This window comes from Neofelis nebulosa, chromosome 13 (assembly GCF_028018385.1).
Source record: "Neofelis nebulosa isolate mNeoNeb1 chromosome 13, mNeoNeb1.pri, whole genome shotgun sequence".
Taxonomy (NCBI): Eukaryota; Metazoa; Chordata; class Mammalia; order Carnivora; family Felidae; genus Neofelis; species Neofelis nebulosa.
This window is the reverse complement of record NC_080794.1, coordinates 56,669,591-56,813,769: the sequence shown is the minus strand read 5'-3', so window position 1 is coordinate 56,813,769 and position 144,179 is coordinate 56,669,591. Positions and strand designations below refer to the sequence as shown.

Here is a 144,179-nt window from a genome sequence, read left to right as displayed (position 1 = left end):
GCTTTTTTCTTCCCTTTTATGGCTCCTTCAGCCTTTGGAAGTCATTTTGCATATTCTTCTCTTTCACAGAATACACGTGGACCTGTTACTTGACCATTCTGACCTACAGAAAAATGTCAATTTTATGTGGTTCAACTTAATACAATACTACGTGGCCATTTAAAAAATGAAAGATCTAACTGGGAGGCTCAGTGGGTTAAGCTTCTGACTCTTGATTTCAGCTCAGGTCATGATCTCATGGTTCAGGGGATCGAGCCTGCATCAGGTTCTGTGTCAGGGTCCTCACAGGTGTGGAGCCTGCTTGGTATTCTCCCTCTCTCCCTCCTCTGCCCCTCCCTCGCTCTCTCTCTGTCTCAAAATAAAATTTAAAGAAATATCTTGGGGCATTCACTTTCAAATGTCCCCTGTCTGTAAAGACAGCTTTCCTACTATTCTTCATTTCTAATCTTACCCTGGGGTAAGGTGGCGAGGGGAGGGGAGAGGATGTCAGAATACCACTTCATGATTATTAGTGAAAAAACTTCTTGGAAGAATGCAAGGAGACCATGTGACAAATGCTCCCAAGCTTGAAGTTCAGCCCTCATGGTCATTTTCTTCTTAGCAAGGCAGGATAGTTTTATTCTGAACATTTGGGTCCTCCATTTGGAACATATAGCTACATATTACATTAAAACAATAAGTTGTTGGTCCTTACAACCTAAACACCTATGACTCCAAATGCTAAAGAAAACAAAATCTATCTAAAAGAAATAAAAGTTGGGGCTCCTGGCTAAGGTGGAAAAGCATGTGACTCTTGATCCTGGGATTGTGAGTTTGAGCCACACGTTGGGTGTAGAGATTACTTAAAAATAAAACCTTAAAAAATTAAAAAAAAAAAGAAATCAAAGTTAAATCCAAAATTTTCAAATAAAAGTATTTTATTTTATTAACTCTATGAGTTATATACTGTGGCAGATGTATATGTGAGTATATAACTAATATAATTACTTATATTATCCTGCCTCCTAGTATTCACACCCCTGTGTAATCCCTTCTCCTTGAGTGTAGGCAGGACCAGGTAGCTTGCTTCTAATCTCAAAGGAATGCAACGAAGGAGATGAAATCTCACTTCATTAAAAAAAAATTTTTTTTAATGTTCTTGTGGGGGGGGGGGGCGTGCAGAGAGAGAGGCAGACACAGAATCTGAAGCAGCACAGAGCTCCACATGGGGCTTGAACGCACGAACTTCGAGATCATGAGCTGAGCCGAAGTCGGCCACTTAACCGACTGAGCCCCCCAGGCACCCCTTCATTTGTTTTTTAATGTTTATTTATTTTAGGGAGGGGGGAAGGGCAGGGAGAGAGTGTCAGAAGATCCGAAGCAGGCTCTGTGCTGACAGCAGCGAGCCCCAAGATCACGACCACAAGATCATGACCTGAACCGAAGTCAGATACTTAACCAACTGAGCCACCTTTGCACCCTGAAATGTCACTTCTGTAACTACATCACATAATACTGTATCTTCTCTCTTGCTAGCTGACTCTTTTGCTGAATTTGATGGAGTAAAGCCACCATGTGGAAAAGCCCACATGGCAAGGAACTGAAAAACAGACTCTAGCCGACAGCTAGCAAGGAGCTGAGGCCCTCAGCCTGACATCCACAAGAAATTAAATCCTGCTAACAACTCCGAGTTTAGAAGCAGATCCTTCCTCAGCTGAGCCTCAGATGAGACTCCAGCCCTGTTTGAGACTCTACAGGGTCATGAAAGAATGTGAAGCAGAAGACCTAGCTAAGCTGTGTCTGACCCACAGAATATGAGATAATAAATGTGTGTCCTTTAAGCCACTCAGTCTGGGCAATTTGGTACACAGCAATAGATAACTAATGTAAGTACATATAAATAACTTTAAAATTATTTTATCGTGTATACATGCAAGTATATCTACAAGATAAAACAATTTTTTTTAAACATTTATTCATTTTTGAGCGTGTGAGAGAGACAGAGTGTGAGCAGGGGAGGGATAGAGGGAGAGGGAGACACAGAATCCAAGGCAGGCTCCAGGTTTTGAGCTGTCAACATAGATCCCAGAGCGGGACTTGAACTCACAAACTGTGAGACCATGACCTGAGCTGAAGTCAGATGCTTAACCCACTGAGCCCCCCAGGCCCCCCAGATAAAGTCTTATACATGGAGTTTGTGGCTTAAAGGGTATATGCACTTAGGACTTTAAAAGGTATTGATATACATCTTCATTAAAATTTCCTAAAACAAGTAAAATGTGAAAACCTCTATTCAGCTTCTTTCTCGTCTCCTTCCTCTTCACAGAAGTAACCACTGACTGTTAGAATTTGGTGGGAACCATTAGGGTTTCGTTTTTCCCTCTGGATGTGATAGATACTTAGACCACTGAGAAGTGGCCTGAGGTTCTCAAATTTGGATATATGTAAAGTTTCAGACTTTGTTCAATACAAAGTGCATATATGTATTTAATATATATGTTGTTTCTTTCGTACATAAATGGAATCATGCTATATATATTAAGCTACAATTTACTTTTCACATAATATATTTTCAAGATCCTTCTAAATTAGCATGTGAATATAAATATACCTGAGGCTTTTTCATCGATACATAGTACACACTATGAACATAAAATAAGTAAAGTTTTGTTTAACTACTTCTCTCATTTTTCTTTTTTTTTTAAATTTTTTAACGTTTATTTATTTTTGAGACAGAGAGAGACAGAGCATGAACGGGGAAGGGTCAGAGAGAGGGAGACACAGAATCCGAAACAGGCTCCAGGCTCCGAGCTGTCAGCACAGAGCCCGACACGGGGCTCGAACCCATGGACCGTGAGATCGTGACCTGAGCCGAAGTCGGCCGCTTAACCGACTGAGCCACCCAGGCGCCCCAACTTCTCCCATTTTTCACTGAAGTATAGTTGACACACAATGTCACATTAATTTCAGGTATACAACATAGTGAGTCAACAACTCTGTAACGTTATGCTATGCTCACCACAAGCGTAACTACCACCTGTCGCCATACAATGTTATTACAATACCACTGACTATATTCCCTATGCTGTGCTTTTTATTCCTGTGACTTACTCATTCCATAACTGGAAACCTGTGTCTCCCATGCTCTTTTGCCCATTTTGCCCTTCCCACAACCCCTTCCCTCTGGCAACCACCAGTTTGTTCTCTGTATTTATGGTCTGGCTCTACTTTGTTGATTTTGCTTTTTTGATTCTACGTATAAATGAAATCTTATGGTATTTGTCTTTGTCTGACTTACTCACCTAGCATCATACCCTCTAGGTCCATCCATGTTGTCCCAAACGTCAAGATCTCATTCTTTTTTGGTGGCTTAGTCGGTTGAGCGTCCCACTCTTGATTTCAGCTCAGGTCATGATCCCAGAGTCGTGGGATGGAACCCCATGTTGGGCTCTGCACTGAGCGTGGAGCCTGCTTAAGATTCTCTCTCTCTTGGGTACCTGGGTGGCTCAGTCATTAAGCATCTGACTTTGGCTCAGATCATGATCTCAAAGTTTGTGAGCTCAAGCCCCGCTTCGGGTGAGCACGGGCCCTGCTTTGGGTAAAACACAAGCCCTGGGTAAGCCCCACTTCTCTCTCTGTCTCTGTCTCTGTCTCTGTCTCTCTCTCTCTCTGCTTCTTGTGGGATTCTTTCTCTCTGCCCTTCACTCACTTGTGTCCTCTTATAATCAGCATGTCTTTATCCACTCATCTATCGATAACTTAGGTTGCTTTCGTATCTTGGCTCTTGTAAATAATGCTGCAACAAACATTGAGGTGCATTTATCTTTTTAAATTAGTGTTTTTGTCTTCTTTGGGTAAATATCTGGTGGTGGAATTACTGGATTGTATAGTATTTCTATTTTTAATTTTTTGAGGAAACTCCACACCGTTTTCCACAGTAACCACTTCCCACTTGATGAACAAAAGCTAAATCTGTTGGGGCACCTGGCTGGCTCAGTCAGTGGAGTGTGCTACTCTTAATCTCGAGGTTGTAGGATCGAGTTCTACCTTGGGTGTAGAGATTACTTAAAAGAAAAATAAAATCTTTTTTTTTTTTAATTGAGAAGGGGGGGTGCAAGTGAGCAAAGAGCAGAAAGAGAGAGAATCCCACGAGGGACAAAGGGAGAAAGAGAGGGGGGAAAGAGAGAGAGAGAGACAGACAAAGAAGTGGGGCTCACCTGAAGTAGGGCTCCAGGTCACCCATGCGGGACTCGAACTCATCTGACCATGAGATCATGACCTAAGCCAAAGTCAGATGCTTAACTAACTGAGCCACCCACGTGCCCAAAGAAAAATAAAATCTTAAAAAATTATTATTTAAACAAACACTAAATCTCTTTAGTTGCATAGGAAATGATTACAAAGTTGATATCACCTGAGTATTTCCATAAAGTTTTATTCTCTGCTTAGATCTTTAAATAACTGTGCTAGTTTGCTAAGGCTGCTGTAACGGAATACCACAAACTGGGTGGCTTAAACAATAGAAATTTATTGTCTCATAATTCTGGAGTCTAGAAGTCCAGATTAAGGTATCAGCAAGGTTGGTTCCTTCTGAAGGCTATGAGACATGATCTGTTCCATCTCTCTGTCCAGACTTCTGATAGTTTGTTGGCATAATATTTGACACTCCTTGGCTTTTAAAGTCCTGTCTTCTTCATATGGCATTTCCCTTGTGTGTGTCTGACTCCAAACATCCCATTCTGATAAAGATACCAGACCTTACAAAAGGGCACCAGATAAGAGGCCCACCCTCCTCTAGGAGGACCTCATTTGAATGGCATCTGCTATGACTCTATTTCCAAATAAGGTCACATTCTGAGGCACTGGGGATTAGGACTTTAACTGAATCTTACGGGGGATACAATTCAACCCATTGTAGTAATAAACCTCTCTGACCCCCTCAACTGCCACACACACACACACACACACACACACACAAACAGTCCTTTGTTGTTATACACAAACATATTCCCTTTTCCTATGGATATTGTTTTCGTTTATTTTCTCTCTCTCTCAATTTCATTTAACTAGAAAGAGATATCTAAGAGACTAGTCCAATTTGACTATAAATTTGCTTGGCACTCATGGGAAATGGCTAGTCACAATATGCTTGGCATGCTGTCAGTCTACCCTGCATTTTCAATCCAGAAAGCAAATATGTACAGGAATATTAGTAGGCTCATAAATGCCAACTTTCTACCATATCTCATTGCCTGGGCAGATTGTCACTGAAAAACGTGTCTTAATTTTCTGCATTCTGATGACTCAAAGACAATTCTAGGGGTAAACCTCAACAGGACAAAGTTCAAGGCCAAAACAAGATTCCTTAAAAAGGTCCAACTAGAAGCAGCGGGCAGTCAGGCCCACCTGAGAGAAAATACACAATGGAGAATCCATTTCCTGCCCTTTCCAGTTTCTGGAGGCTGCCCACGTTCCTCGGGTCATGGACGCCTTCCATCTTCAAAGACAGCAATCACCTCACTCTGACCTCTGCTTTCATTACCGCGACTCCTCTCTCCCTCTCTAGCCTCTGTCTTTTACATAAAAGGAGCCTTGTGACTATGTTGACCCACCCAAATAATCCCGGATAGTCTCTTCATCTCAAGGTCAGTTGATTAGCAAACTCAACTCCATCTGCAGCCTTAGTTCCCTAAAGCTATCCAACATAATTTATGCACAAATTCTGGGGATTAAGACATGGGCATCTTTGGGGGACCATTATTCTGCCTACCACAAGGGGCTATGCTAGTATCCAACAAAGTAAATTCCAACACAATGAAAAATGATAAAGAGTGACATTACAGGGGCGCCTGGCTGGCGCAGTTGGTAGCACGTGCTACTATTGATCTCGGGGTTGTAAGTTTGAGCCCCATGTTGGGGAGCACCTCTGAGTCCTATGCAGGGAGAGCGGTAGGAAAGAGGATTGGAAAGGAAAAGGCTTAGGTCTTGCAGCTCTGAGGAGCCCTCAGCCAGGCTGGTGGGGAGCCCCAACACTGAGGTTGGAGGAGTCCCACAGAGGACAGGAATGGCCTGGTTCTAGCACTCTGGCAGGCACAGTCATTGGCTGGGAGTGGCCTGGGAAGAACATGTTCTGGGTGTGGACGCTGTGATGGATTCTGAAGGTGTTGCAGCTGGACACGTCCCCTAACTACATTGCTCACAACAGGCTCTCGCTAGGGCAGATCCAAGCAGTGCACTGCCACTGTTATAAAACAATATTTCAGTTTGGTTGAGGCATAATTTAGGTCTCTTTTTCTTCCACCACCACAAAAAGATATTACCGCTTAAAGCTACCAACACTTTAGGTGACAGAGACCAATACTCCTGGGTTCAAACTTTGCGGTTGCTACTAAGCAGCTATGTGACCTTGGAACAATTTATTCATCTCTCTGAGCCTCAGTCTTCTCCTATGTAAAATAGGAAGGAAAAGGATAGTAATTTCCCACAGGGCTCTTGGTGGGATTCAATGAGATGCTTATGGTAAAGCACAGTTCCTGGCACATCTCAAACAAGCATTAAGTATATCCTCAGTGCTCACACATTCCTTCAGTGTGGCCATGCAAGCATCCAAAGGGAACCTACCATCTTAAAGGGCACTTACACAAAATGGTGATCAGCAATGCTGCATCTTAGCTAAGAACAGTGTGAAAAAAAAAAATATGCAAGAAATGTGTGGTTGTGGAAGAGAGAATGATCTGATAATGTGTACGATACACAGTGATGGCGCCCGTAATGTGGAAGCAGGGGGTACATGACACCTCCTTGGATGGGGGTGACTTGAACAGAGACAAGGATGTTTGTGGTCTCAGAAGGCTTGGGGACCACAACTGACCTCCCAGCTTCCCGGCTTTGTCACAACTTCAAAGGGCAGCTCTCCTTACTTTTTGACCAGTGCTTACAGCCGCAGGGCTTTGATGAACTTACCCCAAGTCTGTCCCTCCTGTGACCTCTAGCTCACCACATTCAAACTCTTCCCTGTTTCAGTGTTTAAAAGCAGGCCAAAGCCCTCCTCTCCCTTTTAAAGTAAGAAGGCCATTTCGGCAATATTCTTGGGTGGTCATCATATACAGACAACAGCAGTTAGAAAAGACGATGGAAAGTGCCATTAGTAACAGCAACACAAGGTAAAGTGTCTAAGAATACACTCAAGAATTTTGCAAGAGCTATGTGAGGAACACAGAAATACTTCTGAGGTCAGAAAAGGAAGGCCTGAATAAATGAAAACATATATAACGCTTAATGCCATAATTAAACAAAGGTCCTAACATTTAAAACAATGTACATCTGTAAATAATCTACTCATTTAAGACAATATTTACATTTACGTCACACAAAATATTTAATCATGTAGCAATGGCTACAATAAAAAACTACCAACAGGATTTTAGAGTGTGAGGCAACTGCTTCTCGAGCACTCAGGGAAAACCAAAATGAATTTGGGGGCTGGAGGGATGCAGGACTGTATGTTTCAGAAGGACAAAAAAAAAAAAAAAAAAAAGAGAGAGAGAGAGAGAGAAAGGATGCTTTCATTAAGCAGACAACTTGAAATGGCTAAATATAGAATCTCCAAAGGATTATTAGCAGCACAGTGCAAAACAATGTCAATGACGTGAGGGGACTGTTTCTAGGTAACCATAGGGACTTTCCATGAAAGGCCAGAAGCTTCCGACCAGCACTTCAGTTGACAGTTGCCTCCTTTGAGCTGGGTGGTCATGTGATCGTGGTGGGGCTGACGACCCTAAACCTTTGATCCATATGTTCTTTTGTTCCCACGCACAATGGTTACAATGAGAACGATTCTTCTCCAAATCGAGACAGGGATAGGGCCCTTGTGCATTGATTTGAAGACGTGAGGAGAGGGGTGAAGGGAAGATGGCTAGTGTGGGATCCCCCAGGAGGGTGAGATGTCACAGCTGATGTTTAACCGTGAACAAGTATTCCTTCACAGTGCCCTAGGGTGAAATATTTACCGGCATTCAGAGGAGTTATTTACCTTTCCCTCTTCTTATCCCTTCCAATGACTGCCCAAGGCTCTCTGGAATGCTCTCAATTAAAAAAAAAAAAAAAAGGCAAGGCAAAACAACACACAACAGCACACATACACAAGCACACACAGGATTGGAGTATTTTGAAAACGTACCAGCAGCAAGCGCCTAGCGGAAAGACATTTAGGACAGCCCTATCTTGAATTCCTTAGTTCACACCAACAGCCTCAACCTGTGGCTATGCAACCAGTTCTTAAAAATGTGTTAATGTTTACTTTTGAGAGAGAGAGACAGTGTGCAAGCAGGGGAGTGGCAGAGAGAGAGGGAGGCACAGCATCTGAAGCTGTCTTCAGGCTCTGAGCTGTCAGCACAAACTCAGGAACCCAGGAACGGCGAGATCATGACCCAAGCTGAAGCTGGCCGCTTAACCACCTGAGCCACCCTGGCATCCATGCACCAGTCAGTTCCTTAGATGCGTTTAGATGTTCTGCAAATCCATGTTAAACTTTGCAACATAAACCCTCCGGAAAATCTGGAGGGTGAAACCACTTTGAGTAACTGTGAATGGCTGGAGCCTACAAGTGTTATCCAAACTCTGAGTGAGTCGCCCAGAAGGAAGGAGGACCTCACTGCAAGCATGTGTGCCTGAAACCAAGTAGGTGCCTTAAAAAGGCTGGGGGCAGATTGAAGGCTGAGCGCTGAAGTTATTCGCCAGCAAGTTATTCGCCTTGTGGAACCAGCTGGTGGGATGTAAGAGGGGAGGGGCAGGAAGTGGCTAGTGGGGGCATTTGGCTGCAGCCTTAAGTTACCAGCAGCCTCAAATTTGACAACTGCTTAGCGGTTAATTTGTTTAAAATAGCAGAAGAGGTCTTGTCTTGTAATAGCCACCCAGTTCCATTTGCCATTAAAAAAGTAACAACTACTGTTTAATATCTAAAGTATCTTCTTTGGATTTTTTTTTTTAATGTTTTTTATTTATTTTTGGGACAGAGAGAGACAGAGCATGAACGGGGGAGGGGCAGAGAGAGAGGGAGACACAGAATCGGAAACAGGCTCCAGGCTCCGAGCCATCAGCCCAGAGCCTGACGCGGGGCTCGAACTCACGGACCGCGAGATCGTGACCTGGCTGAAGTCGGACGCTTAACCGACTGCGCCACCCAGGCGCCCCTCTTCTTTGGATTTTGAAAAGCACTTGGAAGACAATTTAGGCATGACTGGTATGTTATTTTGGTAGTGCAGTTTTACAAAATTCAATACTGACAACATGAAAGTCCCTTTGTTTATCATTTTACTGTTTATCTCAAAGTTTGCCATGAGATCCGAATTGAAATTCATAGACTTCCCAGCACTTGCTAAATATTGAAAGGGAGCGCTCAGATCTAAGCGTGGGAGGGTACTTAATGAGCTCTGTGAGTTTGTGGATGGGCCCCGGTGGCCTGTTCCCCAGGCCTGAACCCTGCCTGTGGTTAGGAAACAATCGCTGCCTATTAACCTCCCAGGTGTAAGAGCTGGTGGGGATCAAAGGCACCCTATGCTGTGTGGTATTACTCAGATGACTGGGGTCCAACCCCCAGTAAATTGTGCCAGGTCCCCAGGGAGGGATGGGCCACACTAAACTGAGAGGCACATGTCAAAGAAGCTCTGTCCCATTAGTGTTATCTTTGGAAACCCAAGAGGGAGAGGGAGGGCAAGACACCAGGAGAGTTCTTGGAAGTAAGGGTCTGAGAGCTATGGAAAAAGGGGTGGGCAATACTGAGGTTATTTAGGCAGAAGCCTCACACCAAATAGCGGTTGCCTCTCTAGGTCTCCCTCCGACATTTGCAGGACCTTTGGCAAAAGTTCCAATGGAGGGAAATTCACTTATATGTCTAAATATTAATCTAAATATCACATAATCATAACAAGATCTTATATATTCCATCCTATCTTGACTATACCTTCAAACAACAAAATTTTAAATATTTACATACGAAAACTATGATTTTACATGGATGAAAGTTGGCAAAATGTCCAAGACAATGAAATTTAATGATTATGGTGCATGTCTGGTGTTCTGTTGATAGGGCAGTGAGCATAAGATGGATAATAGCAACATACAATTCACAAATTATTATGTATTTATTTTTAATCCTCATTTCAGCAAAATGGCTAATTATGTTGTCGGGATTATAACAGCATAGCCTGTGGTCTATTGCCAGAAACGCCAAATTGGAGAATAATTTTTGAGTCATTATGGTTCTTAGATGGTTTTTATTCAATTCAATTTTGAGATACTTTATTCTGCTGAGGCAGTAGCAATTTATTTGTCAATAGATTTCTTCAATTCAGAAATGAACCCGCAGTTTTACAAATTACGTTCATTGTATTGGAATTGTGCATGATAAACGGACATCCCAGAAAATGTTATTAAATAATTTAATTTCATCATGTAAATTGCTATCACTTATATTGCAATGTTTCCTTTCTTGGAGTAATATCTAGAGCCATACAATATTTCTTCCTTTAAAAGTTTTTTTAAATTGAAAACGATTTCTTTTAGTAATCTCTATACCAACGTGGGGCTCAAACTCACAATTTGGGGATTAAGAGTCGCATGCTCTTCCGACAGAGCCAGCCAGGTGCCTCCATACAATATTTCTTAAGTTCTTCTTTCAAAGTTTCCTGTTTGTTCAAATGTCTTTTCAGTTGAGATTATACCATTCTATGATGACCAGAAAATAGGCTGTATGAAATTAGTGTAGGGGCGCCTGGGTGGCTCAGTTGGTGAAGCGTCCGACTTCAGCTCAGGTCATGATCTCGCGGTTTGTGAGTTCGGGCCTGGCTTCGGGCTCTGTGCTGACAGCCCAGAGCCTGGAGCCTCTTTCAGATTCTGTGTCTCCGCTTCTCTCTGCCCCTCCCATGCTCATGCTCTGTCTCTCTTTGTCTCTTAATAATAAATAAATGTTAAAAAAATTTTTTTAAAAAGAAATTAGTATACGGTTTTTATCAATAAATCTTTCTTCAGAGTCACGCAAACATTTTCTCCTCCTTGTTTTGAATTCCTTGTTTTATCGGAATGTTAAACTTTTATTTACATATCACATTACAATTTCATGTAATTAAAAAAACCGATTTTCAGGGTCCCTGGGTGTTTTGCTCAGCCAGTTAAACTTCGACTTTGGCTCAGGTCACAAGTCCTGTATCAGGCTCTCTGCTGTCAGCACAGACCCCACTTCAGATCCTCTGTCCCCTCTTTCTCTGCCCCTCCCCCATTCCTGCTTGCTTTCTCTCTCTCTCAAAAATAAGCATTTAAATAAATAAATAACTGATTTTCTGAAAAATTAAAAAAGCATTTTTATTCCTCTTAAAAGTGAAATATGCTTAGCATAATACTCTCTAGTTCCATCCACGTTGTTGCAAACGGCAAGATTTCAATCTTTTTGATTGCTGAGTAATACTCCATTGTGTGTGTGTGTGTGTGTGCGCGTGCACACACACACACACCACATTTTCTTTATCCATTCACCTGTCAATGGACATTTGGGCTCTTTCCATATTTTGGCTGTTGTCGATAGTGCTGCTATATAAACATTGGGGTGCATGTGCCCCTATGATCAGCACTCGCGTATCCCTTGGATAAATTCCTAGTAGTGCTATTTTTGGGCGATAGGGTAGTCCTATTTTTAATTTTTTGAGGAACCTCCACACTGTTTTCCAGAGTGGCTGCACCAGCTTGCATTCCCACCAACAATGCAAAAGAGATCCTCTTTCTCCGCATCCTCACCAACATCTGTTGTTGCCTGAGTTGTTCATGTTAGCCATTCTGACAGGTGTGAGGTGGTATCTCACTGTGGTTTTGATTTGTATTTCCCTGATGATGAGTGATGTTGAGCGTTTTTTCATGTGTAGGTTGGCCATCTGGATGTCTTCTTTGGAGAAGTGTCTCTTCAGGTCTTTTACCCTTCATTGGATTATTAATTTTTGAGGTGTTGAGTTTGATAAGTTCTTTAAAGATTTTGGATACTAACCCTTTATCTGATATGTCATTTGCAAATATCTTCTCTCATTCCATCAGTTGCCTTTTAGTTTTGCTGATTGTTTCCTTTACTGTGCAGAAGTTTTTATTTTGATGAGGTCCCACTAGTTCATTTTTGCTTTGGTTTTCCTTGCCTCCAGAGACATGTTGAGTAAGAAGTTGCTGCGGTCGAGGTCAAAGAGGTTTTTGCCTGCTTTCTCCTCGAGCAGTCTGATGGCTTCCTGTCTTGTGTTTAGGTCTTTCATCCATTTTGAGTTTCTTTTTGTGTCTGGTGTAAGAAAGTGGTCCAGGTTCATTTCTCTGCATGTCACAGTCCAGTTTTCCCAGCACCATTTGCTGAAGAGACTGTCTTTATTCCATTGGATATTCTTTCCTGCTTTGTCAAAGATTAGTTGGCCATATGTTTGTGGGTCCATTTCTGGGTTCCCTATTCTGTTTCACTGATCTGAGTGTCTGTTTTTGTGCCAGTACCATACTGTCTTCATGATTACAGCTTTGTAATACAGCTTGAAGTCCAGGATTGTGATGCCTCTAGCTTTGGTTTTCTTTTTCAAGATTGCTTTGGCTATTCGTCATCTTTTCTGGCTCCATACAAATTTTAGGATTGTTTGTTCTATCTCTGTGAAGAATGCTGGTGTTATTTTGATAGGTATTGCATTGAATATGTAGATTGCTTTGAGTAGTATCAACATTTTAACAATATTTGTTCTTCCAATCCATGAGCATGGAATATTTTTCCTTTTTTTATGTGTCTTCAATTTCTTTCATAAGCTTTCTATAGTTTCCAGTGTATAGATTTTTCACCTCTTTGGTTAGGTTTATTCCTAGGTATTTTGACAGTCATGTTCTTTTCACAGAGAATCTAAATGTGTCCTTCATTGCCCAAAGCTAATCATGAAGATGGCTGTGAAAAATGTGAGGCGAGCAACAGAATACTTTGTCTTTGTTGCCTGGAATATAAAAGTTAGTTTAATAGGTTCTCCATTGGCAGCAATTTTTATGTAAAATGAAATACTAAACTTTCTGCCAAGTTAATACAATGGAAAATTGGATAATCATTTATTTGAAAAAAAATTTTTTTTTGCTAGAAACATTCTCATGCTGGCACAAGAATGTGATGACCATTTTTCCAGTATTCTTACCCCCAAAACATGGTTAAGTTCTAGAGGTCCTCTCCTTGTTCCCTAGCTTGCTGATTTCGTAGATGTCATTTTCTTCATCTCCTAATAGTCCAGAGTAGTATTTGAGCTTTTGAATTGTGATTTAAAAGTAATAATTCTCTTTTATACTTTATGCCTCTTATTTTTTTTTGTAAGATTTTATTATTTTTTTAAGTAATCTCTACACCCAATATGGGGCTTAAACTTATAACCCTGAGATCAAGAGTTGCATGCTCTACTGACTGAGCTAGCCAGACACCCCAGAATAATTCTCTTTTAAAATTCTCATTGCTTTGATCAGTCATTATTTCTCCCTTTAGTGAAGAATTTGGAGATGTAGAGATTTTCATCTACTTCTTCAAGCTGTAGATTTGATGAGAGTAATTTTCTAGATATAATTTTTTTTCAAGATTTTATTTATAAGTAATCTGTACATCCAATGTGGGATTCAAACTTACAACCCTGTGATCAAAAGTGACACATGCCAGGGCACCCTGGTGGCTCAGTCAGTTGAGCATCTGACTCTTAGTTTCGGCTCAGGTCATGATCTCACAGTTTGTGAGATCAAGCCTCAAGTCAGGCTCTGTGCTGTCAGCACAGGGATTCTCTCTCTCCCTTTCTCTCTCTCTCTCTCTCTCTCTCTCTCTCTCTCTCTCTCTCTGTGCCCCTCCCCTGTGCACATGGGCATGTTCTTTCTCTCTCAAAATAAATAAACATTAAAAAAAAAGCTAACTTAAAAAAGTCACACATGCCACCAACTAAGCCAGTCAGGCACCCCCAGATTTCATTGTTTTGATAAGTTCTATACAGATAGATTGGATATGTCCTCTTTGCACATTTTAGGTGGTTATGTCCTAAGTTAGGGTTTAATTTATAAATTTTTATCTTTATTTAATTAATTAATAAATTAATTATTATTTTTTAATGTTTTATTTGTTTTTGAGACAGAGAGAGAGAGCATGAACAGGGGAGGGTCAGAGAAAGAGGGAGACACAGAATCTGAAACAGGCTCCAGGCTCTGAGCTGTCAGCACAGAGCCCGACGCAGGGCTCAAACCCACAGACCCCGAGATCATGACCTGGGCCGAAGTCGGACGCTTAACCGACTGAGCCACCCAGGTGCCCCCCTTTTTTTTTTTAAAAAAATTTTTTTTAACATTTATTTATTTTTGAGACAGAGAGAGACAGAGCATGAACAGGGGAGGGGCAGAGAGAGAGGGAGATACAGAATCTGAAACAGGCTCCAGGCTCTGAGCTGTCCTCACAGAGCCCGACACGGGGCTCAAACCCACAGACCGCGAGATCATGACCTGAGCCGAAGTCGGACGCTTAAGCGACTGAGCCACCCAGGCGCCCCTAAATTTATTTGTTTTGACAGAGCACGCGTGCGAGTGGGGGAGGGGCAGAAAGAGAGAAAGGAATCCCAAGCAGGCTCCAAGCTGTCAACGCAGAGCCTTACCCATGAAACGTGAGATCATAACCTGAGCCGAGATCAAGAGTTGGATGCTTAACCAACTAAATCACCCAGGCACCCCACAGCTTAAAATTTTAAACAGATCACTCTGAAAAAAAATTTTTTTCTTTTCAGTTTTTCTTTTTTTTTTTTGCCTGCTGTGATTGCATTTCATGTTTTCTATCACAATCTTGGCTACTATTCAGTCTCAATGATCTAAGGGATTAAAATATAAAATGTAGAGGTGCCTGGCTGGCTCAGATGGTGGAGAATGCAACTTTTGATCTCCTGTTTGTGAGTTCAAGACCCATGTTGGGTGTAGAGATTACTTAAAAATAAAATCTTAAAGGAGCGCCTGGGTGGCTCAGTTGGTTAAGCGTCTGACATCTGACATCTGCTCAGGTCATGATCTCACGGTTAGTGGGTTCGGCCCCGCATCGGGCTCTGTGTTGACAGCTCAGGGCTTGAAGCCTGCTTCAGATTCTGTGTCTCCCTCTCTCTCTGTCCCTCTCCTGCTCACACTCTGTCTCTGTTTCTCTCAAAAATAAATAAACAGGGGCACCTGGGTGGCTCAGTCGGTTAAGCGTCCGACTTCGGCTCAGGTCATGATCTCACGTTCCGTGAGTTCGAGCCCCGCGTCGGGCTCTGTGCTGACAGCTCAGAGCCTGGAGCCTGTTTCAGATTCTGTGTCTCCCTCTCTCTGACCCTCCCCCGTTCATGCTCTGTCTCTCTCTGTCTCAAAAATAAATAAACGTTAAAAAAATTTTTTTTAAAACATTAAAAAACAATAACTATTGTTTAAAAAAATAAAAGAAAATCTTAAAAATAAATAAATAAGTGTAATAATATTATTCACTGGCTACAAAATGATATATACTTGTTTAAAACATGTACATTTTAGGAGCACTTGGGTGGCTCAGTCCTTTAAGCATCAGACTCTATCTTGGCTCAGATCATGATCTCACAGTTCTTGAGTTCACATCCCTAGTCGGGCTCTGCCCTGACAGGACAGATTCTCTTTCTGCCTCCCTCTCTCTCTGCTCCTCTCCCATGCTCTGTCTCTCCCCAAACAAACAAACTTTAAAAAATATTTCTTTTGAACTGCGAAAATGGAAGTGTGGTCTAAATGTTAAGAGATATTTAATTAGGGTTAATTTTCTTAAGTGTGATAGTTGTGGTTATGAAGGAAAACATCCTTATTCCTAGTTGCTGTATGTAAAAAAGATGTCCTGAGATCAGCAATTTACTTTCAAGTAATGCAGGAGAAAGAAATCTCTCTACAGATAGATGATAAAGCTAAGAAGGCAAAATACTGCCAACAGGTGAATCTAGATCAAAGAGGAATGTTCACTTCTTTTATGGCACCACACTGGCAACTTTTCTGTAAGTTGACTATTTCCTAAATAAAAAGTCTGAAGAAAAACTAACTGGGGGGGGGAAAAAAAACCCAAAACCCAAAACTAACTGGAAACTGACCATGCCTCTGTTTAGTAAGATAATTTACAGAGAAGGGGAGAAAAGTAAGAGACAGGGCTTCTGCCTCGGGGCTCCCACGTGTAAAGTGTGGAGGAGGCGCAGTTTTAAGAGCCTGCATGGTCGCTGGCTCCCCTCTGACGGGCGCTTGTGCCGGGACTTGCAGTAAGACAAGCCGCCAACGTTGCATTGGCTTCCCGGGGCCCACAATGACCTTAAAATGTTTTCTAAATCATCTGAGCTGTAGTGAGACTCTAGGGTTCCGGGAGACGCGATCACAGCGATTACATGACGAGATTAAAACAAAAACAAAAAGACAACAGTGACAGAGCCACGCGTCCCCGCGGAGACAAGGAAACTCGGCGGGCGCGGGCTCGGCGGGCGGGGCTCCGCTTGGGGCGCGCACAGGGTTAACAACAGGCCGAGGGGCCCGCGCCCCCCGCCCGCCCACATTCTGCCTTTGAATGGAGGCGATGGCCTGATGCCGGTGGGGTGATGTCGCTGCTCCGCGTCCGACCTTCCCACTGGCCAGGCCCGCGCCCCTCCCGGGGCGACCCCGCGCGGCGCGGTCACGTTACCTTCGCCGCCTTTCACGCGGCCCGGCGGGGTTACAAAGCGGGACATTAGCGAGTCTGTCGGCGTCGCGGAAGCTGGAGATGCGGGGCCGAGAACGTGGAGACAATTACGGCGGTTCTGAAGGCCCCTGTCGCCCGGCGGTGTAATCTGACCCCTTCGGTGATGTTACAGGGGGCCTGTGTTTGTAGATCTGTTTCTTTGTCTGATTTTGGAAATAAAGCGTGGTTCAACTTCAGAAATGTGCGCGCGTGCGCGCGTGTGTGTACGCGCGTGCGCGCGCCCTTTCATTAAATCCGTATGGGCTGGGCAAAATGTACGTTTTTACTAATTTGCCTTTAATTTTGTAAAGCATAGCCTGTAAACTTTTTTTTTTAATAAAAGGGAAAAACCAGGTTTCGAGGCTACAGAAACCCAAGTGAAGTTAAAGATGTTTCACTCATAACGCTCCTGAACCAAGTCTAATCATTTAACCCCCTCTTGTGAAAACAAAACAAAACAAAACAAAAAACACATTTTGGGATCTTATGATAGCTTCAGCTGGCAGTAGTTTCTAAAATATTTAATAAGATACAGAAAAGATAAAATACTGCAAATGCTTTTTATTACATGATCCAATGACCACGAACATTGGAAGAAGGTGTGATTAAGTGAGCAATTCACAAATTTATTGTCACCAGAGAAAGTAAATCGGCATGGTCAGGATGAGTGAAATGAACTGTTCGAATAGAAAATTAATTCACTGCTTCAACTAGAACTTAGCTCAGGATGGGCCTCGCTGTGGGGATTCGCTCAGTCCTGAGCTCAGGAAATCTCTCAGAGGGGCACTCGCTGCATATTTCAGCTCAGGTCAGGATCTCACCTTTTGTGAGCCAGGCTGGTTGCTGGCATCACAGAACCTGCTTGGGATCCTCTCCCTCTCTCTCTGCCCCTCCCCTGCTCTCACAAGCTCTCTCTCCTCTCTCTCAAAATAAATAAACTTAAAAAAAAAAAGAAAGAATTTCCCAGTATTCCTGAGGAAGAGTGTTGGGTATAAAGCGACCAGTATTAGGAAAGGCTAAGTACCAGGTGCCGCAGGAGCCTATGGGAGGGCCACCCTACAGGGTCAGGGTCAGGAGTGTATGGAGATGATAAGAGAGGCAGGGAAATCAGGGAAGTCTTCCTCAAGGAAGAAATAGAAATTAGGGTGGTGGTTCCCATTAGAATCACCTGGGGAGCTTTTAAAAATCCTGGTGGTTTATGTCACATCCCAATTAAATCAAAATGGGGGTGAGAATGTGGTGTCAGTATTTTTTTTTTTTTTAAGTTGTGCCTAGGTATGGGGCACCTGTGTGACAGTCGGTAAAGCATCCTACTTCGTGAGTTCGAGCCCTGCATGGGGCTCTCTGCTGTCAGCACAGAGCCTGCTTCAGATCCTGTCTCCTTCTTACTCTCTGCCCCCTTCTCTGCTCTTGCATGCACTCTCTCTCTCAAAAATAAACATTAACAATTTGATTTAAAAATAGACATAAATTAAAAATAAAATAAAAATGAATAAACGAGCACCCAGGTAATTAATTCCAACATACAGCAAAATTTGGACAATTACTAAAGCAAAGGGAAGGAAGATGATGGTTTTTAATTTTCTGTAGGAAAACATTCACTGGCAGGAGCTTAATAGGTGCTAATAATTGTTCTTTGTTTCCTCCTCCTCCTCAGCCTCCTTTACACTGCCAGGTCTCTAAAAAGCATTCAGGAAATGTTTCCTGAAGTTGGAACAAAAGTAAATCAAAATCTAGATGTATAAGAAAACCAGGTCTTCATGGGCTGCCTGGGTGGCTCAGTCAGTTAAGCTTCTGACTCCTGATTTGGGCTCCGGTCATGATCCCAGAGTCGTGGGATCCAGCCCTGAGTCGGGCTGGACTCTGAGTTGAGCATGAAGCCTGCTTAAAATTCTCTCTCTCCCTTCCCCTCTCTCCTTCTCTCTCTCTCAGGAAGGAAACCGGGTCTTCTTAAAGAATGCCCTTCTTTTCACACTCACCGTGCACTAATTAGGGCAACATAGAGACAACTGGGGAAAATGTACTCTTCTCTTGATTTCCCTGCTTCACCTTCAGCTGTGTGCTATAATTGTTGCTTCATAGGCAACAGTTGACAGACTATTGTTCCTATCTTCAACGTTTTTTATTTATTTTTGGGACAGAGAGAGACAGAGCATGAACCGGGGAGGGGCAAAGAGAGAGGGAGACACAGAATTGGAAACAGGCTCCAGGCTCCGAGCCATCAGCCCAGAGCCTGACGCGGGGCTCGAACTCACAGACCGCGAGATCGTGACCTGGCTGAAGTCGGACGCTTAACCGACTGCGCCACCCAGGCGCCCCTGTTCCTATCTTCAAATGGCTTCCCCCCCCCCCACCTTTTTAAGGTTTATTTATTTTTGAGAGAGAGAGAGAGAGACAGAGCTCGAGTGGGGTAGAGGCAGAGAGAGAGGGGGACAAAGAATCCAAAGCAGGCTCCAGGCTCCGAGCTGTCAGCACACAGCCCAATGCAGCGCTCGAGCCAATGAACTGTGAGATCCTGAACTGAGCCGAAGTAGGATGCCCAACAGACTGAGCCACCCAGGCGCCTCTGGCTTCCCCTTCTTTATTAAAAAATCGCCAGGCCTGCCAAAATGATGAATACATTAGTCAAGAAAGGTCAAGAACAGCCAGCCTGAGAAGGAGGCCACACGAAGGAAGAGTCCTTCGTGTCAGTTAAGGGAAGCTACGTGGGCTGGAATCTAGGGCTCTCCCTGCCCAGGGCCACTCTCCTTGCCCATCCCTCTCTCGTCGCTAACTAACATTCTTTGAGATTCGATACCACCTTGGCATGAAATGCCCTCTTGCAATGTATCTCTGGTTTTAATGGTAGTTCCAACTCTGCAGGCACTTTAAAAGGGAGCGAGAAAAGAAAATCTTTTAATCCAGGCTGAGGCAGGCTGCATTTTCATTAGATGGGAGACCACAGAGTACAAACTTCTTTTCTGGGAGGAGGGTGTGCTATCACCTGACATCCTAAGAGACCCACTGAAGGCCTGACTAAACTACCTCTGACTCAACATCACACCCCTCAGACAGAGCCCCAGGGAACAAACCTCACTCTGGCTCCATTTCATTAACCTTTAGGTACTTGTGCGGCTCTCTGTAGGAAAGGGGGAGAAGCAAATGTAAGGCGTTTATTCCGTTTCATTGGTCCTCCTCTGAAGCTCTGGGCACAACTGTGACCCCATGGGATTAACAAAGGCAATTGTGTGACCTAGATTCAAGCCAGAAAGGCACCCCTAAGTCCAGGAGGTATGGAAGGGCAGGGCCACCTACAGGTCTGCAGGGAGAGGACCCTTCATTGTCCCATACCTGATGCCAGAAGAAGTCTGAGCCTCTGACATCGACCAATTAGCACCAAGTCCTGAAAACGGGAAGCTGACCCAAAATGAAGTCACAGGCAAAGCCCACCGACAAAGGAAGGAATGTTTAGTAGGAAGATAGTGTGGATTCTGAAGCAGACTTCCCAAGGGTAGCTGGGAGCTGTTGCTGAGCTCTGAAAATAAATCAGACTCTTCCAGATATCTTCCTCTTGGGCACAGTGAGGTAACGCCTCCTCACATTTATATGCAGCTTACACTTCGTCAAATATTTTCACAGACATTACCTCATCTGAACCTCAGAGCTCCCCTGTGAGGCATGATCTTTCTCCACACTTACCATTGTGAGAAACGGAGGCTCAGAGCAGGTGTCTTGAGGGAAAGAGCTGTCTCGGAACCCGTATCTGACTCTAGAATGCTCCTCCTATTCACTGGTATTTTCTTCAAATCTGGGCTGAGCATTAGCTCTATTTGAACCACTCAGGAAGCTTGTGAACACAGATTTCTGCACCCCCACTCTGATCTTTTCAAAGTGACCCTGTGGGGCAGCACCTGGGAAACTGCTTTTAACCTGCAAATTGCCCAGATGCTTCTGATAAGAAAACCATGATCGGGGGCACCTGGGGGGCTCAGTCGGTTAAGTGACCTTGGTTTTGGCTCAGGTCATGATTCACGGTTCCTGGGATTGAGCCCCATGGGGATTCTCTCTCCATTCTCTCTCTGCCCCTCCCCTATGCACGCTCATCTCTCTCAAAATAAATAAGTGAACATTTAAAAAAAAAAAAAATGGATACCATGATCAGTAACTACCGGTGCAATTCATCTGGACAAGACCCAGAAGTGTTTCATTTTGATTCATGGATCTGGCATTTCTTTGGCCTCGTACTGATTAGACTCCTAAGCTACAGGGGAGACCGGAAGTCTCCCTATGGTCTTCTTCCCCTAATGTTCTCCCAGAGATTCTGCTAGAATGCCCCGAATGTCCACTGATCAAGCAGGTCTTTGGGCTCAAGTGGTGTCGGCAATAACACGCACACATGCCATCTGGAGGGTACTGATTAATCTTTTTTTTTAATGTTTATTTATTTTTTGAGCGAGGGGAGGGGCAGAGAGAGGGAGACACAGAATCTGAAGCAGGCTCTGAGCTGTCAGCACAGAGCCCCATACGGGCCTCAAACTCATGGATCAGGAGACCATGACCTGAGCTGGAGCCGGACGACCCAGGTGCCCCTGGAGGGAACTGGTTAAATGCTCTGCTGCCATCTTAGGACACAACCTGTCCTGAGAAGGTAAAGATTGTGACATGAGGAGAGAAGAAAGATGTAGGCATTACTTGGGAGACCCGGGTTCTGGTCCTTCTTATACCAGTGGGGTGACCTTGAATAAGGTCTCTTGTCTTCACTACCCTCTTCTGAAATCCAAGGGGCTATATCAGACACAAATCCTTATTTCTAACAAGATCTTATGCTAAACACCAATGCATAAAGTAGGTGAAGGCTGAATGGGGTAGGAGATCTGCAGCTTGAAGTGATGGATTCCAGGAGTCCCCAGCTCTTGGCAAGTCAGAGAGTACAGAACATTTGGGAGGCTTCATTTCAGGTTTTACCTCCTGAGTCCTTCTTCCTCTCACATTATGGTTCAGAGATGGAAATGCAAATAGGACATTTAAATAATAAGACAAATCCCCCAAATCACACACATCTTAAAAACCTGTAAGAGTTTGTTCTAACTCTATGAGAATCTCGGGCTTGAGCTAAATTGCTTTCTGGCTGGATGAGAAAAGAAATTAAAAAGAATGATTACAACTGTACCACACTGAGTATGGCTAGAAAATTCCCCCTTAGACTGAGGCAACATTATACTGACACGGAAATATCTTGGAGATTTATTGTAGACAGAGAGAGAGAGAGAGAGAGAGAGAGAGAGAGAGAGAAAGCAAGGTGTCTTGTGTACTACTATTTGGGTTAAAAAATAAGAATAAAAGAAAGAAGGGGGCGCCTGGGTGGCTCGTCGGTTAAGCATCTGACTTTGGCTCAGGTCATGATCTCACGGTCCATGAGTTCGAGCCCCGCGTCGGGCTCTGTGCTGACCGCTCAGAGCCTGGAGCCTGTTTCAGATTCTGTGTCTCCCTCTCTCTCTGACCCTCCCCTGTTCATGCTCTGTCTCTCTCTGTCTCAAAAATAAATAAATGTTAAAAAAAAAAAGAATAAAAGAATAAAAGAAAGAAGACATATATATATATATGTATATATATATATATATATATATATATATATTTGATTATGCACATAATCTCTGGGGAAATACACAGGAAACAAATAATGCTGGCTGTTTATGAAGGGAGCTGAGTGGCAGGGATGGTGTGGGAGGGAGGCTTGCTTTTCACTCTATACCCTTTTATACCTTTTGCATTTTGCACTAAATCCATTTGGTTCCCCCCAGCACTCCCTCTGACCCTTTGGCCAGCAATTCCACTTCTGGAAATTGATCCTAAACATATACTCACACAGGTAAAATGTGACCATATAGTTGTTCTGAAGCGTACTGTTTTTTGTTTTTTTTTTTTTTGTAATGACAAATATTTGAAACATTGTCCATGCCTATCAGTACGAGTCTGCTAACGTGGATTGTGGCACATCCACAAAATGGAATCCCATGCATTTGTCAAGAAGCTGGGGATGCTGTCTGTATACTAATATGGAAAGATCCACAAGATAGTCATTGAGAGAAAACAGGAAAAATCAGACTAGCGTGTACAGGGGCACCTGGGGGGCTCAGTTGGTTAAGTGTCCAACTCTTGATTTCGTCTCAGGTCATGATATCAGGGTTTGTGCTTGAACTCTGTGCTGACAGAGTGGAGCCTGCTTGAAATTCTCTCTCTCCCTCTCAAAATAAATAAACATTAAAAAAAAAAAAGAATAGCGTGTATAATACAAATTTTAAAAGGGGGTTAAAATATATTTGTACATATACATTCATATTTGCTTGCGTAGGTAAAAAAATCTCCGGTAGGGTTACACTAGAACCATGATAGCATTAATCAACTGTGGGAGAGCTGGGTGACTGAGGAATGAGGATAGGAGAGAGGCTTTATTGAGTATCTTTCTGTACTTTAATGATTTTGAATCATGGTAAATATAATACCTATCTAAAATTAAACAAAATATTTTTTTTGAAAATTTGAATGTTTCAAAACAATATTTGAAATATCTGAATATTGAAATATTTCAAAACAAGCCAATATATAAAAATCACGCCTTGGTGTCCCCCTCCCTTACACCAAGCACCGCCATTATGATTTTGCTTCAGGGCCGGAAACAAAACAAAGTAACTCTTAAAGAAGCCAAGCCTTGGGCCTCCCTTCATCCTTTCAAACAGGGACTTGCAGAGAAAATCCAAAGCAGCATCTCTTCTAGTCTTTGGAACTGTTCTATGCCAGCGTTTTATCCTTCTTCCCCTACCCATCCCCCTTACTCAAGTCTCATCAATCTTCCCTGGGTGTCTACTCTGACACTGCCGTAGGCTCTACAGCTCTGATTTACAGCACAACTTCGTGCCTGGAATTACAGGAAAGCAGAAGCAGACCTCTGCACACGGGCGTCTCCACAGCTCCCTAGGTTTGGCCAACTCCTGTCTCTACTGCAGGCTCTTAGCTGGCCCCACATTTCACTTTTCTCATGCAGTTGATATCCCAGGGTCCTTCAAGGAGCAAGTAAATTCAGCCTTTCACACCAAGTCAGTTTTCCTGCACTCAAGGCTGGCTGAGCCTGCCCCCAACCCTTGCTAAAACCCCCACATACCCTGGTCAGCCATGATGTACTCATCTTCACTTGCTTCCTCCAGGTATCTCCACACTTTGCTCAAACCGGTTCTTATAGTCTACAGTCCCTCCACCTCCTCCCGCCCCTCCCCCAAAGCCAGTGCTGGGTCTAAACAAGCTGCCATTCAGGCTTTAAAAAAATCAGTGAACTCCAAAGGGCATCATTATATTCATTTAATACCGATGTCCCTGCCATTGGGCTGGGTGCTGGGTGCTGGGAAGATAGTCATGAACAAGACTGATGTGGCCCCTGTCTACATGAAGCCGCAGCCCAGTTGGAAAGGCAATTTGAACAAGGAATGAAATACTGCAGCTTTCAACTCTGGCTGCACATTAGAACTGTTTGGGATTTAAAAACATACACCAATAGTCTAAGTCCATCCTTTTTTTTTTTTTTTTTAGATTAAAAAAATTTTTTTTAACGTTCATTTATTTTTGAGAGATTGAGAGAGACAGAGTGTGAGCAGGGAAGGGGTAGAGAGAGAGGGAGACACAAATCTGAAGCTGGCTCCAGGCTTTGAGCTGTCAGCACTGAGCCTGATGCGGGGGCTCCAGCCCACAACCGTGAGATCATGACGTGAGCCGAAGTCAGATGCTTAACCAACTGAGCCACCCAGACACCCCTAGATTTTTTTTTAAAGTGTCTTTCTTAATTTTGAAAGAGAGAGAGCTGAAGGGGCAGAGAGAGGCAGAGAGAGAGAATCCCAAGCAGGCTCCACATCATCAGGAATTGACCTCGCAAACCGTGAGATTATGACATGAGCCAAAATCAAGAGTCAGATGCTCAACTGACTGAGCCACCCAGGTGCTTCGTGTCCATTCTTGACCAACTGAATCAGAATCTCTGGAGGTGAGGCCCAGGCCCAAACAGCATTCTTTTCAAACTTTCCAGGCGATTCGAATGGCAGCTAGCATTGGGAACCCCTCTCTAGCACAATGGATTTACACAACCTCCCACTTAATCATACAATCTACATGACTCCTAGATGATAGTCCTTATTTGACTAATAAAATCCGGGTTTATTTTCCATAGACACAAAGCTAGGAACTAGGGTAGTATTCTGAAAACCCATTTCATACCACAGACAACAATTTAATCCTGAAAATAAAAGACAAGAAGCCCAAACACGTGCTTTAAAAAATATCCAATGGCAGACATACAATCTTCTAACATGCCATAGAGTGATCGGGGCTTATGCATGAGACAGGATGGACTACCTTGGTGGTAATAATGGGAGAAAAAGAAACAAAGGCCAGACTTGGCTGCAGTTCACAGTCTCCAGGGAGATTTCCTGAGGCTTACAGATTGTAACCCTCCCACAGCTCTCTCAAGGACTTCCCTGATTGCTTTACCGCTACAGCTTTGCTCTTGTTAGTGTCCCTTTCTCTGATAGCCATAAACACTCCCCAAGATATATGTTAGCGATCATCTCAAACACATGGCCCACAGAAGGATCTCAAGGCTGATGTTTTTCTAGGCAAGAGTAAATAACCTTATCTTAGCAGCAGCTAGCCCCTCATGGTCCTGAAAACTTTATTTCCAAATTCCTTCAAGACTTATGCTGTTCTTAGCCCCCATTAACTAAAACATATTTAATCAGTCACTTCTCACAAGACAAGTGAAGCTCTTTCTGAGCACGGGTCCTGCCCCCAGGCTATAGTAAAGGCACCTTTTGCACAAACACGGCTCAATAATTCTTTCTTGATCGTTTGCTCCCAGCCCGTGTTACATCATTTTGGCACACGAACGAATGTGGGCTCTGAATCTTCTTAACTGGACCCAGAGCCTCGTTGCAAAGTCGGTGAGTACTTTCTCTTCTTTTCCTTTCCTTTCATTTCGGGGCCTTTTCAAGGAATACAGTCCTAGTGGGAACACGTTCACGTCTGGTTGCTCAGGCTGCAATCCTCTAACTCTACGGGGAGTAATAAAAGCTTGCCTTTGGGCTGGAAGTTAGGACCCTGGCCTGAATGGTAATGAGACCGGGAAACTTGATGCCCTCTCTTTATTCCTATTCTTACGCAAATTGTCTTTCTGGGGCTCGGGACAGCCACCTGTCACTAGGATGGCTGCCAATCTTAAGACTCCCGTGTAAGATTTCCTCCTCGTTGGTCTAATGTGATCTTCCTATCCACATCTATGGAGGCCAAGAGACCTCCCCTGGGAGCCGGCCGAAACAGTACCCGATTAAATTAAAACCCAACCAGGGACTGTTCTCTAGGAAAGTTGGCTGAAAAGGCTACATGACTTGGAATGTCGCTTACAGCTGTTTTTCATCAATGTCCCCTACTGACTAACTTGCAATATTGGGTCATTTCCCCTTCTAAAGTTTTCCTTGTGTTTTCCATGGGTTAAAACAGCAGGTTACCCATTTGGAGCCTAGGATGCAATGGGGAAGCCAGGGGTGGTGGGGCGGGGGGCATCCCTCCTACAGGACAAGGCGGTATTCATAGTGATTTTCACTTGAGGGACACCTCTGGTCTCTTTGACACCAGGAACCTCTGACGTATCCTGCATGGGACACCTCCCTGGAGTTGGGAGGGATTTTCTTGGTAATGGACCTTCTCTGCTTTTCTAGGATCACAGATTGTCTTCCTCAGTTCTCAAGGACCCTCCCTTGGGGTGCCTTTTAGCCCACTGGAAACAATTTGGATTGCAAGATTTAAGAAAGAAAAAAATTGGGGATGCCTGGGTGGCTTAGTCGGTTGAGCAACCGACTTGGGCTCAGGTCATCATCTCATGGTTCGTGAGTTTGCATGAACCCCTGTGTCGGGCTCTGTGCTGACAGCTCAGAGCCTGGAGCCTGATTCAAATTCTGTCTCCCTCTCTCTCTGCCTCTCCCTCACTCACATACTCTCTGTCTCTCAAGAATGAATAAATGTTAAAAAAAAAAAATTTAATAAAGAAAAAAAAGAAAAAACTGATCTTCTGTAACAGTGCATGGCCTCCCTACTCCTTAGGAGAGAAGAAAAAATGGCCCCGCTAATGGGACATTAAACTTCAATACTATTTGTCAGTTAGATCTCTTCTGCAGGAGACAAGGCAAATGGACTGAGGCACCCTATGTCCAGGCCTTCATGGACCTAAATCAGGACCCCGATACAATGGCCTCTTGCAGAATGTTAGCTGGTAACTAGGCTAACAAGCTCTCTCCTGATATATTGGATGATGATTGTCTCAACAGGCCTCTTCCTCCTCCTGACAAGCCCAGATTGCCAGAGGAATCACAGGCCATCCCTAATGAAGGGAATGCTGACTCTCTCACTGTTCCTCCTCCTAATGAACTCAGGCTACCAGAGGAATCTCAGAACTCTCCAAATAAAGGGGACGTTGATTCTGTCACTTCTCCTCCTCCTTACGAGCCCCCCTCACCACTCTTCTGCACCTGGCCCTACTGGACACACTAGGAGTGGGACTCCTTATTTCCCTGGAATTCCCCCTAAATCAGGATTTTATCCTTGCAGGGAGGTTGCTAATGGAGAAATGGGCGGTATCAGAGTCCGTGTCCTGTTCTCCAGAGCAGACGTGGTTCAAATAAAACAATTAGGATAATATTCCAAAAATCCTTCTCAATTTATTTTTATTTTATTTTATGTTATTTTTTATTTTTTAAAATTTACATCCAAATTAGTTAGCTTATGGTGCAACAATGATTTCAGGAGTAGGTTCCTTAGTGCCCCTTACCCATTTAGCCCGTCCCCCCTCCCACACCCCCTCCAGTAACCCTCAGTTTGTTCTCCATATTTACGAGTCTCTTCTGTTTTGTCCCCCTCCCTGTTTTTTATGATTTTTGTTTCCCTTCCCTTATGTTCATCTGTTTTGTCTCTTAAAGTCCATATGAGTGAAGTCATATGATATTTGTCTTTCTCTGACTAATTTCACTTAGCATAATACCCTCCAGTTCCTTTCATGTAGTTGCAATCCTTCTCAATTTATTGAGGTTTATCAACAAAGTATCCATTATGTTTGATTTGCCCTAGCAAGATATCATATATATATCATATATGATATATCATATCATACATATATCATATATCATATATAGATAGATAGATAGATAGATATCTTACTAACTCATTTCTGCATCCCTGAGGAAAGAGCGGGGTCTGGCAGGGGCTCAAGAGTTTGCTGATGGCCTGGCAATGGCGATAGGGGACGCTTTCCAGTAGGGGGCACTGCTGTCCCAATTACCCAACCACACTGGACCTAGCAGGAGGATAGTCAGGGAAGAAATCAGATGATCACCTGCCTGATGGAAGGAATGAAAAAAGGACTTACTAAACTTGTAAATTTTGACAAAATTTGAGAAGTTACGCCAAGAGCTGATGAAAATCCCGCTCTATTTCACGGTCGCCTAATAGAGGCTATCTGTAAATACATAAACCTGGACCCAACTACATCTGAGAGAATAACTATCTAATTATTAATTATTATTTTTTTTAAGAGGGAGAGGGAATCTTAAGCAGGCTCCATGCCCACCGTGAAGCCCTATGTGGGGCTCGATCTCACAACCCTGAGATCACGACCTGAGCTAAAACCAAGTGTCGGACATTTAACTGGCTGAGCCACCCAGGTGCCCCTATTTTATTTATTTTTATTTTTAAGAATTATTTATTTTAAGTAATTGCTACACCCAACGTGGGGCTTGACCTCACAACTCTGAGATCAAGAATTTCACGTTCCTCCAACTGAGCCCGCTAGGCACCCCAGGAGTAACTATTTTAAACATGCATTTTATGAGTCAGTTGGCACCTGACATCTGCTGAAAGTTAACTAAAATGGCTTTAGGCCCTCAAATCCCCCACTCAACGCCTCCTAGAGGTAGCCACAGTTTTTAATAATAGAGATGTGGTATTAAGACAGGAAAAGGACCAGCGTGTGAAGTTACAGGGCAAGATATAGGCTTGAGCATTGACTGACACCCTTGCAGACTCCCTCCCCACCACATCAGAATCACCAGGGGCAAGGGCCAACTCCAGACCAGAAGTCAGGTAAGACCCCACGTTTCAGATGCGGCCAGATTGGACATTGGAGCAGAAAATGTCCCAACAGAGGCTTTGTTCCTGGGCCATGTCCTGCTTGTAAAAAAAAGAAGGGCATCGGAAGAGAGACTGTCCTTGTCTTCAGGGAGAGGAGCTTAGGCACTCACTTCCCCGTCTGGGTCAAAACCGGAGGGTCTGGCATGATGGGACCCTAAGGCTGGTCCAGCTCCTTTTACACCAAAATGACTGAGCCCTGGGTTACCCTGGATGTGGGAGGGAAGCTCATTGATTTTCTTATTGCTACAGGAGCCACTTACTCTGTCCTTATTCAGAACTCTGGCCCTACTTGTCCTTCTAATCATAAAATTGTTGACACAGAATGGGAAACTAAAACGTGCCCACCAGACAACGCCTGTAACTTGTACATCCAAAACACCATCGGTTACTCATGTTTTTCTGGTCCTTCCGTCTTGTTCCACTCCATCACTTGGATGAGACTTGATGTAAAAACTAGGGAGCAAGTCTGCTCTTATTAAAGAAGAGGATGGCTTGTTCTCTTTAACACTTGGAGAACCAAGACCTTGTACTGATCTCCCTTCTAATACCTGGAAGGAAGTAAATCCACAGGATGGGACTGTGACGTCCCAGGCTGGGCTCTTAAAGCTCAACCAGTTAAAGGGACTTTAAAGAACCCAACCATTATACCTCACAAAAGACAATACCTTTTAAACCCTGAGGAGAAGCCTGAGTTACAATCACTTATTGATAAACTTCTTAAACATGGTATTTTAAGGCTTTGTCAATCTCCTATTAACACTCCGATTTTACTGGTAAAAAAGCCAGATGGAGAATATTGGGTGGTACAAGATTTGAGAGCTGTGAATGAGACAGTGGTGCCTATTCCATAGATCCAAATCCATATACTCTTCTCACCCAGGTCCCTGGTGATGCGAATTGGTTTACGGCACTGGATTTAAAAGACCCCTTCTCTTGCATCCCTCTAAGTGAAGAGATGCGGCCACTGTCTGCCTTTGAATGGGCCTCACATTCAAGTCCACAGGCTGCTCAATTAACCTGGACGGTCTCTCCGCAGGGATTTGGAGACAGTACTCATTTATTGGGGGCTGTACTTAGTAAAGACCTTCATGATATATCCCTGCCTCCGGGGACTGTAATTCAATATGTGGATGTTTTCATCTGCAGTCCCACAAAGGAAATGTCTGACAGTGATTCTGTAACCTTACTTCATTTCCTGGCAGAGGGTGTCACGTCTCCCCTAAAAAGGCACAAATATCTAAACAGAAAGTACAGCATTTAGGATATGAGCTAATAACACCAGGTGACCATACTCTAGTTACTGACAGAAAAAAGGCTATATTAGACCTTGAGCCCCCAACTACAAAGAAACAACCCTGCACCGCACCGTCCTAGGCATGGCAGGCTTTTGCCCTCTGTGGGTTCCTGGATTCAGGCTCTAGGCCAGTTAAGCGCCCTGATGAAGAGCCTTTACCCTGGACTAAAGGCCAGCATACGGCCTTCAAGACATTAAAAGCTAAGTTTTTATCAGCCCCAGCCTTGGCTCTACCAAATGAAGAAAAAAACCTTTCACTTTATATGTAGCAGAGAAACAGGGTCAAGCTTTGGGAGTTCTTACCCAGCAATTAGGAAATGAAACAAGAGCAGTGGGTTATTTGTCAAAGCCACTTGACAATGTAGCACAAGGGTGGCTGGCTTGTCTCTGAGTGGTGGCTGCAACAGCCCTCCCGGTAGAGGAAGCCTGAAAACTTACTATGCGACAGTCCCTGACTGATGGCTTCACATCAGGTCCCAAGTATTTCAGCAACTAAAGGCCATTCATCAATAGATGATGGAGGTGCCGACTTAATGCCAGTCTATACTTGTAGATACACCTGAAGTCATCTTTAAGACCTGTCAGACTTTAAACCCAGCTGCCCTTACACCTGGATCTGACCATTGTACTTCTGTAGAACGTAACTGGGTAGAAGTTATTGATCTCGTTTATTCTAGCAGATCAGACTTAAAAGATTCTCCTCTTGGTAATGCAGATGACCACTGGTTGACCGATGGCAGGAGTTTCATAGAAAAGGGGATACGAAAAGCTGGGCATGCTTTAGTCAGTCTAACCCCAGACTATTGAGGCCAAAGCCCTTCCAGCAAATACGTCCGCCCAGAAACTGGAGGTAATGGCACTCACTCGTGCTTTACAATTGGCAGAAGGGCTCAAGATTAATATCTATATTGCCTCTCACTATGCCGTCCTAGTCCCACACGAGCATGCGGCAATTTGGAAAGAGGGTCCTTAACAAGCCATAACTCTCCCATCAAACGTGGACCTAAAATAATAGCCCTTTTAGACGCTGTACACAACCCCAGCCCTAAAGAGGTGGCTGTAAGTCACCTCAGGGGACATCAAAAGGACACGTCTATGGAATCTAAAGGATATAACACGGCAGAGCACACAGCCACCCAAATTGCACAAAGCCTGAGTCTCATACGAGTCCTAACACTAGTAAAAGATATATCCTCTGTCTGTTCAGATCATGAAATCCGAGTATCCCAGGAACAGGGATTTTCAAAAAATGCACAAGGCTGGGTTTATAAATAAATGATAGAGGAAAAGTCTTCAGACCCAAAAGCAGTTAACGGAAACTAGTGCAGGGTATACATCAGGCTACTCACCTGGGTAAAAAGGCCCTGGGACAAATGGTTAAGAACACCTTTAATGGAATTAACGTAACCACTACCAGGGCACCTGGGTGGCTCTGTTGGTTGAGCATCTGACTCTTGACTTCAGTTCAGGTCATGATCTCGTGGTTCGTGAGTTCAAGCCCCACACCCAGCTCTGCACTGACAGCGCAGAGCCTGCTTAAGAGTCTCTCTCTCTTCCCCTCTTTCTGTAGCTCCCCTGCTCTCTCTCTCTCTCAAAATAAATAAATAAACTTAAAAAAAAAAACCACTAATCACTACCATAAAACAGGTCTGTCAATCATGATCAATTCTTACCACCCCCTTTTCCAAAGGCAGGGGACATATCCTGGGGAGCAATTAGATTTTACACAAATGCCATCTTGTAAAGAATATAAATACTTACTGGTTTATGTAGACACCTTTATAGGATGGGTAGAGGCCTTCCCTTGCAAAACAGAAAAGGCCACTGAAGTGACAAAAACTCTATTAAGGGAGATTGTCCTTAGGTTTGGACCTAGTTCTTACAAAGTGACAAAGAACTGTCTTTTATTGCAGAAATAACTCAGCAAATAGCTCAGGCCCTAAAAATCAACACCTATTTGCATTTGGCCTGGCATCCACAATCTTCCGGAAAGGTGGAAAAGGCTAACCACGCCTTAAAAAGACACCTTACTAAACTAAGCATTGAGACTCAAGAAAATTGGATCGCTCTGTTACTCATAGGGCTTCTCAGAATGAGAATTGCTCCCAAACAATCAATAGGGCTAAGCCACTTTGAATTATTATACGGAAAGCCTTTTCTCACTCTAGACCTATCAATAGATGCAGACTGTAATGCTCCGTTAAATTATTCGAGGCTGGGTTAATTCATATTAAACAAATACTAGACCATACCCTCCCCAACCCTGATTTAACTAACAACCCACTTCATGTAAATCCAGGAGACACGGTTTATTGAAAGGATTGGAAGTCTAGGGGCACCTGGGTGTCTCGGTCAGTTGAGCGTCTGACTTGTGATTTTGGCTCAGGTCATGAACCTAGGGTCGCAGGATAGAGCCCTGAGTTGGGCTCCGTGCGGACCATGGAACCTGCTTAAGATTCCCTCTGCCCCTCTCCCCTACTCGCACTCTCTCTCTGAAGTGAATGAATGAATGAATGAATGAATAAAAAATAAATGATTGGAAGTCTAATACGGTAGGGGATTTAACTCCAAAATGGAAGGGCCCCTACGAGGTCATTTTATGTACTCTCCCGGCCATAAAATGAGAAGGACATTCCTCATGGACTCCTATATCAAGAATTAAATCTGTTATCTTTCTCACAGGGATCCAGTGTGCCAGCTAATGTGTCTTCTTACTCCTGTGAACCTGTGGAAGCTCTCATACTTCTCTTCAAAGGACAATGAAGGTTGTACCTGTCTTTCTCATTCTCTTTGCCCCGGTTTATACTGGTAATTCCTTCTTACAATGGGCTATGCATTATGCTTCAAAATCAAACAGCTTGCTGGATAGGTGGAATTCTGCTGGTATTGAGTACGTCCAGTCTGCCTTGTTGGGTCTCCCCATTTCAGGGCGCAGATTGGCATTCCTTCTGTAACCGTGTCTTAGATGTCATCTATGACTCAGACACTTTGTGATAGCTCTATAACAAAGCACAATGTCACTCTCTGGCCTATAGTCAGTACCACCTGGAATCTCCCAGGCCACAAATCGGACCTTTTCATACTCTCGAACCATTAAGGTTCTGACTGGCTTCACTCACGCGCAAATGCACAGGGCAGTATTACGAAATAGGATGGCATCAGACGTTTTAACTGCTGTACACGGTAGAACGCGTGTTATCATAAAAACGGAATGCCGTGTATACATCCCGGCTTACCACAAAAATATTTCTGGGTTTCTAACTGTCACGAACACTCGAGTTGGTGCTCTAAAAGACCCCTCCCTTTCTCTTACTGACTGGTGAAGCTCCTGGACAGGAGGGGGATTTTGGTCAACTATCAAAGGACTCTTGTTTGGGCTTCTTTTTCTTTTTTTTTTTTTTTTTTTTTTTTTCAACGTTTTTTATTTATTTTTGGGACAGAGAGAGACAGAGTATGAACGGGGGAGGGGCAGAGAGAGAGGGAGACACAGAATCGGAAACAGGCTCCAGGCTCCGAGCCATCGGCCCAGAGCCCGACGCGGGGCTCGAACTCACGGACCGCGAGATCGTGACCTGGCTGAAGTCGGACGCTTAACCGACTGCGCCACCCAGGCGCCCCTGGGCTTCTTTTTCTTCTTGTTACTCTAATCATGTTTTGCTGTTTCTCCGATGCCTCTTCACCTGGTGCCGAGACTCCTCCACTAACATAATTTCAAGCTGACAGATGATCCTCTCTGTTTAAGGAGACTCCTATATGTTATCAACTCTAGTTACAGGTGCGTCAGCCTTCCATAACTCCTATTATTTTTTTAAATGTTTATTTATTGAGAGAGAGAGAGAGAGAGAGAGAGAGAGTGGGGGCAGGGGGCATAGAGAGAGGGAGAGAGAGAGAGAACCCCAAGCAGGCTCCCTGCGGTCAGCACAGAGCCTGATGTGGGGCTTGAACTCACGAATGGTGAGATCATGACTTGAGCTGAAATCGAGAGTCAGACGCTAAACTGACTGAGCCACCCAGGTGCCTCTCCATAACTCCTATTAAATTCCCAACTGACCAATGTTGACCATTAGGTAGGGACATTTCTATGCCCCTATTCAGTAGGAGGAAGTCACAGAAGACAGGACCTTCCATTGTCAACAACCTTAAGGGTCAAAGTTGTTCAGGGGGGGAAAAGGATGGGAGAAAAGGAAACAAAGGCCAGACTTGGCTGCAGTTCACAGTCTCCAGGGAGATTTCCTGAGGCTTACAGATTTCCCACAGCTCTCTCAAGGACTTCCCTGGTTGCTTTACCACTACAGCTTTGCTCTTGTTAGTGTCCCTTTCTCTGATAGCCATAAACTATATATTAGCAATCATCTTTCAAACATGCGGCCCATTGAGGGGCACCTGGCTGGCTTAGTTGGAGGAACATGCAACTCTTGACCTCGGGGTTGTGAGTTCGAGCCCCATGTTGGATGTAGAGTTTACTTAAAAAAAAATTAAAAATCTTAAACAACAACAACAACGACGACAAGAAACACCATCTGGCCCGCTGATATACATCTGAAGGGTCTCAAGTCTGATGTTTTTCTAGGCAGTAGTAAATATAGCCTTATCTCAGTAGCAGCTAGGCCCTCATGGGCCTGAAAGCTTTAGAGACTTATGCTATCCTTAGCCCACACTAACTAAAAGGTATTTAATCGGTCACTTCTCACAGGCACAAGTGCAGCTCTTTCTGCCCATGGGTCCTGTCCCTGTGATATAATAATAACAAAAATAAAATAGTAATTTAAAAAGCCCCACCTTTTTTTGCACTGAAAACGTTTCAAGAATTCTTTCTTGACCGCTCATTCCTGGCCCACTATATCACTAAGAGTCCTGCAGAATCAGGAAGGTATTTTCCAATCCTCTTTACTCAAAGTTTTGGATTTCTTGGCTCCCCTCCATTCCTTAGAGGGTTCCAATGGAATTTAAACTACATAAATAACCTACCACCCAAATCATCCCTTGCCTCTATGATGGGGACCCACATATATATATAGTGATGTCGTGATGTAACTCTTCAGTTGGGGGGGGCCTCACAGTATAGAAAGTGGGTACTCTTATATGCAGGTGGGAGTATAAATTGGTGTAACCTCTCTGGAGGTTAATCTGTAAATCATAAAACAGCATTTCCCAGACTTCCTTTTTAGATATTAAAAGAAGTAATAACAAATATCATCTACTGTGTAGTGTTATATATCAGACTCTTTACCTAAATGACAACCATTAAATTTTTTTTTTTTTTTTTTTTTTAATTTGAGAGAGAAAGAGAGGGGCAGAGGGAGAAAGAGAATTGTAAGCGGGCTTCACGGTCAGTGTGGAGCCTGATGAGTGGCTCAATCCCATGACCCTGGGATCATGACCTGAGCTGAAATTAAGAGTCAGGTACACAACCGAGCCACCCAGGTGCTCCGATTTTGTTAATTCTAAAGTTGAACTTTTTTGGTCATATTTCTGGTCTATTTTGAATTTCTTTTTTGTATTTATGTATTTTTTTACATATCAAATTCAATTTAAAAATGTAACCATATTGCTCAATCTTTTGATTTTTAACTTATTTTTTTTTAAGTTTATTTATTTTGAGAGAGAGTGTGAGCAGGGGAGGGGCAGAGAGAGAGGAGAGAGAAAAATCCCAAGCTCTCATCTCAGAGCCTACTGCGGGGCTTGAACCCGTGAACCATGAGATCATGACCTGAGCTGAAACCAGGAGTTGATGCTTAACTGGCTGAGCCACCCAGGGGCCCCTTGATTTATAACTTCTTAAAGAATGCTTTTATGCTTCCTCATCTTGAGATCATATATTCACCCTTATTATTTAGTTCTATTTGAAACATTTTTTATTTTAGAAAGAGAGAAAGAGAGCACGAGCGGGGGAGGGGGGCAGAGGGAGAGAGAGAGAGAGAGAGAGAGAGAGAGAGAGAGAGAGAGAATCCCAAGCAGGCTCTTCAGTGCAGAGCCCGAATTGGGGCTCCGTCTCACGAATGGTACGATTATGACCCGAGCAGAAATCAAGAATATAGGTTGCTAACCAACTGAGCCACCCAGGTGCCCCAAAGTTACCCATTTCTAAGAAACAGGATAATGGGTGATTTTCACTTTGCTGTAATTTTCAGCCTTTCCCAAAGTTTTACAATGAATGTGCTTTACTGTTACAGTCAGAACAATCGGTAATTAGTATTATGTAAATGGATGTTTTTAAGGCTCAAACTCTCACACCCTCCGGGCTTGTTTGGGCAACTGGAAGGAGTCAATCCCACCCCAGAGAGGAGTCTCTCTCTCTCTCTCTCTCTCTCTCTCTCTCTCTCTCTCTCCCCCTGGGGAGTCATGCACAGTAGCTAGCCCTGAAAGGGGATGCATTTACCACTTCAGCTCAGTCCTTTTGATTGGGAGATGCTGCCATTAAAAGATGTTAAATACCAAATAACATCATCTGGAATCTCACTGTGACCCTTTGTGTTGCCAGCTTGGAGAGGGGACTGTGGTGTCACCTCCTACTCGCCCTCTCCACACCCCACCCAGAAGGGCTAGGAAGGCACAAAGACTTGCGCGCTGTATCTGGGTGGTATGCAAATGCAGGCTTGTCTCCGACGGCCTAATCCTATCAGGAATGCTTGGGGTGTTAATTTGACCATCTTTCACAGCTCATAAATCTACTTGGGGGCAAAACCAAGCTGCCAGACGCCATCAAGCAAAACTCCTCCTGAGGCTGGCAGTTTCAGTAAAGCAGTCAGGATCATGCCTCAGTAAAGTCCAATAAAGAGCTTTGTATGTGGGGGACTGGAAAGCAGCTTCTCACATTTGGATACAATAGAACAAAACAGTGGGAAATGTGAATGTCTGATTATCCGGACTGGTGGCCTCCTCTATGCTCTGCCTGCCCACTGAGCCACGGATCCTCATTCATTCGCAATTCTTTGCACGCAGATGGATCTGTCTTGCTTCCGAACAACTGCCTGCAAAGAGTCCTGTCGGATTAGTTTATTTAATCCCTGTCTATAAATACAAATGGACTATATTTGCTTCCATTGCAATCTGCTAGCCTTTTTATATTAAAATCTATTAAACTTCAGCCAGCTCATTTCTGCCTAGATTCATTCTCCCTTTATTTAGTGGTCAGAACAGAAGAAATCTTTTCTTTCTGGGACAGAACACTCCCCAGGAGAGTTCCCACTTGCTCCTGACAGATAGGGTTGAAAGTGCCAACAGAAATCAGTTTCAACCTCTGGATTACAGCTTCATCCAGAATCCATCTGTTCTGACGATTGGTCAGTTTAAAATTCAGCTGATAAGAGATCCTCAGTAAAAATATCCTTTCCAGGGGCACCTGGGTGGCTCAGTCGGTTAAGTGTCTGACTTCAGCTCAGATCATGATCTCGTGGTTCATGAGTTCAAGCCCTGCATCAGGCTCTGTGCTGACAGCTCAGAGCCTGGAGCCTGCTTCGGATTCTGTGTCTCCCTCTCTCTCTGCCCTCCCCCCCTCCCCCCCCCCCCCCCGCCCCCGCCCGCCCCCCCGCTCGTGCTCAGTCTCTCTCAAAAATAAATAAACATAACAAAACAAAACAAAACCCCCAAAACATCCTTTCCAGCCTCTGTGAGGGAGGCACTGAGGGCACACTGGGCTGGTGTTCTGCCTGTAGGGACATGAAGCTCCTCTGGCTGAACCTGCACAGAGATGGGAGGAAGTGTTGGCTCTGGGAGAGGAACACAGCAATAACTCCGCATGACCGCAGACTGGAAGTACCAGGAAAGTCAGAGATTTATCCATCCGGCATCTCCGCACGGTTCAGGCAACAAATAGCATTCCCCCAGAGTCTCAAGGAAAGACTCCATACAGCTTGCCAAGAGCGCTTACAAGGTCGAGGAACACGGAGGGAAGGGAATCTGAAAAGATTTATCAGCTTTGGCTCTGGGCTCTAGTTCCCTTCTCTGAAAGATAATCTATGTGGGATTATCTGGCTCGTGGTGCAAGGACTTAATACATGGTAACTGGGATTACTGATATTACGTTACTGGTGGTGAACTTTAAAAATAATTATTGATATTATATTATTGCTACAGTGAATTGGATACATAATTATGACAATTGATATTATCATTATTGCTGGAAGTGGATTTGATAAATAACCATGTTGTTACAATTGTTACTACTGGCAATGCCACTATTAGCTATATGATGGTAAGTAGACTTTAAAAGAATCGAGTGAAGAACATACAAGACCACTCATTAACCACATGTTTATTATCTGTGTCAGTCACTGTTCTAGGCATTGGGCTACATCACTGCAATCCATCCTTGTGAAGCTTCTCTTTCAGTGGGGGAGATGGGCAATAAATATAATAAATACACTATGTTGAATTTATAAACTGTTTAATTGGAAAAACAGAGCAGGGTAAGGAGGATTGGAGCGAGTTGGGGAAGAGGGAGGTTGCAATACATTTAAAATAAGGTGGTTGCGGAAGGCTTCCCTGAGAAGGTGGCATTTGAACAATAAGGAAGGAAGCAGGGGAGTAAGTCACGGGGAATGCTGGGCATTCTGGGCAACAGAAATAGCACCTGCAAAGGCCAGGGCTGGGGGAAGCATGCCTGCCTGTTCAGAGGCTGACATGGCCAGGGGGTAGAGTGGGACATGGTGACACAGGGGTGGCAGAGGCAGGTCATATATGTCAAGCTGTGCATTTAAAGGACTTCACCTCCCCCACCTTTTTTTTTAAGATTTATTTTTAAGTAATCTCTACACCCAATGTGTGGCTTGAACTCAGCCTCAAGAGTCACCTGCTCCACTGACTGAGCCAGACAGGTGCCCCAGGACATCATCTTTTTAAGTGACGTGGGGCGTCGCTGCAGAATTTTGTACAAGAGGCATGACATGGTTTGACTTATGCTTCAACAGGATTACTCTGGTTCCTGTGTTGAAAATAGACTAGAGTTTAATAAAAAGAAAGAAAGGAAGAAGGAAAGAAGAAAGAAAGAAAGAAAGAAAAAAAGAGAATAAAAAGAAAGAAAGAAAAGAGAAAGGAAGAAAGAAAAAAGAGAAAAAGAAAGAAAGAAAGAAAGAAAGAAAATAGAGCATGGGACGTGCAACGGGCGTGGTGGACAAGGGTGAAAGCAGGGAATCTAAATGGGATGACTCGGGCTGTGAGGGAAACATGAAGACCCAGGGTTCCTGTTTTGAACAACGGGAAGAATGGAGGCTATGAACCAGGAAGAGGCGGATGGCAGATGAAGCAGGTTTGGGTGACTTCTCAGTTCAGTTTTGGTCACACTTTAGCAGACTTGGAGCTTAAAAGAACCCTTTGATATTACCTAACTTAAGCCTCATCTTTAAACAAGTACTACCTATATCTTTATTTTTGTGATATTATTTTTAAGTAATCTCTACATCCAACGTGGGGCTTGAGCTTAGAACGCCGAGATCAAGAGTCTCATGCTCTACCGACTGAGCCAGTCAGGCGGCCCTAAACAAATTATGTTTAAATGAGCCCCTGTAGTACAAAATTCTAAGTCCAACGAATACAGCATGGAAAATTAGCTTTCATTTCCGTCTGTAGGTATCCTGCCACCCAGATCTCTCAGATTACTGTTACCATGTATTTGCCATTTATTCCTCCCAACTCCTGAGAGATAGCCTGTGGACAAACAAGTCTGCATGTTGATATTTCTCCTCTATTTTTTTTTACAATGGTAAGTCACCATGCACACTGCTCTGAATCTTGCTTCCCTCCCCACTCCCTTCCTCAATAATTTGTCTTCATCAGTAGTACATAGGACTGACCCATTCTTTTCATGACTGCAGACTTTCTGGTGTATGCATGCACTGTAATTTACTTAACCAGTTCCCTACTGATACATGTGTTACTTACGACTCTTGTCATTTCAAATAAGGCTGCGATGTATTTCCTTACCATGTGTCCTCTCACGAAAGGGTATGTCCATTCACAATTTGGGCAAACACTGTTTTCCAAGGTTGTTTTTCAACAATGCAAGAGAGGTACTCTCCACCAGGTCTGATAGGTAGCTGTGCTGCACCAGTGGTGTTGTACTGGTTAGGTACCATCATTTCCATACCCACTGGCAACAAGCTCTGTCCCAAGCCCCCTAAACGATTCGTTCTCTCGGGTAGCTCGGCAGCTCCATTCCCCCCGCTCCCTCCCACAATCCACCATCTAAAGGACTGGCGCCAGGCAGAAGAGGGAGTCTTGAATCTGTCCTGATTGACAAGTGTTCAGGGTGTTTTTTACTTTGAGTATCACTCCTTGATCTTTGCTAATAGAGGTGGTGTTGTAGTGTATGAGTAAGCTGAATTTCTCTCCCTTAAATGGCATCATCCTTACCTTTTCTGTATATTCATTTTCTGTTGGGTTATTGTTTTGCTTCTTGATTTTCAGGAGCTTTTTTATGTAAAAGAGAACCGATTCCTTGTCTACTGTGCACACGGCAAATATTTGTCAGTTTGGCATTTATCTTTTTGTTTGCAGACGTAACATTTTTCTGAAGTTGGATTTATCAATCCTCTCGTTCATAGCTCCTGGGTTTTGTGTTACATCAGAAAGATCTTCCCTACACCTAGATTAGCAATATTGTGTTTCTCTTGTAACTTCGCAGTTTCATTTCTACCATGCCACATTTGACTCACCTGAAATATTCTGACATAAGGAGTAAGGCTTGTTTTTTCCAGATGGCTCCTCAGTTGTTGCAAGACCATTACCTTTCCCACAATTTCATAATATACTACCTTTATCACATACAGTGGATTTGAGCCTTCTGGGCGCTCTTCCATTCCACTGTGATTATCCTGTGTGTCAGGATTACTGTTTTAATAACAGTTTAAGAACATTCTTTTTTTTTTTAACATTTATTTATTTTTGAGACAGAGAGAGACAGAGAATGAACAGGGGAGGGGCAGAGAGAGAGGGAGACACAGAATCTGAAACAGGCTCCAGGCTCTGAGCTGTCAGCACAGAGCCCGACGTGGGGCTCGAACTCACGGACCGTGAGATCATGACCTGAGCCGAAGTCGGATGCTTAACCAACCAAGCCACCCAGGCGCCCCAAGAACATTCTTAAGATGTGATATGGCCAGTAGCCCTTCACTCTTTCCTTAAATATTTAATAAGAATCCTCGTACATTCATTTTTCCATGGGAGCTTTAGAATCAATTTGTATGGGTTTCTACTCCTTCCCTCAATAAGGTGGACCTGTAGACAGAGACAAAAACCATATATGGGGCGCCTGGGTGGCGCAGTCGGTTAAGCGTCTGACTTCAGCCAGGTCACGATCTCACGGTCCGTGAGTTCGAGCCCCGCGTCAGGGTCTAGGCTGACGGCTTGGAGCCTGGAGCCTGTTTCCGATTCTGTGTCTCCCTCTCTCTCTGCCCCTCCCCCGTTCATGCTCTGTCTCTCTCTGTCCCAAAAATAAATAAAAAACGTTGAAAAAAAAATTTAAAAACCATATGATTTCACTTATATGTGAAATCTAAAAAGCAAGCGAATAAACAAACCAGAAGCAGAAACAGCCCATTAATAGAGGACAAACTGGTGGTTGCAGGAGGAGGTGGGGGATGGGCGAAATGGGTGAAGGAGCGTGGGAGACACAGGCTTCCAGTTACAGAATGAGTAAGTCAGCAGGATTAAAGGTCCACCATGCAGTTGTACCGTATGGTGACACGCGGCGGCCACGCTGGTGGCGCACACGGCGAAGCAGACTTGTGGAATCGCTGTGCCGTTCACCTGAAACTGCTAGTAGTTCATTTCATTAAAAAAGAAAAGGTTTGATATGTTATTAGGTCATGGGAAACTTACATGTTAATTAAGGGAGAAACGAAATCTTTGGAATAATGAATCTTTCTGTCCGAGAATAGCATATGGTACTCTATTTGTGCCAATTTATTTTGTCTCTAAGTAGCATTAAATGTTTTATGTATTATGTATATATATATATATATATATATATATATATATATATATATTTATTTATTATAAATGGGATCATCCTTCCATTTCATCTTAAAACTGCTTTTTATGTATAAATAGGAAGCCTTCTACTTACTGCTTATTAATTTTGTACCTACTCATCTTACTGAATTTTCTTATTCTAGCAGTTTTTCAGGTGATCTTGAGTTTTTCAGTGTATCAACTGTAAGTAAAAAGAGCTTGACTGTCCCCTTTATCATTTTCCAGAAGAGTGCTAAATAGGGATGATGGACAGCCCTCATCTGATTCTTGACTTCTGTTTCTCTCATAAGCAGGAGGCTGGCTTTTGGCTTATATAGAAAATTGATTTAAATACATATTGCTTTATATATGCAGTTTTTAATACAGTCTGAGTTTCTCTGCCCTTTACATGTGCTGCACATATTTTCTCCCACTTTGTGACTTGCCTTTTGACTTTCTTCACAGAGGTTATTAAATGAACAGATGTTCTTAATTTTAATATGATTTTATCAATCTTTTCTTTTAGGGCTAGCATTCATTAAGACTCAGTTAAAAGTTCTCTTTTGTCTCCAAATCAGAAAGTCTTCCAGAGTTTCTTCTCAACATTTAACATACTTTACTTTTCCTACAGAAGCCCTATAGAAAATACATTTAGAATTTTTGTTTATGCATCCAAATACATGTGTTTTTTCATATGGTTATCCATAACAATTTGTTGAAAAGGCCCTTCTTTCTGCATTATAATGATACTGTCATGCTATCTCTGGTATGTATAAAAATCCTATATATACTCCATTCAATTGGTCAAATGAGCCTATCCCTGCACCAATATCACACTTAGTTGCTAGAGCATTAATTCTATTCTCCATCTCTGGCCCTCTCCCCCAACTCCCTTCAGGCATGTCTAGCCTATTCTTAGCCCTTTATAGATATTTCCTACTGATCCTGGATTCTTTTATACCTCTGGGGAGAAAAAGGACATGCATTGCCTGTTATTTCCATTTCTACTGGAGTATTCAATTTTTTCTACCCTTTTTTCACCTTTACAATTCTATTTCCACTCTGATTACCCTTAAAAATGTAATATGCATACTGAAGTTCATCAACATTTTAAGGTTTCTCTTATCTTCCTATATCATTGTCAAGTAGTACTTTAAATTCCACCTTGTTTTTGTTTTTTAATATTTATTTTTGAGAGAGACAGAGACAGAGCGTGAGGGGGCGAGGGGCAGAGAGAGGGAGACACAGAATCTGGAACAGGCTCCAGGCTCTGAGCTGGCAGCACAGAGCCCGACGTGGGGCTCAAACTCACGGACCGTGAGATCATGGTGTGAGCTGAAGTTGGACACCGAACCGACTGAGCCAGCCACCCAAGTGCCCCTAATTCCTTGTTTTTAAAACCTCAAATCTATTCTTTACTTCTGTAGTATTTTTATAGACAACACTTATTTTAAACAGATATATAGTGAAGTCTTTAACACCTTTGGTGTCCTCCCAAATTTATGTGTATCCTGGAGGCATTTTATGCATAAAGAATCAAATGTATATTGTATTTTTTCCTTTTATAGAAATAGCAGTAAAAAACAGGAAATCATCTATACTGGTCAACCTCTTGCTTTTGTTTTTCATTTGTTATGTCTTGAAGATTATTCTCTATCAGTTAATAAAACAGTCTGTTTTTACATGAGTATTTCAGTCTGTTTACCAATTTTTTCCCCCAATGTTTATTTTTTAAATGTCTATTTTTGAGAGATAGACACAGAGCAGTGGAGGGACACAGAGAGACACGGAATCCAAAGCAGGCTCCAGGCTCTGAGCTGTCAGCACAGAGCTGGACGTGGGGCTCAAACCCAAACTGTGAGATCATGACCCGAGCTGAAGTCAGAGGCTCAACCAACTGAACCACCCAGGCGGCCCTATCAATTTCTTTGTTCACTCTGCTTCTTGCATTTAATTCCTTCCTTCTGGACTCAATTGCCTTTTTTCCTAAAAAACAAACCTATGAGTTCTTTCAGCAAAACCTGAAAATGTGTTTTTATCCTCCCTGCCCGCCCCTTTAAATGTCTACTCTTCCTCCTGCAGCTGTTAGTTTTAATTTCTTTTTTAATGTTTATTTTTTAGAGAAAGAGAGTGTGTGTGTGGGGGGGGGGGGCGGGGCACAGAGAGAGGGAGACACAGAATCTGAAACAGGCTCCAGGCTCTGAGCTGCCAGCACAGAGCCTGATGCGGGGTTTGAACCCACGAACTGTGAGATCACGACCTGAGCTGAAGTCGGACGCCCAACCAACTTGAGCCACCCAGGCGCCCCTGTTAGTTTTTTTTTTTTAGAAGTTTTCATTTAATTTTGAGAGAAACAGAGCTGGCACACATGGGGGAGGGATCGGATCCCAAACAGGCTCCATGCTGTCAGCACAGAGCCCTATGAGGGGCTTGATCTCACAAAACCATGAGATCATGATCTGAGCCAAAACCAAGAGTCAGTCACTTAACTGACTGAGCCACCCAGGCGCCCCATATCCTCCCTTTTAAATACTCCTTTATGTGTAGAATTCATAGCTAGCACGTTTTTCCCCCCTCAGCGCTTATTTTATTGTCCCCTGGCCTATATTGCTGTCATTGAAAAGCCTGCTGTTAATGTAATTATTCCTTTGCAGGTAATGTCTTTTCTCTTTGGTTGCTTTTATATTTCTTTTTTTTTAAACATTAAAAAAATTTTTTTTATGTTTATTTTTGAGAGAGAGAAGAGAGAGACAGAATCCAAAGCAGGCTCCAGGCTGAGCTGTCAGCACAGAGCCCGACGTGGGACTTGAACCCATGAACTGTGAGATCGTGACTTGAGCTGAAGTCGGACACCCAACCCACCGAGCCACCCAGGTGCCCCTGACTTTTCTCGCCTTTCGTGATTCCACTACATGTCTAGAAGTAGATTTGTTTTCATGTGCTCTCCTGGTATGTCATGCTTCAACTTTATGTCTTTAATAAATTGCACAAAAATCTTCAAATCTCTTCCCTCCTGTATTAAGTTGGATCTTCTATACTCCATCTCTCTCAGCCCTCTTCTATTTCTCATCTCTTTCTTTTATGTGGGTATTTTCCTGATTTATCTTGTAGTTCTCTCCACTTCTCTGTGGCACTGCTCTACCGGCAGACCATGTGGGGGGCTCTGTGCCTGTGTGTGACGGGGAGGGCAGCTGTGGGTGGATGATGAACTAGGAAGGCAGTTCTGACAGTGGTGGCTTGTGAGGAGCAAGAACCACCGAAAAGGGTGTAATTAAGTATTTTAGGTCACTGTCTGTCTAAGCTAGTAAGCATGAAAAGGAGGGGCGGGGAGGAGATTGAGCAGACAGCGAAAAGGCCACATTATAGTCTAACTTTATAAGAATATGACAGGTCTCCTGCCCTCCAAAGGAAGAAGGGGAGGCAGAGGATGGGTGGGGAGCTCAAGCACAAGCAACCTGGGTCTCTGAGACGCCTCCACTCTGCACCCCAAGCCAGGATGCCTCCAGTGCACGGTTTTAGAAGTTTGATAATCCATAAAGCAAGTCAAATATTAAAAACTAAACCGAACTGGGGAAAAAGAGTCTGACCGTTCTCCTGGTGAAGAATCAGTATTCCTACTTGCTTTCTTCATCACTTTTGTTCTCTAACAGAGAGAACAAAAGGTAAAGGGCCAGTCAGGAATACTAATTACAAAAGCTTATGGGAATTTATTTACATGTTTTCTTTCCTCACCACCATGAAAAGAACTGTATCGTATCATATACTAGGATGCTTAGGAACTAGCAAGCAAACATATTGTCCTAAACTAAAGGAGTAAGACTAAGCTGCTGAAAAATCTTTCAAAGCCAAATGACTCATAGGTTATTTGCACCATTATTCTATTATTAGGGAAAGCAAAGAATTGATCACACACACACGTGAACACTTATACTGTAATCTAAAATACATACATTACTATAATTTTTAAAAATGTTTTAATATTTTTGAGAGAGAGAGAAAGAGAGTGCGTGTGCAGGCAGGGAAAGGGCAGAGAGAGAGGGAGACAGAGGATCCAAAGCAGGCTCTATGCTGGCGGCAGAGAGCCTGATGTGGGGCTTGAACTCATGAACCACGAAATCATGACCTGAGCTGAGGTCAGACGCTTAATGGACTGAACCACCCAGATGTCCCTATACTTTAAGAGTAATAAATACCACTAACTTTAAGATTTTAAAACTTATAAAAATTGTTTTTAGGGGCACCTGGCTGGCTCCGTGAGTACAGCATGCAACTCTTGATCTTAGGGTTGTGAGTACAAACCCCATGTTGGGCCTACAGTAGCCTACTTAAAAAAAAAAAATGTAGATATATATTCCGCTTTAGAAGAAGATAAATTTCCTGGGAATGACCTTTAAGGTTTGCTGAAAGTTGTATTGGATACAGTAAATGTCTAAAAGCATCACATATTAAAGCATCTGAGAGATTATGGTCACAAAACTCAATATTTCAAATTTTAAACTGCATTCTATCACTGTTAGACTCAGAACTGCATTGTTTTCCTGCAATTGTGGTTTATTGCGATCTTAATCCATTTTCTCAAGACCATTCAAAACATTTATACTATTCCAGTAATTACCATGCTACCCAGAAAAAAAAATGAACACTTTATTAAGAATTAAATGAAGGTATGGAATGTGATACAGTACAAGTAAGACACCCAAGATGGATATAATAGTACTACCCACACAAAAAGTTAATTCTCACTCCCCCCCAAAAAAATCACAAGACAAAAGAAAAAGCAATTCCATCATTATAAAGTATGATATTTCATGCAAAAACTCCAAAAAAAAAATCCCCCCAACCACCCCCCAAAATCCCTCAAACTGTCAACAAACCAAAAGCTATTTGAAAATATTGCCATGCTAACATATTAACCACAATATAATCATTCATAGAAAAATAACACACTAATTAAGCAATGGATTAGATGAAACAATACAGGCTGCAATATCATAAACTCAAAGATCTCGATGATTTTCCATGAAAAGTAATTCCAGATTCACCTACAGGGTGAGTAACGGGCTCAATGCTGAGAGATAAGGTAGGTAAATATAAATTCCATTAACTCATCTCATTAGCTTCTAATTATAAAATCTGGAAGCTTCCAGAATCTGAAAAATTATATAAAATTTGGCATACTCCATTTGTGTTCCAAGAAATTACTTTAGGATCATAACTGCAATTATTAGAGAACTGTATAAAAGCACTTCCAGGTCAGGAACTGACCTCTTAAATAATGATCACAATTTACAGCATAGAAACAACTCCAGATATGCATTTACTCTGATTAACTCTCACTTAGGACAAGAAACATGATTTTCTAGCACTTTATGTACAAGTTACTGCAAAGGGCCAGATAATTTAGAGACGGAATAAAATGTAAAACAAAAGTGAACTGGCACAGAGACTGAAGGGGAACATTCCCACTTACAGAGACGTAAGTCGGTAAAAATCTTGCCTTGCTTTCTGAGGGAGCTAGAGTCAACAACTAGACTGACAAGCTATAATTCATGTCTCTGTACCAAGATGCTTTCGGCTATTTCATGGAAAAGACAGTTTTACATTAGAAAACAGGAATGGCATTTTATGGGATAGCATTCCCCTCCACAGCTGCCAAACAAGCCTGGTCACCATGTGGTGCACACACAGTGTATTTCCAACTGACTGTTAGTGTCATGATGAGGCAACCGAGGACCAGGAAGCAATGGCTCACAGCACCTGCCCATTCAGGCGACCTGGAGAGAACTGGGACACCTATATTTCATGGTTCTGGGTTCAGTTTACCTACGGTGTAAAGATCGGCTCTAACAGTAAGGCCAAGGAGAAAAAACAAGAGAAAGTTACTTAGGATAAAAAACGACCCACTCTCATTCGCTTCCCCTTCCATCCCCCCACTTTAGATTTAGGGTAATTAGAATACATTGGAAAATTATTCAGAATTACCGTTCCTACCTCTGAAATGTAACTTCCTATTTACACTCCATGAAAAGAACACCATAATTGTTCACTGGCAGGATTTAGCCTCTAAAACACAGAAGCACTTGCTCTAATTTTTACAAAATGAAATGACAGAATTTTCCAATGTGAAACCCGGGAGTTTGAAGCCAGTAAAGAAGTATCTTTAATTATCAGGACGTTCATAATTAGAGCTCTTTGGAATGTGTCTTATACATACAAAGGTACCAGAAATTAAATCCCCAGAGTATTTATGAAGTAAGTTCTGAAACGGGAAAGATTTCTAATGAGAGATAAATGCTTCCATCAGCAAATTAAATCTGATATATCAATCTTTCCTAACTGACCAAGTCTTTGCTAATAATAGCTCAACATAGCCTCTGGAATCAAATGTAAAGATCACTCAATCATGATGATGCACGATGAAGTACAGATGGGCAGTACATATGAAAAACAATTTGTAAACCGCTGCAGTTCTAAAACAGATTTATATTACAAAGCAATGTAAATAAATATTGGGCTAGTACAAAAGCTCTTATTTACAGTTTTACAAATGAAATTGTATTCAGTGTAAATGCTGTGTTTTAAAGAACACAGTACTGTATTAGTAAAATGAGTTCTGTTGAGGGGATTACACTTTGTTAGAATCAATGCATAACATATAAAAGATTCAAGTTAACTTTGTTTATAATTTAGTACAGACAAACCCAGTTTAACCTGGAATGGCATCTGTTAAAGTGCTGAAAAACAGGAAATACTTAGAAAACACTGTACATTATTAAAGCTTTATCAAGTCAGAATGTTAAACTTCTTTCACATTTTTTTATCCTTTGGCCACAGGCTTGTGGACAAGATGACACTTCTCAGCAAAGGAGTAAAACTTAATAGGCCACCAGCTGCTTAGATGACTTTAGGTTCAGTGGATTTAGTTTCCTAAAACAACTATTTATCCATCAACCATACCTTCGGGCCTCACAATCTGGTAAGTAATTAAATATTCAGGGTAAGCCTGGAAGAGAAAGATCAATTTAAACACTGGTAAACAAACTTTTTAAAACATTTTACTACAAGGATTTCCAAACTTTAGAAAAGAGGTTCTAAATTAGTGCTGTGGATCAGAATCATCTAAGGACATTTTCTCAAAACGTCCTTACCTTGATTCCAATCACTTGGGTTCTGAATCAGAAGGTCTAGGATGAATACTAAGTATGTGTTTGTTTTTAATAACTGAGGTGATTCTGCTACATTTCCTCAGTTAAGAACACTGCTCTAGAGATGCTTTTGACTGGATCTGTGTCACTAAGAGCAAGAGGGAATTGTTTGCTTCTTTGCTACAGATAGGTTAACTACTAAATGCAGGATTCTGACTAACTATATTTTACAGAAGGTAAGAAACAGAAAAAAGATCCACTGTAGTTGGCAAAATCTGAATAAAGTCTGTAAGTTAGATAGAATATTGTAACAATGGTATTTTCCCGATTTTGATAATTTTAAGACAATGTCCTTGTTTTGGGGAAATACACACTAAAGTACGTAAGGGTAAAGCAACAAGCCTACAACTTTCCCGCAAGCAGTTCAGGAAAAATTATTCACACACACGCGGGAGAGAACAAAATGTTGACAATGGGAAAATAAGGGACTTCTTGATTATTTTTGCAACTTTTCTGTAAATGAGAAATTATTTCCAAATAAAAGTTAAAAAAAACACAACAACCCAGTTCTCAGGGCAATATGCCGTGTCAGTTTAAGAGATTAGTAAGGTTAAAGTATGGCTCTAAATAATTTCTGAAGACGAGCAAATAAAACTGAATTACCTGTTCTCCTCTGTAAATAACATATTCAGCTAAAGCTAGTCCATTTACACTGGGTCGACCAGTGACTGAGTGATGTCCTGGAGGAGAATGTGCCATTTTCATTGCACTGAACTGCAGGAAAGACTTTCCCAGGGTTACCCGGCAAAAGAGCAGCTGCCTATAACATGGAAGGGAAAAGATCTCTCTGAAGACAAGGCAGTATAAGACATTGTCTGTGTAGACTGCATAAGCTTTTTAATGTATTTATACATAAACACAAGTTGTTTTGTCATTTCACCCTTAAAAGAACTTTGTGAGAATGTCTTCTACTCTCATTAATGAATCTGTCACTTTAATCCTTATTTTAACTATAACAACTGAGAATGGAATGACCTTATAGAGACGGAGACTCCACTCGTTTGTATCCCAGCACAAGCACAAACCACAGCCCAAGTGAGAAGGAGAAGCAAATTTAAGGAACCCCCATGAAGTAGCTTGCAAAGTTGGACATTTATCCAACTAAGTCTAGTTGATTCCACCTTCAAATTATATCTGAAACTCATTCTCTTAATTCTTAATTATATCTGAAACTAATTCTCTTAATTGGCTACCATTAAATTCAAATCACCAAAATTTTCAGTTGGATTGGGACCAATGGCCTCTGAACTACTCTATTTCTACTCTAATTCCTAAACTATTTTCCATCCAAGCAACAAGTTATTTGGGAAAAAAAAAAAAAAAATCCAACACATAAAACATTAATCAAATCACATCACTTTTCTGCTTAAAACCTTGTAGAGGTTACTCAGTATCCTTGGAAGAAAATCCAAATTCCTTACAATGGCTCCAAATTCTCTAATCTTACCTTGTGTTGTGTATCAGGAGCATTAATTTTCTTTCTTCACACAAACCAACTCTCTTACCTAGTGACCATCATACACAGTTTCCTTTACTATAGAGAATGGTATCTATTCTACCACTCTTCAAACGGGCTAACACTTGGTTTTTTTAGGTTTCGGCTGCAATGTTAGTTCCTCAAATAGGTCTTCCTTTACTAGAAGTTTAAGTGGATTACGCTCCCAATCCCCAGGCATATATATGATTGACTTGCCTTATTTCCAATAAGCCTTTTTTATTACTTCATGGCTTTTCTTCTTTTCCAAGGACAGAAAGAGATTTTGGTGAATGAGTTAATTCTATTCTCCAAAGAGAGGCTATCTATACTTTTTATTCTAAATAAGCCTGTTGGAAACCTTAGCATTGCTAATCAATATGTATTATAGTCCCAATCAGCCCTGTGATAATCCAAAGACAAAAGTCTTTTTAATGTTTATCTATTTTTTTTTTTTTTAATTTTTTTTTCAACGTTTTTTATTTATTTTTGGGACAGAGAGAGACAGAGCATGAATGGGGGAGGGGCAGAGAGAGAGGGAGACACAGAATCAGAAACAGGCTCCAGGCTCTGAGCCATCAGCCCAGAGCCTGACGCGGGGCTCGAACTCACGGACCGCGAGATCGTGACCTGGCTGAAGTCGGACGCTTAACCGACTGCGCCACCCAGGCGCCCCTGTTTATCTATTTTTGAGAGAGAGTGAGCATGAGCAGGAGAGGGGCAGAGAGAGGGAGACACAGAATCCAAAGCAGGCTCCAGCCTCTGAGCTGTCAGCACAGACAGAGCCCGACACGGGGCTCGAACCCATGAACCATGAGACCATGACCTGAGCCAAAGTCGGACACCCAACCAACTGAGCCACCCAGGTGCCCCCCAGATTTTTTCTTTAATGTTTATTTATTTTTGAGAGAGAGAGAGAGAGAGACAGAGAGAGAGACAGAGACAGACAGACAGGGAGGGAGACACACAGAATCTGAAGCAGGCTCCAGGCTCTGAGCTGTCAGCAGAGCCTGATGCGGGGCTCAAACCCACGAACTGTGAGATAATGACCTGAGCTGAAGTCGGATGCTTAACTGACTGAGCCACCCAGGTGCCCCTAAAAATTTTAATAAACCTATTTCCAGACAGCCAACCACTCTGTTCTAAAAAGTAATGAGAGGTGGTACTAGAACATTATTATAATCTGAACTATTTTACCTCCAGATAATATGACAGCAGAGTTGAATTTACAGAATCTCAAGAGATTACAAGCTTTCTAAACTGTCCAATTTATGATCTAAAACAGAAGTGGATGGGAGTTCATATCCAAAAGGGCTGACTTCAGGCACCTACACAAGTCTAAACTTAGGGGGAAAACAAGAGTAATACAAAAACAAATCTTGTTTCTCCCCAGGACCAGAGTTCTTTACCTCGGCAACCTTTCAAAATCAGCTGGGAAGCCTTTACAAATCCTAATGCCAGACCAATTATATGAGAACCTCTGAGGGTGGGACACATGCATCAGTAGTTTTTAAAGCTGCCCTTTGGGGCGCCTGGGTGGCGCAGTCGGTTAAGCGTCCGACTTCAGCCAGGTCACGATCTCGCGGTCCGTGAGTTCGAGCCCCGCGTCAGGCTCTGGGCTGATGGCTCGGAGCCTGGAGCCTGTTTCCGATTCTGTGTCTCCCTCTCTCTCTGCCCCTCCCCCGTTCATGCTCTGTCTCTCTCTGTCCCAAAAATAAATAAAAAAACGTTGAAAAAAAAAAAATTTTAAAGCTGCCCAGGTGATTCCAATGTGTCACCAAGGCTGAGAACTGCTCTAGGGTTTTCTTCAAGATCAGTGATCAGAAACATTAGCATCACCTGACAACTTGGTAGAAATTCATATTCTAGGGCCTCCTCTCAGGCCTACTAAGTCAGCAACTCAGTAGGTAGGGCTCAGGAATCTGTGTTTTAGCGAGCTCTTTAGGTGATTCTCCTGCTTGCTAGTATCTGATGAAGACTGCTTCAGATCTGTATAAGCAGTACCCTAACTGTTGAGTGAATTTCAGTAATTAACCTTACTCAATTTTTCAAATGACAAAAGATAATTTATATTTACCTATGAGGATTAATTAGGGGCAAGTTATTTCAATGATTTTAACAACTGAGTTAGGCCAGAGTAAAACTGGGGGGAAAAAGTGCAAAGTAGTTATTTGATAATAATGTGCTTTTTATTTTTTTTTTATTTAAAAAAAAATTTTTTTTAACGTTTATTTATTTTTGAGACAGAGAGAGACAGAGCATGAATAGGGGAGGGGCAGAGAGAGAGGGAGACACAGAATCGGAAGCAGGCTCCAGGCTCTGAGCCATCAGCCCAGAGCCCGACGTGGGGCTCGAACTCCCGGATCGTGAGATTGTGACCTGAGCCGAAGTCGGACGCTCAACCGACTGAGCCACCCAGGCGCCCCAATAATGTGCTTTTTAAAAGGAATGTGTTTCATGATAAGTTTTTCAAGTAGTAATATCACAAATTCAGGATTAGGATCATATCACAGTGGAAGAGAGACTCCTACAGGCATTCCTATGAAATACTAGACTTGGCAAAGGAATACCATTTTAGCATTTGAATACACATTTTTAAAGAATCCACAGTCCTATAATATTTAAAGGCCACAATAAAATCTCTCATGCCCAACGATATTTCCTGCTTCATATTGTTTAAAGCACTAGGTGTTCTAATGATTAAATGAGTTAAACAGGTCAAGTGGTTTGAACTGTGCTTGGCTCACACAGATCATTTAATAAACACTGGCTCCTGTTACAACTGGTGAGAGAGCCAAAAGCAACCTGAAAAATACCTATCTTGGAGTCCTAAGGTTGTCCAAGATGATGCCTTGCTCCCCTAATTTCTCAAATATGAAACTAGTTCTTATTAAATTCTTATCAAACTAAATGAGAACAAGTGATCTCTTACCTGTGGCAAATGTAACAAGATCTGTCTTTGTGAACTGGACACCCAGTACCTCCTCCAATTCCATATACATACTGATTGCTTTTGGAAGAGTTTTCAGCAAAATAAATCCCAGCTCCAAACATGCCACCTATGTAGGCATGCCTTTCATCAAAGCCTTTATGGATAATCGCATTCACAAAGGGAGATCCTAAAACAGATGTAGATGGATAAGAATTTAAAATTATCTTAGAAGAATAAAACGAAATCTTCATTGAAGTTAAATTCCTAAACATACATACTGACCACCGATATAAAGAATATTAAAAAAACAAGGATAACAAGTTACCTGTCACCTAGTTTATTCCTTTAGAATAACTACATTATTTTATTTTTAAAAATTTTTTAACGTTTATTCATTTTTGAGAGAGAGAAAGACAGAGCGTGAGTGGGGGAGGAGCCGAGAGAGAGGGAGACACAGAATCTGAAGCAGGCTGCAGGCTCCGAGCTGTCAGCACAGAGCCCAACATGGGGCTTGAACTCACAAATTGTGAGATCATGTCCTGAGCCGAAGTCGGACGCTTAACCCACTGAGCCACCCAGGCGCCCCAGGAATTAACTACTTTAAAAGAAATGCTAACGTTGATTGACATTTCTAATAAGGGGGTGGATCAAATGCCAAAAAATAGGACACACAAACATTCAACTAGAAAAAAAGATCACTTAAAATATCAATGCTAAAGTTACCAAATTCCAGACCCCAAATCCAGAACCAAGAGTCTCATAATTCATCTCCTATAGCAAGGCTGTATGCAATTAAGCCTTACAGTGACATCCCATGTCTGTGTGCTTTTTCTAGATATCAAGTGGCCAAAGTGGTCTTTTCATGTTTATTCTCTTCTTTATACTTCCTTCTCATCTCTCCACTTCGCGGCCTTTCATCCTGTCACACCAGATTCTATCTGCAAATGTGTGTTCCTTCACTCTCTGCATACTGACTACTCTCACCCCTTCCCGTGCATGGGTGCCAAGGAGAGCTTAGCCAAAGGAAAGGAGGTAGTCATGGGAACCAGGCCAGAGAGTAGGGTGAGGGGTGGGCGTTAGGAAAAGCCAATGTAACAGTTAACTGATTCATTAAGATTAGTGTCCCTGTTCATAAAGGAATAGGAAAATACACTGAATTCCACTACAGAACTACAGAAGACCAGAATCACTTATTTCAATTAATTTGGAAAAACCAAAATCATTTATTATAAAACAGAAAAATCACTCATTATAACCATCAAGTCAGTACCTAAATGAATATTACACTCTTTGACAAGAGAGCATTATGATGATTTTTAGGGTTTTAGAATGAGAAATACCATTTAGATATTATCCACCAATTCAGTCTGCTATAGCCATTCCTCCAGGGGACTGTAAAATTTAAATGTTGTGTTTCATAGAACTTTACAGGTCTCTAAAAATTTTCTGCAATCAAGGCCAAATGAAGAAACATACTGGAGTTACTATGTGCTTGAAGACTTGATAAACACTACGTTAACATTTACATTCATCTTTGCTATAAATCTCAAAGACCAATCAACACCTGTCAATTTGCAGCATAAAAGAAAACGGGAAATTTCAAGACAAATATTGCTTTCAATCCAACAGAAGTTCTTAGAAAATTCCCTAAGTTCAACGACAACAGCTCTTTATTTTAAAGATTTCATTAAAAAAAAAATTTTAGGTAATCTCCACCCTCAAATTGGGGCTTGAATTCATGACGCTGAGATCAAGAGTCACATGCTCTACCTACTGAGCCCGCCAGTGCTGCCCCCTGCCCTGAGGAATCTTACCATGAAATAGCATTCTTTCATTTGCATGGTTGTGGTTTTCTTCAGAAACTTCTTTTCTTCTGTGGGTGTATCTTTCCCACAGTTTCTTGTTACAAACTTTCTGAATCTATAAAAAAGAAACCAGAGGAATCAAAATCTTTACGTCATAATTACTTACCTACTTTACTTGTTCATCTTAACCTAAATAGGCCACATAGTCAGAAGAGAGGCAAAACTTCTCTGAAATATAAACTATGTTTTATTTTAGTCAGCTAAAAATACTTGGTCTCAAACATAAAGATAGAAATATAGCTACATTTTGGAAATGAAAAACTTCAAAGGGAAAAAAGCTATATATGGACTTATGGGAAGGTCAAGAATACCGTAAACTAAAATACTCCCATTCTCATTAATTTAGAATTATTACTAAAACAGCTCCAAATCAGGTATACTGAATTCTGTATGTAAGTATTAAAAAGAGAACGGTTATCTTTCACCTCATCCTATTTTATTTGGCTCAAAGTATCATCTGTATCTGCTTTTAATGAAAAATATTTGAAATAACCCCCAGCAAAAAACATTCTTAAAACACACACACACAGACACGCCTCTACTACTCTCTCTACCCTTCCCTATCCCTCCAATTCCTAAAATTTTTGTCTTGAGAAGAGTTAAAGATGGATGCTGGTCTCACTGGGAGTATTTCTAGGATCAAAATTCACAACCCTAGAGCTGTTTCTTGGCTGTGCTTAAAGGTGTTACAGCCCCCTGCTGGTCCTAGAGCACATCTGGGAGCTGGTGGATTTAGTCTTGGCTTAAAAAAACTCAAATATGGCTACAGATGTAATCAAGGAACACAACTGACACAGCGATCTCACTTATATTAAGAAAATAAAAGGCATGATTATTTGCCTTATTAAAAATATTACATATGTTCATGAATGGAAATATCAAGATGTCACTCTTGTCACACTATGATATAAGCTAATAAATAGGAGCTCCCAGGATTTCTTTTTTTTTTTTTATTTTTAAAAATTTTTTTTAACGTTTATCTATTTTTGAGACAGAGAGAGAGACACAGCATGAACAGGGGAGGGGCAGAGAGAGAGGGAGACACAGAATCGGAAGCAGGCTCCAGGCTCTGAGCCATCAGCCCAGAGCCCGACGCGGGGCTCGAACTCGCAGACCGCGAGATCGTGACCTGAGCTGAAGTCGGATGCTTAACCGACTGAGCCACCCAGGCGCCCCAGGATTTCTTTATCTTAAATCATCTAATAGGATGAACAAAGCAATCTCCTATAATTTTAGTATTCACTGACTCTAAAATACGACATCTAATATAACACTTGTAATAGTATATATATGACAATAATATAAAACAGCTGAAATATTTGATACTGTTCACTTTTGAGTTAAAAATTTAGGTATTAAAAAGATACTTGCCACATTTTATTTGTCTTATTCCATAATTATTAAGAATATATCAATGTAGTTAATAAAAAGATTTATTCATCTCAAGTAGAGCGTGCATTTTTGCTTGCTGCAGTTCAAGAAAAACACAGCAAGCTTGGAAAAGGCCCTGAGAAGAGTACCTGGTATCAAGAAAAGACAGGACTCTCCTCTGAATGACTTAAAACCTCAGACTATTTTTGGAAAGGATGAAGGTACAGAGGGAGTACTATTAAAATTATAAAAAAGTTGTATAGATGGGGGACTCATGGACACACGTAGTCGTCACAGGACAAATAAGTATAAAGATGGAGTCCTTTCTTGAGCCACAAAGAAAATTCAGCTTTGCTACAAAAGAGTACTTGAATAATTGATACATTTAAGGTCCTAAACCTCATGGATTTATCATGATCTCAAGATAATTCAACAAATGCTGAATTATTTGTTACGAAAACAGCACAAAAAAAGGAAGGAAGGAAGAAAGAAAGAAAAAATGAAACACAGTACAGGGATTTTGAGAATCTTAACCTTTAAGGATCTACCCTTTCCCCAAATATCCCTTGATGCTATGTCAAAGACTTACTAGGCTAGACAGATTATATTCTTATGAAAGTTAATTACTGTTTCAGGCTTTGAAAACTACGGTCTCAGAAAACTTTATTTTCACTAACTTATTACCTTGAGAATATTGTATCTGTTGAAGATTCCACCTGCATGACCTCCATCTCTGTGCTCTCGGACTGTACTTTGCATCTGATGGAAAAATATGTCAAATATATGTGTATTAACTTTTGTTTTTCCTTCAAAAATTTGTTTTAATGTTTATTTTTGAGAGAGAGCAAACAGGGGAGTGGCAGAGAAAGACACACAGAATCTGACACAGGCTCCAGGCTCTGAGCTGTCCGCACAGAGCCCCATATGGGGCTCAAACTCAGGAACCCAGGAACTGTGAGTTCGTGACCTGAACCGAAGTCGGATGCTCAAGTGACTGAGCCACCCAGGCACCCCCTACTTTTGCTTTTTTTGATTTGGGGAAAATGGTTCTTGACGCCTATGATTCTGTTTTTGAGAATACAAAATGAGATTTTAATATTTTTCTTGTTTATATGAGAGTTCTTCTGTAACTTCACAAGTACTACTTTCTAGAGATAGCTATTAGCTAGTCAATCTGGAAACAATACTTTTAGGCAAAAATTATATAATGCAAACTAAAGGAAGAAAAAAGAGCAGATGCATGGGTGAGTTAAACATACAAAGCTAACCACCTCACATGCTAAAAAATAAAACAATCTGGGAGTGCAAGCTGGTGCAGCCATTCTGGAAAACAGTATGGAGGTCCCTCAAAAAACTAAAAATAGAACTATCCTACAACCCAGCAATTGCACTACTAGGTATTTATCCAAGGGATACAGGTGTGCTGTTTCAAAGGGACACATGAACCCCAATGTTTATAGCAGCACTATCAATAATAGCCAAAGTATGGAAGGAGCCCAAATGTCCATTGATTGGATGAAGGGATAAAGATGTGGTATATATACACAATGGAGTATTACTCGGCAATCAAAAAGAATGAATTCTTGCCATTTGCAACTACATGGATGGAACTAGAGGGTATTATGTTAAGTGAAATGAGTCAGTCAGATAAAGACAAATATCATATGACTTCACTCATATGAGGACTTTAAGAGACAAAACAGATGAACATAAGGGAAGGGAAACAAAAATAATATAAAAACAGGGAGGGGGACAAAACAAAGACTCATAAATATGGAGAACAAACGGAAGGTTACTGGAAGGGTTGTAGGAGGGGGGATGGGCTAAATGGGTAAGGGGCACTAAGGAATCTACTCCTGAAATCACTGTTGCACTACATGCTAATTTGGATGTAAATTAAAAAAAAAAATAAAAGAAAAGAAAAAAAATAAAAAAATAAAACAATCATTTATTTGCTCCCATTCATTTTGCCCTAGTAAAGCACAATATGTACTCCATTGAGAGCTGGAGTTTCTGGAGTATTAGAACTCAGTTTCACTCAAGTTTCTATCCCTGTGTTCCTCACACATACAGGATACGTGTTCTTCAAACTGTAAAGCACTATTCAAAGATTTCAGTGGATCCAAGAGTTCCGTGAAAAGAAAGCTGGAAGAAAAACTTCCTGGAAAAGTAGCATGCACATATTCTGGGTCTTGTATGAGATACTGGGGTTTGCAATTGCCTTCATGAAGGGAGGGAATATTTGCATCTCCCCCGCCCCCCTCCCCCCCCAAATGACAGTAAACTCTTCTCCAAAAGAATTCTGTGTCAGTATTAATTGTAGTATTGAACCAAGTTACTGGATTCAAGGTTTATTGAGGGAGTGTACCTTAAACGCTGATTTTGAACATTCATCCAGGTGGTAAAGAGTTAGGGACAATTAAAATCCTATTACATTTTCAAGATCTGGAAACCTCTAGGAAGTTCAGCTACTGAACCAACACTTATTTAAGGTATATGAACATACCTCTTCCTCCACAGACTGAAACTCTTTATCATCAGGAGATAGATCTATGAGAATTGTTCCACTTCCAGAGGTGTTCAGAGTTAAGTATGGGTTAAGACCTAGTAAATAAAATTGAAGGTAAAAAAAAATTATGCCAAGTCCCCGTCCCCTCCAATTAACACCAACCCAAAATGGCCACCTGATTTATCTGATGCTTACTACTTTTTTTTCTTGCTTACTACCTATTTTTAAAAACTTTTAATTTTGGACTAATTTACATTTTCAGAAAGACTGACATCACGTAGAGAGTCCCTGTGTACCTTTTACTCAACTTCCTAATGTCACCATTAGGAATATTAATGCTCCTCCAATGTTCCCATTCTATATAGCCACAGTACAACACTGGTCACACTTGTTAAGTAAATTACAGAATTTATTTGGATTTCATTAGATTTTCCCATTAATGTTCTTTTTCTGTTTTGGGATCCAAACCAGAACACCACACTGCATTTAGGTTGCTAATTTTGACACAACAAGTTGTAAGGGTTTTGTGGGAATAATTCAGAAAAACCTTTCTATTCTTTACCCCTTATCCTTAAGGAGGTTGTCACAAAATTTCTTCTTCAGATTATTTCCTTTACTAACTATTCAGCACTTTCAGCATTTAGTCTCTTTAATTTCTGTAAATATGAGGAAGAGTTATGACAGAAATTTATACAGCTTCAGGTAATTTTAAATCATCCTAGAATGACACTCCATAGTTTACCGACTACTGAATGCTTATTCTTTTATTCATTTTTCATTTTTTCAATTTATTTATTTACTTAGAAGTTTGTGTGAGAGAGAATGTGTGCACGCTCAAGAGGGGGAGGGAGAGGGAGAGAGAGAGAATCCTGAAGCAGGCTCTGCACTGTCAGCACAGAACCCGATGCGAGGCCTGAACCCACAAACCAGGAGATCATGACCTGAGCCAAAACCAAGAGTTGGACGCTTAACCAACTGAACCACCCAGGCGTTCCCTGAATGCTTATTCTGACCCCTCACAGTCTCTAATTCAGCAACGAATGCTGTGTTTTCTGAATGTCAATGGTCAAGACAACTATGTATTTTGTACCTTTACTCTCACAAAAACTTTTCAAGTGGAATTTTAAACAGAATTTTCTAATTTCTTCCATGTATTTGTAACAAACCTTTCCTTCAGTCCCTACAAGATCTCTAAAGCTCTGCTGTTTTCCCAGGTAGGGCTCAAATCCATTACTGCTGGGTCAATGCATGGCAGTGTGAGTGTAGAGACTAAGAGCACTATTCTAGTTCTGAGTCTGGTCTGAATAACAAGACCACCACCAGATGCTAAACTCTGATAAAGACTTATCAGGTATGTAATGTGAATTACATTGTCTGAAGTACATTATCTACAGGAAGTATGGAGACTTTACAAAGAAGAATATTTCAGAGACTAAAGACTTAACAGAATAAAGACCATGGCACACGCTTGACGAAAGCATCTCTGGACCACCCCAAGATGTCTTATAAACACTAAAAGATCAGGACAAGTAATGTATTGACTTGATGCACTGAATGAGAGCTAAGGCTAAGCCAGCAAAATGAGAGACTGTCAGAAGACTGCCACTGGTTCCACTTTGCAAATTAGGTAGAATGTCGGTATAGAATCCTGGCTTCAAATGAAGACAAGGAAGGTGATAACTTTATGTAGGCAAGAGACCCTGATGTGCTAGAGCAGACACAGTCATTCTGAGTCGTGACATTTCTCCTCCATGTGGGAGTGAATGATCCTTTGCGATTGCAGCTGTATGTATCAGAATGACCACAGACCAGAAGTGGCACAGAGTTACACACCTCTGCCACTTGGAGGCGGTGTGCCTGTTTCTGTCATTGTTTCCTGAGCCTTTCAATGCAGTCTTAATAACTGTGTCCCAGACACTATATGTTTAATGAACAAACACTGTCTGATTTCCTTTTTTAACCTGCCTCTTTCATAAGTGACCCTTGTTATTCCAGTACTCCACCGTAATTTCTTTCCTACCGGATTGGTATTATTCTAGTAGAGTCATGACGGCCGTCTACAACTGCAGGTTCTAGTTTCTCTTCATTTTTGATACTTTTTATATTGTATACTAACATTCCAGGGAGTCACGGGTTTTCTCTCTTCTTTATCTCATACAATTTTGTCATCTATACTAGACATATCCCAGACTACCTCATATTTTAAACATTTTGCCCTAGTCCCTACCAGGAAAGTAAAGTGCATCCACTTTCAATCGATTCTATTCCAGAATTCCAGTGTAAAGTATTGCTTAGCTTCAGTCACCTACTTTTTAGAGGTAGTTTTTCCTTTTCAAGAGATGGCCCCTACCCTGCCTACCATACATCCTTCCCTGAAAAGCTCTTCATTTTTGCTAGTCTGGGTTTTTCTTCAACTCCAGTTGTACAGCCAGGACTTCAATGACAGGATGTGTCTGACCGCAGACAGGGTAAATCACACCCTTAGTTTAACAATTAAGTTAAAAATGCGGCCTTGATATTTAGAACAATTCACCTTTTCATACCTGGGACTTGGTACATGGGAAATGTTAACATCTGCTGAACAAATGCAATTTGCATTTTCTTTAAGTAATGTTCAGAAGAAATAAAGATATTATTCAATGCTGTTCTGTCAAGTGTTCTCAGTTACAACACTGTTTCCCAGTACTTTCACAGCAAGTGCTAAAGAATTTAGCCATTTACATACAACAAAAAAAGAGATTTACAACATTATTTTATGGGCAGACCTCAATGCCTAGGCATTGCCTATTATATTATCATAAGACAGAAAGATATTCAAGTTTCTGATCTTTTAGACTCATAATTTTAGGGCTAGAATAACTTCAGAAGTAACTGAATAGACTTAAGAGAAATACTTCAGAGCTAAAGCAATTCCCAAACTTCTGAATAGCCCAGAAATTTTACTTAAGTTCACCTACTAACTGCAGAAGCTCAGTAAACTTAACAGTAGCAGCATTAAGACCTGATATCAGGTTTCACAAATTCTAATTATTGCTCTTCCTATTAAATGGACTCTCTCTCATAGATTTTAAATTATCATTTAGTAAGTTGAGGGCTGCCTTTATACCAACCATTAAATTGTTAGCACTGATTTAAAATGAAATACCTTGTTGTCCAGAGAGAAGTCTTTCAACTCCTTTGATTAGTTTGTGTCTATGTCCATAAGCATTGATTCCAATCTCCTTCAGCTCCTTGTGCCCCATCTCAACTAACACATCCAAGGTGATCTTACAAAAGAGGATGAAACTGTTTAGAAGACTTCTATTTGGTAGACATTCACATACTGGTGTTCTCACAATGTATTAGAATCAAACATTTACTTTAGATTTTTTTGAACAGCTTAGAAATGAAAGCAAACCGGTTGTTAAACAGAAACCGAAAAGTTGCAGCTAACTGAAGTTCAGTCACGCACTACCAAAAAATAGCGTTATTTTCATTTAACATAAGAACCTGAACCGAATTAAGCTGCGAAACAAAAATGGACTTTCAAGTTAATCACATTCAGGTATTCTATTTTGTCTTTTCCACCATCACTCCACAACCCACCCATTTACACAAGGCCTTCACTGGTTCCTCCAGACTCCAGACTATGCTAACTGGTACTTGTGCCTCAGGGTTCAAACTATTTCTTTACCCTCAAATATTTTATTTCCACTTTGTGAAACCGAAGACATTCTAAAGATCCTGTTTTATTTATACGTCTTCCATGAAACTTTTCCTGAGTAGTCCAGCTTGCAATAACCTTTTTTTTCCCCTTTGAATTTCTAAAATCTATGCCCAAAACTTATTTCTTCTTATGTTGTTAGAGCTCCATAAGTATATCAAAAGTTCCTTAGGAGTACAAGTCTATACTAACTATATTTTCTGAACCAAAAAAAGAAAAAAAAAAAAAAAAGAAAAAACACCAGTATTCTGATGGCATAAATTGGGACTACTCTGGAAAAGCCCAGATATATACTTAGCATATCTATATACCTTCCCATAGTGGCTAGCGAAGTGTCAGACTCAGAGCAGGCAATGAGTGACACAACTGAACTAAACAAACCAAGCTCAAGGATAACTTATTTTAAGGGCTAAATAAGCTAAGCTTTCCATTTGGGAAAGCTATTTTACTATTACTACACCACAGTCCATTTTTCCATATATTTTTAAATTTCTTCTTTGATTTCCTGGTTGACCCATTCATTGCTTAATACATGTTGTCTAATCTCCATGTATTTATGGTCTTTCCAAAAATTTTCTTATGGTTGACCTGGTTTCAAAGCGCTGTGGTCAGAAAATACGCATGGTATGATTTCAATCTTTTTGCATTTGTTGAGGCCTGATGTTGTGACTTAGTATGTGACCTATTCTGGCGCATGTCCCATGTGCACTTAAAAGAAGGTGTATTTTCATTTGTTTCAATGTACTTCTTATTTCATGAGAGTCCATTTTATTTGCTAATAAACTAAGCAGAAATTCCAAGATCAAGCCCAATTAGAAGAGTTAACTGATTTCCAGTCCCTTAAAAAAACATTCTCCTCTCCCCACAAACAGGTGAATGGTTTAAGGCACTTCAAGGATGTCCTAATTTTTTTTTTTTTTTTTTTTAACATTTTTTATTTATTTTTGGGACAGAGAGAGACAGAGCATGAACGGGGGAGGGGCAGAGAGAGAGGGAGACACAGAATCGGAAACAGGCTCCAGGCTCCGAGCCATCAGCCCAGAGCCTGACGCGGGGCTCGAACTCACGGACCGCGAGATCGTGACCTGGCTGAAGTCGGACGCTTAACCGACTGCGCCACCCAGGCGCCCCAAGGATGTCCTAATTTTTTGTTGAGGTCTCACAGAACACCAAACCAAGCAAATCAATTCATTTACTCACCTGTTCTCTCTCAAATATATCCATCAGGTGCTCAAGCCCAAGATTCCTTACAAATTGAGTTATGCTAAAATCTACTGCTGGAACTGGAAAATAAAAAATCCAGAACAAACAGAATAAGGTATATCAACATTTTAGCAACAAGGTTATGTGGTATTACTATACACATCAAGAATGCAAAGATGAAGCAAAACATTGCATCAAAAATTGCAAAAAGAGAAAGCTACAAAATCTCAACATCATAGAACAAACAGCCACTGGGGCACTTTCAGGTTAAAAAAAACATTTCATTTAAAAAAATTTATTTTTAACTGTATCTTTAAAATAAGTGCCCATACTGAAACTAGTATGTCAATTATATTTCCACTCAAAACGTTTCCTTATCTTTGAGGATATAAGCTTCTTCACAAAAAAGTTTATGAAAACAAGTTCCACAATGTTACATAAGGTGAGATGAATTTTGACAGGTAAAAAGTAAAGAGAACAGCTTTATAGAGACAGCAAGTATGCTGTCTTTTTCTTTCCTTTAAAAAAAAAAAAAAGATCTTCACAACTGGGTATTCTGATACGGAGAAAAGATATTTCCTAACTCTGTAATAATATACTGGACTAGGTAAAGGCATAACTACTCAAGCACAAGCCATCTAAACCTTTCGAAAGCATAATGTAAAGAAAACAATGAAAGACTAAAATTTTAAGGCTATGCTAATTAATCTGATACTAACTGTTGTATTTAAAAAATGACTTGTTTGCATTCTAAATGACAACTAGGCGGCTACAATACAAGTTAGAAAGTTATTCTCACCCTCCTTTTTCTCCAAGCTAGAGGCACCCTCTGTTCCACTTGAACTAACTACTGAAGACAGTTCAGAAAAACTCCCAGATAAGTTGTCAAGACTGCTGGCTGCAGAAAGACTTGATGGGCTGGATGGACCTGAAGACAGAGCATCTCCGGTAGCTCCTGGGCTTCTCACACCATTGAGCACTTGAGGTTTATAACATGAAGGCAGAGCAGAAGGGGGCATGGCTGCTGTCAGGAGAGCGCTAACATCATCTGCCTAGTGTGTGTGTCAGAGAGAGATTAAATCTGTGATAAGCAAGTTTTAAAATTCTCCTGTACCCAACAGAATACATTAAAAAATATGACAAAAACTCAGATTTGCACTAGAACTGCATATAACATAAAAATGATTATTTTAAAAAGTAAAGCAAGTAAGTGACATCCAGCTAAGCTGTTATTAAATATAAAACATAATTCAGAACATCTCTTCCAAGACACAGAGAATAAGAACAAACCTGTTAAATGTGGCTAAGCATAAAAAACCCTAACTTTCATACTATGATTTTCTGCAAAGCACTGAAATGAATTATAGTAACAGCAATTTTAATTTTTTTTAATGTTTATTTATTTTTGAGACAGAGACAGAGTGTGAACAGGGGAGGGGCAGAGAGAGAGACATAGAATCTGAGCTGTCAGCAGAGCCCGACGTGGGGCTAGACGTGACCTGAGCCGAAGTCACACACTTAACCGACTGAACCACCCAGGCGCCCCTATAGTAACAGCAATTTTAAAAGGTAAGAATTTTTTAACACTATCGCAATTACTCTGAAAGAAGCAGTAAAACCCTGGATTGCGAGTAACTTGTTCTGTGAGCATTCCTCAAGATGAGCAGTACGTGACGCTGAACATCACATGATCAAAATGGAGCCAATGGTTCTTGAAATCCGCTTTAATATACAAGTGCTCTGGATTATAAGCATGTTTCTGGAACGAATTATGCTCCCAAACCAAGGTTTTACTCTTATTCAATCTACATGGAACTTGAATCTACATGGTGTATTTATATTTCCTGGAAAATATTTAGTGATACATCCTTAAAATTGAGTTATTTTTGGGGGGGAGAAAACAAAGATAATCATTTTAATCAAATCTACTAGTATGGGAAAAAAATCCTCAAACTTACTAGCTTTAATTTGCTTAGTGACATATATTATTTTTTTTTTTCACAATGCTCAAGACACTAATAGCAAGAAGTAAATCAGTACTTGTTTTCATGGTTAGTCACATTTATATTGCCTATTTTAATCTTTATCTTTTTTCTTCCCAAGTCTGAGGACTTCCACGGCACCCACATTTTAAAATAATATTAGCATCATCTATGGGGTGCTTTTTATGTATCTGCTATCATGCCTGAGACTTTAAGTACATTACCTTAATTCTTGTATTAACCAGACACACACACACACACACACACTCTCTCTCTCTCTCTCTCTCTCTCTCTCTCTCTCTCTCTTTTTAAAAATTTTATTTTTAAGTAATCACTACACCCAATGTGGGGCTCGAACTCACAACCTTCAGATTAAGAGCTGCATGCTCTTCTGACAGCTGGCCAGGCACCCCTTAACCAGACATTTCACCCCCATTATAGATGACATGACTGAGGCTTAGAGATTAGGCAAGGTGAAAGACCATACAACTATAAGTGGTAGCCAGAATTCTAAGGCAAGTGTGTTAGGCTCTAAAGCCCACACCTGTTCTCTAGAGCACTTTGTTTCATGTCAATTATGTCTGGTGGACTAACAGATGGGTGGAATGAATTAGAAAAGTGCGTTCCCAAGGTAGTTTGGGATTGGAAGGACACTTCCCTGAAGAAATGTTGCAAATATGGTTGGGCTGTCAGCCTGCTAAGAAAAATCTACTTAACCCCCAATGAAGCTGAACTGAATCAGCTTCTCAGTGTAACTTGTGACAGTGAAATCTCTCTCAGTAGAAAGCAATCTAAGAGACTGCTTTTCCTTTGTATCTCAACAAGAATTTCTTCTCTCTTTCCCTCCAGTGCCCTGGCCAATTTCCTCAGTGGTAGAGGTGAGAGAGGAGCCTGTGTCACACTGGCCAAAGAGGAAGTGGAGGCTACAACAGAGACTCCTACATGAGTTCCCTTGGGGGCGGGGGGGTGGGGGGGGAACCACAACCCAAAAAACTTAAGGAACAAGCTTGTTTTCTGAACACTTTTGGGGAGGTAAGCACGGAACCGGAACTCTGGGAACAGGCAGTGTGGGAGGAACTAGAATCCTGACAAGAAGCAGGCTTTGTGGCTGCAGCACCCTGAGGGCAATGAGGGGAAATTCATCAAGACCAGTGTCCTATGTGACCTTGCACAGTATGCCCCTTAACAGCCTTCACTGAGGGCCTGTATTTGGAAATTTTATTTCCAAATTAACGTAAGCAGCTATACCTCGTACTTCTTTTTCCTATTTCCAAAGGCACTCAGGATACAATAGCTTATTGATAGTCCTATTATTTACATATTACATTTTAACACCAAAGAAATCCTATATTTAAACTGAGCTAAAAAAAGATTTTGCCACATTCACCATAAAGATATTTTATATGTACCAAGCAAACATTAAAAAGTTAAGAAAAGCAATGAGATTTTTCAAAGAGTCCATCACTTACTGAAACTAAATCTAAAGGCGTTTGTCCTTCCTGATTTTTAAGAGTAGGGTCGGCTCCGTGGGCCAACAGCAAAGCACAAAGCTGTGTTCGTCCCTTTTGGGCTGCTTCATGCAAAGGTGTGAAAGCCCACTTGTCCGTAGCATTGACACACGCATTATACTTTATTAGTAAAGCTGCTACATCTACATGCTGTAAAAGAAAATACTCCTGTTACAGTCTGAAATGTTATCACATTTTAGTTCCTAAGAAGAAACTAGCTACATACTTATTTTTCCATATTTTCAAACCTACTCTGGAAATGAAAAAAAAAATTGTGTTTCTCCCCAACATCATAATTTATGGGTAGTTGATTAAAAATTACAGTAGACATTTTAATAACTTGAGAAATCAGAAAACATTTAAGAATTCTACACAGGACAGGAACTAAATAAATGAATGCGACTTAAACAACTTCTCATTTATCCAAGTGTTATAACTGCTGAACATCAGTTTAGAAACCAGCAACCTTCCCCAATTATTCAAACTACACCTACTGAAAATGGTCAATACTAATTGTAATATTTAGGGCTGTTATAAACTCAGGAACAATGCACCTGAATCTCTATGGACTCTTAGGAGTCCCAGTGGTTTTCCTGGTACCAACAAATAAACAAAATCATTAACATCTCACTGAAAATAAGAGGTGCTAAGGAAGATAATAAAATGAATGACAAATGTGCTGCATGTCACACAGCAAGCTTACAACAGATTCAGAATTGAAACCTGGACATTATTTAATCTCTTTAGCCCTCATATTTATTCCTCTATAAAATGAAAAAGTCAAACTAAATGCCCTTTCAGAACTGCAATACTGATTTCCACTTTGAAAATTTTAGAGATTAAAAAAAATTTTTTTAACATTTATTTTTGAGAGACAGAGTGTGAGTGGGGGAGGGGCAGAGAGAGACAGAGAGAGAGAGAGAGAGAGAGAGAGAGGGAGGGAGGGAGGAAGGGAAAGAGAGAGAGAATCCAAAGCAGGCTCCAGGCTCTGAGCTGTCAGCACAGAGCCCAACTTGGGCTTGAATCCATGAACTGTGAGATCATGATCTGAGCCGAAGTCAGTCGCCTGACTGAGCCATTCATGCGCCCTGAAAATTTTAGAGATTTTTAAAAGGTAATATAAAAGAACTTACCCCATAAGATGCTGCATTATGTAAAGGAATAAGTCCTCCTTTGTCTTGGGCATTCACATCGGCTCCATGTTGCAACAAATACTCTGCAACTTCTAAATTATTATAACCGGCTAATTTAGAAAAGAATTAAAATTACTTCCACTTGTTAATATAAAAAATTAAATTTACGTGTCTGTATATATCTATATAAAAAGCATAGACATGCTTTGAAAAATAAAGCAAGTTTACAGAAATCTAAAATTCTCCACTAGAATATATTAAAAATTTATCTTATGAAAAAAACTGCCCACTGGTCTCAAGTTGGAAGCTTTCAGGGATATGCCTTCCACAGACTCTCAAAAGTTATACTGACTGATTTGCTAATATCTTTCCTTTTAAAACCTTCTACCTAAGTCCCTGCCTTTATGGTTGTTATATACAACTTCCTGTACTCAGGTACATGGTCTCAAGGGCTACAAGCATATAAGGCATTTAAGCATATAAAAGCCAAGTTAGAAACACAAGTGGCCAGCAGAATAGGAGACAGCACACCAGCATGGGTCTCAAGACTCCATTTTCCCGGAAGGCTGCAAAGACATGCTTTTTGTAGAGTGAGATCTTAGGGATATACATCTGTGCGCGTCTGATAGTAGAACCTAATGTTGCTAAAGCCACATTTTATAAATATACCATAACTTCTTAGCTGTCATACTGGGAACTGTTAGTTACCTTAGTACATAGTCTTATGGTAAAGTATATTTTATTTGACACACAATCATAGATTGAAAGCAAATTGGGAACTTTGCCAACATAAAACCAGGTATCACTTGAAACTTTAAAATAGTTCAAAATATCTTATTCACATTTATTTTTTTGTAGCTTTTATTCTTTTGCTAAAGGATTTAAAGCCAAAACATTTAAGATCAAGAAGGGAGAAACAAAACCACAGAACTACCATAAACTAAGTATTACAATGAATCCAAAAGTTCTTTCAGGTCTCAAGTTATAAAACTGCACAAGTAGGCAGAAATGTTTTGCATATACAACTTATTTACCACTTACAAAGACAACACAGATTTAAATAGTTATTGTTAAATGCTCTAGATAAGCTACCATAAAGATACAGAAGAGCTAATATAAATAAATATACACAGCATAATTCAAACCGGATGTCACATCACATCCTGTCTTGTATGGATGAAAAACTCCTGATTACCAGTGGAAGTATAAAAGCTTTTTGTCATCATGTTAGCGCTTGTGGTTATCACTTCCAAAATTCTCTAAAGACATAGAGTAATTCTTTTCCTTGGACAGTGGGGTCCCAACTTACGGGTGGTGAAAGTTTAAAGGTAAAAATCACATATCACCAAAATTGTCTTAAAAATTTTTTTTTAACGTTTATTTTTCGAGAGACAGAGAAAGACAGAAATGAGCGGGGGAGGGGCACAGAGAGAGGGAATCACAGAATCTGAAGCAAGCTCCAGGTTGTCAGCACAGAGCCCAACGTGGGGCTCAAACTCACAAACGAGATCATGACCTGAGCTTAACCCAGTCGGAGCCACCCAGGCATCCCCCAAATTGTCTTTTAAATACTAAGAGCACACTCAGTTATTCACACTATGAGACTAACATAAACTGAGAGAGAGAGAGGAAAAAAAAAATAAGAGTAGACATCCATCTCCCATATTACACAAAGTGGCAGAAACACCTGCATTACTTTTTTCTCTGATTTATTTATTTTCCTTTCTAAACTATGTATATTTAGATAAACTTGTAGGAGTCAAATTATGCCTTTAATGTGACACCAATGAAGCAATAGCTGTAAGTTCAGGGATATTAACGGCCCGTTCCCTAGCATCTTCCACGCCGCTAAAGAAACCAGGCTGTACACCTGCACTAAAAAACAACTGCGCTGTGCCCATTTCATGAGTGAAAACTTGTAAAAATGTTATGTGTTCAACTGTCTCCCGAATTCCTATGTTGGAGCTCTAACCATCAGTACCTTAGAATGGGACTGTATTTGGAGATGAGGTCTTGAAAGAGGTAATTACGTTAAAATGAGGCTGGTAGGGAAGGTCCTAATCCAAGCTGGCTGGTGTCCTTATAAGAGGAGATTAGGACATACTGTGAGAGACACCAGGCATGTGCACACAACAGAGAAAAGGCCATGTGACGGCACAGTAAGAAGGTGGCCATCTGCAGCCCAAGGAGAGACTAATCCTGCCGACACCTTGATCTCCAGACTGTGAGAAAAAAAGTTTGTTGCTGAAGCCTCCAGTACCTTCCTACGGCAGGACGAACAAATACAACAAATTACTTTGGCAATAGGCTTATGTAACTTTTTAGTCTTAAGATTTTTTTCTGCTTGTGCTTAATAGCTACCCCAAGAGTGGAGAGCTTTAGCACGAGGAGGAAAGCTGGCTCAAGCAGGCTAATTTTTCAAGTTTATATGGCCAAAACTCAATCACCAAAGAGGATTTAAAAATTATAGTGACCGGCAGAGCCTCTTTCAATTGTTCTTACCGAATGAAACACACTAGCACTAAAGTGAACATGAAATACAGTTGCCCTGTACAAATATACTCAGGTATAACGGTGGTAAAAGAAGACATGTGAGTTGCATCTTTTTTTTTTTTTTAAAATCTTTTTCCAACGTTTTTTATTTATTTTTGGGACAGAGAGAGACAGAGCATGAACGGGGGAGGGGCAGAGAGAGAGGGAGACACAGAATCGGAAACAGGCTCCAGGCTCCGAGCCATCGGCCCAGAGCCTGACGCGGGGCTCGAACTCACGGACCGCGAGATCGTGACCTGGCTGAAGTCGGACGCTTAACCGACTGCGCCACCCAGGCGCCCCGAGTTGCATCTTTTAAATTTACTTGCAGGAAATATTTTACTCCGATAAAATGAATCTTAGATGTCACCAGCTTAAAGGTATGCAACTTCATTCACTTACCTGCTAAATGTAAAGGTGTTGAATGTCGGCCTTGGGTATCACGGCAATTTACGTTATCAGGAGAAGACAACTTCTTTACTCTGGCTAAACAACCCTTCTTGGCAGCATCTAACAAAGCTGCGTCTCCCCGAAGCAGATCTTGGATGTCTGTATCTCCATCTTTAACAAGATCCAAAGGAGTATTTCCATCCCTGTTTTTCTTTGTAGGGTCTGCACCATGCTGGGCATGTGAAAAATAGACAAAGGGGTACTAGCTTAAGTTTGCCCTTAGTCAAGAAGAAAATCGTCAATGTAACTATACCAAAAAACCTATCCTATTTTACATGGAGAGACTCTACCTTAAAGATGAACATGGCTGTTATATTTGATTTAGTACACAGAAAATTATAATAAAAAGAATACAGAGGCAGTTAAATATTACTGGGCTTTAATAATGCAATTAAATTATTACTATTATTATTTCATTTTTTTAAAGTAGGCTCCACATCCAACTTGGGGCTTGAACTCACAACCCTGGGATCAAGAGTCGCAAGCTCTACCAACTGAGCCACCCAGGGATCCCTATAATGCAATTTAATAAAAATTGTACATTACGTTCAAAATAAGGTAGTATTTCATTAACAACTGACTTTCATGTATGCTATTTTTAATTTTCACGAACACTGACACAAAGTATAGATTTAATTGAGTCATATGCTCTACTGACCGAGCCAGCCAAGTGCTCTAACTTTTGTTTTTAGTGTAAAATATCTACACTGGTACCTGTATTAAACCAGTACTATCACTTTTATTAGAGCCAAATAAATCTGGCTTATAAATTACATAATCCATCAAATGTCTTGAGGCTAAAGTACTATATAGGAAAAATTAAGACAATCATCAGAGAACTGTTACATGAAGATAGCTGACTTTATATAATAAATCTGTGTGTGGTAAACATCCTAGCAGATTAAGATATACAAGTGTTCATGACATTTATTCTGAAACTGAGGTAGAGAATTAGCTCTGTTTCATACTCCTTTACAAGTTTAAGTTTATATTAAACGTTATTAGAAATATAAACATATTCTATGTAATAAACCCAGTCCACAGTAAGTAAATATACCTGGAGTAGGAGTTTGCAAATTTCATACTTTCCTTTTGCTGCAGCTTCATGTAAAGGTGTAAATTTCCATAAATCAGCTACATTAACTACTGCTCCATGCTTAACAAGAAGTTCTGCAACTTCATAATGTCCGTAAGAACATGCATTGTGCAAAGGTACAAGGCCTCTGAAATGAAAAATTACATAAGGAATGCAACACAAAGATATATATATATTTAATTTTTATTAAAAAAATCTTTTAAAAAGTTTATTTATTTTAATATGAAGTTTATTGTCAAGTTGGTTTCCATACAACACCCAGTGCTCATCCCAACAGGTGCCCTCCTCAATGCCCATCGCCCACTTTCCCCTCCCTCCCACCCCCCATCAACCCTCAGTTTATTCTCAGTTTTGAAGAGTCTCTTATGGTTTGCCTTAAATGCTTATTTTTGAGAGAGTGAGCAAGAGGGAAAGCGAGCGCATGCACAAGCAGGGGAGGAGCAGAGAGAGAGAGGGAGACACAGAATCCAAAGCAGGCTCCAGGCTCTGAGCCGTCAGCACAGAGCCTGACACAGGGTTTGAACTTGTGAACCACGAGATCATGACCTGAGCTAAAAGCAGACGCTCAACTGACTGAGCCACTCAGGCACTCCTATTTATTTATCTTTCGATATTTATTTATTTCGAGAGAGAGAGCACAAGCAGGGGAGGGACAGAGAATCTGAAGCAGGCTCCTTGCTGTTGGCACAAAGCCTATGAGGGGCTCAAGCCCACGAACGTTGAGATCGTGACCTGAGCCGAAGTTGGACACTCAACCAATGGCACCACCCAGGCGCCCCCACAAAGACAGATTTAACTTAGAATTACATATAACGGATATATTTCCTTTTATTTTATTATTTTTAAAATTTTTTTAACTTTTTTTTTTTTTTTACAGAGAGAGAACGCGCGCGTGCGCGCGCGCATGAGTGGGGGAGGGGCAGAGAGAGAGGAGACACAGAATCCAAAGCAGGCTCCAGGCTCTGAGCTGTCAGCACAGAGCCCAACGCAGGGCTCGAACTCACAGACAGTGAGATCATGACCTAAGCCGAAGTCAGACACTCAACCGACTGAGTCACCCAGGCACCCCTGACATATTTCTTAAACTGCATAAGAGATTACACTGTTTATTATTATTTTATAGAACGTAAATTTTTTGAAAACAGAAATGGAATTATTTTTGGAGGGTCTGGGAGGAAATTTAAAAAATTTTTTAAATTGCAGAGAATATAACAAACACCTGTAGACTATCTAGAATTGAGAACTGTATACTTCTAAAGAAAAATACACAGGAAGAATTCAAATATCCTCAATGCATACTGAAAAATTCACTATATTAAAAATCAAACACACTCATGTCCTTAGTCATTATAAGATTACAAAGCATTATACAAATAAGGCTTTATATAAATGCTAACCATTATAAAACCTATTTACTTACTTATTATTTTTAGAGAGACAGAGAAGAGTGTGCGAGCAGGGGAGGGGCAGAGGGAGAGAGAATCTCGACATGGGGCTTGATCCCAGAACCCTAGGATCATGACCCGAGCCCAAATCAAGAGACAGACGCTCAACCGACTGAACCACCCAGGCGCCCCAGATCCCTCGTAAAATCTTAACTGAAATTAAGAAGCTACATTTAAGCCAGTGTTAGGTAACAGACTTCTCTGAAAATAAAAGCGCTACCGACCCAACTATCCGAAAAAGATTTTCAAAACAAATTTTTTTCACACTTTCCTAGAAAGGTCAGATAAAGGAAAAGAGGCCACAGCAATTCTTGGTACTTGCCCTTTATCTTTAGCATGCACATCAGCTCCGTGCTGCAGCAGATACTCCACCACAGACACCCTATTGTAGCCAGCTGCAAAATGGAGTGGTGTAGACTGACGCCCTTCAATGTCTCTGCAGTTGACACTCTGAACGGTGCATAATTTCTGTAGGATGGAACACAGTACACACATGATGCTGGCTATCCTGACTTCTTGTTTTCATTATTTAGTAGAAACTTCAAATGTCTGATTTATTTTCTTGTCTCATTAAATCAGTATTCTCAGAAACTACTTATTTTCTTTTTTTAAATTTACTTATTTTGAGAGAGAGCTGGGGAGGGGCAGTTAGAAAGGCAGAGAGAGAATCCCAAGCTCTGCACTGTCAGCGCAGAGCCCCACACAGGGCTCAATCTCACGACCCTGGGATCATAGCCTGAGACATTAAGAGTTGGACACCCAACTGACTGAGCCACCCACACGCCCCATTATTTTACCTTGTCATTTAAAGGGAATTATATTCTTATTTTACCTTGTCATTTATAGGGAATCCATCCCTCTGGTCCTCTCATCTATGCCTAAAGATGAGGCTAAAGCTAGTGGGTAAATTTTATCATTATCACTACTACTATTTACACAAAGGTAATCTAAAGTACCAATTATCAGCAAACGTTCATGGCAAATATACATAGAGGTAGACCGGGTCACAGAAGTATTGGCATCACCTGGGTTTTGTTACAAATGCAGAATTTCAGACCCTCATCTATGGAGCCAGAGCCTGCATTTTAACAAAATCCCGAGATGATCTGTAAGCACACTAAAGTCTGAAGTGCTACAAGTTCTAGAAGTACTGCTCTAGACAGGGGTTCTCAAATTTTCGTGCGTACTGGATCCTATCTCCAGATTTTCTAACTCAGTGTGTCTGGGGTGAGGCCTGAGAACCTGCATTTCTAACAAGTTCCCAGGTGATGCTTGTAGTCAAGGAACTACACTTATAATCCTCGGGAAAATTAAGAAAAGAGTCAAATAATTTTTTTGTGTTCTTTGCTTTAGATGAGGAAGCCTAAATGAGAAAAGTTGTAAGAATAACATTTTTATTCATGCTTGTATGAAAAGTACAAATGTTTGGGGGAAAAAAGAAACATAATAAATTGTGGTGCTTAAAAAAAGTCCAAAGAATATCAATATTAGTAAAAACTCTTACTTTTTACTATCCTACCTTAAAAGCAGGGATAACTTAAGCCTAATAAACCAAAGTAGGTAGCTATCCATGGGTTTAACTTCAAGGGGTTTAATCAGAGGACTGATAAAGCTTTTTTACACTTTCAAACAAGAGGCTGACAGATCTACAGATTCAGTGTTGCATTTGAGACAGTATTTCACGGCTTTGAAAAATGAGTATTTTTAATACATGTGCCATGTGCTGCTAGTTTGGGTAGTTATCACCAGCCGCTTTACTCCCTACCTCTCGGTTTAGTTTTGTATACTCTGAGACAAGTTTTCTAACACCTAGGAAGAAATATCTAGCCTGATGTATTTAAACAAACACAACTGAACACATAATTGAGTGTTCATTGGGTAATATGCAGATGTCACTGTCCCAGTGAATCACACCAAGTCCCCTGTCTACGGACAGATAAGGACTAGGAAGGCTGTGGAAATAAATTACCATCAGGTGATTTTAAAAGCAGAGATTAAGTGAAGATGGCCTAATGCTTATTCCCAGAGAATGAGAAAGGAAGGGCTCTCCTCAATCCAATGGCATTATTTTGTTCTCTAAGTCCAATTCCTGCCCCCATCTCTTCTCTTTATCTCTTTCTTGCTCTGGACTCCTTTTATCTTTACAAAAACAAAGTCTAGTCTCCACTATTATATATACTGGATATAGCATTATGCTCTTGAATATATGTAAGTGAATGAATGCTTAACAATTTTTTTAATGTTTATTTTTGAGAGAGAGAGAGAGAGAGAGAGAATGTGCGAGCGAGCACGAGTGGGCGAGGGGCAGAGAGAGGGATACACAGAATCCAAAGCAGGCTCCAGGCTCCAAGCTGTCAGCACAGAGCCCAACGTGGGGCTTGAACTCACAAACTGTGAGATCATGACCTGAGCTGAAGTTGGACACTTAACTGACTGAATCACCCAGGCGCCCCAAGGGTTTAAAATTAACCCAGCACCCTCACCCCCACTCAAATCAGCTGGTAGCCCTTTAACTAGTTGACTTTAATTTTTTTTAAAGTTTATTTATTTATTCTGAGAGAATGAGTGAGCAAGAGCATGTGCACAGGGGAGGGGCAGAGAGAGAGAGAGGGAGACAGAGAATCCCAAACAGGCTCCATGCTGTCAGAGCAGAGCCTGACTCAGGGCTTGATCCCACAAACCTGTGAGATCATGACCTGAGCCAAAATCAAGAGTCAATGCTTAACTGACTGAGCCACGCAGCAGCCCTGCCTTTAATTTTTTTTTAAGTGTTTATTTATTTTGAGACAGAGAGAGCGCGCGAGAGTGCTAGTGCGAGCAGAAGGGCAGAGAGGGGGGGAGAGAGAGAATCCCAAGTAGGCTCTGTGCCACCATTGCAGAGCCTGGTGTGGGGCAGGGCTTATACTCACGAACTGTGAAATCGTGACCTGAGCTGAAACCAAGAGCTGGATGCTTAACTGACTAATCACCCAGGCACCTTGCTTTTACTTTTTTAACCACTTTTCCAGAAAAAAAAAGAACCAGCTCACTACTTTTAACTCAAGTGACTTGTTTTTCCATAAGTCAGCAGTATTCAGTAATAGAAACCAAATCCTCCTTTCAGCATCTTATTTAACCTCCAACTTAAATGAATGAGAATGTAAATATAAAACATATCAAACAATAAGACTGCATTATAGTGTTTTTTTCTTTGAAAAATGAAATTATTTAAAAAATAAAATCTAAAGTTACTTGGAGATGATCATACTACTATCTACCCACATAAAGCAGCAGGAAAAGATTACGTGCACATTTAAATCAACTTTCAGAGGTCTCTTTTATATTTAAAAGGACAGTGAATAAGTTTCCTTAGAGCTCAAGTTCAGATGCCACCAACATATTTCATTCTCAGGAAATCTTTGTGTGGTGAGTCTGTTCAGGATTGAGGACACAAAAGAAACACAGTGAAATTGTTTTATTTGGCTACTTCTGTCACACATCAACAAATTTCGTTTATAAAACTTATTACCTATCACTGTTCCCTCAAATAGGACCAGCACTGTTTTTGAAAAAGTCTGAGGGCAACAGTGAAAAAATAACACCCATTGCGTTACTGAAGAATTGTTTAATTCATAAAACATGTTAATTTTAACCTATATTAGGTGAATTGAAAAATAGTCTTGCTCTTTCAGAATGTTAGGCTCTGAGTTATTTATTGGGATATACAATTTCTGTAGGTAACAGAAATATCTGGTACAGGCATTCAACTACTACATATGACTCTATGGTAAAAAGTAAAGCAAAATGTGAAGAAGGGTAATTCAACAGAGGATAACCACAGGAGATGGGCCGCGTACGAACTGAAGTTGGCTAGATGAACTGAAGATTATTAGGAGACAGCGGATCCGAAAAGTGACAACACAGTGGTAGAAAAGGGCAAAGAAATGAAACCAGAAGAAATACGTAGACACAGTGACACACTGTTTAGTTCTTTTCCCCATTCCTGTTTTATGTGTCATATGTAAACAATGGACAATAATTTGGTATCTTATTCTTTTAAAGGGACAAATGAATAGGTGCTTTAGACAAAATGTATTTCCATAAACATGCAGTTTACTTAATTAAGTTTGTGATTGTGAGGTATTTACTGAGATGCATGTGAAACTAAAGTTTCTTTCATTGCACAATGATCCTTACTTGGAGAGAAGAACTAGATTATCATTATTTACCTTTTTTTTTTTTTTTTTTAAAGGGTTTTGTCTTTTTTAATTTGAGAGAGACTGTGAATGGGGGAGGAGCAGAGAGAGATGGAGAGTGGGAATCTCTGTGCTGTCAGCTCAATTTCATGAACTGTGAGATCATGACCTGAGCTGGAATCAAGAGCTGGACGCTTAACCGACTAAGCCACCCAGCTGTCCCTCATTATTTACCTTTTAAAACAAGGCACATATACATAACTAGGCTCTTCATTACAACAGTACAGATACATTAAACACCGTGAAAATAAAACCCAAAAGTTAACAAAAACACAAGATCATATCTTACTTTTACAGTTTCTACATCGCCAGCCTTTGCAGCTTCCAGCAATTGTCTGTCTGCCTCTGAATTGCCTAATGGGATGCCCTCTAAAAACAGAGAAGGAAAGAGTGATTAGCTCTTATTTAGAAGGCAGGACCAAGCTTTAAGGGAGGCATCTTATCTCAAAGTAAAGTTCTTTTTGCAGTTTGGTAGATTACATCATAAATCTCCAAGGTAGTAGGGGAAAACCATTAAGACACTGTTAAGAACTTTTTTGAGATAAAAAAAGAATTTTGGGAAACATTAAACATATAAACAGGCAAAATGTATGTAAATGCGAATAGCAACTATAAACTGTGATTTAAACAATATAACGGAATGTAAAATAGATGAAAGATGGCATATTCTACAACCAAGGCCACTGGATGGTGGAAAAGCTTTACATTAGGAGAGCAATGGCCAGAGATCTAACCATGGTTCTGCCCTTAACTAGCTATCTGAACTGGGGTGAAGGGCCTCAGATTTTTTCAGTTCTAAAAAGAGAAAAGATGGACTAGAAGATAACTAAAGTCATCTTCAGGTCTGAAATTTTGTTTTATAGCTCACTTAAAATCTCATAGAAAAGAAAGAAAACATGTACTTTGTATCTTAGAACAAAAATTCCAATGGATTGAAGACTGAAGGATAAAAAATTAAACCTTAAAAATACTCAAAGACAATCTAAGTGAATATTTTTATACCTGGAGTAAAAAAGCATCTTAGAGTAGTACACCAAGGCAGGACCCAAATCAATTAGGAAAAATATGTCAGGCAATAACATAACATTAAAATTATGAAGGCAAATAAAAAAAAAAAAAAAAGGAAAAAATACTGCAACCTGTATCTTAGAAATGCAAATTAAAATACTGCGATACTAGATTTTTCTTTTATATCCATTAGTGGGCAAGGTGGAAATGGGGGAGGCTACCCTGACAATATTTCTATATTTTGCATTAAAAAAAAGCATCTATTACTTCTGAAATTCACACACATTCACCCAATGAAAAGATTAAGAATCATACTAGCGCTGACAAACAGGTCTTGTCATACACTGTCAGTAGGAGTATAAAATGGTACTTAAAAACCTTTCTAGAAGATGATTCAACAATTACATGTTATCCTTTGACCTGGAAATTCTACTTTGACAATTTAAGAAACTCGCTGGAAAGGTAAGAAATCGCTTAGCATAAAACTAGCAAGACTGTAAATGTCCATCACTATGCAAGTGAATAGGACCAGTGTTATAACCCCAAACCTGACACCAGAACAAACATATCGTATACGGGGAACTAAAGAGAATCTTCAAAGAGTCTTGTAGTTAGTTCAGCTTTGGCAGTCTCCAGGAGGTTTTACCAACCTGCCTTCATCTATTCAGTGTTTTTCTCAAAAGCTGGTTTCTAAGACCACAGGCATAAGGATCATCAAAAGTAACTGTTAAAGATATAAGAGGCTTGATCTGTTAGATTTCTTCTCATTTGAGCCCTGAGATGTCAAAGTCACTTTCAAATTTACGGGACCAGATTTCTAGGCTGAAACGTATAACCTAGGCAAAATGTAGATATTTGATCTAAATATTTAAAAATGTAATGAATATGCAGGGATTCAATAAATGTTTTATTAAGTCAAATAGTTGGTTACCTGGTACAAATTCTACATGCCTCATATATAAAGGAGATAATAAAACAGCGAAGAGGTAGGGCCAGTCTTTAGAGTATTATTTATCATTATGGATCAACTAAGAGACACCTACCTTTTTATGTTTTCCTTTCTTTAAAGAAATAGCAACTATTATAGCTCACTCTTAAACATTTTCTAGATAAAAACTTAAGAGAAACTGGGCAGAAAACACTACTGGAAAATCATAACTAAGACTTCATGACATCTGCAGCACTGAGTAGAAAAAGTTATGAAATAACAGCCAAATAGTCTACATTTTCTTTTTACTACCAACTCCCATGTAATATGTGAAAAAATGTAAAGGATAATTTTATTTTTATTATTATTTTTTAACATGTATTTATTTTTGAGACAGAGAGAGACAGAGCATGAACAGGGGACGGTCAGAGAGAAAGGGACACACAGAATCCAAAGCAGGCTCCATGCTCTGAGCTGTCAAGCACAGAGCCTGACACAGGGCTCGAACTCACGGACCGTGAGATCATGACCTGAGCCGAAGTCGGACGCTCAACCGACTGAGCCACCCAGGCGCCCCTAAAGGATAATTTTATTTATTTATTTATTTATTTATTTATTTAATTTTTTTATTTTTTAAAAATTTTTTTAGCACTTTATTTATTTTTGAGATAGGGAGAGACAGAGCGTGAACAGGGGAGGGTCAGAGAGAGGGAGACACAGAATCTGAAACAGGCTCCAGGCTCTGAGCTGTCAGCACAGAGCCCAACGCGGGGCTCGAACTCACGGACCGTGAGATCATGACCTGAGCCGAAGTCGGCCGCTTAACCGACTGAGCCACCCAGGCGCCCCCTAAAGGATAATTTTAAAAAGTTGATTTCATGAAAGCATTTAATACCTTGAAGAAGCTGCTGCACGTTTTCATTTCCCATCTGTAAGGCAGTAAAGCCCTGAAGGGATATGATGTTAGGATCACACCCATAGCTCAGGAGTAGGCGGCAGGTTTGCAGATGACCACAATGTGCGGCTCTGTGCAGAGAAGTCTGACCAAGATTATCCAGAGCATTAACCTTAACAATGCAGAAAAAGCCAAAATTAGCCTGCAACACAAAACTTAGAACCATCCAATTATGAATTTAACACTTGCTACTGATTTAAAAATCCCAATTATTCTCTTATGAAGCCTCTTATCTGGTGCCAAAACAAGTGTTTTTGCTCAAATCTAGAGCATAAATTCACTAACTCATGAAGGCCGATACCAGAAAAGACCTTTTTTTGGGTTAAAAGAAGGAAATGTTGAATAACAGTTGTGTTTGACATTCAAGTATTAGTAAATTTACTGCATTTTGAGGCAGACACTGCCTAAAAAAGTTTATTCCGTGTGTTTTTAAAGATCTCTGAAGTCCAGAAACGCGGAGACTAACCCTCAAGATACACGACAGTAACAAAGCCAGAGACTAAGTTAGCATTGAAAACATTTATTCCTATCGGCTTAATCTTCTACCTTTTTTAATCATCCAAATATAATCTGTATAGATACACAAACACATTACATACATTTACACAACAGAATACTTCTAAGCAATAAAAAGGAACAAGCTATTGGTACATGGATCAATCTCCAAAATATACTGAAGAGAAAGCCTTACACTGAGTATGTATTGTATGATTCCATAGACATGAAGGCCTAGAACAGGCAAATCTAATCTATATAGGAAATCATCAAAATGGTTGTTGCCTTATGGGTGGAGATTGCCTTGGATGGGGCCCTGCTTCTGCCATGAAATAACATTTTATATCTTGGTAAGTTTTGGTTACACAGGTGTATGCGTTAGTCAAAACTCAGCAAATGTACATTTAAGATTTGTGCATTTGAGTGCACCTAAGTTTTAGATCCCACCAAAAACCTGTACACAAATACTGACCTCTAGATAATGCCGATATGGAAATATTTAGGGAGAAGTGTATAGCAATTTGCAAACTATTCTGAAATATGTAATATGTATATATACACGTATGGACAGAGGGAGAAACTGATGGGTATGTAATAAAACAACATAGTAAAATGTTAATTCCCCCATCTCATCTCTACCTGCACCCCTCCCTACCAGGGAAGTAATTCTTTAAACATAAGTGAGAAATTAAGTTCCTCAGTAATCAATCCTGTGGCCACTAGTGTGATTTGAGACACATCCAATTCATATTCATAGAATTGGAGAATATTTGAACAGGAATATATTAAGACTTTCTCAATGAATCTCAAACTAGATTATAGAGAGCTAGTCTCCATGCTTTTGGAAACTGAAAACTGATTTAAAATGCTCAGGACAATTAATCTATTTATTCCCAAAACAAAACTCACTGAAATGTGAAATACATCCCACTTGACTTTATTTGGGTACCACTTTGTGTGAAGATCAGGGTGACAAACTTGTCCTGGTTTGCCTGGGATTTCTCTGGTTTTAGCACCGTAAGTCCTGTTTCTGGAAATCCCACAGTTCCTGAACAAACCTGGATAGTTTGTCACCCTCATCAAGATTGCTTCGTTGAGTTTCACAACTCAAATTTAGTATGTATCCAGATATTCTTCTAGTAATGCACCACATGTATGAAAAAAGCAATCTATGAAAAGTTATAGAACAGACGAGATATGCCAAGCAGTCAAGCAGAAATAAACTTTATTTTATTCAGTAATTTACAATAGGAAAGACTGAGATTATACATTATCAAGAATTCCCCCAAATCAAAGAGAAATTAGAACAGTGAAAGGAAACACAAACAAGAAATTGTAGAAAGAATTCTGAGTGATTCCTTGAGTGGGATCCCACAGAAGGACAGATCAGAAAACTATTCTGGCAAAGCACATTTAGGGAAGAGCCTTGGGGCCACCCAAGGGCTAAAGGGTCTCTACTCCTTTCTTTTCCTTTCATTCAGAGCAGCTCCATTCTTTGTTACATAATGAGTTTCTACTCAAGATTCTGTTTGGAAAAGGCAAGGTTCTGTGGCTAAAAACTGTGAGAGCTGTTGAATTAGATGACTGTCATCTCTTCCAATCTGGGAGGCCATGTGTATCTTTTACTGAGTGGTATTTTTTAAAGTTCCTGGGTAACAAGTGATGATCTCTAGCCTGATGAAAACATAAGTATTCTAAGAATGAAATGCTTTGTATACAAATGTCAACTAAAGAATACTGACTTCCCAATATGGGGAGCTATGAATGGGGAGTCGAATTTTTTAAATAATTTACTTCCTTCTGTTCCAAGTCCTTTGGCTTAGTCACAGAAATAACAGACAGTAAGAAAGACTGTGGCTGGGGATAACAAGAGTATCATGGTAACCAAGGAACAGAAGACATGAGTGAGAGGAGACTGGAGATGATGGGTCAGAATCAGTGTGTCTCCAGCTGAGGATATTCTCAAGAGTACTGTTAAAAAAAGACCTCAAAGGTAAACTTGACCAGTGGGGTGTGGGTAACAGGAATGGAGAAGGAAGCATGTATTTGAGGCATGTACTTTTGAATAAATCCTTAGGTTTCCTAGCAAAAAATCAGATAAAGAAAAGTACCTGCTAGTCTATTTTTAAGTATAGATTAAGACGAAAGAAATAGCACTCGTGAGAGAGAATACAGTTTAGGAAGCCAGGTATTTCATCTGCTAAACAGGAAATAACTCACTGGATTACCAAAGATTACCAAAAAGGAAGTATACCTTTGCTTCATGTTTCACTACTACTTCGACAACATCATTATGAGCTTTCTCAGATGCCACGTGTAGAGGAGTCAAGAATCTTAAAAAGAAAAAGTCAGCCAGACAGTGAATATATTATCCAAAAAATAAAAGGTCAATAATTTTTAATTACTAAATGTATACTTACTCTTTAGTCTTTTCATTGATGTTTGCTCCTTTTCTTAGCAAGAGTTCACATATTTGCTTTCTTTTGGGGTACGGAGATGCGGCAGCACAATGCTAGATAATTTAAATTGCAGCATTAATCAAGGACTATACATGACTGATTTTTATTTAAGAACATTTGTGTTTCCAATCAAGAACAACCAAGAAGTTATTTAATTTCTTTGTTTTATTTTTGACCTAACTTTGCTACTCAAAGACTTTCTATTGGATAAAATGTACAACAGTTACCAAATTCTGGCAGGGCCTGCAAATCCTATTTACCAGAGGGTATCTGTTACTAAATATTCTGGTTGAGTTTTACAGTTGTCCTACATCTTTGAAAAAGTCAATAGTGATGTGATGAAAATTCAAATTACTGTGACCAATGCTCCTTTTAAAACTATTCCCACATAACATGGTATTTATGTTATTTTTAAAGGTTAATTAATGAAACACCCCAAAGGTTGGAGTTTCTTTACATGAAGAAATAAAAGACACTCATCAGCTCTGGAGGCTGCTTGGTAACAGCACGGATCAAATAGCTGCCAAGATTAGTATTTACTTCTTTCTCAACTAGTTGCTTCAACAGAATAAGGAGCTTGGATTAGTCAAAATCAATGGGAGAAGATGAAATGCTCTACAATGAAGGCTGTAGCATCTATATCTATGATACGTCAAAGAGGAAAGGAGTCAGGAAGTGGGGATTTGCCAGTTATAAACCTAGTATGTATCTCATGGTCATGTCCCAAAATCTTTGCATCTCTAATATCCAGGATAATACTCCTATACAATAGGTGTTCAACAAATGTCTGAACATGTGAATGACGAGATCAATGTAAAGATACTAAGTTCAATTGAAGCCTGAGAATTCATGGAATAAAAGTTCTGGATAACTGTTAAGCTAAGTTGTTCTATATATCTAAATTCAAAGTACATATGAAATTTGTTCTCTTACTTTAACCTATTAATTATAAAGCTTATCTGATCTTCATGACTGCTTCAGATTCATTCTGTGTTGTTGCTGTCACCAAAATCATTCCTTTGCCCTCAATAAAAACCATTTCTAACTGGTAAACACAGCTCCTTTGGTATGTCGGGAGTTACCATCCCAGGACATCTATCTATCAGGGCAGCACACAAAATAGGAATAGTTTATTTCCAAGAATTCTTGATCACATTCATCTCAAAACTGCACTCCTACTCCTCAGCCCCATCCTGGGGCAGCACCTGTAATTTCTGGAAGCCTGGAAAATACTGCCCCTCCCTGCACCACAACTATCCACCAATACTTAACTCCTAGTAGGTTTTAACGTTAGTAACAGAAATAAGTTGTTTAATAGCAGACTACTTACAGGGAAAATAATATATAGTATTAGCTTTTCAGACCAGAAAATTTTCCTGTCAGTCTTTTCAGATTTCTCTGCACCATCTTGATAATTTGCACTAGCGTTTCTTATTAGTCTGCAGCTTTACCATTTTTTTTGCTTAGATATTTTTTACAACTAGAGTGGCAAAAAGGCCTAAAATGTGTTATAGATAGGTTCCTACATGACCTTCACATAGTTTACATCATGGCATAAGGAAGGAAATTAACCAACAACCAAGAAAATGAATTATCTACAAGATACTAGGTAAGTAGGACTATGAGTTAAATTTGCCCCAACCATATTTGTTTACTTAGGGTCCTCTTCCCTCACTCAAAGCACATTCTGCAATTCATACAGCAGCACTGACTTTGTTCCTTTTAAACCGTTAGTTCTAAGACAGTCTGATTACACCATTCTCTTTCTATCTGCCATCACTTTATCCCTACTAGATCCCATTCTTTTCTGCTTTTCCACAGACTGTCCAATTCTCATCTACTTTGTTACAGCTCCACAGAAGTGTTACTACCTCTATCTGAGAAGCAGCCTCTACTCACACAGACACATTATTCACACAGTATAGAGGGGATATATACAGACCTTAGACTGATTCTGAAAAAAATTATAATACTGGAAGGAAAAGCAAGTGGTTTTTATATGGATGGCAGAATTATTTTTTTTTTTCATTACTCTGAGTGAGTTCAAAATTCTCAATCACAAGCATTTACAATTTATATAACAAAAAAGGAAATGTACTATTTCTTATGTACTATTTATATAACAAATGTACTTTATTTACAAATAGTAAATGTACTATTTATATAACAAAAAAGGAATATGTACTATTATGATAGTAAAAAGGCTACCTATAATATATGTCAGTATATGAATAGTTTTTTTTTTTTCTGGAAGGATACTTAAATGAATAATACTATTGCCTTTTAGAGGGGTGAGGTTGTCTATTTTTCTGTACTGTTTGAAATTTTTTCTTTATACATGTTCAGGTACTAATTTAAAAAAAACAAATCTTTAAAACAATTCTATTAGTAAAAGTAGGACATTATGTTATTCTGTGTCATCAAAAGAAGTATGATGTTATGATTAGTTTAGCATGTTTTTGGTTATTGCATCTTAAAAACTTTAATCTGAAACATTACCAATGCTGTTTCATGTGTTTGAGGATGCTTGAAATTCACCATTTCCAGAGAGAGATGTTTTTTGATTCGTGTAACATCAGCTTCCCGTGCAGCCTGCAGCAACGAGTGGCCTTTAAATTCATCTAGATGAAGAAAAAGCATGTAAATTATTGAGGTTCTGAAGATATTCTCCAAATATAACCCCCCAAAAGGGAGACAGTGGTATACCAGCTTTTCTCAGTTATGACCCAATTCATCCCCAAATGTATACACAGATTTAGCCCATGGCTGACTCAGGGTCTATTTTGGTCTGTAGGGACCCAGAGTACTGCAATGTATTCCCAGACCTGAGAGTTCTAAGAATTTTCCAAAGCAGAGAATTTTTCTCAGTAAACAAATAAAACAAAAAGTGATCATGGTCCCTACACTAGCATGGCAGCAGCAGGTAATTTTGCTCACACATCAGAGAACTGGTGACCAGAAAATCAAGTATTTTTAAGAGCCACCTACTGATGAACAAATGAAAGAGTATTTTCTCAACATTCCTTTCATGCATCAGATTTGTGACACCACCCTTTAGCCTTTATTGTTCCAGAAGAATCCAAATGTTAACACCAGTTTCCTACTTCTATGTAGTAATACTGTATCTGAACCAGGTGGCTGTTTCTCACTACATCTGTATCAGTTATAGACCGAAAACCATAGAACTGCCTACATACCAAAGCATATTAGATGGTAAAATCTGGGGACTATGTTTACAAGACAGCAATCCTACAAATAACACTGTAACTTCATGGCAAATTAATCAGAAACTCACACCAAAGATAGGAACAAAACCTAAATTCTTTCTTTTCAAACCCATACCAACTATCTAGACTAATACATATAAAAAGCATTGAACTTGACTTGAAAAAACAAATACAAATATATTTTCTTTTCACGGCATCTTAAGACTAGAAGTTCTCGAGTAGAAACCTCCAAGTGACTAAATATGCTAGCACGAAAAACAATAGATACCCATGGCTAAGGGTATCATAGCTATTATTTAAAAATTTCTAAAAACAGTGAGAAAGAACAAATTTTTAGTTTATTGGTATCTTAATATTCGAGGTTGAACATTCATCATTTTATACTCACATGCTAATCTTTCTTTTAACTGTGGTGTGGGAGCCAAGTCTATAGCACTTTTATTATGACAATTCAGCAGTGTTGGATCTGCACCATAACTTAGGAGAAGAGAACACACTTCAACCCTGTTCTTTGAAGCTGCCTCATGAAGAGGAGTGAATTGCCACAAGTCCATTGCATTTACACAGGCACCATGCTGAGGGATTGGGAGGAGGGTAGAGCATATATTTAGTGTTCAATTTGTAAGAGAGTTTAGAATTATTAGTACTGTGTAATTTAACATCATGCATGCTTAAACAAGTTATGTTCTCAAAGTTCACTTTTCAAACTAATTATTTCAGAAATACATTTCTCCCCCCACGAAAACCAGCAGCTTGTTGCTAGGCCTATGCACAAGGGCCTTATTTAACTCTTTTATTGTTAAAAACACAGTTAAGAACGAAGCTTTAACTTGCATCTTTTCCAATTTCTAATTTTTTTTCTTTTTTTGTGGTATAATTTACATATGGTAAAACACAGTACTTCAGTGAATAATCTGACAAGTTTTGACAAATATATACAGCCATGATAACATCATCCAATCAAGATATAGGATACTTTCATTACCCCAGAATGTTCCCTCACGCTCCTTTTATAGATAATTCCTGGCCCCATTCTGTTAGCACCATATGTTAGATTTACCTGTTCTTGAACTTCATAAAAATAGAATAACACAGTATGTACTTTTGTGTCTAGCTTCTTTCACATACAGTGTTTCTGAGATTCATTCATGTTGTATCAACAGTTCATTTTTATTGCTGAATAGCATTCCATTGTACAGATACACCATAATTTACTTATCCATTACTCTGTTGATGGGCATTTGGACTATTTCTAGTTTTTGACTATCATGAATAAACTGTTATGAACATTCATGTACGAGTCCCTTTATGGACACATGCTATGTCCCTAGGAATGGAATTGCTGGATGATACGGTAAGTATAGGTTTACTTTTATTAGAAACTGCCAAATAGTCTTCTAAAGTGGCTGTATTACTTTTGCATTGCCATCAGCAATGTTTGAGTTCTAGTGCTCCCCCATCCTTGTCAGTCTTTTTAATTTCAGCCATTTCAAGTAATGGGGTTGGACAGAGCACAGAAGTCATTCCAGTTCAATCTCATCTCTCACAATCCCTTCCACAGTATTCCTGCACAAGACAAATTCCTTACCCTTTTTGGTATTCTCAATAATGGGAAACTAATTCTCAACTAACATGATTTTTCATAATTACCAGGTAAATCTTATTACAAGTTATCTTCTATCTTGAGTTAAACATGTATTTTAAACTTTGGTCTACTGATATTCGGAGCAAATGAGATCAATATTCTTTGCAGTATTTGAAAGCAACTCTTATGTTTTTCTTTTTGAGTCTAAACACCTTCAGCTCCTTCACTCATCTTTCTTATCAGATGGTTTCTAGACTTCCTTTCACCCTAGCTGCCCTCAGCTAAATATACTTCAGTTTAAGAACTTCATTAAAAGGAACTCCTGGGGGCACCTGGCTGGCTCAGTTGGAAGCCAATATGACTCTTCATCTTGGGGTTGTGAGTTCGAGGCCCATGTGGAATGGAGCGATTACTTAAATAGCATACATACATAGATACGTACATACAAATACTTCATTAAAAAAAAAATACTGAGAGCTGGGGTGCCTAGGTGGCTCAGTTGGTTAAGCCTCTGGCTCTTGACTTCAGCTTAGGTCATGATCTCACAGTTCGGGAGTTTGAGCCCTGTGTTGGGTTCTGTGCTGACAGCTGGGAGCCTGAAGCCAGCTTTGGATTCTGTGTCTCCCTCTCTCTCTGTCCCTCCCCTCCCTGCACCCTTCCCTTGCTTGTGCTCTGTCTCTCTCTCAAAAATAAACAAACATTAAAATTTTTTGGAAAAAATAAAATAAAACCATATGGTACCTCATCAACCTCAAAGCGGTCAAATGCTGACCTATAAATCATCTATATAAGGATTATACATATTCCTTCTATACCCACCAAGCACTGAAAACACATAGTGAACAGGTATACGATGTATTTCAAATTGGTTTTATAATTCTAAGAAAAACAGAAGAGAACTAACCTTGACCAGAAGTTCAGTTACTTCATAATGACCATAAGAACAGGCATTGTGTAAGGGCACCAGATCACTACAGTATGGGGTGAGGGTGAAAAGAAGTCTGTGTTATTACAGATCCCCTAGGCGTAATTGTAATTAACTTAAATATACACTTAGATTTAAATAGCAAATGGCTTTTGTGACCTTCAAACAGAAATGTACAGAATTTAACATCCATTTAAGTACTAAATTCTAACAATCCTAACTCCCAAGTCGCTTCCAAATCCATCTTTTCTTTCCTGCACGGCTAACACCACGGCCTTTATTATTTCTTCTTATACTACTGAAACAGCCTCCACTTCAATTTACCCTCCAAACTGTAGCCAGATTTTTCTAAAAGGTAAATCTGACGTAGTTACTCCTTGTTTTAATGCCCTTCACTGGTTCTTCCTTGCTTTTGAAAGCTGGTTCCAACTGCTTACCCTGGCATGCAATGGTCTGGCCTTCTGGAACCTTACCCTTCAAAGATGGTACACTCAAGCACTTGCAGTTCCCTTGATGCCTCTGCACATACTATCCCCTTGGTGTAGAACAGACTTCCCTCCCTCCTGGCTTCTACAATCTTTTCCAGACTCAGAGCTCAAAAACTGGCTCTTCTTTGAGACTTTTTTTTTTCAGATTCTGTAGGGTAAATTACTTAATAAACTAAAACCCAATTCCTTCATGATGGCAATGGAAAAAGCACTTTCTGTATAGGAAGGTACGGTGGAACCTTAAAATCCTGACTTGTACCTTTAAGCTGCTCTTCCTTGGGGATCACTTATTCATTAATTACCACAGACACTATCGTGATGGCTTCTGGTGAGGAAGAGCCACTCACAGTTTAGCCTTTAATTTTACCTGTCCTCTCTTTAAAGGCTCGTGGCTTTCCTCACCATTTTTCATTGTAGGATTTCTTTCCCGAGCACCGATTTCATTCCCAACTATCTACTGGGTCTCTCTACTTGAGCCCTCATCATCATCTCATAAAACCGAGAGTTCTAAAAGTGAACTCAGGGGTGCCTGGGTGGCTCAGTCGGTTAAGTGCCCAGACTCTTGATTTTGGCTCAGGTCATGATCTCACGGTTCTTGAGTTCGAGCCCCGCATTGGCCTCTGCCCTGACTACATGGAGCCTGCTTGGGATTCTCTACCTGTCTCTCTGCACCCCCCTCCATCGCCCATTCATGCATGCTCACTGTCTCTCTCTCAAAAATAAATAAACATAAAAAAAAAAAAAAAAAGGGAACTCAACGTTTTCTTCCAAGATTTCCCTCCTGGATTTTAGCGTGTGTATCACTGGGTCTCAGTCATTCAGCTTCAGAATTTGAAATGTAGTTATCTTTGTATTCCTTTCTCATTCATCATATTCAGTCAACAAATCTTGGCCATACTTACCTTGTAATATATCTCCTGCACCTATGTCTTCATTTCCATTCCTCTGCAACATTATTATAGATTCTCATCGTGCTTGAACCCCTACAATGATTACTCTAACTGCTCTTTTCCTTCTGGCTCTTTGTCTCCAAACTACTCTACACATTCCTGCCACAGTGTGTCCCCTAAAACCCCTCTTTTAGAAAAAATTTTCCCCTTACTTAAGATCCTTCAATGGCTCACAGCTCACAGCTTGAATTCTTTAGGCTAGAATACCAAGTCTTCTAAAACTTGCTTCTTACCTACTTCTCCAACCCTAAACTTCATTTCTCCCTCCTGCATAAATCATCTGCTTCAGCCATACTGGTTTAGTCTTTGTTTCTTAAAGATGTTGTAATATATGCTTCAGCACCTCCTCTCACACAGATTCTCTTGCACAAAGATGTTTCCTAAGCTCTCTGCTCTCTTGAACTGAGTCCAGGTCAAGTATCACCTCCTCCTGAAGGATTTTCCAGCCACTACAGCCATCACTGAGAGTTCCCTCCTGGGAACTCCTAAAGTACTATCTCTATTATACCTCACACTCGGTAGAGATCTTATATTGTTAGCTATCTTTCCATTCTCCCTAAATGCAGTGTAAGCCTTATGAGTGGGAGCTTTAAGATTTTATAATTCTCAGATTCCTGAGAGCAATCTGCATATTGTAAAAACTCAATAATGTTTATGCTGTTTAGCAAACAGTAAGATTTTTATAAGATTACAGAGATTATTGCAAGGACAGAAACATCTGAGAAATCCTCATCTGTTTCAAATGCTTACTTACCCTTTGTCTTTAGCATGGACATCGGCTCCGTGTTGCAGTAACAGCTGTACAATTTTTACTCTGTTGTATCCTGCTGCCAAATGCAATGGAGTTGACTGAAATATTAATCAAATTAATGAAATTAAAATAATAGCTAAAAAAATGTGTGAAAAGGTAAAAATCCAAATACCAAAAATCCAGAAAAAAACTTGATAAAGGTATTAATTTGGTTTTATAGAATCCAACATATGTACTGAAGGCATAAAAGTTTGTAAGTTCGTTATTAAATAAGAAGCAAACTATATATTTACTATCAATAAAGTATTACTAAATTTAAGAATCCAAACTATTACTTAAAAGAAATATTAGCATTTGCATCAAACGTTTTCTTTTTTTTAAGTTTATTTCTTTTGAAAGAGAGAGAGAGAAAGAGCGCAGGGTGGGGGGTGCAGATAGAGAGGGAGAGAGAATCCCAAGCAAGCTCTGCACTGTCAGAACAGAGCCTGATGCAGGGTTTGATCTCACAAACCATGAGATCATGAGCTGGGCCACAATCAAGAGTTGAAAGCTTAACTGACTGAGCCCCCCAGGTGCCCCTTCATCAAATGTTTTAATTTTTAGTGACACAAATGCATTTTCATGTTACCAGGAGGATGAACACAAGTTTAGTTGCAAAAGGAAGTACCTTTCTGCCATCACTTGCATGGCAGTTGACATTTAATGGTGTAAGAAGAGCCATCATTTTTTCTTCATTGCCACTCCTAGCACACAAAAAAAGTATTAGTAATTTGTATTCTTTATCAGAGCCTATATGGAGGCATATATGTGACTATTAAAAAAATCATTCTCTTTTAAAGTTTGCTTGTTGTTAAAAAAAAATTAATGATGAAGTTATTCATGGTACATATTTATTACACCAGTACATACCTGGCACTTTCCAAAAGTTCATCTTTCTTATATTCACCTGTGAATTAGGGGAAAAAAGGAGATTAAAGAAAATTGAGTCACAAAAGTAGTAACAGTTTTATGCATAAAGATCCTCCTGAACTATATTTAAAGTAGATAAACGAAATTTCCAACAAATGGAAAATGGTTAATTAAGAGAATATTGTACAGTTTAAGAATAATTATATAAAGAACATGGAATAATTTTTATAAAAGTAAAAAAAAAAAAATCCAATATTACATAATGAAGCTATATGAAAACAATATTCACCAAAAAAGGAAAGCCAAGAAGAAAATAAACCAAACTTTCAAAAGTTTGTTCTACGTGGTAGGTTATTGGTGAGCTTTTCCTTTTCTTTTGTAAAGGAAAGAATTTTCCAAATTTCCTAAAACCAATTATGTTATTTGTTCAACAGACAAAATGCACCCACAACTTCACTCAAAGGTAAAACAAAACAAAATTCAATATGCCAACATTATAGAGATAACAAAAGATAATCTACGGCATTATCAACTGAACATATTGTTAACATTTTTATGGATCCAGAAGATTTTTCAACACTAAAATTATATTATAATGCTACTTAAATATATGCAAATAAAAATTGGATCAAATATAAACTCTTTATGCCTATAGCTTTCATATTTACAAACGAATACAAACAAAATTTTAAAATGAATATAACTTAAATTAACCTAATGGATAGTGTTTACTGATTTGCTGAAATAAAATCCAAACTGCTGCCCACAGTGCAAATTATATATTGATTACTAGTGCAAGGCTTCTTTCAGCCCCAAGGTGTTTAAAAAGAAAAAAGCAGGGAATAGCATGGACTAGGGAAGGGGGAAATAAACACTGGATTTATAGTTACAGCAGTTCACTTTTCTAGAACCCCTTTGAGGGACTAGTCTAAATTTTCTCAGTAGTACCAGAAGAAATATCACAAATTCCAAGCACAAGAGCTCATAGCACAAGCTCTCAGGCTCTTGAATATTGGACTGGACATGATTCTAATGGTGATCACACAGTGAAGTAGAATCCAGAAAATAATATGGCAGAGAGCTGCTTAAAAGCAAACAGTCTGATGAAGGAGAAACATTTGAAGTGGATACTACCACTTGAAAAGGCCTGGGGCACCTGGGTGGCGCAGTCGGTTAAGCGTCCGACTTCAGCCAGGTCACGATCTCGCGGTCCGTGAGTTCAAGCCCCGCGTCGGGCTCTGGGCTGATGGCTCGGAGCCTGGAGCCTGTTTCCGATTCTGTGTCTCCCTCTCTCTCTGCCCCTCCCCCGTTCATGCTCTGTCTCTCTCTGTCCCAAAAACTAAATAAAAAACGTTGAAAAAAAAATTAAAAAAAAAAAAAAAAAAAAAAAAAAAGGCTTGACAGTCTAAGTAAACCTAGAGACTAAGCCTTACACATCCTAAGAGGTTCCAAAGGCATGAATATGTTATGCGAGAACAATAATTGACACTCTTCATGGTAATGAAATTGGTATGGCCAGAATCCTGTCTAGAAAAGGGAATGGTTAGAGCTCTTAGAGCTTTTTGAAAGGGTTTCATAAAAAAAGAGAGAAAAAGAAAAAGATTAAAATACATTAAAAAAAAATAGTATATTAGGGGTGCCTAGGTGCCTAGTTGGTTAAGTGTCCAACTTTGGCTCAGGTCATGATCTCATGGTTTGTGGGTTTGAGCCTCATGTCAGGCTCAGAGCCTGGAGGCTGCTTGGATTCTATGTCTCTCTCTCTCTCTGCCCCTCCCCCACTCGTGCTCCACCTGTCTCTCTTTCTCTAAATAAACATTAAAAAAAAAAAAGCTTAAAAAATAGTATATTAAAAGGGTAAACATGTTATCTTGAAAAATCAGGACATTTATTTTTTTAACTTCTTATAAACTGACAGCCTATACAGAACCTTGTAAAACCATATATATCACAAAAAAATTTTAGCAGAACTGCAATGCCTGGAAAAGTAGCATTTTTAGGCAGCTTTAGCTTGGAAATAGAAATTCTCTGATTTCAAAATGAGATGTTTCCTTATTCACTGGCTAATAAAAATTTCTGAGATTTCACTTATTTTAAGCTACTCTTTTTTTTTTTTTTTTTTGAAGCTTTTAATTACCTGATACTCCTCACAACAAGTGCACTCCTTAATCCTCATCACCTATTTAACCTGTCCCCCCACCAACCTCACCTCTGGTAACCATCAGCTTGTTCTCTATAGTTAAGCGTCTGTTTCTTGCTCTTTTTGTCCCCTTTGCCCCCCCCCCCTTTTTGTTTAAGTTCCTCATATGAGTCAAATCATATGATATTTGTTTTTCTCTGACTTATTCTGCTTAGCATTATACTCTCTAGCTCCATCTATGTTGTTGTCAATGGCAAGATTTCATTGTTTTATGGCTCAGTAATATTGCATTGTGTGTGTGTATGTATCTATGTATGTATGTTATACATGTGTGTGCGTGCGCACACCACATTTTCTTTATCCGTTTATCTATTGATGGACATTTGGCCTGCTTCTGTATCTTGCCTATTGTAAATAATGCTGCTATAAACATCGAGGTGCACCTATCCCTTTGAATTAGTGTTTTTGTATTCTTTGGGTAAATACCCAGTAGTGTGATTACTGCATTGTAGGGTAGTTCTATTTTTAACTTTTTGAGTTAAATCTCCATACTGTTTTCCACAGTGGCAACACCAGTTTGCATTCCCACAAACGGTGCCCGAGGGTTCCTTCTTCTCTACATCCTCACCAATACCTGCTGCTTCTTGGGTTGTTGATTTTAGCCATTCTGTAAGGTGTGAGGTGGTACCTCATTGTAGTTTTGATTTGCATTTCCCTGATAATCAGTAATGCTGAGCATCATTTCATGTGTCTGTTGGTCATCAGGTATGTCTTCTTTGAAGAAATGTCTGTTCGTGTCTTCTGCTCATGTTTTAATTGGATTATTTGTTTTTTTGGGTGTTGAATTTTGTGAGTTCTTCATATATTTTGGATACTAACCCTTTATCAGATATGTCATTTGCAAATATCTGCTCCTGTTCCCTAGGGTGCCTTTTAGTTTTATTGATTGTTTCCTTCTCTGTGCAGAAGCTTTTTATTTTCATGTTGTTCCAATTGTTTATTTTTGCTTGGAAAAATCAGGGACATTTAAAAATCCTGAATACGTGATAGTAACACACAACTATCTAACACCCCTGACCCAAAATAAGGCAGAAATCACATATTTAAAGACCAATTTAAAAAGAAAAAAGAAAAGCTTTACTTTTCTTACACAAAAATCAAATATCAACTGTCCAGATGTAGAAAGAGTTAACAATTGAACTGACAGCATTTTGAAAATCTAGTTGACATCATTAAACGCAGGAAGCAGACTGTCTACCTAGAGAGCTCAATTCTTTACATTCTTCCTGGAATACCCAAAGAGAGGACATCGGCTTACCAGTCAGCACTGCTTTGGCAGACGGGTCTGCTAAATCCAACGCTGTCCTTCCATCTGTATTTCGGATGGTTGGCTCAGCTCCGTGCTGTAAGAGCACTGCAACACAGAAACACTACCTTTCAAAATGGTAACCATGACAATATTCTTTTAGTAAATCATTTTCTCAAAAACTCTGGTCCAGAAGTGTTAGAGTTATTTAAAGACCTTTCATATCCTGACAGTATGGTAAATGTTATATTTTAAAGATAAGAATATAGAAAATATTACATTATTTAATGTATAAGACACCTTAAATAAATGTCCCCTAAGATTAATGTCAGGTTTCCTTTGCTCTGTAACTGAAGACAGATCAGAGTATATAAAGAAATAAAAGACTAGTTTACTTAAAAGCTTGTTTTCTCATTCCAAAGGAACACTGCCTATGTTACAAAGAATGTCCTACCATAACAAAAATAGAAGTTCCAAAGCTATGAAAGCCCGGGAACAGGGATCTGTGGAATTAAAAAAGGAGAAAAAAAAAAAAATCACACAGGTAAATTCTTTGAAAAAGAAAAGAAAAATACTCTGTAGGGTTAACAAACCCCAAATCAAAACTGCTATGTTACATCCTAGAGCACATGAAAAGAACAGATTTGAGCTATATTCTCTACTGTTACTTGTTATATAAAGATATTCTAGGGGTGCCTGGGTGGCTCAGTTGGTTCAGCTGATGCTTGATTTCGTGAGATCCAGCCCTGCATTGGGCTCTGTGCTGTCTCTTGAAATAAATACATACATAAACATGGAAGAAAATTTTTTAAAAAATATTCTAGCATACTCTTTAAGTAAGTGCTGGTGAAAGACAGGCAAATACATGCAGAGCAGGAAGCCTACCTCCTGTTCTTTGACAGGGTTATTATATTCATTCCACTCTACCACTACCTGTAATAGTGCTGTCCGATAGAAATAAAACGTGAGCACATATGTAATTTAAAATTTACTAGTAGCCACATTAAAAACAGGATAAGTTATTTTCAATATTTTATTTAATCCAATATACCCAAAATACCATCATCTCAACATTTATACTTATATTGTGATCAATATAAAATTGAGATTTTTGCATTCCTTTCTTTCATGGTTTTTGAAATATGGTATGTTACAAGTATATCTCCATTCAGACTAGCTGCATCACACGTGCTCAGTTACCATACTGGACAGTGCAGATCTATAACCGTATTTGGAAAATGCTGCATTATTAAAGCTGATGATTTATATGTCTATGACTCAGGAACTAGAAAAGGGCTGTGAGCAGAGGGCAGCAGCAATTTCAGATAACACACAGGAAAGGAGAACAGGGCAGAGGCTACTAGGTAAAGTGTTTTGTATCTTGATTATAAATGACCTAACTTGAGCTAGGCTGGGACTGGTATAAATAGTTATAAATAGCGATATGGGGTTTTGGGGTGAGGAGAGAGCGACTTTTTTTTTTTTAAATGTTTATTTATTTTTGAGATAGCGCAAGAGGGGGAGGGGCAGAGACAGCAGGAGACAGAATCCAAAGTAAGCTGCAGGCTCGGAGCTGTCTGCACACAGAGCCAGCCCAATGTGGGGCTGGAACTCACAAACAGTGAGATCATGACCTAAGCCGGAGTCGGATGCTTAACCGACTGAGACACCCAGGTGCCCCAAGAGAGCAACTTTTAAATCCAGCATAGAGCACCTGGACTTTTCCTAGTGCACCGAACTGGTTTTCTAGCTGTCTCAAGCATTTCAGCTGTCCTTGTTTTGAATCAGGAAATAGAGCTAAGGTAAGCAGAGTCTGAAACCCTTGACTGTTAGGCTCAGAAAAGTCAATACCAGGGTTAATGAAAACTCTCAAATAATCTTTTCAATTATAATTTTCTGTCAGTGACCAACCAACCTATCAGGCCAATCCTGTATCATTTGTTAACTGATCATTTGTCCTTCAAATGCTTCTTTACTTATCCTGCCATTTCTATTCTACAACCCTCCTTGATGCCCTCATTTCTCATCGGGATTATTTTACAGCTTCCAAGCTAGTCTGTCTGATGCCATCCATTCAACCCAGCACTGTACCAGATCGTTCTTTCAAAAATGTACTACTCTTACCAGACTGTCTCCTCCAAAGTCTTCAATGATTTCACACTACCTACATAACAGTACCAAGCTCCTTAATCTGCAATTCAAAGCTTTTTACAAAGAAGTCTACCTACCTTTTCAATCTTTCTCCCACAACTTCCTGGAAAGACTCCAGGAAGGAGAAACTTGACTCCAACCCAGTCATGGTACTCAGTATCCTCTAACACTCTCTGTTCACTTCTATCATGACTTTACTTGCTTCTTCATGTGTCTTATCTAAATTTCTACAGAATGGGAATTTTGTGCTCTCTTCTTTAAAGAACTTAAGCTCAATAACATACAAAAACAGAGACTCAGTAAATAATGGTTAGATTAAATCACAAAGTATTCTCTAGTATTTAAATAAAGTCTGGCAGAATTTGATCACATTAACAAATGAATTTAACTTAGATTCAGAATAGTTACTTCAAGAATATTCTGGAAAGTAAACAGACTTACCAATGCAAACATCAATCTTTCCTTTAATTGCAGCTTCATGGAGGGGAGTATAATTCCAATTATCACGAGCATTTGGGTCCGCACCATGTCGCAAAAGGAGACCGACTACTTCAGCATGACCAAAAGAACATGCATTATGAAGAGGAATAAGCCCTCCATCATCACGTGCTTGGACATTTGCACCATTCTGAAGCAAATATTCAACCACATCTTTACGCCCAAAACCTAAAAGAAAACAAATTATCCACATTTAAGTTTGCCAAAGAAAATACATCAATTAATATCAATAAATACTAGCCACGCTAAAATGTCTTTGGATGAAAAATAACAAAAGATACAACAATTAAAAAAACAATTGACGAAAAGAGGGTCTGAAATATATCACTTACTAATAAGAAAGCAGAGGGACTCTCCAATGCTTTAGGTAGTATAGCTGACTCTTGAACAACATTGGTTTGAATTGCATGGGTCCACTTATAAGCAGATTTTTTTACAGTACTATAAATGTATTTTATTTTCTCTTTGTTATTACTCTAAGAATACAGTATATAATACATATGACATATGAAATATTATTACTTGACTGTTTATGTTATCAGTAAGGTTGCTGTGGGCAACAGTAGGCTATTAGTAGTTAAGTTTTTGGGGAGTTAAAAGTTATATGTGGATTTCTGACTGCACAGAGATCAACACCCCAACCCCCGCGTTGCTCAAGGGTCAAGTGTACTACTAACTTCAGAGAAAGGTTATGAAGTAAGTGACTGAAAGCCCAGAGTTCAAATGTTTCCCACTCTCTAATGGCATTTCTAATTGCAAATATGGAGTTCTGCATATTTAGCGTGCATACATTTTCAGATATTCAAAGTATATAACTCTTGCTAGAATCTCTTTCCCACATCTATCTCAAAAAATGGTTCCACTAAATTAGGGACTATGAGATAGCAACACAAAAAAATATCTGCTTACAGTTAGTCTATGCAATGAAAATAGAAGCGATCTTGGGCAACAGTGTGACATCAGGTGTCTTCAAAGGAGCCCCTACGTTGTCACGTGCACAACACAAGCAACCTCTTTCTAGGTAGGAGACCTCCTTCAGAAAACCATGTTCCACAGTTCTGCTGTAACTGGCCCCATATCAAACAAAAGAAAAAAGTCTGACAACTCATTTATACTGGTTTACAGAATCAGTACTAATGAATTTCAATCTCTTAACCATTCTCATAACAACACTAAAAACCTTTTTTACAGCTAAAACAAAATGAAATGGGAAGGATTTCAGGCATATGTTAAAGCAGATGGGGAGGTTATACCTGAGTGCTAGGAGAGACAGAAGCCCCTTCTCACTCATCTAAAGTTTTACCCCAATATTCTTTTTTGCTAAAAAAATTTTTTTAAATTATTTTTGGGGAAGTGCAAGTAGGAGAGGGGCAGAGAGAGGGGGACAGAGGATCCAGAGCAGGCTCAATGCTGAAAGGCTGACAGCAATAAGCCCAACATGGGGCTTGAACTAATGAACCACAAGATCATGACCTGAGCTGAAGATGCTCAACTGACTGAGCCACCCAGATGACCTTACCCGAATATTCTCAAAACCACCAACCCTGAATACAGTTTTTCTAAAACCAGAGTGGGAGCTGAATGAGAAAGCAGCAGTAGTGGGGTGCCTGGGTGTCTCAGTCGGTTAAGTGTCCAACTCCTGATTTCAGCTCAGGTCATGGTTTCAGGGTTTGAGGAGTTCGAGCCCTGTATGGGCTGAGGTGACAGTGTGGATCCTGCTTGAGATTCTCCTTATTTCTCTGCCTCTCCCCTGCTTGCACTCTCTCTCAAAATAAATAAACTTAAAAAAAAAAAAAGCAGCAGTAGAATCTTTTTAAGGTGTATGCCTGGGGCTGGCCTAGTTGCAGCTGATGTAAGAATTAGATGGTTGGAAAGATTAACTGGATTCTTTGTTTTAATATTGCTAGGCTCCATGTCACAAAGATAAGTATCTTCCTATCTCTGATTCTCCCTATTCTCAAAGAGCTCACAATTTAAGATGTGGAAAAACAAAAAAAAAGGCAATCATTTCAATACAACTGCCATAACAGAGGTATACCAAAAATGTTACTAAAGTCCAAAGAAAGGAATACCTAAATTGGGGGAAAAGCAGAGAATAGGAAGGACTACCCAAGGAGATTCCAGTGAAATCTGAATTGAAGACTTACAGAAAAATCAAGGGATTTTTCTTCAAGGGATCATGAAGAAAATGAGGAGAGGAGAGGTGGGTGGGAAGGATCTGAGCAAGGGTAGAACACTGCAGTCCAAGCAGAAGAGACAAAATGTACACAGACACGGAAGCATGAAAAAGCAAATCATTCACGATAAGACAGAGAATGCCAATTAGGCAGATAACCAGATAAGGAAAAATCTTTTATGTCATGCTAAGGTGGCATCTGGACTTTGTCTTATGGAATACTGTTTTTAAAACTGTTTTCAGGCAGGTTTTAGTGGAATCTTTTGCCTTTAAAAAAAAAAATTGAGACACAACTAACAAATAATGTATTAGTTTCAAGTGTACAACATAGTAATCCAGCATTTTTATATACTGTCAAATGAACAGCACGTTAAGTCTAGTTAGCATCCATCAGCACACATAATTACAAATTTCCTTTTCTTGTGATGAGAACTTTTAAGATCTACTCTCTTAGCAACTTTCAAATATACAGTGATTAAAATAGTCAGCATACTGTACATTACATCCCCAGGACTTATTTATTATGTAACTGGAAGCTTTTATCTTTGGACCACCTTCACTGATTCACCCATCCCTTCACCTCCCACTTCTGACAACTACCAATCTGTTCTAGGAGGGGTTTTTTGGGGGGGGGGGGGTGAGGGGGTAAGCTTTCATACATAAGTGAGATCACACAGTATTTCTTTCTTTTACTTACATAATGCCCTCAAGGTCAATCCATGTTACAAATGGCAAGATTTCATTCTTATGGGTGAATAATATTCCATTAAATATACATATACCACATTTCCTTCATCCATCAATTGACACTTAGGTTGCTTCAGGTCTTGACTATTGTAAATAATGCCGCAATGAACAGGGAGGAGAGGAGGGTGCATGTATCTCTGTGAGCTTACAATTACTAATGAAATCTTATAAAATTCATGATCACTGCAAAAATACCCAACACCTCGTACATAACTGGCACTCACAGAGTTGCAAATTAACTGAATTCAATTTAATAATACAATTCAGGTTGAATCCTCCTTGAAAAGCCCTCACAAAGACCCAAAGGAAATTACTCCTATATTACTAAGCCTCCTCTTAGAAACAGCATAAATATACTGCTACAACATAAAAGTGCTTACTGAAGGACAAGCAAATACCTACTAGTATTTAAAAACAGCAAAAAGAGTTTCGCATCCTCCTTTAAAAACTCTAATAATATCCCAGAAATCAACTGCTATCATTACCTAATTTATCTATTGGAAGTACCATAATTTAACTACAAATCTTCCTCAACTTACAATGGGGTTATATCCTGATAAACCCATTTAGTTGAAAATACTGTATGTCCAAAATGCACTAAATACACCTAACCCATTGAACATCAATCACAACTTAGCCTAGCCCACCTTAAACATGCTTAGAATACTTACGTATTAGCTTAAAGTTGGGCAAAACCTAACAGAAAGCCTATTTTATAATAAAGTGTTGGGTATCTCATATAATTTACTGAACACTATACTGAAAGTGAGTAACAGAATGGTTTTAAGTGTATCAGTTGTTTACCCTTGTCATTACAGGATCACAGGCTGACTGGGAGCTGCAGCTCAATGCCTCTGCCCAGAATCACCAACATGTATTGCACGGTGCCAGCCCAGCACAAGATCAAAATTCAAAATTCGAAGTATTCTACTGAACACATACCGCTTTTGCACCATTGTAAAATAGTACAATCGTAAGTCAAACCATCAACAGCTGGAGACCTGTAGGTCCTTTCTCAGGGATAAATTGGTTCTAATTTTTTCTACTGTACACAGGAGTAACTAAAGAGACAAGAAAGCACCTGGTAACTTCTTTACTCTGGGGAAAGAGGAGAAGGAAGGGGTGACCGTCAGATCTTTGAGAAACAGGTTTCATGGGATAAGATCATTTGGATTTGGAAATGCTTAGTTTGAGGTGCCTGTGGAACGAATGCCAAGTAGAAAGCTCCGCAGATCTTGAACTCAGGAAACTGGTATGAGCTGGAGCTGTGACCGTCAAAATTGCATCTGAAGCTAGTTTTCTGTTGTGTTGAAGTGTACTTTCTATCAAAGATCAATCCCTTTTCATCTTGTACTTTAGTCCCTTCTCAAAGTCTTTGTTCTCTCCCCACTCCCAACAATACCTCCCTCTCTACTAGATCATTCCTGACAGTATGTAAACATGTTCTGTATCTTCCATTTTATACAAAATATTCTCCCTAAATTAAAAATTTCCGTTTTTCTGCTTCACTTCATAATCAAATCTCTAGAGGCTGCCATCAATTCTTTCTCTTATTCACTCCTCTTCCAAATCCAATCTGGCTTCTGCTTCTTTACAACTGCTTTCATCAAGGTTACTTAAAATCTCCATGTTACCAAATCCAAGGGATATATGTCTGTTTTCATTTGACTAGACCTCTCAACAACATTTGGCAACTGACTACTCCCTTCCTTCCTGAAATAGTGTCTCCAAAACTTCCATTTCATCACACACTACTGGTTTTCCTCCTGTCTCATCCATTCATTCAACAAATGATTAGGGAATATCTACTATATGAGAGACACTTTTTTTGGTGCCTGGGACATGCTAGTGAATGAGAGACCAAATCCCTGCCTGTGAAGAACTTCTATTCTGTGGAGGTGGGAGAGATAAGCAATAAATGCAAAAAATAATTATGTTAGAAGGTAATGAGAACAAAAGCAGAATAAGAAGTGATCAGGGTGTGTGTAAGGAGATGGGTTGTAAAGTTGAACAAGGAGGTCATCATAGGCAGTGTTGTTCTTGGTTTATTTCTTTAAAAATTTTTTCTTAACATTTATTTTTGAGAGAGAGAGAGAGAGAGAGAGTGAGTGAGTGTGCGTGCATGAGTAAGCAAGTGGGAGAGGGGCACACAGAGGGGGACAGAGCATCTGAAGCAGACTCTAAGCTTGGAGCTGTCAGCACAGAGCTGAATGCAGGGTTTGAACTCCTGAACTGTGAGATCATAACCTGAAGTCAGACCCTTAACCAACTGAGCCACCCAGGCGCCCCTTTGCTGTTGTAATTAAAATCCAAGTTAGTTAACATATAGTGCAATGATGATTTCAGGAATAAAATTTAGTGATGCATCACTTACATAGAACACCTAGTGCTCATTCCAACAAGTGCCCTCCTTTTACTTAAAAAAATTTTTAATGTTTATTTTTGGAAGAGAGAGAGAGAGAGAGAGAGAGCGAGCACGCATGAGCACACAGGGGAGGGGCAGAGAGAGAGGGAGACACAGAATCTGAAGCAGGCTCCAACCTATCAGCATACAGCTGGACACGGGGCTCAAACTCACAAACAGTGAGATCATAACCTGAGCCAAAGTCAGACACTTAACCAAATGAGTGATCCAGGTGCCAACAACTGCCCTCCTTAATGCCCATCACCCATTTAGCCCATCCCTCCACCCAACACCCCTCCACCAACTCTCAGTTTGTTCTATGGTTTGTCTCCCTGTTTTTATCTTGTTTTGCTTGCCTTTCCCTATGTTCATCTGTTTTACTTCTTAAATTCCACATGAGTGAAATCATTTGTCTCTGACTTATTTTGCTTAGCATAATACACTCTAGTTTCACCCACATTGTTACAAATGGCAAGATTTCATTCTTTTTGATCGCTGAGTAATATTTCACACACTACATCTTTCTATCTTAACATTCTTTATTTGGCCTCCCCCTTTTCTCTAGTAGAACGCAACCTGCAGAGAAATGGAGATTTTTTTTTTCTTGGTTGTTCATGGCAATAACCTCTGACACTTACTAAAATCTGGATTTACCATTTACTCATCTTCTGGACTCTTAAGTTCCATAAAAGGCAGGAGCCATGTCTTTTAGTTTATTATTACTTTCCCAGTGTCCTTCACACTGTGTGGCACACAGCAATTGGTTGATATTTGCTGAATTACTATGAGAAAAGGAGCCTAAGAAGTAAAATTAAGAATAGATGGCACTGCAGAACCCAAGAGGGAAAATTTTAAGGAGGAAAAGGCCAAATATCTTGCCACTATGTTCTGACTTTAGTCTTCCTTATCTCTGCCTGAGCGCTGTTGATCTTACTGTCCTCTCCAAGTAAGCCATCCACAGTTGCCCCAATTAATAGTTCTGCTTTCCCATCCATTCAGCACCCACCTGGAGGAAATGCTTTTATAAAAGAATTCTTAAACTGGAGAGTAAGAGAAAAGGAATCAGAACAAAGAAAAATTAGTCAAAGTATCTCTTCTTAGGGAACGCTACTTGATGTGCCCACTTTTAGAAGGAGGATCACTATTTCTTCAATGGTAATCAGCACATCTAAAGTAATCAAAATGGTAATTCACAGGCTAACTTCTCAAAAAAGAAACAGCTTTAGTTGAACATGTACTTATTACAAAATATTGTGTCAATTATGAAGGTATCTATCCCAAAAGACTGGTGATCTAGCTGAAGACGGGTCAAGTAGTAGCCTTCTATTAAAATATCATTTGGGAATTGAAGAAGGTTGCTTAAAACCAGTTAAAGAGACTCAATACTGACATGTATGACTAAATACTAAAACTGAAGTTTTAGCTGGGGAAGAAACAGGGGTGGAATGGGTCAAGTTATTATACCTACACAGCTACCAACAGTCCAAGACACAGATGACTGTTCAGTAACTTTGTATTAACATGATTCTCTAGCCATTAGGATGACTAAAACCTGTCAGGAGGCTGACAGCAGATATAGGCACTTTTTACAAGTCACATTGTAATGACTATACTATGTGAGTAGAGATCATGTTGCTATCCTAAAAGAGTAGATGAGGACTCTCAGCTTTTGAATGCCTGAAGCCACTTCCTTGGCATTGGGGGGGGGGGGGATTAGAGGGGGGTCAGTAGGTAGCTATTTCAAATTCTAAGCATTTTATTGTTGGGAGTTTGGCAAAACCTTTAGATTTAAGATGCTTCCCAAACTCTGAGGGCTAATCCTTGATGAAATCTTCATTCATATGGTCTCAAGAACAGTTCAAAGTCTTCTGTTAAGTACTCAGTTCTTTAAAAAAAAAAAAAAAAAAAGCATTTCAGGATATATAGGATATATTCTGATAATGCTCTCACTGGCCAGGTAAAACCTGAGAAGGTATATCCTTAGAGTTAGTGCCAATCTCTAAATCCCAAGGATCTCATTGGCAGTCATGGCTGCTCAGGATACACTGGATACAATGCAGTCTATTTGATAATTATGGGACAGCACTCATCTTCGAACACTGCTCTACATTTGAGAACACTGATGAAATCAGGGGCGCCTGGGTGGCTGAATTGGTTAAGCGTCCAATTCTTGATTTTGGCTCAGGTCATGATCTCACGGTTCATGAGTTCCAACCTTGTGTCAGGCTCTGTGCTGGATTGGGATTCTCTCCCTACTCTCTCCCTCTCAAAACAAACATTAAAAAGAAAGAAAGAAAGAAAGAAAGAAAATACTGATGAAATCATACTTGAGTTTGAATTCACTAAAAAGCACTGACAGTGAAACAAAGCAGACTTATTTGTAAAGTGAATTTACTGATCAATAAACTGTGTCACTTAATGGTAGGTATTGTATCCTGTTCATTTCTGTTCACTGGCCAAAGCCAGTATCTGGCATAAAAGAGGACTTAATAAACATCTGTTTAGTGCAATGTTTAATACTTTGTTGGAACAGTAAGCAAATGACCCTCACAGAGAGTAAGGAGTTGATGATTTGTGGCTATTAAGAAATCTATTCAGTTTCTTTCTTGTCAAATTTCACCACTATCTAGGTGCTATCAGTCTCGGAACTATTGCCAACTCTACTGTCAGAGCAGTATTCTCAATACTACTGTATTGTTAACAGTATCTTATTTTGCTCCCATACTAAAATATGCTTTCAGTGAATGGCTTCCAAAGTTTTTGCAATGGTTTTCCACAGTATTGTGGAAGTCACAATAGAAATCAATTTGGATGCTTAGGAATATTCACCAAAAGCCACCACCTCTCCTTCCTTTTACAGTCCGAAGGGGGGATGGGCCATTGATATAACCAGTCCAATACAAAATGATAATTCTGTCCCTGTGTCCTGCTAGTCTAAAGGTAGGCTGGTCTCTTGTAGGACTTTGCCAGAAGGAAAAGCTCAGAAACAGAAAATGCCAACAAGGCCATGAAACTGAGAAGGCTCTTGTGGTCTGAGAGTTGAAATGTATAATCAAGCGGCCTTCAGCTTTGACTTATATAGCCAGGACTCTTACCAAATTTTTCTGAGGAATATCATTTTAAACCTCTCATTTACTATTAACTTTACTAACATCCGGAAACATATTTTCCACATATATTTTAGAATGAAGAATACAGAGAAAAAGGCTTTGCCTAGCTCAACTTAGGACAGATATACTACCTCTCTGGTCAGACTAGGAGAAACTTGGAAAAGAATGCCATAGCCTTTGGGTTGATCAAATCCTGATAATCTGAATGGGGAAGTACTGAAACAAGTACTCCAAACTATTGTTATTGAAGTCAATCTCTAAAGTCTAGCAAGATCTGAAGAAAGAAGTACAGCTCAAGTCTTGAGAATATACTGGGAGATCTGGTAAGTCAAGAAAGGATTCTAAAGTGGTTTTTTTTGTTTGTTTTATTTTGTGGGGAGGGAGAGAGGGAGAGAGAGGAGAGGGAGAGGGAGAGGGAGAGGGAGAGGGAGAGGGAGAGGGAGAGAGAGAGGGAGAGAGAGAGAGAGAGAGAGAATGAATATCTTAAGCTGGACTTGATTCCACAACTCTGGGATCATGACCCGAGCCAAAAATCAAAGTTGGATGTTTAACCGACTGAGCCAACCAGGAGCCCCAAAGATTCTAAATTCTTTTTTTTTTTGCTTTTTTTTTTTTTTTTAATTTTTTTTTTTCAACGTTTTTTTTTTTTAATTTATTTTTGGGACAGAGAGAGACAGAGCATGAACGGGGGAGGGGCAGAGAGAGAGGGAGACACAGAATCGGAAACAGGCTCCAGGCTCTGAGCCATCAGCCCAGAGCCCGACGCGGGGCTCGAACTCACAGACCGCGAGATTGTGACCTGGCTGAAGTCGGACGCTTAACCGACTGCGCCACCCAGGCGCCCCTCTAAATTCTTTTTTAAAAATGTTTATTTATTAATTTCAAGAGAGAGAATCCCAAACAGGCTCCACACTGCCATCAAGGAACTTGATGTGGGGCTTGATTGCATGAACTGTGAGATCGTGACTTGAGCCAAAATCAAGAGTTGCACACAACCAACTGAGCCACCCAGGGGTTCCCTGAATTCTTATATAGACTGGTCTTTATTTCAGATTTGGGTTTTTTACTGATATAGGATTTAATCATCTCCCACAGCAAAAACCAATGCTGGAAACAATCTATAATTCTAGTCCTAGAGGCGCCTGGGTGGCTCAGTCGGTTTGAGCATCCGACTTTAGCTCAGGTCATGATCTCACAGTTCATGAGTTCGAGCCCCACATTAGGCCCTGTGCTGACAGCTCAGAGCCTGGAGCCTGCTTCAGATTCTGTGTCTCCCTCTCTCTCTGCCCCTCCCCTGCTCACACTCACTCTCTGTCTCTCAAAAATAAAAAACTTAAAAAAAATTCTAGTCCTAGGTAAGGAATATGGGTATATCTTGTGTATCTCCCATAATTATGGCATTGGCCTACAGCCAAGAATAGGAAATGCTATTGAAATGTTTTTGGAGGTCTTCAACAGCACCGTTTTGGGAAAGGATATGAATGGCAATCACAAAAGCTATTATATCTTTGGTAGCTGAGCTGTTAAAACCTTCAATTGGGGGTAAACATTCCACTTTCTTATACCAATCCAGATTCTGACCTGTTGGTCCAGTTGCCCACCTTTATGCAGGAATCCTTTCCACATTTCTGAAAGATGCCAATCCAACCACTGTTTGGACACTTGCAGCCAATTCCACAGTTAAACAGATTGTTAAAGTCAGTCTGACTCCTTGTAACCTTTCACCTACTGGCCCCGGTTTTGATTGCCCAAGCCACTTAAGTCACATCCAATATCCATTTCACTCTTCTACTTGTCTTCTACATATGTGAAGACAGTAACATTCTGTCTAACACTGTCTAACCTTAGTCTTCTTTCATCCCTAAAGTAACTCTAGTTTTTGTATCTGTTGCTTTTATAATTTCCAGATGCTCTAATTCCACTACCCTCCTCTGAATAAAAAAACCAAACTGAACCAAAAAAATAAAGCAAACAACCCTTTGCAATTCACTCCATTGAATATAAGAACTGAAACTGAGTCTGACTAGTCCAATGTAGATGGCTGAGTAGCACACAAGTGCAGAACAAGCGATACCTTGTTTAGCTAGAACTCCACAATGCAAGCTCTTTTCAACTTGTCATTCTCCAATAACATACAACTATGTACCTCATCTCTTCCCACCATTTCTATACCTGAATTCTTTAAACCTAATAAATGATTTTACATATTTCTCTACTGAATGATACCTCTCCGCACACCCCAAAGACCGAAGTCATGGAATTCTATCCCCACCCCCAACCCCATCCTAAGATTCTACAGCACGCTATGCACTTCTTTGGCTGTGACAGACAACAACATGGCTTTTTCCTAAAGTTTCTGTCCCTCTTCTTCATCTTTCAGAAATAAATTCAGAGAACCAATCTCCTTTACTGAAAACTGCTGTTTTCTAGGGGATTACACCGTCAAGAATTTCAGGTGTTATTGCTTTTAGCAAAATTAGAGCTGCAGTCTCCCTACCATCAACTTGCCGCTACAAGTTTTGTGATGCATTACAAAAAAATCATTCATATCCTTTGTGTGTGGTGGGGGACTGAAGAGGAAACAATTTTTCTCATAAGAAATGGCTTCTTAAAGAGTATTTATCTAGAGGAAATGCAATCTAGTTTAATAGTAAAAAGCACCTAATAGGAAAAAAGTTCCTATTTATGTTATTTTTCATTAACAGAAGAACTTAACTCCTTTGGGGTTAGCAATTTATTCTTTATAGCTAAATATTTTAGACCCTTAACCGACTGAGCCATACCAAATTTTTCTAAACTGTTCTTCTATCATGATTCATTTCCTTGGTCTGCAGAGATCTCTCATTCCTATTCCCTGGACATCAAAACAGAAAGACAAAAACATGTCCCCTTCCCCCTTTAATTGGCTTAAAAGTATATATATATATTTTTTCTGGGCTCCTGGATAGTTCAGTTGATTAAGCTACACATAATTCCAGCTCATGATCTCAGCTCAGGTCCTGATCTTAGGGTTGTGAGTTCAAGCCCCTCATTGGGCTCTGTGCTGGGCACGAAGCCTACTGAAAACAAAACAAAACATTTCTCCCCTTTGTACCTTACTCTATAATGTACAAACACAAGAAACTACTTGGTCAGGCAGTTACATAGTCCCCACACCTACAATGAGCTTCCAACGGCGTGTTTACATGCATATCAACATGACTGACAGCTATCTACAAGAGATTATTAAATGTATTTTCCATATGTAAGAGTAAATGCAGCTAAATGCATTTATTTAAAAATTAAAACAGGTTCTGGGGTGTCTCGGCAGCTCAGTCAGTTAACTGTCCAACTCTTAATGTTCGGCACAGGTCACAGTCTCACGGTTGTTGGGATCTAGCACGAAGCCTGCTTGAGATTCTCTCTGTCCCTACCCTGTTTACTCTCTCTCTCTCTCTCTCAAAATAAACTTAAAAACAAAAAACATATTTTCTCATTAATAACTCAGATTGAATTTACAAAACTAATTTTTAAATGAGTTTCTCATATGCCTGGGTTTAAATGCAGGGCTTTTAATGCTCTGATTTAATGTACACCATTCACAATTTTTATTTTATTATTCTCCCTTTGTACCTTAAATTCTTAGTCATATGACCTGTACCAGATAATTTGGGTAAATAGTGAGATAGATTGGTTCCTAAAACAAGTTTTTTTACTTCAGTCTGAGTCACATGAAATCTATGTAAAAAAGTACTTCGAAATGTTGGGACAGAACCGAGGGTGGGATTGTGGGGGAGGAACAAGGTCAATAAGAAAAGCTAATCCCATAATCTCTAAATACTACTATTTTCAGACATGAACTCATTAATACACCAGATTCTTGAAAGGTAGCAACTAAGATCTTGCTTGGTTATTTTTATCCCACAGATCAAGTGAACAGAATCTAAGTAACACTACCCTTTGGATTACTTATCAGTTGGTTATGAGTTTGCCAAATCAGTTGCTTAAATGTTGACTACATGGCCAAATGAGACAACCCAAATTAGCTGAGAAAAGTCTAAAATTTTAGGCAAAATGGCAAACAGGTGAGATCTGACTTCAGTGGCTTTCCCCCTTTCCTTTCTGCTGCCCACAGGCTGCTTCTAGTTCTCCCTCCATACCTTCCTCTTAAAAAGGCTCCCCAATAGGAACCCAACAAAGTTGTACCTGATATAGAAAGCATTACCTCCTAGTAGTATTTAGATTTTAAAACAGGGCAAGTTAAAGCAAACAAATCAAGTAAAAGCAATTATCTGTGAACAAGGAAATTTTTCTTACACTCTTTCTCGCTCATCATGCCTACTCTAAAAGAAGGGAATGCTTTAAAACTCATCCTTCTGCTTTTTTCAAAATTGTTTTAAACAACCATGTAATACAAAAAAAAAAAAAAACAAGATTATCCTAAGTATGAGAACCCACTCCCATTTTCAATCATGCATGGCTCACTTGAGGATATATAACCTTTCCTCGAAGCGAAAAGTTTAAATGCTTTATGGAAATAAACTGAGTGTCTCATTTCTAGTTCTTTTAAATTCTTCAATTAAACCTAGTACACTTATAAAGCCAACCTAGTAAATAATTAAGTAAAAGTAATTCAAACAATCTAAACTCAGAATGAGGCGAGGTTAGTCCCAACTTCAGTTCTAGATGCAAGTTCAAGTTCCTGTACCATCTTTTCCCTCATCCTACCACTGTCCACCCCAACTGAGTGTTAATGTAGCAACCACTACCCACCCGCACCCAGCCCAAGTCAGATCTCAGGTTTCCCAAACTTGACTATTTCCAGTTCTAGCCTCTCCAGAAACTTGCTAATGATTGACGACCCTGATAAACCCATTAACACTAACGTGTCAACGGCTAATTAAGCTACTCCTCCTGAATTACATCGTCACATTTTACAAAGGAAGAGCTGTAGTGGAACTTGCAAGAACGACAGATTTTGGAAGATCACTGGCCTTTCAAATCACAAAGTCTACTAGGTCCCCTACTCTTTCTTGTGTCTGGAAGTCTTTGAGAGTAGCAAGACCGGAAGTTGGTACAGGTATTGTTGATACAAAACAAAGCAAAAAAAAAAAAAAAAAAAATTCCAGGGAGTGGGACACGCTCGCCCCCTAGCCCCAAGTCCTCGCCTCGGTCCCCAATCCGCGAGAGCGAGACGACCAGCACCGGAGTCCTACGAGGAAAGCAGAGGACCACCGTGTCTGCTTTCAGGCCTGAGAGCCCGGGTGCGCAGGTGGGGCGAGGCGAGGAGGCATTGGTCCCGGTTACCTGCGGCGAAGTGGAGCGGGGTGGATTTCCTGCCCGCCGTGTCGCGGCTGTTCACCTTCTCGGGGGTCACTAGCCTCTTGACTCGCTCCACGTCCCCGTTGCGGCACGCCTCGAACAGCTCGCGGGCAGCCGGCTCCACAGCCTCGGCCGCCGCGCCCGCGCAGGCCGCGCCCCCGCCGGCGCAGCGGCGGCCCGACATGATCCTGGCCGCCGCCGCCGCCGCCAGCAGCAGCGCCAGCAACGGCAGCAGGAGCCCCGGCCCTGCGAGCAAGAGGGCGAGGCCCCCCGGAGGAGACGCGCTCAGGGCCCGGGCCGCTGGGCTCCCTACTGTCACCGGGGTCGGCGCAGTCCCATGGCCACGCTGCCGCGCGCCCCTCGCTTGGCCCCGCGACCCCCGGGTGCCCCGCGGCGGCGGCAGAGGCAGCACGAACCCGCCGTTCGAGCCCCGAAGCGACGCGGCGGCGGAAGCTGGCAAGGCCCCTCCTGCCAGCTCCGCTGAGCCCTGGGAGGGCACGTGACGTGGTGCCGCGCTTGCGCAGTGGTCCGCGACCGGCCCGGCAGGTTTCTGCGAGCCGGGCGGCGCGGAGGGGTTTGTGGGAAATGCGAGGCGAGGACCTTTGGCGGCGAGAGGAGAAGGGGCTTCGTCCCACCGCCATCTTTGCAGTGGGTTTTGCTGAAGTCGAATGATTGTTTCTTGCCTTTTTTTTTTTTTTTAAGGCATGGTTTTCCTGAGCTGAATTTCCTTATTGTTGTACACTGAAAAGAGCGCTTGAAAGGTTTTCCCCGATCTTGCATATTTTTTTTAGAATTCTTAGTCTCCACTTTTCAGTTTCCACAATCCCTTTCTCCCGGGGGTGGGGTGAGGGCGGGGGATTTCTTTTCTGTTTACTGTCTCTTCCCTTCCCCTGCAACTGCTGTTTTGTTGCTTCTTGTAAGTCACTTCTCGAAAACGAATGAGTTACTTTCCACTTCATGGGAAGTTTGGATGAGCTGCCCCAAGTTCATTTAAAGGAAATTAGGAGAGCGATGAAAGTTTGTTCCTATTCTAAATTATTGAGAGGGATGGCTCTGATTAATTACTCTTGGTATCGTTATTAGCTCAGAACTAACGGGCCCATACATATATCAATATTGTACTGATTTGAATGAGGTGTGGATACACTGGGTATACGGATGGCTGACAAAGTTTAATGATTTGCGATGTATATGTAGACCACAGAAGCAAGAAAACCACAGAGATAATTGTAACGGTTAAGGTAGTGATCTAGCCAGGCGCCTGGGTGGCTTAGTCGGTTGAGCCTCTAAGTTTGGGTCATGATCCCAGGGTCGTGGGATGGAGCCCTGCCTGGGGCGGGGTGGGGGCGGGGAGGGGGGGGGGTCTTTGCTCTTTGCTGATAGCACAGAGCCTGCTTGGGATTCTCTCTCCCTCTCTCTTTCAAAACTAAGAGGAAAAAAATGGTAGTGATCTAGCTATTTATCATTCCCTACTCCCTGCCCTGGCCTCTGGGAACTTTTGAAAGTTAAGATATGCTTACATGAAATGATACATGTTGACCTTTGGCATGCTGACAGGCATTTTCCCCCTGTGGTCTTTAACTTCTTAACCTGTTTTTCAGGAAATTCAGTTTCTATTGGGTTGATTCACTACTGTGCAAGAAGACAGAGAATATGCACTTTTAGGAAGGAACCTTTTTATACATATGTAAGTTATATAATTACATATAAATATATTTAGTATAAATTTAAATTATGTTGCATATTAATAAAATGAATATCCATGAATACATAAGACCTATGACACCAATACTATTGCATCTTTTTTTCCCCGTTTCATTCACCTGCCAAATGTATTCCTAATTTTATTATTCCCTATTTACTGGGAATTCCCTATTTACTGATTTGTTCTTATTAATCCCTTCCCATGTGTGTATCTCTCAACAACATATTGTTCAGTTTTACTCGTTTGGAAGCTTTATAAAAACGTCAGTCTTGGGGCACCTGGGTGGCTAGGCCGAATTCGAGACTCTTGATCTCGGCTCAGGTCATCATCTCACTGTTTGTGGCCCCACATCAGGCTCTGCACTGATGGCTCCGAGCCTGCTTGGGATTCGATCTCTCCTTCTCTCTGCCCCTCCCTTGCTTGTGCTCTCTTTCTCAAAATAAATAAACTTAAAAAAATTTAAAAAACAAAAATAAAAAAATGTCAGTCTTTGTGGTGTTTTTTTCACTTAAGGATACGTATGTAAGTCGCATGCATGCATTGTCATTGCTTTATAGAGTTGCCTTGTAGGAACACACCACAAATTTACAATTTTATGGGCCACTAGGTTTGCTTCCGATTTTTGTTACTATGAACATTCTTCTACATTCTCTTGGTATGCGTGTGCAAGAATTAATGAGAGGTTTTCAAACTTTTTCACCATTACTCATAGTGTAAGAAATACAATTAGTGTCTTCCACCAGTAAACATACATATATAAAACAAAAGTTTCACAAAATAATAAAACAACATTTACTTCTCCAGGGCTAATTGTGACTCTTAGTAAATGGAGTACAGAACTCACAAATGAGTGTGGACTCAAGGTTTAAAAAGCACTGCAGGAACCAACTACCTAGGACTGGAATTACTGAATCTTAGGGAAAATGAATTCACTTTACAAGGTAATGCCAAATTGTCCTTCAAAAGAGATTGTTAATAATTTACATGCCCCCCAGCAGCATGTTTTTTAAAAGTCTCTGTCTCATCAATTCTTAGTATTGTCAGATTAACTTTTCCAATAAATATAGTGGATGTAAATGGTATCTCAAAAAGGTCTTAGCATTTTTAAAAACCGAATGATCATTAGGAAAATGCAAATCAAAACCACAGTGGGATACTACTGCACATCCATCAGGATGACTACTATCAAAAAGCCAGAAAATAATAAGGGCTGGTGAGGATGTAGAGAAATTTTATAAGTCTTGTGCGCTGTTGGTGGGACTATAAAGTGGTGCACCTACTGGGGAAAACAGTATGGTGTTTCCTCAAAAAATTTAAAATCACACTACCATATGATCCAGTAATGCCTCTTGTGTATATACAGAAGAATTGAAAGCAGGCTCTCTAAGAGATATTTGCACACCCATGTTCACAGCAGCATTATTCACAATTGCCAGGAGGTAGAAACAACTTACGTGTTCACAGCAGATGAATGGATAAACAAAATGTGGTATATATGTACCATAGAATATTATTCCATCTTTTAAAAAAGAAGGAATTCCTGTCATATGCTGTAACATGGATGAAGCTTGAGGACAAGTGAAATAAGCTGGTAACAAAAAGGATAAACACCGTATGATCCCATTTATATAAAGTGGACTAGTTTGTTAGGGTTGCTGTAAGGTATTTTTTCTATACCTTAGAAAAAATAAGTAGAAAATATAATTTTAAAGTCTATTGTGGACAATTTCAAACATGCACAAAAATAAGGAGAATAGTATAATGAACTCCCACGTATCTATTACCCAGCTTCAACACTTGTCACTATTTTGCCAATCTTCTTTTAGCTCTTCCTCATTTGTAAAATAAACTATTTAAAATGATTTTTATTAACTTTTAAACAAACGAAACATCATGTCACTTTACCAGTAAATATTCAAATATAAGTTTGTAATACATAAAGGTCTTACTTTCTTTTACCATAATGAATACCATTTAAACATATTAACCTAACCAAATTCACATCAATACCTTAGTATCATCTAATATTCAGCCTGTATTAAAATGTCTCCAAGTGCTTTAAAAAAATTTTTTTTTTTTTTTTAATTTTTTTTTCAATTTATTTTTGGGACAGAGAGAGACAGAGCATGAACGGGGGAGGGGCAGAGAGAGAGGGAGACACAGAATCGGAAACAGGCTCCAGGCTCCGAGCCATCAGCCCAGAGCCTGACGCGGGGCTCGAACTCACGGACCGCGAGATCGTGACCTGGCTGAAGTCGGACGCTTAACCGACTGCGCCACCCAGGCGCCCCTAAAAAAATTTTTTTACAGTAGTTTGATAAGCCATATTTTTTAAAAAAGTTGCTACTTATGATAGCAATAAAACTAGAATGTGCAAGACCTGTATGAAGGAAATGATAAAACTTTATTGAAATTCACTAAAGAAGACCTAAATAAATGGAGAGATATGCCATGGCCAAGGATGGGAGGACTCAATATGATTAACATAGCAATCCTTCCCAGATTGATCCATAAATTCAATGCAAGTCTCATCAAAATCCCAATGGGGTTTTCAAGGAACTCGAGATGGATCCTAAAACGTATATGGGAGACCAAATCTAAAAAAAAAAAAAAAAAAAAAAAAAAAAAAAAGAAGAGTTAGGTGTGAGGTTTGCCCTACCTGATATCAAAATTTATTACCAAGTTGTGCTAAGATAGTATTGGAGGATGTGTTACGATGTAGTGGAGGAGGAATATCTAAATCAATCAATGGAATGAAATATAGTCCAGAAATAGACTCATGAATACATGGAGGCTTGATGTGGCCCTGCAGCTCTCATCTGAAAGGTGGGAGTTCTTCATGAATGGTGACAGGACAATGCAAATATACTTAACGCTTCTGTACTGTACACATAAAAATGATTAAGATGATGTAAAAATGCAAATAAAGTGTATCTCTTCATATGTTTACAGTCTATTTGTACTTACTCTTCATTAAATGCTTACTTATATCTTTAGCCCATTTTTCTGTTGGGTTGTTTGCCTTCTACTACTGAGCTCTGGGAATTCTTTATACATTCTGGATACTAATCCTTTGTCAGTGTTGAAACTACCTCCTCCCAGTTTGTGGTTTGCTTGTTTACTTTCCCAAAGAAAAGACGTCTCAATTTTAATATAGTTGAATTATGAATATTTTCATCTACTTTGTGTCCCTGTGTGTGTTTATTTAAGAAAATTTCCCTTATCCTAGGATGGAAAACACATCCTTTATTTTCTCCTACAGTGAAAATTTTTGCCTTTTACATGTAAGTGTCCTTAATCCTTCTGGACTTGATTTTGGAGTACGGTATGAGATAGGTATTCAATATCCTTTATTTTTTTTCAGAGAGAGAGCAAATGGATTGTTGATATTTAGATTTAATGCTGCCATGCATTAAGGTTTGGGGGGGATTTGGAGATAGGATAAAATGTATTTTGCACATGGGATGGATGTGAGTCTGGGAGAGCCCGAGGGCAGACTATACATACTGAGTTGAATAGTATCTCCTCTAAAATCATGTGCAATTTGAATCTCAGTATGTGACCTTATTTGGAAATAGGGCCTTTGCTGATGTAATTAAGTTGAGGTCATACTGGATTAAGATGGGCCCCAAGTACAACCACTAGAGCCCTTACAAGAAAGATAAGGACACATAGACACAGACACATAGGGGAAAATTCATGTGAGGATTGCTGGCAATCGCCAGTAGCTAGAAGAAGCATGGGAAGTTCTTCCATAGAGTGTTTCAGAGAAAGCATGGAACTGCTGAGACCTTGATTTCAAACTTCTAGCTTCCAGGATTATGAGACAATACATTTCTGTTATTATGAGCCACCTAGTTTGTGGTACTTCGTTACAACAGTCCTGGGAAATTAATACACAGAGCCACTGATGGTTGTAAGAAATGCTTGTCAGACATAGGTATGTATGGGATTGACAGCTCACAAGATAATGGTAGACTGGGCAGGTAGGTTGGTCAAATGAACGAGTGGTGAGGGAACTCTTTAGGCTTACTAAGTGACCTCTGCTCAAGTGTGATGTTGCAGGAGCTTGGGAAGGAGACAGCCACTGCAAAATGATTTAGCGAGGAAGTTTTGGCTTGGTATTTAACTTGCTACCTAATGGGAACTGATTATATGTGCATTTACTTTTCATCTGTGTATTCCTTTGAATTCCTCTGATTAAATAGGGATGGTATTTTGACTTTTCAATGTCTATGTATTTTCAGTTATTTTATGTTCGCCAGAGACAAAAAATCCGGCACATTTTGTTATTGCTAAAGCCGATAGAAATACATCCTCATCATATTTTGTAAAAACAAAACCAAAAACAAAGCACACACAAAAAACTTCTGCATTTTTTCTTTTCCCAGAATGTTTGTTGCTGAAAGTTTGAAAAATGGAGGTCAGCAAAAGAGAAAAATACATCAACAAAGGTTAACACACACGTACTTATGTTAATGTTTGTGTCACAACTTGAGTTCTTTGGGAAGCTGACTCTGAGACAGAGATTGGCGTGCAAGACATTTATTAGTCAGCGGTCTTTATTGGGGAGGTGAATGAAACAGGATTGGGTAGAGGGAGAAAGTTGAACTGAGATGCAGTCCCAATCAACCAACCTGATGACAAGGTCTGCATCTGGAATGGCCCTTCAAAACTATCCCAAGTCTGGGCAAGGGGAACAGATACTTATACCTCCTGCACCGATCAGTTACTGGATATGAGCTACCTTTGGAAGGAGGTATGATCTTGGGCCATTTTTCTTCAGGCAAAACAATGCCCAAAGAAAGCTGAGAGCTGAGGGCTGCCTTCCTGCAGCACTTCCAGCGGCTGAGGGAAGAAGTCCTCCATTTCTGGAGAGGGGTCTCAGTGGCAAATGCAGCATTTACCACATACAGCTACAGACCATTGAGTTAATCATAGAACACAGTTCATGGCTGCTATGGACTGAATGGGTCTCCACCAAAACTCGTATGTCGAAGCCCTGACCCCCAGTGTAAAGGTTTTTGGATGTGGAGCCTTTGGGAGGTAATTAGGCCATGAGTCCTCACAATGGGATTAGTGCCCTCAGAAGAAACACAAGAGAGATGATCTCTCCGCCATGTGAAGATCCAGCAAGAAGGCGGCCATCTGCAAACCAAAAAGAGGGCTTTCACTGGACGTGAATTTGCTGGCCTCAGCACCCAGAGCTGTGAGAAATACTTCTTATTTTGCATATTTATTTTTCTCATTCGTTTCTGGACAAAATAGTCCAATGATAAGTTCTATAATTTAAATGTGTATTTTGTCATAGGACACACTAATTACAGTTGGGATTTAGAGACCATCATATACCTGATTTAAGAAAAACGATTGGGGTGCCTAGGTGGTTCAGTGGGTTAAGCATCTGACTTTTGATCTTGCCCCAGGTCATGATCTCAGGATTAGTGAGTTAGAGCTCTGTGCTGACAGCTCGGACCCTGCTTGGGATTCTCTTTCTCTCTCTGCCCCTACCCTGCTTCTGCTCATGCATGCACTCAATCTCTCTCTCTCTCTCTCTCTCTCTCTCTCTCTCTCTCTCTCTCTCAATAATAATTAAAAAAAAGATAAACTCTCTTATTCAGCGGTTTAGCTTCCTGAATGATAATCAATAGCTTTAATGGTGGGGGAGCTCTAAAACTCTGTGGTTAGAACTTCTACTTTTATTTAGTATGATAGAGTAACTTATGGCAGAATAATGCATCCTTTAAGAATAACTAGAGGGCGCCTGGGTGGCGCAGTCGGTTAAGCGTCCGACTTCAGCCAGGTCACGATCTCGCGGTCCGTGAGTTCGAGCCCCGCGTCAGGCTCTGGGCTGATGGCTCGGAGCCTGGAGCCTGTTTCCGATTCTGTGTCTCCCTCTCTCTCTGCCCCTCCCCCGTTCATGCTCTGTCTCTCTCTGTCCCCCCCAAAAAAACAAAAAAACAAAACAAAAAAACGTTGAAAAAAAAAAAAAGAATAACTAGAGAGGTTGAATTAAAAAAAAAATCTTGGGGAAGCCTGTGTGGCTCAGTCGGCTGAGCATCTGACTTCGGCTCAGGTCACGATCTTGTGGGTTGTGAGTTCAAGCCCCACGTCAGGCTCTGTGCTGCTGACAGCTCCGGGCCTGGAGCCCACTCTGGATTCTGTGTCTCCCTCTCTCTCTCTGCCCCTCCCCCGCTCATGCTCTGTCTCTCCCTGTCAAAAATAAATAAACATTTAAAAAATTTTTTTTTAAAAATCTTGAGTCTAGGGATGCTGCTAAGGCAACTTAGAACTTGAGAGGTCAAAATTCTGATCAGGGGAAAACCATGGAGAGCTGAACTAACATCCTGTAGTTGTGTTTTTTCCATGGGGAATTTCACAATTATGGATTCAAGGAATGTGGCTGAAAACCCATAAAATTCTTGGGGAAAGGGCCGCTGCTGGAAGGCAGAGAAACCATCAGAGCTTTTGGTGATCCTGTGGATCTAAAGAGACTGAAGCCTGACTGGGCAGAAAACTGATCCCCATTGGTCAGTTTTTTTCCAAGCTATTTTGATGAATTCTGAACCTGCAAAGTATAGGAGGCAAGAAGCTGGGCAGAGGCTTTCTGAAAAGCAGAGTGGAGATTGTGGCCATCTCAGGCTACTAAAGTATCAAGGATTAGAGTTCAAGACAGGTCTGTAGAGTTCCAACCTACAGTCTGGGCAGTTCTCTGAGGTTCCGCCTCCATGACCTGTGGGAATGATGAAGGGGTAGAAAAAGCCTTTAGGAAAACTGCAGCCCGATATTGAGTCATTTCATTCCTGAGTAGATTAAGGTGATCAGCCCTAACTCTGCCTGCCTAGCAGAGTAAATGGAGAACATTCCTTGGAGATTCCCTCATCATCCAGAGCTTCTGTAAATTTTCAAACAATATCTGACTGTCAATCAAGAGGTATCAAGCATACCAAGGAACAGTACGAAATGACCAAAAACACAAGAGAAAGCTCAGACAGGTGATTCAGATTTATAGATATCAGCCAAATTTTAAGCATAACTTTGATGAATAGATATAAGAAAATAGAGAAAAAGGAGAAGATGGATTAAGAAAAAAGAGAATCTCAGCAGACACAAATGGGACATAGTGAACAGGTCTGACATATAGGTAAATTGAAGATCCAGCAGACTAAGAGAAAAAGGGAAAGCAGGGGCGCCTGGGTGGCTCAGTGGGTTAAGCGGCCGACTTCGGCTCAGGTCATGATTTCACAGCTCGTGAGTTTGAGCCCCACGTCGGGCTCTGTGCTGACAGCTCGGAGCCTGGAGCCTGCTTCAGATTCTGTGTCTCCCTCTCTCTCTGCCCCTCCCTTGCTTGTGCTCTGTCTCTCAAAAATGAATAAATGTAAAAAAAATTTTTTTTAATATGTAGAATTAATATACAATAACAGTAACACAAAAGGCAGGAAATGGTAAATGGGGTTAAAGTGTTCGAAAGTCCTGGATGTGAGGGTGATCTGGCTGCGACATCTGTCACCCCATTGATCGCCAGGGTTGATTCGGCTGATCTGGCTGGCTAGGCGGGTGTCCCCTTCCTCCCTCACCGCTCCATGTGCATCGCTCCCGAAGCTGTGCGCTCGGTCCAAGAGGATGACCTTCCCCGATACAGGAGGACATTCTTCGGTCAAGGGTATGGAGTAGGTGCACTCCCCTGCTAGAACCTCCAAACAAGCTCTCAAGGTCCATTTGTAGGAGAATGTAGGGTAGTCAAGCTTCCAAGATTCCAGACACATCCAAATGAGGCACTGCACGTGGCAGTCTGCCTTTCTTTAAAAAAAAAAAAAAAAAAGTGCTCTAAAGTCCTAACATTGCCGGGGAAGTACTAAAAGTAATAAGTAATTTAAGGCTGTGTAGTGGCTTAAATTGTGTTCTTCCAAAAAGATACAGGGAAATTTGTAGCTTTAAGTTATTTTGAAAGAGAGAATGAGAGAGTGCAAGCTGGGGAGAGAGGCAGAAAGAGGGAGGGGGAGAGAGAGAGAAAAAGAGAGAGAGAGAGAGAGAGAGAGAGAGAGAGAATTCCAAGCAGGCTCCACACCGCCTGCAAGCAGCCAGATGTGAGATGTGGGGCTCGAACCCATGAACCATGAGATCATGACCTGAGCAGAGACCCAGAGTCGGACGCTGAACCAACTGAGCCACACAGGTGCCCCAGAAATCTGTAGTTGGAAATGAAAGACTGAAAATGAAGAAAGACTGAAAATGAAGTATTTAAATATTCATCTTGAGAATTTAGAAAAACAACAGCAAGATACACCTATAAAAGTAGGAGGAAGTAATTAAAGATGTGAACAGAAATTAATTCAATAGAGAGCAAATGCATAATAGAGAAAAATGACAGGCACAAAAGTTGGGTCTTTGAAAAGACTAGTAAATTTGAGAGACCTCTAGCAAAGTAAGTCAGGGAAAAAAGATAGAGAAAGCACAAAATTCCAATATCAGTAATAAAAAGAGGCCATTGCTATAGATTATATAGGCATTAAAATATAATAAGATGATACACACAGCACAGAGTGTATAGTCAGTCCCATATCAACTAAATACGTTGATTCTGTTTTTTTTTTTTTTTTTTTTTCAACGTTTTTTATTTATTTTTGGGACAGAGAGAGACAGAGCATGAACGGGGGAGGGGCAGAGAGAGAGGGAGACACAGAATCGGAAACAGGCTCCAGGCTCCGAGCCATCGGCCCAGAGCCTGATGCGGGGCTCGAACTCACCGACCGCGAGATCGTGACCTGGCTGAAGTCGGACGCTTAACCGACTGCGCCACCCAGGCGCCCCACGTTGATTCTGAAATTAAAAACTTTCTCATGAAGAAGTCTTCAGTCCCACATGGCCTTATGGGTAAATCCTTTCAAATATTTCAAGAAGAAATGACATTAATTTTATACAACTCCTCCAGAGAAAAGAAAAAGATGAAACACTTCCAATTCATTTTAAACATAACCTCTGGTACCAAAGCTTGAAAAGGACATTAAGAAATGAAATGAAAATTGGCCTATAAGGCCAATCTCTTCTAAGAAGAGATATGCAGGGGCGTCTGGGTGGCTCAGTCGGCTAAGCAGGTGACTCTTGAATTTAGGTCAGATCACGGTATCATGGTGGTGGGACTGAGCTCCGAGTCGAACCCTGTACTGGGTGTGGAACCTGCTTAAGATTCTCTCTCTCCCTCTCCCTCTGCCCTTCCCCTGCTGGTGCACACATTTGCATGCTTTCTTCCTCTCTCTCTCTCAAAAAAAGAAGAGATATGCAGAAATTCTAAACAAAATATGAGTAAATTTAATCGATCAATGTGTACATAGGATGATGTATAATGACCAAACTGACTTTTGTTGAGGTTGGTTTGACATTTGAAAATTACCAGTGTATGGGGCGCCTGGGTGGCGCAGTCGGTTAAGCGTCCGACTTCAGCCAGGTCACGATCTCGCAGTCTGTGAGTTCGAGCCCCGCGTCAGGCTCTGGGCTGATGGCTCGGAGCCTGGAGCCTGTTTCTGATTCTGTGTCTCCCTCTCTCTCTGCCCCTCCCCTGTTCATGCTATGTCTCTCTCTGTCCCCAAAATAAATAAAAAACGTTGAAAAAAAAATTAAAAAAAAAAAGAAAATTACCAGTGTAACTCACCACATTAACAGAAAAAAGAAGAAACTCATGATCATCTTAGTAGATGCAGAAGAAACATTCGATCACGCAAAAACCATTCGTGATAATTTTTTTAATGTTTATTTATTTTTGAGAGAGAGAGAGAGAGAGAGAGAGACAGAGTATGAGCAGGGGAGGGGCAGAGAGAGAGGGAGGGAGAGGGAGAGAGAGACAGAATCCTAAGCAATCTCCAGGCTCTGAGCTGTCAGTACAGTTTGAGCTGGGCTCAAACTCACGAGTGTGAGATCATGACCTGAGCTGAAGTTGGACGCTTAACCGACTGAGCCACCCAGGTGCAATAAAACCATTCATGATAAAAACTCTTAGCAAATTTAGAGTAGAAGGAATTTCTTTTATCTGACAAGGAATATCTGCAAAAAACCTATGGGAAATATAATATTCAAGAGTGAATTATTTACAAACCCTCCCTTGAGATGGGCAGTGAGACACAGTTACCTTTTTTTTTTAAAGGTTTATTTTTGAGAGAGAGAGCGAACAAGCAAGCGGGGGAGGGGCAGAGAGAGAAGGAGACACAGAATCCGAAGCAGGCTCCAGGCTCTGAACTGAGCTGTCAGCACAGAGCCCCACACGAGTGGGGTTCGAACCCGCGAATGGTGAGATCATGTCCTGAGCTGAAGTTGGACGCTTAACCAGCTGAGCCACCCAGGCTCCCCGACAAGGTTACCTTTTATTACCACTGCTACTCAGTACTATACTAGAGGTCCCAGGCAGTCCAAAAAAGGAAAAGGAAGAAGGGAACACATTAATCTCAGATGTCATGATTGTATATGTAGAACATCCAAAAGTGTTCATGAATTATTAAAACTAAATTTAAGCAAGGTTGTAGGATACATGTAGGATACATGATCGAAATGTAAAAATCAACTTGTATTTTTATCTACCAGTCACAAACAGTAGCAAATGAAATTTAAAAAGATGAAATCTCCAATTGCATCAAAAACATCACATACCTGGCAATAAATATAATAAAAGTTGGGCAAGACCATCACACCAAAGAACTACAAATCATTATTGAGAGAAACTAAAGACGATCAAATTAACAGAAGTCAGAGGAGGTGAAAGAGGAGTCACAGGAAGTTGGAACAACTGCAGGCCCCACGCGGTTCCCAGGTCAACAAGGGGAGCCGTGAGGTAAGAGAGAGAAGGGACAACGTGTACCAGCTAGAACAGTGCCTGCTGCGGAGTTCTAAACATGAAAATCATGGCTGCTGCGTCACTTCTGCCCTCCAAATCTCAGGGTGGGGGGGCAGGGGGAGGGAAGAAAAGTAGGGGCACCTGGGTGGTGCAGTCGGTTGAGCGTTCAACTTCAGCTCAGGTCATGATCCCACAGTTCATGAGTTCGAGCCCCTCGTCAGGCTCTGTGCTGACAGCTCAGAGCCTGGAACCTACTTCGGATTCTGTCTCTCTCTCTCTGCCCTTCCCCCGCTCGTACTCTCTCTCTCTTTCTCAAATAAATAAACATTAAAAAAATTTTTTTAAAGAATTATTTCTACTAATCAAATAACAAGTCATTAAATACTAATACATAACAAAGCATTTAAAGGGAAGAAACAATCTCATTGATAACCAGAGGAGAAACTGTGTAGCACATGATAAATTCTACTCAGTAGATTATATTTTGACTTAAAAATACTATCACTTGGAGAAAAGATATAAAACAAATGCCAACTATAAATAGCAATAGCCAATTGCTTCTCCCAAATGTCGTGCACAATTTTTAGAACCAACAAGTACTTTAAAAATTAAAAAAAATATTTAATTTAATTTACTTATTCTTTTAATGTTTTTATTTATTTTCGAGAGAGAGAGACAGAGCATGAGCTGGGGGTGGGGGGGGGGTGGGGAGAGGCAGAGAGAGAGGGAGACACAGGATTCGAAGCAGGTTCCAGGCTCTGAGCTGTCAGCACAGAGCCTCATATGGGGCTCAAACTCACAAACCATGAGATCATGACCTGAGCCGAAGTCGTACACCCAACCAACTGAGCCACCCAGGAGCCCCTAAAAAAAAATTAATGTTTATTCATTTATTTTGAGAGAGAGAGAGAGAGAGAGAGAGAGAGGAGAGAGAGAGAGAGAATCCCAAGCTTGCTCCGTGCTGTCAGCACAGAATCAGATGTGGGGCTCAATCCCACAAACTGTGAAGTCATGTCCTGATCTGAAATCAAGAGTCAGATGCTTAACCGACTGAGCCACTCAGGTGCCCAACAGGTATTTTTTGATCTGAGACTATGAACGACAATTACAAGAGATAATTTTTTATATATGTCTTTCAGTCTTTCTTCTGGGAGAAAGTCCTTATTTCTTCAAGAATATTTTCAGGTGCTGTTTAAGGCAACAAACCAGAGAATGGTAAAGAAGTCCCAAAGGTCTAATGCACAGTAACAGTGACCAGAAACAGCAATATTGTTTTACCATCATCAAACTTGCTATGAGACTAGAACTTAACTATCCCAATTAAATGACAAACACGTAACATGATAGAGGTGCTAATTATCACTACAGTCATATTACAGCATATGAATGTAACAGATTAACATGCTGACGCCTTAAATTGACACGGTTATAGGTCAAATATGTTTCAACCCAAAAAAGAAAATAACGAAGAAAAATTTCAACTTGAAACACGATTTCTCTTCTGTCTTTTTTTTTCAAGACTTATTTTTTTTTATTTTATTTTTTTAATGTTTATTTATTTTTGAGACAGAGAGAGACAGAGCATGAACAAGGGAGGGTCAGAGAGAGAGGGAGACACAGAATCTGAAGCAGGCTCCAGGCTCTGAGCTGTCAGCACAGAGCCCGACGCGGGGCCCGAACTCACGGACCGTGAGATCATGACCTGAGCCGAAGTCGGCCGCTTAACCGACTGAGCCACCCAGGCGCCCCTCTTCTGTTTTTAAAAAGCACATTATATTTGCATTTATTGGCTTTTTCCACAGTGGGGGCTAAAAAAATGGAATCACAGACAGAAGGTTTGTACGAGTAAGTATACTCACCTCTCTGAAAGGCGGGCTTTACAACTTGTAAATTGCCACCAGCTGGCATAGCTCTTACAGTTCTTGGTAAAGACCGCCATCTAGTGGAAACAGTTCTGCTGAGTTTTAAAGACCCGTTAAATAGGATAAATATGAACCTTCAGCCCAACTGCAATCCATAATGTTGGTTCAAGGTATAGAAAAAAAAAAGTATTCAGTTTTCAGCCGCTTCCTTGTTTTACGTGCAGGTCTGGAAGTGAAGTGGGAGGCAGGCTGTGGGGTAGGGAGAGAAACTGGTGCCTTGCACTAATACATACGAAAGAGAGAACAGGTGCTTTGCAGTTAGTTGTGACGTAGGAACTTCACTTAGCTAGTGGCCATCAACTCAGAGATCTAGGATAATAAGCATTCCTTTAAGTTGAGGGTTTAAACAACCAGAGCAATATGTCAACTATACTAAAAAAAACACAGAAAAAAAGAATACTAAATGAGAAAAAAAAAACAAAAACAAAAAACAAAAAACAAAGCCAGGGGTGCCTGGGTGGCTCAGTTGGTTAAGTGTCAGATTTCAGCTCAGGTCATGATTTCACAGGTTGGTGAGTTTGAGACCCACATGGGGCTCTGTGCTGACAGCTCAGAGCTTGGAGCCTGCTTTGGATTCTCTGTCTCCCTTTCTCTCTGCCCCTCCCTGGCTCGCGCTCTTTCTCTCTCTCTCTCAAAAAATGACTTAAAAGGAAAAATTAAAAAATCTTTAAAAATCAAACAAAACAAACCAAAAAGCATTGTACTCTGCCAAATGTACCCAAAGTCTCCAATGCTGAGAAAGAATGGGGTAAATCAGACTCTGAATTAGGGGTGAGAAGATCTGTGTTCGGTCTGCTTCTCGTGTGTCTAATCTATATGACTCTGCTCATTTTACTTACCCAAATTACAGTTTTCTTATTTATAAAAATAGTATGGCATAGTAATAATATCTACTTCCATGATTCGTAAGTAGGAAGAGAATGACTCTGCCTCTGGTTCCTGCCTGAAACCTTGGATGCTAGCTGTAGATCAGTGGTATGCAGGAACAGAGCAAAACACTCTCTCATCATAACTTATTATAAGTCTGTGTTTCTCTTTTTGGGGGGAGAGGAAGGGAAGAGAGAGAATCTTTAGCAGGCTGGGAGCCTGACGTGGGGCTCGATCTCATGACCGTGAGATCTGTGACCTGAGCCATAATTGAGGGTCAAATGCTTAACCGACTGAGCACCCCCCCCCCCTCCGCCGGGCACCTCTCTCTAACTTTTAATGTCCATGGCCAACTTAATGGAGTTTTAGAGCATATACAATGAGTCAATTTTAAGTTTACAATCTATTAGCATTTTAAAAAGTAAAGCATATTAAAATTAATAATCTCTGACAGGTTTGATCATGGCTGACCTGAACTGCAGTTCGGGTTTTATGTAGCTGTTTTCTTACTCTTTGTTTTCTTCTAAGTTAGAACATGCTAATTCACAATTACAAGTCATCAGAAGTGGGAACAAATGTTTGCAGACTTTGTCAGATAGTTTTGGATTTTTGGACTGAATACAGATCCAAAACTGTGGGGAGATCCAAAAGTGTGGGGAGATTTTTCTCTGAACAGCACATTTGGTTCTCAGTCAGATGCTAATGTTTCAAGTGTTTCAAACATTTGAATATCTAATAACACTCTTTGGTTGTGTGTGGCTCTAAGAAATATTTCTTGATGGGGCGCCTGGGTGGCTCAGTCGGTTGAGCGTCCGACTTGGGCTCAGGTCATGATCTCCCACTTTGTGAGTTCGAGCCCCATGTCAGGCTCTGTGCTCACAGCTCAGAGCCTAGAGCCTGCTTCGGATTCTGTGTCTCCCTCTCTCTGCCCCTGCTCTGCTCGTGCTCTGCCTCCCCACCCCCCTCTCAAAAAAAAAAACATTAAAAAAAGAAATATTTCTTGATGTTCTCTTGTAGCATCTGGTTGCAGTTTTAAGATCTGCCCATTAATATACCATAGGTTTCTTTCTTTGAAGAATAAAGAGAATCAAGGGCTGGCAGAGTGCAATTCTTGATTATTGAATCATTTTCACTGCAATTCAGTTTTCTTATGAATTCTTAGCATGTTAACTTCAGCATTATGACCATCATGATATTTTTAACCTTAAAATAAGAAGTTCTGGCTATTCAAGATACTAGGTATATTTCTGAGATGCGCAGCTTAAGGAAGCCATTTGAAATCTTAAAAAGGGTCTTTACAAGCATGATGAGAATCTAGAACAATATTTTATTCTCAGCATTTTAAACACTGTGTGATCAAACGGCTACTTTGACATGAAAAAACAATTTTACTCTTAAAATTTCCTCTCATCACAAACATAAAATATTAGCTGCACCTTGGGGCGCCTGGGTGGCTCAGTCGGGTAAGCATCCAACTCTCCGTTTTGGCTCAGGTCGTGATTTCACAGTTCGTGGGTTCAAGCCCCACGTTGGGCTCTGTGCTGACAGTGCAGGGCCTGCTTAGGATTCTCTTTCCCTCTCTCTCTGTCCCTCCCCTGCTCATGCTCTCTCTCTCTCTCTCAAAATAAATAAACAAAAAAATATTAGCTGCACCTTGATGATTGTCACACTTGTCACCATTTCCTTTACACTGAGTAAAGACTGGGAGGCAGGAGTACATAGCTGGCTGGGCTCTGTGGCTGGCCATGGCAGCCTGTGGATTGGCTCTGGGCTGCCGCGTCTTTGATTTGCACAGAAGCACATCCCCTGCTCTAACATATAGCTGCTACTCCGTCACTACCAGATCTGTTATCCATTTTCCATTTCACACCACAGACTCACAAAATATTTGTTAACCACAGTCTCGTTCCGTGTAGCATGCATTTGCTGTGATAAACGCATGAAGCCATCAAGGGCCTCTCCATTATCTAATATATACCTAATATATAATATCTATCTATTATCTATCTATCATCATAATGTATAGAATCATGTAATATCATGTGTACAATGTTAAAGGTGATTCATAATTTCAGTGATTTTGAGCAACTGTAATTTTTTTTTTTTTTTTGAGAAAGAGAGGGCACAAGTGAACGAGGGGCAGAGAGAGAGAGGGAGAGACAGAGAATCCCACAAGGGGCAGAGAAAGAGAGAGAGAGAGAGAGACAGACAGAGAGAGAGAAGCGGGGCTTGTGCTCACCTGAAGTGGGGCTCAAGCTCACAAACCATGAGATCACAAACTACGCTGAAGTCAGGCATTTAACCGACTGAGCCACCCAGGCGTCCCGGTTTTGGGCAACTACAGAGTGAGATATCTTCTGGCATGGATATGTGATAGTAATGGCCTTCTACAACTGTGTTCCAGATATTCAGACTTCAGTAGTCTTATCTGATAAAGAAATTTTGCCAGTAGGTTGTTATGCTTTATTCTAAGAGAAAAACACCACTTTTACTGATCGTGGTTCTTGTCACAAAGTTCCTATCAACTGTATAACTTACACCTGTTTTTACTACAAGGCCTGCAACTTGGAGCAAGGCCTCTGTAATGTCAGCCTCTTTTTCGCCTTTAGCAACCAAAATTCCTCATTTTAGGACAATTTAAGCATTATCTTACGCACATTGGGCTTACTGAAAAGATCTGGGTGCTTTAATCAAAAACAACCCTGATGTTTCAAAGGCGTGAACTATTTGACACATTGCTGTAACAGATGCTGCTCTGGAAACTAAGCAAATGGATTGCCAGTTTTCAGAAATCTTATATTCAGATACCAACCATACTTAATTGTGATTTTCTTTTGCAGTTCTTGTATGGAATAATCATGCTTAGTGATGTCTCTGAACCAGCTCTAGTTTTTTTTTTTTTTTAACTTTATTTGTTTAATTTACATAGAAGTTAGCATGTGGTGCAACCATGATTTCAGGAGTAGATTCTTTAATGCCCCTTTCCCAGTCCGACCATTCCACCTCCCGCTACCTCTCCGGCAACGCTCTGAACCAATTCTAGTTATGTATTCACGCTGTAGACTTATGGTATAGGTTTTTAAAGTTTTTTTTTTAAGTTTTTATTTAAATTCTAGTTACCTAACAGTGTAATATTAGTTAAGGTGTATAATGCAATGATGCAACACTTCCATAGGTCACCTGATGCTCATCATAGCAAGTGCACTCCTTGATCCCCACCAGCTACTTAACCCATCGCTGCCCCCCCCCCCCATCCCCTCTGGTAACCATCAGTTTGTTTGCTATAATTACTAGTCTGTTTCTTGGTTTCCCTCTCTTTCTCTCTCTCTCTTCCCCTCTTTTTCCTTTGCTTGTTTGTTTTGTTTCTAAGATTTCACCTATGAGTGAAATCATATGGCATTTGATTTTCTCTGACTTATTTCGCTAAGCATAATACTTGCTAGCTCCATCCATGTCATTGCAAATGGCCAGATATCATTCTTTTTTATGGCTGAGTAATATTCCGTTGTATAAATATACCACATCTTTTTTATCCATTCACCAGTTGATGGATACTTAGTCTGTTTACACAGTTTGGCTATTGTAAATAATGCTGCTTATAAACATTGAGGTTCATGTATCCCTTTTTAAATTTTTTTTTTAACGTTTATTTATTTTTGAGACAGAGAGAGACAGAGCATGAACGGGGGAGGGTCACAGAGAGAGGGAGACACAGAATCTGAAACAGACTCCAGGCTCTGAGCTGTCAGCACAGAGCCCAACGCGGGGCTCGAACCCACCGACCGCGAGATCGTGACCTGAGCCGAAGTCGGACGCTCAACCAACCAAGCCACCCAGGTGCCCCCATGTATCCCTTTTTTAAAAAAAATTATTTATTCTGAGAGGGAGAGAGAGAGAGAGAGAGAGAGAGAGAGAATCCCAAGCAGGCTCTTCACTGTCAGAGCAGAGCCCGACTTGAGGCTCAAACCCATGAACCATGAGATCATGACCTGAGCTGAAATAACCAACTGAGCCACCCAGGTGCCCCTGCATGTATCCCTTTGAATTAGGATTTTTGGATTCTTTGGGTAAATAGCCAGTAGTGCATTTGCTCCATCATAGGATAGTTCTATTTTTAACTTTTTACTGTTTCCCATGATGGCTGCACCAGTTTGCAAGGAATAGTTATTTATAATAGCACATGATTTCTTTGATTTATAAGATTATGGATTTTGATAGAACCTTCTTTATTTACTTAGAAATGAGTCTAAAATGTCATTTACTCCATCTTTATTTTCAGAATGAATTGCCTTTTCACTATGGGCAAACTACATATGGCAAAAATATAAAATGTTAGTACGTTTTTGGGGGGGTAGCTTTTACTTTTCAAAAATTAACTTTTAAAAGCTTTTATCATAAATTGCTAAATTTTGGTTTGTTAATTTTGCACTAAAGCTGGCTTTTGATGCTGTAGTTTTTGCTTGAAAAAACTAAGTAGCTTTGTTAAAATAGATGAGTGGAATTCTTTCTAAACACCACTTCCCTATGATGAAGACAAACGTTTTTTTTTTTTTTAAGTTTTAAAATTTATTTTGAGATAGAGGAAGCACGCATGAATGAGGGATAGTCAGAGAGACAGGAAGAGAGAGAATCCCAAGCAGGCTCCATACTGTCAGTGCAGAGCCTGATGCTGACCTTGCACTGGAATCGTGAGATCATGACTTCAGCCAAAGTCGGATGCTTAACTGACTGAGCCACCCAGGCGCCCCCAAATATTTTTTTAAAAGTAACATTTAAAATTTTTACCATTTCTGTTCTTAAAACAAATAAAGAAACAAAATTATTATGATCCCTAGGTTCATTTCCCTAACTGGTTCAATTACCAGCTACTCTAGAATCCTTAGGTTTGCTCACGGCTGTGTCCATAGTCTCATGTCATGGCCCTGTGTTTATATATCTTTCCTCATAACTCTTCGCCTGTAAACTACATAAATAAACAAACAAAAAGCTCTTCTCTTTTGCAACTATAAAGGGACTTTTAATTTTTTTAAATCTTTTTTTAAACATTTATTCATTTTTGAGAGACAGAGTGAGACAGAGCATGAGTTGGGGAGGGGCAGAGAGAAGGAGACACATAATCCAAAGCAGGCTCCAAGCTGTCAGCAGAAAGCCTGATGCGGGGCTCGAACCCATGGACCAGGAGATCATGATCTGAGCCAAAGTCAGATGCTTAAACGACTGAGCCACCCAGGCACCCCCATATAGGGACTTTTTAGGTTGGTCTCATTCTCAAAGACCAGCTGTTAGCTTCCCTCTTGAGGTAGAAACTAAAAAAGAGCTGATAGTCCTATAAAACTTTCATACAGTGTTTTTTTTTTTTCTTTTAAAAATCAAGAAATGGTTCTTCAACTGTTAGTGAAAACTTGGATTAAAAAAAGACTTTACTTCTGTTCATTTTCTTTGACTACTTGCTTTCCAGGGACATCTATAATCTTCTTTAGGTAAAGTTGTCCTGGGTATGTTTCCTTGACTGGGTGCTTTAGTATTATAATGATGTCAATGATCCAAAACTTCATATGTAAATTCCGTGTAATCCCAATAAAAATTCCAGTTGGCTATTTTGAGGAATTTGATCAATGTTTGAAGTTGTATGGGAGAATAAAGATCCACAAGTAGCTAAGATAGGAATAAAAAAAAAAAAAAGACTCTTCCTTTGAGATATAAAGACAAATCACAAACTATAATAATAAAAACAGTGCAATATTGACACAAGAATAAACAGACCAAAAGGACATAACAGAGAGATCATAGACAGACCCATGTATACCGAGTATTTAATATATAATGAAGGTGACACCATAAATCAATGGTGAAAAAATGGATTTAATTAGCAGTGGTATTGGGAAAATTGGCTCAGTACATGACGAAAAATAAAACTGGATCCTTACCTAAGCTCATATCCAAATTTGGATTCAGATGGTTGAAAGACCTAAATGAGAAAGGTAAGTTACAAAGCTAATAGAAGAAAACTTAAGAGGATATTCTTTTGTAACCCAGGGAGAAGGAAAGGCTTAACAAAACTCCAAAAGCACAAATCATAAGACAAAGATATGACATCAAAATTAAGGATTCCCACAAAGGATATTGTGGAGAAAATTAATAGGTGACACAATATATTTTCAAATTTTAAAATTGACAAGGAATTATATTTAATATATCCAAAGAACTACAAATCACCAAGACAAAGACAATAATTCCAATAGGAAAATATGCAAAGGATATGAACAGAAATGGCCTTACTTATAGTACAGGAAATTCCAATGAGCAAATGAAGAAATGCATCAGGATCTGAGAAGTGCAGGTTGAAACAATGAGATATCAGTTTTCATTTATTAGAAAGCCATGTCATGCCTAGTGTGATGTTACAGGAACTCCCAGGTACTGTTAGACAGTTGTTACCCAGCAGTATTTGATAAAATTAGAGGCTTACAGCAAGTATATTATACATATATACTAGTATGTGGTATAGAGTCATATTGCTAGTATATGCAGTTCTGCTCTTGGGTATACATGTCAAAGAAATTTCACACAGGTAAATATGGGAACTCATCTAAAAAATTAAAAAAGTTCTTTTAATGTTTTTATTTATTTTTGAGACAGAGACAGAGCATGAGCAGGGAGGGGCAGAGAGAGAGGGAGACACAGAATTGGAAGCAGGCTCCAGGCTCCGAGCTGTCAGCACAGAGCCCGATGCAGGGCTCGAACCCATGGACTGTGAGATCATGGACCTGAGCCGAAGTTGGACGCCCAACCAACTGAGCCACCCAGACACCCCACACATAAAGACTTTCATTTCAGCATTATTTGTAGTGGTAGGTGGCTGGATGCTCTCTTGAGTGCCCATCGTTGGGAAAGTGGTTAGGTAAAACATGGTGGTTGTACACCATGGGAACAAAGCAAGAATTGGAAATAACTAAGTAGATTTACACCTGGCAATAGAGATGAATTTAAAAAGCATAGTGCAGGGGAGCCTGGGTGGCTCAGTAGGTTAAGTGTCTGACTTCGGCTCAGGTCATCATATCACGGTCCGTGAGTTCGAGCCCCGCATAGGGCTCTGTGCTAACAGCTCAGAGCCTGGAGCCTGCTTCAGATTCTGTGTCTCCCTCTCTCTCTGACCCTCCCCTGTTCATGCTCTGTCTCTGTCTCAAAAATAAATAAACATTAAAAAGAAAAGCATAGTGCAGAGTGACAAAATAAGAAATGAAAACATACAGAGTAATACCATTTAAATAAATTAAAATCATCTCTCACACAAAACAATATATTTCACAAGTACACTTAACAAACAAAAAGATACGCATCCAACTCATTGGTATGGCTGCCTCTCAGAGGATGGAGGAGAGAGGCATGAAGAATGGGGATTAAAGGGAATCAATCAATAAAATAAGGGTGAGCCCTTGCACAGACATCTGATGATAATGGACCATGAAGTGAAGAATATGATTAACTCAACCCTAGGGCATTTACCATATCCTCCCACCTCCGCAGATTAAAAAAAACTCCCGCGCCCTTTCATCATGTATTTGCTTTGCATGTATGTCTAATCTCTTCAGATAAAGTTGTTCCAAGCAAGTTTGGGCACACCTGATTTAGAAAGTCTCGCTTTTGAACAGGAGCTGTGAAGGACTACGTTGTAAGTTTTATATTTTCCCCAAATGACAACAATAAGAAACAAAGCAATCCTCCAACCCCAAACCAAAAAATAAATAGAATAAGAAAGAGTGAGATATACTATACAATGCTATTTACATAAATTAAAATTACATGCCCACAAAACAATATCTTATGCAAGAACACCGATAAACAAAGATATTCGTTTAACTCCTTGCTCTACAGGAGTGGAAAGAATGCTCACATACATCCCTTTTGGCTCATAATAGTAAGAATGGAAATTTGAAGGTGAAGAGGGGGTTTGAAGGAAATTCATGGAATTCTAGGCACTGAACTAGATGTTTCACATATATTCTCTCATTTCATCCTCACAACAGTCTTGTGAAGGGAGTTATTATCTCTATTTTACAAAGGAAGAAAACGGAAACCCAGAAAAGCTAATGTCACAGCAATGGAGTGGTAGAATTGGGACTCGAATCTTGATTAATTCTTAGGAAAAGGTCAATAAAAATTAGGGGCATGCTTGAATCTTTTTGGCCTGGTCTTCATACTAGACAGCTAAGCTGTAAATAATAGGATGTTGGTAGAAGTTATTTATTGTTTCTGCAGCTTGATATATCACATTATATCCTTCTAAGACCCTAAGGAAAAGTGAAACCCAGAAGGGGAGTAACTTAACCTGTAATTAGAAGCATTTATTTTTTCAGTTTCCCTAGCTTATGTGGTATTTTTCCATGGCCTTTGAAAAGATATTCGTTACTCTTTAACTGTATTAAAAATAGAAAGAAACAGTGGTCTGGTTTGTACATATCATGCTGCAATCGAAGAGATCTCACTCTCCAGCTAGTTACTCATTAAATGGAGCATATGATAATCGGAATATTTGACACCGGAATTGATTAGAGTTGAAGTTGGCGCTCCGGATTGCCTATTAAAACTCATGTCATTGAATCCAGTAGAAAAGAGTTTAGGGGCGCCGGGGTGGCTCAGTTGGTTAAGCTTCTGACTTAGGCTCAGGCCATGATCTCACAGTTTGTGAGTTCAAGCCCCACATTGGACTCTCTGCAGTCAGTACAGAGCCTGCTTCAGATCCTGTCTCCCTCTCTCTGCCTCTCTCTCTCTCTCAAAAATTAATAAACATTAAAAAAAGAAGAGTTTATAATAGTTCTATTGTATTACCCTATCATAATGTGATATAGGCATAATGTGAATATGCAACTTTCCAGAAGAAAAGTTGCCTGTGAAAATTTTTACATTTCTCTTTATATAATAATAAATAATAAATGCATCTGTATTCAGACTCATAAGGAAATAAATGATCTATTGAGTCGAGTCCTATTCACATCCAGTTTTTAATATACTGATCTTAAAAATCTCAATTTTATATTACTCAAAATTCAGTTTAGTTTTAAAAATTTCTGTTTGTTCAGGTAGAGGAAAGGAAAAAGTGAGGCCAGGGAACAGAAAAGGGCAACTGGAAAATGCAGTAGCTACTGGTGACAAAAAATATTTCTTTTCATTGAGAAGGGAAAGAAAATAGTCCAAAAAGAAACGTAAAAATCAGAAACGTAAAAATTTGTCATCGGCACGGGGGGTAGAAGGAACATGAATTTGGCTTTTGCTTTGTTAAAAAATTTGTTTTCAAATGAAGTGTCTTGGCGAGTGTGTGGGTGCAAGATGAGAAACAATCAGAAGTTTGGCTTTTTGTTTTGGGTGATGTATTTCCAAGGCTACCGGCCCACCCTGGAAAAGCTTACTCAATATGTTCTCTGCCAAAGACAGCAGCTAATGACTGCAGTAAAGGGAAACAGGCAGTGTCCACATTTGCAGAAGAATATTGTCTTCCTTTTACATCACGGACTGGCACCCTTTTGAAACTAGGGTGCCAAGCTTCCTCCTCCCTTCCCTTTGGCGTGTTGGAGGCAGCTCATGGAGAAGAGTCTTTGGACATGATTTCCAAACAGGGAGGGAGCAGGATGGCCCGCTAACACTGAGGCGGAGGAAGAAGCGCGCCGGTTGCCAAGTTTGGTCAGCGAGGCAGGTAGCAGACGGTCACAGGCAGCAGGGAGGTGGGCACGTGTTGGCAACCAATTCTGATAAGGCATAGATGCTACTGGTTGCCAATCCATGTTCTGATTTAAAACAGACATAGTTTTGATGATGGGGGGAGTAGCAGCGCTGGGTTAGCGGGGAGAGGAGTGGGACTGGGTAGGGATGGTTAATGTCCGACCGAATGAGGTCTTGTGTGGCTCTTCCCTTGCCCGTTAGGAGACACTTTGCCAGGAGCGATTCGTTAAGATTGGTGGGCTCCTGCCGAACTTCATAAAGGAACATTTGGTTCTTCATTTATTGATGCTGATGATAGTATCGTACTTTACAACTTCATCCAAGATTTACCTCTAGCCTCACAGTTTGCTGAGAACTCTTGAAACATAAAATAATTTTCTTCACACATTCATTTGCACACTGCTCATGTAAACCGGCAGGTCAGGGGTTCAAAAGTTATTCTTTGCATTCTTACCGTTCTAGTCGCAATGTGGGAGATTAAAACAGAAGTACGATGCATTCTCGAAGATTTACTTGCGAGTGGGAAATTTTGAGTCTAATAAGAGAGAGAAGCTGTAACTCACAAAGAGCAGTTTACAATAAATATACATATTTAAATGAAAGTGTGAATCTAAAAACTAAAAACTCAAAAACAGATCCTATTGTGGTTTTGGGTTATTTGGAGGAGATTGGATTTTGACTTGCACTCAAGGTAGGGAGCAGGCTTCAGATAGGAGGAGAAAAGATGTGTTCCATTTGGAAAACAGATGAACCTAAGGGAAGGGAAACAAAAATAATATAAAAACTGGGAGGGGGGCGCCTGGGTGGCTCAGTCGGTTGGGCGTCTGACTTCGGCTCAGGTCATGATCTCAGTCTGTGAGTTTGAGCCCCACATGGGGCTCTGTGCTGACAGCTCAGAGCCGGGAGCCTGCTTCGCATTCTGTGTCTCCCTCTCTCTGCCCCTCCCCTGCTCATGCTCTGTCTCTCTCTGTCTCAAAATAAATAAAAAACATTAAAAAAAAAAAAAAACAGGGAGGGGGACAAAACATAAGAGACTCATAAATATGGAGAACAAACTGAGGGTTACTGGAAGGGTTGTGGGAGGGGGGATGGGCTAAATGGGTAAGGGGCACTAAGGAATCTACTCCTGAAATCATTGTTGCATTATATGCTAACTAATTTGGATGTAAATTTAAAAAAAAATTAAAAATAAAATAAATGGTCAGGGCTTAATTTTAACCTTTAGAATTAAATATATGATGTACATATACCAGATACAATTCAAAGTAAACAATTTTAGGGGCGTCGGGGTGGCTCAGCCAGTTAAGTGTCTGACTTCAGCTCAGGTCATGATCTCGCGGTCTGTGGGTTCCAGCCCCGTGTTGGGCTCTGTGCTGACAGCTTGGAGCCTGAAGCTTGCTTCGGATTCTGGGTCTCCCTTTCTATCTACCCCTCACCTGCTCACACTCTGTTTCTCTCTCAAAAATAAATAAACATTAAAAAAATAAAAAAAGTAAACAATTCTAAAACTGTAAAACACAAAACCTGTATATATGATGAAATTAAAATGGTTTATTCCAGATATTCTGGTTGCAGAATTCTGGATAAGTCCATTATAGTTGAATCTCTCTCTGTCTCTGCCTCTCTCTCCTTTGCCTTGCTTGTGTTTTTAAAGACCTACTTACTTTGTCTATTGGGTCATCCAGCAATTGGGAATGTCAAGATCAATTACTTAGCTATAATAAAGAATAAGAATAAAATAAGGAGAGTTTGTTCTTATTTATTTGAGTGGGAAACCTTAGATTAGGAGATAGTGGGAGGTAAATTCAATGAATTGGTGTGGTTGGGTTTTAGAATCTTTAAATGCTCACTAGATGAAAATTATCTGATAAATTATGAGAAGCCATTAAAGGGTGGTGGTAGATGTATAAAGACAGTGGCTTAGTTTATGATCCTTCAGTATCAGTGGGAAGATTGGATAAAGACAGCAGAGGATGGGGTTCCTGGGTGGCTCAGTCAGCTAAGTGTCCGACTTCAGCTCAGGTCATGATCTCATGGTTTGTGGGTTCGAGTCCTGCGTCAGGCTCTATGCTGACAGTTCAGAGCCTGGAGCCTGCTTCAGATTCTGTGTCTTCCTCTCTCTGCCCCTCCCCCTCACACTCTGTCTCTCTTTCTCTCAAAAATAAATAAACATTAAAACAAAAATTAAAAAAAAAGAGCAGGGGAAGTTGAGACTAGGTGATGAGTGAGTAAGATATTGATACACACACACACACGCACACACACACATCCTTCTTGTAATTTACTCCACTTCCAGGATTATGTCATCCACAAGTTTCTCCCTTTCCTCCTTCCCTTCTTACGTTTTCTTATCTAGAATGTTCCATGTAAGAAAAAATACATTTGTCCTCACAAACACATCTGTAAATAAAAAGATTGAATCAGGATTTCATTTGGCAGTTAATAAGGGGAAACCTAATTACAATAGCTTAAGCCATAAGAATATTTATTGTTCACTTAATAAGAACTTTGGACACAGGCAGTTCCAGTTTATTCACTGGCTCAATGATGTCATCAAGGACCTACAGTCTTTCTACTTTTCCATTTTACTATCGTCACTGAGTGACTTTTAGCCTTCATGCATGTCACCTCATGGCTGCAAGAGAACTGCTACAACTCTGAATCTTATTTCTTCACACCCATGTGCCAAGGAGGAAGGAAGAGACAAGGCACAAAAGATCGGCTACTTCTAAGACTGTCTTTTTATTTGAGAAGCGAAATCTTTGAGTTGCCTTTCCTTTGAAAAAATCAGATCACATGTCTACTGCATAACAATTGGTGGCAAAGTGGAACAGGATGACCATGTCTAGCCCAGGAAAACCATGATTCATTAGTTGAGATTGGGCTAAATCGATGGCTCTATGCTTACCCAAACAGATCAGAGCTTTGTTATGGAAGGAGGGTATGAGGCTTAAGTGATGGGTAGACAATGAACACTGTCTGCCATAACTATTAGCTTAGAAAAGTAAAAGAAATGATAAAACATGGTAATATAGTATAACTCAAAGCTGGGCAGAGGTCTATGGAAAGTTTACTAACTCAACAAATACAATTATTGAGCTCCTACTACATGTCAGGCACTTTTTTAGATGCTAGGGATAGAGGGGTAAATAAAATAGCCATGTGTGCCTCTGTGTGTGTGTGTGTGTGTGTGTGTGTGTGTGTGTCTGTTAGATAATAGAGAAATAAATAAAAAAAATAGTACATATCAAGCCAAGTAGCAAAGTGTGCAATGAAGTTAGGGAAGGTAAAAGGTAGAGAATGATGGGCAGCAGGCTATGATGACTGAGTAGAGGCCTGAATAAATGTGTCTGGAGGAAGAGTGTTCCAGGTAGAGGGAGCAGCAAACAGAAAGGCTCTGATAAGGCATGTGCTTGGCATGTTTGAGTAACAGCAAGGAGGCTGGCAGTGCTGAACAGAGGGAGCCAGCAGGAGGAGGGTGGCCATAGATGTTGACAAAGTAGCTGGAAGTCAGATCATGCAAGGCCTGGTAGATTATGCTAAGGAGTTTATATTTTATTGTATTTAAAGACACTGGAAGGTTTTGAGAAAAGGAGTAACATGATGAGGTTTGCATTTTTAAAAAGATATCTTCAGCTATTCTTTGGAAAACGGGTTGTAGGGGACAGGACAGAAGCAGAGAGACCAAATAGGAGACTATTGCCACAGCCCGGGCAATAGATGATGCTGACTTACAGCAAGATAGCAGTGGGGGAGGCGTGAGGAATATTTGGACTTGGAATATATCACACAAGTGGAGCCAACAGTTTGCAAACGGATCAGATGTGGGGTGTGGGAGAAAAGAGAGGAGTCAGGGAGGACTCCAAGGTTTTGATTTAAGTGAATGGGAGAATGGAGATGTCTTATTCAGCCAAAACTTTTTCTCTAGCCATTCTTAGTTTCCAGAAAGGTTGGGGAAGTGATTATTTAGCTTTCCTATCTTCAATAGCAGAGGAAGCCAAGGCACAAAGGGTAGAGATGGATGCCGAGTGAGCTGATCTGTGGTGCCTGCAACATATGTTCTTATAAAAATAGCGTATGCCATTGTCGTTGATGATTGACTTTGTATCAGTACCTGTCAGTATTTTTTCCCTCTCTGTTCTCAGAGCACATCTTTGCTTGGACAGTGCCTAGTAAGGCCTCCCTGACTTTCATCCTATGTCAACTTTGGGATTGCTGAGCATGCATTACCCAATCAATTGATTTCTGGATACTTTCAAGGCCGTTCTTTCAAAAAAACCAATCAACTATGTAGAAATTAGACACTCTCCTCTTATGTAACCATTGCTTTTTTTTTTTTTTTTTTGCCTAAAATTTTGTTAACACAGATAGCACTGACATTGTCCTTGAGGCCAGTTTAGAAAAACTGGTTTATTTATTTCCACTCCATTGGTGGCAGATGGAGCTAAGTCTGTGATATATTCCGTGGCAAAGTGTGATTCTGGGAACAGCTGCGGATCACTTTAGAATTTCCTATTTCTAATGTGGTTTTCACACTGAAAAGTCTTGGTGGAAGAAGGTAGAAGTAGGCCTACTCTCACCTTCCTATGGAGGGAACTGTTCAAGCAGGCTCACAACTCATTCTTCAACATTAATTGACCCTGACCATGTGAGTTGGATTATTTGGCTACATGAGGAAAGCAGTGTTGCAGGTAGAGGAAATGGCCTATGTGAAGACTCAGAAACAGCATGGAGTACTGGCTCATCTAAGAGCCCAAAATAAGTTCGGTGAGACTATTTGTCACCTGTGAGTTCTATGTATAGTACCCAGTGGGGAATAAGGAAACAAGCGCTGAAATCTACCGGTGTGGGGGAGCAGGGGGGTGATTGAGAAAGAAACTGTAGAAGAAGTGGGGCTTGAGATGAATCTTCATGTATTCATTAACCCAATTGTTGAAAAAAACCCAAACAAGCCAAGACCATGTGCCAGATGCTGGCGGAGTACTGGCTATAAAAGTGATGAGACAGGGGTGCCTGGGTGGCGCGGTCGGTTCGGTGTCCGCTCTTGATTTTGGCTCAGGTTATGATCTCATGGTTGTGGGATTGAGCCCTGCATCTGGCTCCCTACTGGGCATGGAGCCTGCTTAAGACTCTCCTCCCCACCCCCTCCATCTCTCTCCACCGCTCATGCTCTTTCTCTTAAAAAAAAAAAAAAAACAGGGGCGCCTGGGTGGCGCAGTCGGTTAAGCGTCCGACTTCAGCCAGGTCACGATCTCGCGGTCCGTGAGTTCGAGCCCCGCGTCAGGCTCTGGGCTGATGGCTCGGAGCCTGGAGCCTGTTTCCGATTCTGTGTCTCCCTCTCTCTCTGCTCCTCCCCCGTTCATGCTCTGTCTCTCTCTGTCCCCAAAATAAATAAAAAACGTTGAAAAAAAAATTAAAAAAAAAAACAAAAAAACAAAACAAAAAAACAGTGATGAGCCTAACAAATATTTGCTGGCATCTGTTCTCATGCAGTATATGATCTAGCTCTAGTGGGAAAACACACTAGAAATAATCACATAAATAAGTATATAATACAAACCAAAGTAAATTCTATGAAGGCAAAGTGCAAGACGGTACAACAGAGAGACCTAATTTAGATTGGGGGTGGGTGGGTGGGTGGGTGGTGGTGGCTGGGGAAAGCCTCTTGGAGAGAATGACATTTAAGCTGAGGCCAGAAGGATAAATAAGGCTCAGGCGGGCAAAGAGCCATGGGAAGCGGTTTGGTGGAGAGAAAAGCACATGTGAACTCCCTGAAGGGGGAGGAGTTTGAGAAGTTTGAGGACTTGCAAGGGGAGCAGTGTGGCTGCAGGAGAATGA

The 144,179-nt window shown here is 40.4% G+C and overlaps 1 protein-coding gene and 2 long non-coding RNA genes across 5 annotated transcripts; 2 read left to right on the top strand and 1 right to left on the bottom strand.

Annotated features, from left to right (window-relative positions):
- Positions 1-46,785: 46,785 nt before the first annotated feature.
- On the bottom strand, positions 46,786-113,774 carry TNKS2 (tankyrase 2). Of its 2 annotated transcripts, XM_058697148.1 has the most exons (27): positions 113,294-113,773; positions 99,514-99,738; positions 96,934-97,029; positions 93,479-93,515; positions 93,237-93,312; positions 92,573-92,667; positions 90,360-90,426; positions 88,259-88,445; positions 87,143-87,264; positions 84,605-84,696; positions 84,439-84,517; positions 81,630-81,801; positions 79,088-79,167; positions 74,886-75,031; positions 73,080-73,245; positions 71,975-72,194; positions 69,041-69,150; positions 67,869-68,057; positions 65,217-65,469; positions 64,415-64,497; positions 62,657-62,777; positions 59,509-59,606; positions 57,687-57,761; positions 55,581-55,686; positions 53,767-53,953; positions 49,964-50,120; positions 46,786-49,158 (listed from the first exon to the last, which is right to left on the bottom strand). In XM_058697148.1, exons 1-27 carry the CDS (start codon positions 113,490-113,492, stop codon positions 49,096-49,098), a joined length of 3,501 nt encoding a protein of 1,166 aa, XP_058553131.1. In that variant the 5' UTR covers positions 113,493-113,773; the 3' UTR covers positions 46,786-49,095. The 2 variants fall into 2 exon arrangements, with proteins under 2 accessions (XP_058553131.1, XP_058553132.1); XM_058697149.1 differs by lacking the exons at positions 84,439-84,517; positions 84,605-84,696 and having other exon boundaries at positions 113,294-113,774.
- Positions 83,641-85,612, top strand: LOC131493071 (uncharacterized). Of its 2 annotated transcripts, none has more exons than XR_009252445.1 (2): positions 83,641-84,177; positions 85,061-85,612. It is a non-coding gene; the product is annotated as an uncharacterized LOC131493071 (long non-coding RNA). The 2 variants fall into 2 exon arrangements; XR_009252446.1 differs by having other exon boundaries at positions 83,641-84,570.
- An 890-nt stretch (positions 113,775-114,664) lies between the features above and the next one.
- LOC131493072 (uncharacterized) lies at positions 114,665-125,808 on the top strand. Its single transcript, XR_009252447.1, has 3 exons — positions 114,665-114,995; positions 115,818-115,954; positions 125,586-125,808. It is a non-coding gene; the product is annotated as an uncharacterized LOC131493072 (long non-coding RNA).
- The last annotated feature ends 18,371 nt before the right edge of the window (positions 125,809-144,179 follow it).

Bases quoted from the DNA above. Each gene is read 5' to 3' on its own strand.
- TNKS2 (XM_058697148.1), bottom strand. From the start codon at position 113,492: ATGTCGGGCCGCCGCTGCGCCGGCGGGGGCGCGGCCTGCGCGGGCGCG. The intron at 84,697-87,142 runs GTAATGTTTCAG...TAAATTATCTAG, and splicing joins AAACACATGAAACAGCATTG to CATTGTGCTGCCGCATCTCC. The intron at 62,778-64,414 runs GTGAGTAAATGA...CTCTTTTGTAAG, and splicing joins ATATATTTGAGAGAGAACAG to ATCACCTTGGATGTGTTAGT.